The sequence below is a fragment of the Podarcis cretensis genome (genome assembly GCF_951804945.1).
Source record: "Podarcis cretensis genome assembly, chromosome: 5".
NCBI lineage: Eukaryota > Metazoa > Chordata > Lepidosauria > Squamata > Lacertidae > Podarcis > Podarcis cretensis.
In genome coordinates, this window is record NC_137174.1 from 37,806,993 (window position 1) to 37,946,495 (window position 139,503).

General features: G+C 42.6%; 5 protein-coding genes across 10 annotated transcripts; 2 read left to right on the forward strand and 3 right to left on the reverse strand.

Moving 5' to 3' along the window:
- Window positions 1-329: 329 nt before the first annotated feature.
- LGI1 (leucine rich glioma inactivated 1) lies at window positions 330-33,860 on the reverse strand. 4 transcript variants are annotated; one of them, XM_079976350.1, is made up of 8 exons: window positions 33,838-33,860; window positions 21,969-22,040; window positions 14,738-14,809; window positions 14,568-14,639; window positions 4,844-4,915; window positions 3,200-3,369; window positions 1,926-2,090; window positions 330-1,824 (listed from the first exon to the last, which is right to left on the reverse strand). In XM_079976350.1, exons 1-8 carry the CDS (start codon window positions 33,843-33,845, stop codon window positions 1,007-1,009), a joined length of 1,449 nt encoding a protein of 482 aa, XP_079832476.1. In that variant the 5' UTR covers window positions 33,846-33,860; the 3' UTR covers window positions 330-1,006. The 4 variants fall into 4 exon arrangements, with proteins under 4 accessions (XP_079832476.1, XP_079832475.1, XP_079832477.1 ...); XM_079976349.1 differs by lacking the exon at window positions 33,838-33,860 and adding an exon at window positions 22,386-23,208; XM_079976351.1 differs by lacking the exon at window positions 33,838-33,860 and adding an exon at window positions 22,652-23,202.
- A 3,159-nt stretch (window positions 33,861-37,019) lies between these two features.
- LOC307216303 (protein FRA10AC1 homolog) lies at window positions 37,020-58,548 on the forward strand. The gene is made up of 14 exons (XM_079976476.1): window positions 37,020-37,175; window positions 40,701-40,777; window positions 42,322-42,411; window positions 42,500-42,545; window positions 44,435-44,511; window positions 45,237-45,320; window positions 45,976-46,060; window positions 47,942-47,987; window positions 53,625-53,738; window positions 54,871-54,913; window positions 55,693-55,814; window positions 56,531-56,569; window positions 57,585-57,669; window positions 58,435-58,548. The coding sequence occupies exons 1-14, from the start codon at window positions 37,158-37,160 to the stop codon at window positions 58,475-58,477; spliced, it is 969 nt and encodes a 322-aa protein (XP_079832602.1). The 5' UTR covers window positions 37,020-37,157; the 3' UTR covers window positions 58,478-58,548.
- Window positions 58,549-62,201: 3,653 nt separating this feature from the next.
- Window positions 62,202-105,791, reverse strand: PDE6C (phosphodiesterase 6C). Of its 3 annotated transcripts, XM_079976267.1 has the most exons (23): window positions 105,150-105,791; window positions 81,635-81,787; window positions 80,049-80,138; window positions 79,678-79,818; window positions 79,073-79,147; window positions 78,921-78,985; window positions 77,733-77,799; window positions 77,260-77,307; window positions 76,611-76,760; window positions 75,767-75,910; window positions 75,581-75,652; window positions 71,091-71,237; window positions 69,653-69,760; window positions 69,429-69,538; window positions 68,504-68,591; window positions 68,165-68,265; window positions 67,506-67,613; window positions 67,358-67,421; window positions 66,541-66,615; window positions 66,353-66,436; window positions 65,566-65,719; window positions 63,097-63,148; window positions 62,461-62,479 (listed from the first exon to the last, which is right to left on the reverse strand). In XM_079976267.1, exons 1-22 carry the CDS (start codon window positions 105,627-105,629, stop codon window positions 63,129-63,131), a joined length of 2,544 nt encoding a protein of 847 aa, XP_079832393.1. In that variant the 5' UTR covers window positions 105,630-105,791; the 3' UTR covers window positions 62,461-62,479; window positions 63,097-63,128. The 3 variants fall into 3 exon arrangements, with proteins under 3 accessions (XP_079832391.1, XP_079832393.1, XP_079832392.1); XM_079976265.1 differs by lacking the exon at window positions 63,097-63,148 and having other exon boundaries at window positions 62,202-62,479; XM_079976266.1 differs by lacking the exon at window positions 62,461-62,479 and having other exon boundaries at window positions 62,490-63,148.
- Window positions 105,792-113,160: 7,369 nt separating this feature from the next.
- On the forward strand, window positions 113,161-119,506 carry RBP4 (retinol binding protein 4). Its single transcript, XM_079976491.1, has 6 exons — window positions 113,161-113,298; window positions 113,571-113,709; window positions 115,390-115,526; window positions 115,657-115,763; window positions 118,044-118,256; window positions 119,338-119,506. Exons 2-6 carry the CDS (start codon window positions 113,578-113,580, stop codon window positions 119,364-119,366), a joined length of 618 nt encoding a protein of 205 aa, XP_079832617.1. The 5' UTR covers window positions 113,161-113,298; window positions 113,571-113,577; the 3' UTR covers window positions 119,367-119,506.
- Window positions 119,507-122,255: 2,749 nt separating this feature from the next.
- On the reverse strand, window positions 122,256-131,553 carry FFAR4 (free fatty acid receptor 4). The gene is made up of 3 exons (XM_079976464.1): window positions 130,864-131,553; window positions 125,164-125,292; window positions 122,256-122,778 (listed from the first exon to the last, which is right to left on the reverse strand). The coding sequence occupies exons 1-3, from the start codon at window positions 131,395-131,397 to the stop codon at window positions 122,371-122,373; spliced, it is 1,071 nt and encodes a 356-aa protein (XP_079832590.1). The 5' UTR covers window positions 131,398-131,553; the 3' UTR covers window positions 122,256-122,370.
- Window positions 131,554-139,503: the final 7,950 nt, after the last annotated feature.

A 139,503-nucleotide genomic window follows, 5' to 3' on the forward strand; every position in this document is an offset into this window, starting at 1 on the left:
AATAAGAAATGATGCATCTACGGGAAGAAATGATTGCCATATGTTTGAAACAGGAGCGGGAAACCCGATTTTAAGAAATTGTATTAAAATAATGTAATTAGACTTGATTTGCATAATTTTGAAAAATAATAAAAAGAATGATAAAAAAAAGAAAACAGCTCTTTAAACTTAAAAATAATAATAAAAAACCACATAGGTCCAGGTCTAGTGTTACATTTGCGGCATCCTCACAGTGGATCTCAATGTCCCTAGGAAACTGCTGAATTGGCGCAAAAGTACATTAAAAAAATGACATAATTCTGAAACAAAAAACCATTTGGAATATGAAAGAAAATGTAAACGTTTTATTTGGCAGTTTTCAAATAGGTGAAGAATGGAAAATTACATCTTATTGGATCCCCCCCCCCCCAAGATAGATGGAGTTTCACTACATATTTACAGAGCACTGGATCCAGACTACCTGCATACACATGATATATTTTAAGGACCCCCACCCCCGGGCAAAGAATCCTGTGAGCTGTAGTTTGTTAAGGATGCTGGGAATTGTAGCTCTGTGAAAGATAAACTGCAGTTCCCAGGATTCTTGGGTGAGGGGAATGTGCTTTAAATGTGCTCTAAATGTATGGTGTGTATGCAACCTTAGTCATGTTTAGAGTAGACCCACTGGAATCAGTGGGGCTTGAGTTACTCATCACTGTACTATGTGCCATTGATATCAATGGGTCTACTTTAAGCATGACTAAATTTGGATCCAAGCCATTGTGACTGCAAATAATAATTAATGATTTGTCTTTTCTTAAAAAAAAAAAAAAAGCAATTCCCAACAGCACTAGACGTGACTAGATTTACGGATGAAGATACTTGTAGTATTTGATTCTAGCAATCTGATCCGTTAAAGGCATTCCGCAGACTGGAAGTAAAGAGAATCATCATCATGCATTTAGTTCATTAGGTCCTTGTTATCATTGGAGGAAGCCTCACAACAAATTCCCAAAATCTCTGTGTGTCACGCACTTAGGTCCACTATGATATGTTTATAAATCACTGTATTCCCTTTAAAGCTTGAGGCAAAGAGAAAATCTTGCTTGTCGACAAAAACGTGTGTGAAAGATCTTGGAGCTTGTATATTTAATTCCTGAAACTTCACAAATTTGGCCTTTCCTGCCTCCCAGAAATAGACTTGAGTAAATGAATAATCACTTCCAAGAATAGCATATTGATAATTCTTTATCTGAAGTGGCTGGAATACCATTGACCCTCTCGACGGCATCCTTTGTAAATCCAGAAATTTCGAACCTCCCCATTTCATTACTTTGGAATCACCAATGAATCTTGTTAGACAAACGTAAATGTCATCTTTCACAGTGAAGTGCTTCACAGCATAAACATCCTCCATATCTGGAATGTCAACAGGGTCAACAAATTTGTTTGTTCCTTTGTTCCACTGATAGATGACAGGGTGCTGAGAACTACTGGACAGGATCAAGTGAGGTTTGCCAGCTATTTCAAGGTACTCCACATCAGTATCTCTATACCACTCATGCAAAGACTGGTCAGAATAAAATCCGATTCCATTCCATTTGTAAACAGTGGTGATTCCAGCTTTTGAACTGTCTGCAATTGCAAAATACCATTCTTTCGCCATCGTAAATATTTCAATGTCATTAGGCTTTCTGATTTTGAGAATCTCAATATCCTGAATTTTAGTGAATTTATTTGCATTAACGTCTCTTTTGTATATGTGGGAGCCGCCGAAGAGTTGGGCAACTATGATGTACAGGTTTCTCTCAACAATGACAGGCTTGCATACAACCACTGACGTCCCTGGATAAAAAAAGTATAAAAGAGATAAAAGATTGCTTCATCATCAACTGGCATTTAGATCAGGTAGCAACACAATGCCTATGGAGACGAATCATTCATACCTGTAATGTTGTCAAAATTTCTAAAAGTCCCTTCCACATGGTCCCATTGAAGGAAGATACACTTTCCAGTAAAAGGCTGGGCAATGACAACAAATTCATCATTCTCAAACGAGAATGTGTCCACCGATAGTGACTGATAAGGCAGCTTCCGAAAAACAACAAATTCTGCAAAAAAGGCACACCAAAAGGAGACATGCTTAATAATAATAATAATAATAATAATAATAATAATAATAATAATAATTTAAAAAGGTTTCCAGACATAGGTGCCGGCTCCCTGGGGCCCTGGGTGCTCAAGCACCCACAAAATTCTCCATGAAGGGGCTGGGCACCAACAAATTTTCACTCCAGGGCCATGCACACTGCTTGGCACCCACAGCCCCAAGAACCCACAGTCACGGGGCCAAGCTGGCACTCCTGTTCCCAGACAGTGGTTACTTTCTAAAGTCCCTTATTTCTGTTAACCTGGGCAAAGTACCTAACGCAGGAAGTTTCAATGCTGTTACTCAGTTCTTTACTGGAATGAATGGTTGTTGAGTGGAAGCAAAGCTTCATGGGTGTTTGGTTGTTGTTGTTGTTTTAAAAAAGCTCAAGAACTGAAGAATTGCCAGAGTAATCCAAAGTATCACCTGGGAGGAGCTGAGAGGGGGCAGTTAACACACAGTCTGGTGGACAAGGTGTCACGCCAGCAGAAAACCTGCATACTAGCAGAACCATGTCCACATGCCAGTGGGCAGCTTAGCAGGCATGTGATATGTCCACCAACATACGGCCCAAAATGAGGTGTTCTAAAGGCAGGGAATGGGCATGGGGAGGGAAGGAATCATTCTAATTACAGTGGTACCTTAGTTCCCGAACGGCGTAGTTGTCGAATAAATTGGCTCCCAAACACCGCAAACCTGGAAGTAGGTGTTCCGGTTTGCAAACATTTTTCAGAAGCCGAAGGTCTGACATGGCTTCTGCAACTTCTGCTTGAGTATAGGAAGCTTCTGCAGCCAATTGGAAGTCGTGCCTTGGTTTTCAAATGGTTTCTGGAGTCGAATGGACTCCCAGAGCGGATTAAGTTTGAGAACTGAGGTACTACTGTACATCCAGTCCCCTATTAGGTGCTAGGCATGCCCCAGAATCTAAAGGCGAGGCTTGAAGAGGGTTAGTAGAGCTGGGACACATGTCCCATGGGGTGTGCTATATATCCCCATTCTATAGCATATGGCGAGAGTGACTTGTAAAATATGCCATCAATGCAGTAAACGGAAGGCAGTTAGAACACTCACCTGTAATAATGCAATCAAATTCATTGGGAGAGAGGCTGTTGATTTTTCGCTTCTTATATTCCGGAGGACTTTCACAATAAATGTCCTCTACTGTTGCATTTGTTCTGCTCACCCACGCAACCAACCACTTTAATTTGCAGTCACATTTGAATGCATTACCTCTAAGGTCCCTGTCGGAAGGAGAAAGGAGGGGCGGGGGTTGTAGGTGCAATACAAGTGCTTTTGAAACATTCGTTTTCCATTTCTTACTTATCAATCAATCAACACTTTATTACGGTCATAGAGCAGCGTAAGGAGGGAGCATTTCTTACTTATTTGCAGATATGATTGTAAGTGTGTTCAAATATTGCAACCCCCTTTTCATCTAGCTAAGTCTCACTGCTCTCAGTATGGGCTCTCATTTTATTCCACTCATAACTATTATTTTATTTAATCCGTAAAATTTATATACAGCTTGATTGCAAAAAAAATATTCAAAGTGGAATAAAATAATTAGTTAAAAGAGTTAAAACATTCTCTATTATTGAAACCTGGGTGGGCTTGTCTAAACAAAAATGCTTTTAGCAGGTGCCGAAAATAGTATAGTGAAGGCATCTGCTTGATATCAACAGGCAAGGAGTTCCAAAGTGTAGGTGCCACCACATTATAGATCCTAGTAAACGTAGCTTATACTCTGCAAGCACAGGGATGCTCCTGGCTGCCACTGAAAATGTCCTCCCCTCTCCAAGCCTCGTCTCTACTGCAGGTATGCCTTGGTTTGCTCTCCACTAAAACACTGGTGACTATGCCCTCCTAATAGTGCAGCAATAAAACTGCCAGCACATTTGCAAAGCTAAGCAGGGTCTGGTCTCTTTTCAAATTGGATGGGGTACAGTGTAAGCCAACCTCACAATGCCTAGGACAGAAATGTCTCATACTGAATGTAACCGACGTGTAGAAAGGACTTTATTAACTGAAAACAGATGTTAATATGCATCTTTGTTATACATGAAAATCTTTTAATAAAAATAAACTTTTTAAAAAATGGATGGAGGACTGCATGTTGGGATTCCGGCATTGCAGGGGTTTGGACTAGATGACCCTCAGGGTCCCTTCCAACTCTATATGATTTTATTATTCTCTGACAAGGGAGGTTTGATGGCACACAGTCTACCCCATTTTTCAACTTTCCCTGTATATAATCAGGGTGTTTTCGACTGTGTCTCAAATCTCAACTTTCGGCTGTAGAATTGCACAAACAATGTTAATACCCTTGACAGTGTTCCAATCACTGTCTTCATCAATTGGAAAGGTTTGGTTCAAAACAAAGTAATTTGCTTGCTATGCAGCCAACTGAACAATTAGGCAGCAGCCTCGTCCTTGCTAGTGCTTGCTGCGTTTCTATTTTGTTATACATTTTTGAAGCTTTAAAAAATTGGTAGGTTGGAGAGATGTTTGGTAACAGGCAAAATATATCTCCTAATGGAACCAGTTGGTGCCTGAATGTAAATTGACAATGCAACTGGCAGCAATGGTTTTAATGCATCTGTCACACCACGCCCACCTAATGAGTGGCCAGACCTGTACTTATTCTGTAATAATTACTAGTGAGCATTGATCTCTTGTCTTTCAAATCATAGTGTTAAAATGAAGAAGCTTTCTTACACATTTGTTAAAGAATCCAAGCCTTTGAATATGTCTTTGGGGAGGGTTTGGAGATTATTGTTTGCAAGACTCCTGCAAAAGAAAATGTTTTATTCTTAGCACAAGATCATCCTTTCATTCATTTCTAATCTGTTTCATCAAATACTTCTACGGCAAACAATTAAGGAGTGCTATGCAAATGCCAAGAAGTGTTTTTCTTTAAAGGATTATTTGTCAGAGCAACTTATTTAACAGTTCTTTGTTAAAATATCATGACTGCACTTCCAATTGCTCTCCAAAACAATTGTCGAATGTGAAGATTTCCCATGCCTTGTCCATATTTTGACAAACTCTGTGACTTTTTGCTTTCTTTTAATTGTTCTGAAGATGCAAAGTTATTTTATTTATCTTATTTAATATATCCCACCCCTCAACTGAGAAACAACAACAACCCAAAACAAGCCAGGGTGACTTGCACAATATTAAGCAAAAACCATCAACAACCAATGTCAAGAAAGAGTTTTCATTACATGCATAAATACAAATTTCTGCCCCCTTTCTGCACGCCAAGTGATATTCAACAAATCAAAGCTGTGACTTTTAAAAAAATCCTTTTCTGTTGAAAACAAATTGTCTGAAGCATATTTAGTATTAAATGACTCTCTGCTGTCAAGAAGCCAATTTATAATTATATTTTTAATAGCTGCTTGAATCATTATACTTCTATGTAAAAGTTCATTTGAATGAAACTAGTGTGTCAGGAACTAAATTAATCAGCTGCTGTAAGTTCACAGAACAGTTTAATAGGCATCATTATCACAAATTTATTTGCTGTGCTGTATAGGAATATAATGGCCCAGTTCAGACCTAATGCTAAACTATGGATTAGTGTTACATGCACAAACTGTATTGAGCCTCAAACTCATGTGCTTCTCCCTCCTCTAACAGGGCATTAAAGAAGAGATCAGAAATCTCTATTTCTACTTTTAAATTAGCTAGAGTTACTCTTTATGTCTGAAATGAATGAAGATACTTGTTAAACTATAGTTTGTTTAATCTTGGCTTATTTGAACACGCCATAGTTTTAGTCAACGTAATAAGGAACCTCGTTTGCTGGAAGTGAAAGCTTCTGATCTCTTTGTTGTGACCATGGTGGAAAAGAAGGAAAGGAGGGGCCCAAGGATTCCACCCCCCGCTTAGTAGTTCATAGACAGGTGTGGTGGGATAATGAGCTGCTTGTGCGTTGAAGCTGGATCCCTCAGAGCTCACTCAGTCTAGTGAAGCCCTGCCTTGAGCGGAGCCCTTCAGCATGGCTCCGTCAGTCGCTGGTAGAATCTGACAGTGGGCGTTTGCGGAAACGTTTCCAACATAAAAGCTGTTTCACGGACATGCGCCTCCTGGATTCCCTGCGTGACAGTTTCCGGCGGGGGGTGGGGGTCCTTAAAGGCTGTCCTGATACCTCCTCACTGTTCTCACTGGAAGTATCCCAGAGCCTCCCCTCCGACTCCCTTTCCTTTGGAGCTCCCGCACTCCCCCTACTGGTTCCCTCTTCTGCTGAAGAAGTGTCTCTCCTATTCTCCTGAAGCCTTCTCACCACCTGTGCTTCCGATGGCAGTTCCCTGACATCCACCTCCCCCCCAGGGCCCCCTTCACCCCCTCCCGCCTCTTCTCTTACTGGCGGCGAGGACGGAAATCCCTGGAAGGAACTCCCCTCATCCTCCGAGGATTCAAACACTTCTAACCACGACCTTCCGTCTCTTTCCCCCTCTTCCTCTCCTTCGTCGGAATCTGTTTCCACCTCCACTCCCGACTCTGGGAACCCTTCAAACTCCCCTTCCTCATCTGTAGTCCCGAAGTGTTCCCTCCTAAATCTTGCCACTGGTTGTGGTTTCCTTGGGAAACGCCGATGAAACGTTTCTATTAAAATCTCGTCTTTGACTTCCTCTGCCGGTACCCATGTGTTTTCTGACTCTTCCTCCCCCTCCCATTCTACCAAGTATTCCACCTGATTCCCCTTCCACCTGGAATCAATGATCCCTGCCACATCCATGTTGCGTTCTCTCTCTTCTATGACGGGTGTCCGGGTGACCTCCCTCTCATGTTCCCCCCACTCACATCCCTCTCTGTATGGCGACAGTAATGACCTGTGAAATACTGGGTGCAATTTCATGTGACTGGGCAATCGGAGTTTGAATGCTACTGGGTTGACCTGCTGTATGACCTCAAAGGGTCCCAACCGTTTGGGTCTCAATTTCTTACACCCTCCCTTGAACGGCAGTCCTTGGGTGGATAGCCACACCCGGTTACCCACCCTTATGGTTTCGCCTTCCCTCCTATTTCTGTCTGCTTGCTTCTTATATTCTTCTTTGGCTTTCTCTAAGTTGAGTTGGAGCTGACGGTGGATCGCTTCCATCTCTTCAACAAAATTTTCCGCTGCAGGTACACTCCACCTTCCCCCGCCCTCTCCTGGAAACGCCCGAGGATGACACCCATAATTGGCTAGAAAGGGACTCATCCCTGTGGACACGTTCTCCGCGTTGTTGTAGGCAAATTCTGCCAGAGGTAACCAGTCTACCCAATCAGTTTCTCTGTCCTTTACATAACACCTCAGATATTGTTGCAAAACCCCGTTTGCCCTTTCTGCTTGCCCATTTGTTTCTGGGTGCCTGGCGGTGGAAAAACTTACCTCCACATGCAACATGCTCATTAGTTTCCTCCAGAACCTAGAAGTAAATTGTTTTCCTCTGTCGCTCAAAACCCTCAAGGGGGCGCCATGCAACCTAAAAATGTGCTCCACAAACAACCTTGCGGTTTCTTCCGCTGTCACTGCATGTGAACAAGCTATAAAGTGGCACATCTTAGTTAGTAGATCTACCACCACCATGACCGCGGTTTTCCCTTTGGATCTCGGTAGATCGGTCATGAAGTCTATGGATACCATCTCCCATGGCCTTTCTGGGGTGGGTAAGGGTTCTAATAACCCTGCTGGCGCCAACCTCTCTCCCTTTGCTCTTTGGCACCTGTCACATCCCCTGACATACTCCCGCACGTCTTCCCGCACCTTGGGCCACCAAAACTCCCTGGTAACCAACCACATGGTCTTGTGCTGCCCGAAGTGCCCCGCCGTGGGGCTGTCATGCAACTGTTTAAGCACCCGCCCTCTTAGTTCCCCACCTGGTATGTAGAGCGCCCCTTTGTAATATAGTTTTCCGTTCTTTTCCTCAAACCCCCCTGCGTTCTCACCTGTCTCCCTGAGTTCCCTAAGTTTTTCTTGGGCATATTCATCGTTTTCAATACCCTCTACCAGTTCTCTTTGCCCCACCAATGCCGCCCCACAAACCCAGTGGTCCTCTGAGATGATATGTCTTTCTTCCGCCCCTCCTTCCCCCTCCAAGTACTCAGGTTTTCTGGAGAGAGCGTCCGCCCTGACATTCTCAGCCCCTGGCACGTAGCGAATTTCAAAATTGAACTTGGAGAACTCTTGCGCCCATCTTACTTGTCTCTGGTTCAATACTCGGGCTGTTCTCCAGTATTCTAGATTTTTGTGGTCTGTCCGCACTTGAACCTTGTGTTGCGCCCCAATCAACAGGTGTCTCCATCTCTTGAACGCTTCGTGGACGGCGAGTAATTCTCTGTCGTACACTGTATAATTCCTCTCAGACTTGTTCAATTTCCTCGAGAAGAAGGCACACGGTCTCCATTCCGACACCGCTTGCACCTTGCTAGGATCCATGGCCAGCCCCTTGTCCGACAACCGGTACCCAAGGAATTCCACCTCCCTGGTGTGAAACTGACACTTCTCCAGTTTCACCCACAGCTGGTTTTCTTGCAGTTTGCTCAGTACCTCTCGTACATCTCGCACATGCTGCTCTTCATCCTCTGAGTACACCAGTACATCGTCCAAGAACGCAGCGCAGTTCTTGTACAGCAATGGTCCTAGTACGTGATTCATGAATGATTGAAATACTGCTGATCCCGCCTGGAGGCCGAAAGGCATAACGCAGTACTCAAATGCCCCCAAGGGGGTGAACATAGTGGTTTTCCACTCATCTCCCTTTCTCATACGTATCAGGTTATACGCCCCCCTCAGGTCCAGCTTGGTAAAAATCTTCCCTTTTCTCACCCGGGTCAGAATGTCATCGATTCTGGGCATAGGGAAAGTCACGGGTTCGGACACTGCGTTTAGGGCCCTGAAATCCACAATTAATCTCGGCTTGTCCGAGTTTTTTTTGTCCACAAAGAACACTGGGCTACCCCCCACCGCTCGTGACTCCCTGATGAACCCACGCTTGAGGTTTTTGTCAATAAACTCCCTTAGCTCCTGCATCTCCCTGTCAGACATTGCATACACCTTGCCCACTGGCAATTGCGCTCCTGGGAGTAAGTTGATTTGGCAGTCAAAGGGTCTGTGCGGGGGTAGTTTATCTGCTTCCCTTTCGCTGAAGACGTCGGCAAAATCTGCATATTGTCGTGGTACCCTACCTTGATCCATTGCTTCTATCTTTGCTAATGTGGCCTGAGTGCCTACTTGGCCCCCTTTTTCTGTGCAGTGTCCCATACAATGTGCTGACCCAAAGGAAACCACTCTCTGATGCCATCCCACAAGCGGATCATGCAGCGCTAGCCAGCTCATCCCCAAAATGATGAGCGCTCCTCCCAACGTGGCTATATTAAACGCTATCCGTTCCGTGTGTCTTGCCACCCTCATTGTCATGGGGACAGTCTGCTGGTCTACTTCTCCCCCCAACAGCGCCCTCCCATCAATCGTGGTCACCTGCAGGGGATTTTTTAAAGGAATGGTCTGTATCTGATGTGCGGCTGCAAACTCCTTACTCATAAAGTTGCAGGAGCTGCCTGAGTCTAATAGCGCCTTCACTTTTAGTGGGTGTCCGTTTGCCAGCTCCAGCAATACCTCTATTACAAGAGCTGGTCTTGGGGGTTCTGGCGTGGGCACATTTACTGTTCCTTGGCCTGGCTGCTGTGCCCCGTCGGTGGCAGCCAGGCGTTGGCTTTTACTTGCTCCTTAGCTCCTTCTCCCTCCTCCCCAACAGCTCCCGCCATTCCTTGCCATTCCTTTCTTTGCGGACAAACTCTGGCAAAATGACCTGGCTGTTGGCAGAGAAAACATTTCTTGGCGCCTTTTCCCTCCTTCTTCCGCCCTTCACTGGGGTTTGAAATTGCGCGCGCGCGCGCTGTTCCGATTTCCATCGGCTCTGCTGGCAGAGAAGGCTGCTCTGGCATCTCTGGAATGCGGAAATCCCTCCAACGCTCCCCTTTCCCTTCCCGCTTCTCCAAGGCTCTGGCCTCCTGGCGTGATCCTATGGCCAGCGCTGATTTAGTCAGATGGTCCATAGACTCCGCCCTGGGCCCCCGGGAAAGTTCGTCTTACCACTGCCGAAGATAGTCCTTCTTCGAACAGCATTTGTATCGGTTCCGCTGACAAATCCCAACCTAATTTATGGATCAACATGGTGAACTCAGTCCAGTACTCACGGACAGATCGGTTCCCTTGTTTACACGCCATTAACTGCCTGCGCGCCACTCCCTGCTCAATCTCGCTGGAAAACATCAGATCCATGGTGCGAAAAAACTTCCTTGTGTCCCTTAGGGCTTCATTATTGGCTGCCATTAGTGGCCTCACCCAATGTTTTGCCCCGCCTTCGAGATGGCCAATCACATAAGCAACCCTCGATTCCTCATCAGGAAAATCATCAAACTGCAGATTGAGGGCATATTGCATCTCTGTCCTGAAGGCTTGATAATTCCTGGGATCACCCCCAAACTTCTGCACCAGTCCAGGCACTTTCCTCGAGAGCTGGGCGGCTTTCCCCTTTTCTGCATCATGAGCCCTCCTCTCCTCCAGCCTCGCCGTTTGCAGAGCTAACTGTACCTCCAACATCCTGTACCTTTCTTCCAGGCTAGGACCGGCTGCAGCTGCTCCCCCATCTCCGGCTCCGGCTGGGTTGCTCATGATGCCTCTCTTTGCACAAGCTGCTTTCAGGGACTGTCAGATTGCTGTGGTGGGATAATGAGCTGCTTGTGCGTTGAAGCTGGATCCCTCAGAGCTCACTCAGTCTAGTGAAGCCCTGCCTTGAGCGGAGCCCTTCAGCATGGCTCCGTCAGTCGCTGGTAGAATCTGACAGTGGGCGTTTGCGGAAACGTTTCCAACATAAAAGCTGTTTCACGGACATGCGCCTCCTGGATTCCCTGCGTGACAGTTTCCGGCGGGGGGTGGGGGTCCTTAAAGGCTGTCCTGATACCTCCTCACTGTTCTCACTGGAAGTATCCCAGAGCCTCCCCTCCGACTCCCTTTCCTTTGGAGCTCCCGCACTCCCCCTACTGGTTCCCTCTTCTGCTGAAGAAGTGTCTCTCCTATTCTCCTGAAGCCTTCTCACCACCTGTGCTTCCGATGGCAGTTCCCTGACAACAGGGATGGAGAATATGTGGCCTTCCAGATGTTTTTCAACTACAATGTCCTTTGTCCCAGCTGATTGGCTATGCTGGCTGGGGCTGATGAGAACTGGAGGCCAAAAACATCTGGAGGACCACAGGATTACTGATTACATCTATATACATTGTACTTGAACATGATATATCTGATAATATATTTATGGGATGAAGCAGGGATTGAACTGACCACAAGTCCTGTTCCATAATCAAATGTCATCCCACTGGAAATGTGATTCCCCCTTCTCAATACTGTCTTTTTTAGATCTTTTAATATTTTTTTTTTCACTTGAACATTTGAAAGAAGATGAGGCATCAGGATATGCCTATTTTTTTAGCTTCTTGGACTGTGCCAATTAGTTTCATTGACCAATATGAGCCTAATTTTATGATGTTTACACACACACAGTATTATTATTGCTGGTTTTAAATCATACACTACCCTGTGATCATTGAATGTATGTACGTGATGTAGTTATAAATTTAACAACTACAATAAAAATTTCATTTTATGATAGTATATATTGTTTCACTGTTCCATTTTCTGTGGATTGTTTTTATGTACACCACTTAGAAATGTGAATAACTAAGCGGTATATAAATGTATTAAATAAATAATATTGTTTTCATATCAAAATTTTCCATTATTTTATATTATTTATGCATGATTAAAATAAATTAAAAAAAAGACTTTGAACTACATATGCCAGGGGTGGGGTTGGGGGTGGTAGTTCTAGTGCATTCCCATATTCTGAAAGTAACCTTATTTAGGAACAATCGGACTAAATTATCAACCCGTGAGTAATATGGAAATTGGAACCTTTTATAAAAATTTTGCTGGATTAGGAACGAGCGGGGAAGGGTTAAAAAGGAAGTCCACCCCCCCCCTTAGTAAACAATCTAAAGCAAAGGACCTGTCAGCTAAGGTCGAGAGAATCTTTTTTTGCTTTTTAGTAAAAGATTTTAACTGCACGATTTTGACATTGTAAGAAGTTTTGCTGGAGGATTAAGGATTAATTTGGGGAGCTGAAGTTCACCCCCTCAGAACCGGGAGCGTCCCGTGAGAAAGCCTGTTGATGAAATACTGAAGAGTTTTGACAGCTGTCAAGTTAGCTGTCAAGATGGAAAGGAAACTTTGTTTCTGTTGCTTCTGCTGGTTTTACGTGTTACAATTTATTGGAAAAAAAGGAAGGACTGATACAAATAACTTGACTTTTGGACTTGAGCCGAAAGGAATATCTAAGGAACTAAAATCCCCCTAGAGGGGTTTAGTGACATTACAGGAATGGCTGGAGAAGGGAAAATCCAAGCTGAACTGGATAGAGCATTTGTTCTCTTGGGAAAGTTACAAGGCCAATTCAATGTTTTGGCTATTAACGCTACAGCTCTAAGTTTGACAGTAAACAACATTGTCCAACCTGATAAGGATTTGAAACAGGAAGCTAATTCAACTGGAAAAATAAAGGAAACTGAAAGTTTTGACAATATGGAAAAGGGGACATATGCTGCCCCTGAAGAAGAGGAAGGAGGAGCTGAAACTTTGCAGACGCCAAAGGAGAGCTGCAATTTGAAGCCTGATATGACAACAAAAAAGGAAAATAAAAATTTGATGGGGAAGGCCTGGCCTGAACTGGAGATTGAAAGGAGATCTGAAGACCTGAGGATTACAAATTGGTTTAAGATGAAAGTTGGAGCCCTGGGGACAATTGGACTTGAAAGGAATATGAAACAAAAGTTGGAGTACCCCATAGGCTTTGCTTTTAAATTTGGAGGTCTGGCTGGCAGAAATATGGATCCTGTCGGGTCGGTGCCTCTCCGAGATCTGGGGTTTAACATTAAGGACTATCAAAAAGACCGGCACAGAGGAACTGAGAGAGACTTAAAAGCCTCGGACGTGAGATCTCCAGGCTAGATAGTTTATAGAGACTGATGGACATCTGTTGGGGACTAACCGGGAAAAGGGTGGGTAGAGTTTGGGAATCCAAAGGGTATATAGATATAATTTGTTCTGTTTTTTATTTTTTGTTTGACTATTTTTATGGAAACTGGGAAAATCGTGGAAGGGAAATTTTGGTCGACTTTAGGAAAAAGGTTTAAGATTAATTAATGAGATATAAGTATTGATGCATAAAATTGGGATAAGTTAAAATTGGTTTTTAAATTAAATAAAAATAAGGCCTGCAAAGATAATATTGAGGAAATGGAAGAAAGAAGAAAAGTAAAATAATATCATGTTAGAATAAATTATTAAGTTAAAGTGGAGAAATATGTTAAGGATTTGCTGTGCTGATAACTTAAATTGGAATACTAGAAGGGGAGGTGTGAGGAGGTCTGAGAAATAAGGTAAAAGAAAATAAGTAATTGAAATTTTATGTGTTTTTAATTCTTTTGGATTTTTGTTTTTTTGTTAATTTTTGTTTTTGTTTTATATGTTTCTGGAAAATCCCAATAAATATTCATTAAAAAAAATGAAAGTAACCTTATTTGGAGAAAGCATTTTTCACGTATAATTTACAGTATAAATAAATTTGGTTTCTGCTAATGGTGGTAATTTGACTGTGAAATATTGTTTTGTACTAGCACTTCTCCCTTTAGATTCAATCCAAAAGATATGAACCCCATGCACAACACTGACACCCCACGCTTGTTGATTTGCACAATTTTCATTTTAGGGTGAAGTTTTAAAAGTATTTCTGTGGCTAAGTTGCTGGTGGATGGAGAAGAAGAAAATGTGCTATTTTATTGTGTGTTATTCACTTTTCTCCGAATTGCAAACCATGAAGCATGCCAAGAGATTGATAGTTTCATTCATGTATGCAAAAGACCTTATGCATAAACTTTAATGCCTGGATCACACTGGCTGAGATCCAAAGAGTTACTTTAGGATTACCCAAGGATTTGGGCATACCCAGTGGAACTGTTTAATTTCCCCCACTGCATGGCACACCTCCACAATATCACAAATTGCTTTTGAACCTTCTTTAAATTTAAAATCTTGCCATGAAGGGCAATTCAGGGGGTGAAACAAAAGTCAAGCTCAAAGCTTCCTTGTATATGCAAAGCAGTTTCTTGATTCCTTGGATCCAAGCTGCAGATACTAACACTACTCACAGAACAGGATTTGAATTATTAAATGATACATTAGGCAATTGCCTGTTTAATTGTATAATCAATTGATTAATGGCAAAACAGGTAATCAGCCCCCGAAACCTTTAGCTGGTTAACATCTTCAAAAGAAATATGTCATTGACATAGTTCTGTAAAGATGGCAAGGAATAAAATGAACACTTTTACTTACAGGTGAATTAAAGATTTCAGTCCTCGGAAGGAAGTGTTTGAAAGAGACTTGATGTTGTTGTTCTCTATAAACCTGCAATGGGTCATAAAGGCAGCTTGGTCAAAGGAATTTCTTTATCTCAAGCACACAACCACTCTCAAGAAATCTTTCACATTATTTTTTCAACTCACAAATATTCTAGATGAGGAAGGCCCATGAAGGCATCACCGCTAATGACATCAAATGTATTTGCTGTAAATAACCTGTATAAAGAAATATAAAGCAAAAAATAACTAAACAGTGACATGCTGTTGGAACAGATGTTTAAAAGCCACGTTGCTGGTTCTTGGTTAAAGTTAAAAATGAAGAACCACAGATTTCAGGAGGCATAGTCTATCTCCTGCATAAGGACAACCCAAGGGAAATATTGTAATACAACGCCCAGATCCTAAGCAGGAAAACTGACATATGTTCATTAGAACCTTTGGGAAATAGGCTAGTAATATTCTATAAATGTGTGGCTATTTGAAATGATGGCGTTTCCCAATGGTTTCTCACTATTGCTCATTGTGCATTTGATATCATTACCTGTGCATTCAAAAATATACTGTGGCCTTGCTTGGATGTTCAAAGTTTTGATTCTGGCACGTGAAGTCTGCATAAGTGGCCCCAATTCCAGAGCTTCATCTGTGCTCTCAGATGCACATGGGAGCTTTTGAATGGACAGGCTTTCCGATTTACTTGCCATATTCCTCAAAGAACAACATCTCCCCCGGAAAAATTATCACCCTGCTTGTCATATGTTCACTTTGGCAAAAGTCCGCAGACTTATGGCAGCCCTAAGTAAGCTGCTATCCTATGTTTACTTTCCATAAAGGATGCCCTATTCAATGATTTTTTCAATGAGGCCTACTTCTGAGTATTGCACTATAAAATGAATGGAGAAACTCTTTCAGATCCACATATGTTTCTGAACCCACAAGGAATCAAGAGATCAGTGTGTAATTTAACTATTTCTCAATGGTAAATATGGCTACTATGGTAAATATTTTTCATGTTATCTGCAGCAGTGGTCCATGTGGCTGTGCAGGTGAGGCTTAATGAAATATCTCTGTTCATGCAAGCTTCCAGGTGGTTTCCCTCTTGCATGACAGTTCCATGTGGCTGTTCAGGGATGCCCTCCAACTCTCTTGAAAGGCTTTTTAGGGGGCAGGACAGAATGGGAAAAGTTTCTTGTATAAGCTGCCTTCCACATGGGTAACCGTTAGAAGCAACTCAATGTACGGTTCAGTCTTTAAAACTGCAGCTTAAACATTGTTTTTATGCTTAACATACATTTAGCAATGTGATAAAATGCAAACATTAAATGACAGTATAATGTAATTTAATGCAATGGAGCTTCAACATGCATAAAAGAATTTCTGAACTTAAAATTGATCTATATGACAAGGGTTTGGAATAATTAATTTATTTTACCTTTAAAAATTTCTTGGACCACAAGTATTTACTAATTGCTCTTATTTGGAGAACACCTTGTCTGATATGATTGACATAGCATCTTCTACAGGACTTGGAGGAAGTGAAACTTGGCCCCATATGCCAGTTGGGTGACCGTCAGCACCTGAAAGCTTATACTACTTAGGACTGCCATATTTCAAGTAGTAGAATTCCTGACACCCCCGAATTTGTTGGACACCCTCCACAGCACCTCCAAGAGGAAGATTATTAGATACTGGAACCCCCCCCCCCCCAATGAAAACAGCCAGGCCCTAATGCACCCCTTTCTCCAACATGCCCCCAACCTAACCTTCCTCTAAACCACACCTCCACCAACCTGCCCAGGCTCCCAACAGCCCTCAGAAACATGTAGTGAGGCACTGCCACCTTTCTCCCCTCCGCAACCTCGAACGTACGCCAGCTGGTTTTGTCCCCCTTCCTCACAGTTTGTTGCCCTTGCTATCCAGGCCTATCCAGGTCTCGTTTAAACACTTTCCTGTGGTACCGCGCTCCCCCCCCCCGTTACCTGCCTGGCCCCCATCTCTGCCTCTATAGTGCTGCAGCTGGAATGGGATGGTGGCCCAGAGCAGCTGCAGGCCGCTCTGGCAGCACAAGGAGGTGCTGCCACCATGTACCCCTTGGGCAAGGTGGCCATGCTAGCAGCTCCCAAGTGCCCAGCTACAGACCCTCTCTCACTGCCTCCGCCACTGCGACTGAGACGCCCATGGGACGCCCCTGGAACGGGGCCACTTTTTAAACAAACTACGGGCAGCTAGGCTGCTGCACCGCCTTCCTCCCTCCTCCTCCCTCTGTCCCCCCTCTCTGGCCAAGGGAAGTGACCTCTTGTCACTTCCACTGCTGCTGGGGCGCAGCCTCCCCTGGAATATTTTAAAAGGGGGGAGCACAGAAAACTGAAAAAAAACTCAGGTTGCCATACGTTCTGGAAATTCCGGAGTTCTCTTAACATTCAAAAAATTCCCCCCTGGACGCCATTTTAGACATCTGATTTCTGTACGTGTCCATAATTTTCCGGATGTATGGCAAGTCTAATACTACTCCCCACCCTCTTCAGCAAAAATTATTCCAGGAAGAGGAAGGTATCATGGCCAAAGGGTCCTCTGTTCCCAAGACTAGCAATGAATGAGTGTTTAAAGGTAAAGGTAAAGGTACCCCTGCCCGTACGGGCCAGTCTTGACAGACTCTGGGGTTGTGCGCCCATCTCACTTAAGAGGCCAGGGGCCAGCGCTGTCTGGAGACACTTCCGGGTCACGTGGCCAGTGTGACATCGCTGCTCTGGCGAGCCAGAGCCGCACACGGAAACGCCGTTTACCTTCCCGCTGGTAAGTGGTCCCTATTTATCTACTTGCACCCGGAGGTGCTTTCGAACTGCTAGGTTGGCAGGCGCTGGGACCGAGCAGCGGGAGCGCACCCCGCCGCAGGGATTCGAACCGCCGACCTTTCGATCGGCAAGTCCTAGGCGCTGAGGCTTTAACCCACAGCGCCACCTGCGTCCCTCGAATGAGTGTTTACTTTCAAGTAAATTCCCTCCCAGATAGGGATGAGAGAGAAATTTGATTCTGTTTGCATTTAAAGCTGAATCTATCAAAATTCTCACTTTCTGAGGCAATATAAGAACTGAAACATAACCATCCATCAAAATCCACACTCACTTGAATTTTGCAACGCAGTTCTCCAACCAATGTTTGCAAAAATGCATATATTAGGGCACAGTGCACATAAAAAAATGACTATATTAGTGAAAATAAAATGCAAAAGCATATTAAATTGTAATAAAATTTTCGCAAAAATGTGAACATTAATTAAAAATGTGTTTATTAAGAGAAATTCATGCCAAAATGCTGAAGAATTTTCATGAGGATTTTTTAATTAAAAAAAATGCAAGCTGTTTCAGCACTGTAGAGAACTGAATTTAAGACTAGAAAAATGAGAAACTAAGCAAACCAAAATGGACAGGTTCTTCTATCTCTACTCTCAGGTAGGATTTTGCCCTAACTGTTAATCATCTATGACTGCAGTAGCAAATTAACTACTAGTAGTCAACCGACAGCTACTAGCAACAATTCTTGCTGTCAAACAACCATGAATATTTTAGAGACATTTACAGAATATTTGGGGGGCATGTTTTGTTTATTTGCTCTTTTACCTATTTCTATCCCTTTAAAACACATTCTTTCCCTCAAAGAATTCTGGGCACTGTAGTTAGTTAAGGGATGCTGGGAATTGTAACTTTGATGAGTAAACTACAGTACCCAGAAGTCTTTGAAGAAAAGAATATGCACAGCCTATGATTCTGTAGCCCTATTCAGGCACTGCCACACATGCAATCTGAATTGTGAAGCAGAGGCATGCTCCCTGGCCCCATGCCTTCTGCCTCATTGCTATGGCTAACTTTGTCAGCCACCATGGGTTGGGGTCAGAACTTCTGCAGTGGGGGGCCTTCTCTTCTCAGGTAGGGTCATCGCATGATCTAGAACACTGACCTTCCGGGGTTCTCAGTCACAAACTGAGCCCCTACACAAGTCGAAAAGGGACCTCACTGCAGACATTCAGCCCTCTGTGTGTGAGAGGCAAAGAAGGGGCTATGGAGCACAGTCCCCCCCCCCACAACTGGATTTGCATGTGAGGAACACAGGAATAGGGCTCATGATTCAATAGATTAGCTAGTAGGGGACATTCTGTATGGGGATTTGTATATATTCTAGGCTCACAATGGGTCAAACGTGTATGACTAATTTCTATAATTCATTTTGACTGAGGAGTCCCACAGAAATAATTATTATGATGTCTCTACAGATGCTGGAGCAGAAAGAGCAAGTTGAATAGACCTCTTGAGGGCAGTAGAACCAGAGGGGCAAGGAAACAAGTAAAAACAGAGGGAAATGTCCATTTTTCCAGCTGGAATGATTTGTATGCCTATATCCTGAGAGTAATGAATGCCCGACTCAGTGCTTTTTTCCATTTGGAAAGCCTTGCTGGGACTGAAAGACCACTATTCATGTGCCCAAACCCTTCTATGGGTGCACTAGCTGGGCCTTCCCTTGTTTCCTGTTTGCTTCCAGATTATTGGTATATTGGGGTGGGTTTCAATCACATTCCAGCAAGTTCAGCTTGCGCAGTTAAAACTGTTTTGGACCTCTTGTGTGACAAGCCTGCCTCCCCCGCAAAACTGGACTTTGCACAATAAGGAAAGTGATAAGGGAAAGCACCAGAAAGTGTGAAATAACACTAGCTTGATGCAACGTCATCTAGCCTCCCAGCAAACCGATCAGGATCAATCAATAAACAGGTCAACTGGAAGTGACCACAGGTCCTTGCTCTGCATTGGAGACCACACCGAAAGGTCTCCTACATTTCACGAGCAGCTAACTGAGTGATGCAGAGCAGTGCAAGTGGAAGAGGAATGGGCTCAGTGAAGCTCCACTGTGCTCTAAGAAACTCCCTGAATCCTTGTCACCATTTCTGTTCTGAACATGTTGCAGGCGAAGCCGTGTTCTGCCTACCAGTTTAGCTTGATTGTAGTCAGGGCTCACTGTTTGGATCACATTCTGGAGCGACCTGTTCTGTGGGGACCCTTCTGTGTTCACCCATGGGTTGTGTGGGGTGATCTGTGCAGGGTTGGTATGCAGATGGTCTAATCTTACAATGGGAGGTTAGTTCTGACAATCTTTTGGAATCCTTCCAGCTTTATGTGTCCTTTGGGCTCTTTCAGGAGATCACAGAGCAAATGCTTCTAAGCATGCAGATTGGCTGCCTATGTATGTTGCATTACGTACTTCCAGCGCAGCCCTTGGCAGTATGCTTCCTACCCTTCTGGCTATATCTTCTACCTAGTACTCGGGAAATGCATCCCACTTGGCAGACTTCAAGCTACAATCTCTGTAAGGTATCATCACATTTCTCTACACTGTATACTATAGGATTTGAAAGCCACAATGTTTATGTTACCTGTAAAGGACCTAAACCTATTCTCTTTTGACCAGTGACCTGGCCTTCCAAAGTAACTCCAACAGGTAACGGTCTAACTGAACAGAAATAATTTTAGTCAAGAAGACCTGTATGGCATAAGCTCTAGAAGAAGAAAAAATAGTTAAGATGAGAATTGATGTGTAAGTGGGGGTCATATGTTTGGCCTTCTCTGGTACACACCTGGTTCCCTCCCCAGCTGATATTAAACGTGAAATAAACATTCTAAACTAGGTTGCGGTGTGATGCCCAGAACAGTTTCTCCAGTATGCAAATATGCTCACTAGCCCAGAAAGGTTGGTGACTCCTAGAATCCTAGAAGTGTAGAGTTGGAAGGGACCACGAGGGTCATCTCATCCAATCCCCTGCAATGCAGGAATCTTTTGCCCAACGCGGGGCTCGAACCCATGGCCCTGAGATTAAGATTGTTACAGTTATCTTGCATTGCTCCAACACCACTGTTATTACAATGCACATACACCTGGAGCTGAAATCTGTACTTCTAGGTTTGTAAGGGAGCTTCTGGGTTCTCAGTGTTTCAAAAGCACGGAGTAGGTTTGTTTATACTGAAATGTATATGCTGCTTTTCCACCTGCAAAAGGGCCTTCAGAGCAAGTACACTGTGAGCCAAGGAAATGTGCCGCCTCGCTGAAAAGCCTGCTGAGATGGGCGACCTCGCATGTTCTTTGCACCACATAGCCGGATGGCAGTGCAGGTGGTGTCTCACAGCTAAATGGCAAACTCATGATGTGCCTTTCCCTTTATGGGCACACAAGCGACCAAATACAAAAACCGTAACCGTCTCTTTTCCCCAGCACAGATGATGTGTGAATTTTGCCCCCCCCTCTCTCTCTTGTAATATGCTCTTACTCCAAAAAAGCTTGTGTGGGATAATGTGTACAGGGGCAACATAAAGGTTTCCATGGTAACTATATTTACTCATTTGTCCTGGATTCAAAACCTTACTCGCTGTGCGCATGCCTTCTTATCAGCTCCCTTGACAGTAGACAAGAACAGGAAGGGTCATAGCGTCAACTATCAGGGCATCAGCATTTGAACTGAATAGATGTAATGTTCCAACAGAAGGTAATGCTTAGTAGCCAAACAAAATTATGCCCTGGGCTGACTCATCTCGTTTATGCTACCATCATGTACACACACACAATTTTCTTTTTTAAAAAATGAGTGAAAAGATTTATCGACAGGTTTCTGAACCAAATCAGTCATATGTATGGGCCATCCTTTATAGGTGTCTCTATTTCACACAAAGTATACATTCAAAACAGACATATTTCTGAGCTATCCCTACTGCACAAAACATCAACTGACTTCAGTTTTTCTCCAGGTCTCTGTTGTGATGGAGAACAGGGGACAAATACAGTCCCTACCTAAAGAAATATCTGTGGGAAATGCTAAACCTCTACCAAAGCAAACATTACGGGTTTTGCTTGCAGAATTGTCCCATTGAAATTCAGGTCTCGATTCTGAAAACAGCCAGTCTATTTAGTCAGCAACAACTCTTAGACTTTAACATCCACCAGTACCAAATTTTAAAAGTGTGGGGAATTAATAATTAAGACCCATTAGTACAGTCAGGCCTTTGAAGTACAATACATGTGATTTAGGAACGCAATGTGGGAACATAATTATAATCAGGCATCTAAATTTAGCCTAGCCAAATAATATTGCCAAGTAAGCACAATGAAGATAATAATGATAAAGATAACATCAATTAACAAATATTAAAGAGGAAGATAAAGTTATATATATATATATATCCAACTAGGCATGACACACCTTTAATTACCTTTACTGGAATCGCTAGGGTGCATTTTGTTACATAACTGATCTGCACTATTTCTTATAGAACAAGTACTAAAGCCCCGTTACTTTAGATACACATGTTTCATAACAAGTAACAATGATATAAATCTTTCTCACAGAAGTTGCAGAGATGGTGAGAAGACAAAACTCCTTTCTGGGATTTTAGTAAAAGCCGATCTCACAAAGGAACTAGAAGGAAAAGAAAACAGACCTTATGTTAACGTGAGCTCCCTGAATAGTAATTTACCACTTCAAAGGACCATTTCTTGTCATCATCACTAGGATTTACATTATTTCCACAAAAAAAGGGGAAATGGATGCTACAAGTTTCAGAAAAAGAAATAAATTCGATGTTCTAGCTGCATTCAGAGAGAACAACATTAAGCACATCCCCCCTCAACACCCGGCTCCCGGGTTTTGAATGCTGTAGGTATTCACGACTGCAGACACCCCTCAGTCTGCACTGAAAACACCACACATGCTGGCTCAATTTTTAAACAGAAATTAAAAGAACCAAATGCTTACAGCCCTTACAGTGAGGTAACGTCAGGTGGAACGCTGCGCGGAATAGCTCTGGCATTTTCACATAAAGCATTATCTTTGGTACAAATACACCAAGCTGGACATGTTGTCTTCCCTGTCTTGCTCCCTTCAGTCAGCAACAGTACAGAGAAAAAGCATAGGAAAGAAGCAGTTCTTCTAAAGGGTTTGCTGGCATTTCCCATTCTTTTGATCCACTCTGGTTCCAGCCAGTTGAAAGAATGATATCCCAAAACATGAACAGGGTTTTCCCCCCACACCTTTTTATTCAGCCGTTGAATGTCTTTCTTGTTAAGACACAGCAATATATTTCTCTCTCTCTCTCTTTCTCCAGCTCTTTTCTGTCTCTTTCCCCTGAATGTTTCCTCTCTCTCTCTCTCTCTTTCTCTTTTTGTAGCTGGAAAACCTGCAGCTGAGCTGTATGTTTCTTTCTATTCACTCAAGCAGCGTAGTGCTCTCAGAGAGGGAACCTGCGAGGTGCTGTGAAGGCAGGGAGGAGGAAAATCCAACCAGCTGTAGAAGCAGAAGAGGGCTTGCATCACCGCAAAGAAACACTGAGCACAACACAGCTTTAGGTTGCAAAGTGACGCAACTGAGAAAATACACGGCACTCTCCCTTTCTCTCTCGTCTGAGGGGAGGCCCTCTTCTTGTTACCAAAAATAGCACAACATTATGCTTTGCTGGTGGGTGGGTGCGTGGGCGTGAGGTGGATTGTGTGTGTGCGTGTGTGTGGTGGGGAGATCGGTCATCATCTTTGACTGGATCCCTCCACCTGTGTAAAAATGTCCTTTGGGAATTGGGGCTCCCTCCCCTTGTTGCTTCTTTGCATATGCCAAGTGACAGCAGAAAGAGGAAATTGAGTGACACGGTCCAAAGCCATCACAGCAAAAGGAACAGTTGTCTTATGGGTTTGCTTTTCTTGCACAAGCTCGGGTCACAGCTAGACAAACAGGCACACATGGAGCCTATTACCAAGAATGCCTACAACTGTCATTTGAGAAAGAAAATGCTCTTTTGCTCTCAGACAAAATCCTTTTTTAAACCTCCCTTGCATCTTTGTCTTGCTAATGTACAGCAGCCAGCCTTTGAAGCAAACCAATTTGCATATTATTTGAAAACTTGTTTATTTGCTGCGGTAGGCTGTGTCATCCTTAGAAAGAGGCAAAGGAGTGGGGCTTAATCTACGTAAAGTCGCTGCCTCAGCATCTGTTTCTGAAGCCAAGGCTTCGCTCTAGCCTAGGACATCTGAATATATGCAAGTGCCCCTGAGCATGTTGGGTGTGTATTTTGCCTAACCACTGAAGAAGGAGCCTTCAGCACTGGGGATTGGAGAGGTTTCTCAAGAATGTTTTATCCAAGGCTTGAGCCCTTGTCTTACTTTTACAGGAATTAAGCACTGTGACGTTGGCTGCTTAAAACTTACATTTGCTACATCACAGTTTAAGAAAAGGCAATGTCCACCCCCCCCCCCCAATTAGGACTAAGTTCTTATCTTCGCCATTATCCTATCATTGCTCTTATAAGTAGAAGATATTTAAAGTACTATTGGACTTTAGAACATTCTATGTGCAAGGAGCTGCAGATCAATAATAAATGTACTTAAACTTAACATCCCTTAATTTAAAATTCAAAACCAAAAAAGCAGAACATCAGTCCTTTGGAGATGGTTCTTTCCCTGGGCACTGCATCATTCATTAGAAGGATTTTTGATCTTTTGACACAGGGATCATTTTTACAGATTAGGCAAGTGGAGCATAGCTAACCTGCTGGCCAGGTGACAGAATCTGATGAACTGAGTACTGCATAAAATGAAGCTGTCACTGGGACTGGTAGAGTCTTCTCTGTCAGAGAAAGGGACAAATGATATGTGTTGGGCAGTTCCATGATTCTTCCTACTGATAGTGGGTTTTAAAAATACTGTAATAATAATAATAAAATTACAAGCAGCCATGAAAGGCTAAAAATCAAGAGTGAAGTATCAGAGAGAGTAAGGTAGGGTGCTTAACCCTTTCCTTTCCCTGTATCCCCCCCCCCCCCGCAAAGTGAAAAGACCATGATTTTGAGCAGACAATTGCTGCTGCTCCTCTGCTCCTGATTTCAGCCACCTACAGCTGCACTTTAAGAAAAACAGGCTGGGAGAAACAGTTACGAAATTGCCCACCATTTGCCATTTGGTCCAGTGGAACAGCTGCTGCTGTAACTAAGCCTGTAACCAAGCCAAAGCACATGCAGCTCAAATAATTGCACAGTATTTGCCCCAGCCTATCCTTTTGCTCTGTTGTTTCGCCTGTGCCAATTTTTAGACTGTAAGCTCTTTGGGGCAGGGACCTGTCCCCTTGCATACTCCAAAGCATTGTGCACACTTATGGGTAATAGTGATGATGATGATACTGAAAGCACTTAAATAATCCTCTTGTCAGTTTGAACTTCAGGTGCATAGTAACGACAAGAGAAAATTAATGGATCAATTTTGCCTTTAGTATAACTCCATTATTTCAGGTGCTAAGGGAAAATATTGGTTCATAGAATACCATAGCCGGTAAGCAGGCATCAATATAATTATTTTCCTTTATAAGAATAAAGTATATGGTTATGATTAGAAGTGTTGTAGGGGCACAGAATTTGAGAGGAATGTACATCACCAACAGAGAATGGTACAGGAAGTGCTATTATCAAGCTGAACATCTAGTATCTGTAGGCCTGTATTAAGTGGATCTGATGCTGATGAACCTCATTTCCCCTCTCGAGATTGAGGCTAGGGGTAGTCCTATGTAGAAAAGGGCCAAAACACCTTTCGTAGCGTGTTGACCCAAAGGTGAATTGTTCTGGGAGCTATGCTAACACCATCTTGGTAGTCAAGACAACCCCACAATTAATTGGTAGTTGTTGTAGCAATGAGCTCATATATGCTTATATTCACTTGCTCTGATATAAGCTGATTGGCTTGCTTTGAAGTTATCCTTATCGGTGGGCTTTGGGTGCTGGGCTCTGAGCCAGAAAGGGGAGCTAGCTGGAAGAGTTGGGTATTTGCCACCCATGCCCTCATCTGGGCAGGTGGAGCGATGGGAAGCCCTAGGCCATGTTATGTATGCTGCTTAGTGGATGAAGAACATATGCACTTGTGCTTGAGTACGGACAAGCCATCTCCTAGCTGTGGTGTCCATCCTGGGTTCAGTGAGGAGAGCTGTCAGGCTGTAAGTCTACATGTTTCTTAATAAGGCACTAGAACTGATTACTCTGGTGTTTTTGGCCTCCTCCTTTGGGATCCCTACACCCAACTACTCCCATGAGCCCTCTGCTAGGGCTGTGGTTCAGAACACATAGGCATCCCATGTATTACTACGGGGCTGTTAAGCAGTGGTTGCACAATCCATTGACTTGAGTACAACAACACATGATGGAAGCAAGTCCAACACTATGGCACGTAGGTAGTCGAGCTCTTGCCATCTTTTTTGGAGGTTGGTACTTGTACAGAATTGAGGTGGTGAAAGTGAACCTGTCAGTCATTCATGGCCAAGGGCAGGCAAGTTCCTTTAGGAAGACAGTGAGGTACCAAGCAACTAGTAGTTGAGCAGAGAGAAATGACCAGGACATAAATAATCTCCCACTGTAGAATGTTGCCCAAACAGAGAAAGCGTTCAACCATTCTGGAAACTCAGTAACAGAAAGTGACCCAGGAATGGCCTTCTGCTGTCACTGGATCTGCCAAACTACCTGAAGTCCACTAAACTGACCAGCAGTCATTTCTGATGCAAGGAACAGAGTAATAAGTGCAGTGCTCAAATTATTGGTGAGGGGCTTTAACGAAACACCACCCCCTGACAATGGTGAGCTCCCCTTTACTGCAAACACTGATCCATGGGACTCCTTGCTTGATTACTTCAGTGCCTGACATGTAAATACATCAGCCAATGTCTGTTTTCAAACTGAAAATGTGCCTCTAATGAAAATAAGAGCCAGGACAATAGATTTGTTGTGGTACTAATGGCCTATTTTTAAAAATTGCAAACTCTGCTCAGCTCCCAATGGCTCTGGATTCCCTTTAAGCCTGTTCTCTGAGTCTTAGGACAATGAGATGTTGCAACTTTTCCTCATTTAACCCCTGCCCCACATGTGTCCAGCTTCTGCACACATCTCCCTATACCCATGCATTATGCAGTAGAACGCAATGCCTTTGTTCATATTTTCCAGCCCAGCACCACAAAGCCCAAAAGATTACTTCTCACAATCTGGTTTAACCACAAGTCTAAACATTACAATGGTTTATTTTTATTACAGGGCAATAAAAAATGAACTTATATTCCCATTCCTGCCAAGCCGGGTATCTGCTTTGTATTGTCATCAATCTGTTTATAAGATTATGTGGGTTGTATGGATTTTTTTTTAATGGCTCACTCAAGCTTTAGCTGTGGAAATCTGGTTTCCCAATTGTCAGTTCAATCACTGTGACCTCTCCAAATCTTTGGGGGAAGACAACCTTTCTGTTGAGGCCTGTGTCAAGATGCCTGGTTGATTTCCTCCTAGATTTCCTCTCCTTTCCTCTTTCTGCTGGAGAAACAGGTATGGATTGAATGTGCCTAGGCACAGGTCACACTGGCAGCAGTTTCCACAGGAATCCCTTGTGATCTACTGCCAGGCTCACTGTCATAGAGGGTCGCCACCTGCTCAGCTGGACAGTTCAGGAATTACAGCTTTGTATCCATTTTGGTCTAACGTACATATTTTTTGCAAAGAACATTTCACCTAATATAACACAGTGGTGTGTGTTATTTTCACCAATATATGCTTTTTTATGCACCCTTTACCTGGTTTATGCGGGGGGTTTTGCACACATTGCTTGCCTGGAGAATCGCATTGCAAAATTTGGACAATTGCGAATTTCAAAGGATGGCTGTTTTGCAGCTCCCACAATGTTTCAGAAACGTGCATTAGGTGCATTTGTCTTTGAATGCGAACTGAATCAAATTTCCCCTGAACATCCCTACCAGTGGTGAGTCAAGTGTGGTAGAGGAGGGAAGCTTCACCTGGATGGAAGGTGATGGACAAGAGGGGCCAGGTGAACATATGGAGCTCCAGGCAACTGTTGCCAGGGAGACTGGAATCTCGAGGACAGGAGAGTGGCAGATAAACAGCAGCGGAGGTACAAAGCTGAAAAGGGAATGTTGCTTTATTCCTTTAGAGTGGATTTATTTGGGGATGGGCAGAATGTGGTCAGAGGCTCGCAGCAGAGCTTGGCCTAGAGACAGGGATGGGGAACCTGACGCCCTTTAGAGCAGCCCTAGAGCAACATGGCCAATAGTGAAGTCGTTGGCTTCTATGACATCTAAAGGCCACAACACTGGCTAGGCGTGGACTGAGAGGTACAGCTTCACCTACAAAGGACCAGAATGGCTATGAGGAGAAAAGGGAACCAGCAGCTGGGCATGCATCATTGCAGGACCATTGCATCATTGAGGAACCCAGCCAGAGCCAAGCATCACTCCATTAATACAGAAACCCAAAGTTCCAGCATATGGAAGAGTAAAATGCATGCAGGATTCTGAAAATTGTCCTGTGTTTATGATGAATGGAACTTCAGACCTTGGCTGCAAAGGATGGAGGAACAGAAAGGAAAGCAGCACCCAGATCTATCCAGTCCCAGTCCCAGCCCCAGTGGTGTCTGTTTCTCCTCTAGGAGTGGTTGCAGAAATATAACATGAGCCGCTGGATCAGACAAAGGGGCTCTTTGACAGGCCAGCATTTGGCTTGCAACACTAGCTGTCAAGATGACTATGGGAAGCCCACAATCAGGTAGGCATTCAGCTGCCTTTCCGTGTTGTTTGTCCTCTCCTGAATCTGGTAGTGAGGGGTCAGACTCACCCAGCTTCCCGTTGCTGTTGATTTCCATGTCTGATGACAAGTCAGGAAAAGAAAGATGCTTCCTGCATGGACCATTCCTTGCACACATTTTCAGTAAACCAGTATGATCCCATTCTAAAGCTTGTGTAAGTACCTGTTCCCTTTAATACTTTTTCGTGGGAGGTGTGTGTGTCAGATATAACAGCAACAGCTCAAAAATGGTGCTTGCACAGAGGTTCCTCATAACCTGGACTTTATCTTGCTCCATCATCATTTCAAGCTGATAGCAATCCATGGAGCAGGGCCAGGTTCTGGCAAATTATAGGGTTGATTAGGGACGATCTCTTCAGCACTTTGGAAAGCAGTGGTTTTTTCTTTTGTGGAACGGCATACCGACAGCCAGGATTTTCACCGAACTGAAATAAGCCCTGTTTATTCTCCAGGTCAGTCTGATATTTTCAACCTGCAGTCCATTCTGATATTGTAGGTGGAGTTCAGCCAATGCATTAAATCAAGACCCCTTAAACCCAGGCTAAGAATAATGGTAGTGCACCTGAGCTTCTGGAGTACAGTCCCCTTGAAAAAGCCACTCACCACTGTATTTCCTCAATTTGAATTTTACTGTATTCATTTTGCATTCTGCTGCTCTTATTGTAAAAGCTAGGTGGCTACTGTAGCCTGGCAACAAGAAGAATGCCGTCATGTACATTCTGCAAAACCTATTAAGACTTAAGCTTCCACCTCTCATCATGAATTTGAGCATTTGCCATACAGCCTCTTTGATGTACAAATCCTGACGAGGCATACCTTGGTTACTTCTTGCAGCAGGGTGGTCTGAAACAGCCATTAGAAACAAAAGAAGGTGGAGCGATGCCAGGCGACTCCTTGGAGACTTTAGCTCGCTCCTTTCAGTATTCCAATTCACCTCTTTGCCCGGAAGAAAGGAAAGATTTCCTCCCGCCCACCCAAAAGCAATCCTGTAAACTAGTAATTTCCGGGCCCAAGGCAAGTTCCCAAATAGATAAGTTTCCAAATGTATAAAATAGCAATTATCCCAGAACAGTTCCACTTGCGAAATGATTGGTAAAATCTGGGCTAAGCCAAAAACGAATGTATTCCTTTATGGGCAGTAAGTACTGCTGCTGAAATTCTAAACTGACACAGCACAGATAGACTGCTCCTGATATGTGGTGCTCTATAGTGAGTCAGCTCAGAAGCCGTGTTGCTGCTACCTAATCAGCAGTAGCTAGACAGAGTCACATGCCTTCAATTCATTCCTCCTGGCCAGCAGAACTCAAGGGAAGAATATGCTTTTAGGCAGAAAGCAAAGAGCCTGTTGCCTTCACTATGCTTCCCAGCAAGCTGACATACGGCTTTTCATTTACCATCTTGAGTACAGACAATTACTCAAAACTGAAAAGACCCTATATAATATGAGACCCATTTCATGTCCCAGTATAGCTTGCTTCAAGTTATCTGCCCTTATCACTATTCCTTCTTTATAGTACTGTGTAAGAGATGGACTGTTACATTTGCATTATTTTAAATGGTTTTACTTTATTCCTACTTGTCTGGCATGTATTAAATTAAAATAATGATGAATAGTAGAAGACATTAGAAGATTCTGATTGGCCAAACCTGTCACACAGTATTATTGGCTATCCTAGTGCTGTTTGGAATTAGGTGTTACGTGCATCTGAGAGTTAATATAATTGCTTTTGGCAACTGCTCTGCCAGCTGAACTATTTACAACACTAATGGAGGAATAAACACATCAAAGCAAGAAACACAGCCAAACCTCCTTCTTTGTATATAAGAATGTTTCAATTCACTTTGTTAGGGGTATTTTCTAGGGTTTCCAACGTATTTTAAAAGTGCTGTTGCGGATTCATCTGTCTTTTAACCAATTAACTGATTGGCTAACACTATATATATAAATTTGCATAATATCAAAAATTTGACGGAAGGGCATTGGGTCATTTTTGAGATAGGAAAAAAGTGTGAGATAACTTAGAATTAGAAATAAAAGCTACCACCCATTAGTAGGAGGAAAGGTGATATTTAATATCTTGCTTTTTCCATGTTCCATCACAGTATAATAACAGAACAAAATAGCCTTGGAAAATAAATTGGCATGTCCTTAAATTGCACTTAAATTGTATCCTCAGAGATTAAAATTGCCCACCATTGATTAATCTGCCGATTAAACTGGTGCTAATGAAGCCAATGCCTATTTTCTCAGATGAAATGAATGTAATTCAGCGAAAGTGCCTGTGGCTGTAAATGTGACAGTCCAAGCGTAGGCAACATGGTGCTCTCTAGATATTGTGGACTAGGACTTCCATCAGGGCAGCCATCATGGCTGGTGGTGTGCAATTAAGGGAGTTGTGGTCCAAAACACCTGGAGGGTGCCATATTGGCTACCTCATGATAGTCTTTAAGGTGCCACAGAGTTGCTTTTGCAAAAATCAAGGCAAATGCCTATTGTTTCAATCCACCATCCTGAGTGCACAGAGAGCAGAATGGCTCCTAGAGTCCTTCAGTATAATGGCGAGCTCCCAACCTGAAACCTGTATCACAGCCCTTTGGTGGTCTACCTCCACTAACAATGCTCCTCTTTGTCATGGACTGGCCAGATGCCAAGGAGTGGGAGGAGGCACCAGCTGGGGAACCTCCAAGGGAACCCCCAGAGGAAGAAGGCTCAGAGCCTGGCAGTAGGTGGTGTGACGACGATGAATGCTCAGAAGGTAGAAGAGGGGGACATTGGGAGGAGGAGGTGTTGGAAGCTGAAGAGGAAACAGGGTTTAGCGAGCAAGAAGAGACTATGGCAGACAGCAGTTCAGAATCAGAGGCAGGAGAGGAGTGGGGCCAGGAGACAGAGGAAGGCGGCTGAAAAATCTAGGGAGTCTCCCCCTGCTGTTGTGACAAGCTCCTCTCCCCCCTGGTTTCCCAGAACATGTAGAGAAATGAAGAGGGCAGGGCAACGAGAGGCAAGATGCAGAAGCCTTAGGCTGCTGGGGAAGGAACCAGGGATGGAGACTTACAGTGGTGGGAAAATGGGGACCTTCAGTCCTCACAACTGCTTCACTGGGGCAAGACCTACTGGGAAGGGTTGCTGCGACCACTAGGACTGCACTGTTTTGTTTCTTTGAATAAAGAGTTAATGTCACTGACATTGGGTGCTTTAATGTTTTATCGCTGACCTACACCTGGCTCCAGCTCCTGACACCCTCCATCAGCAAGCCCCTATGAGTTTTCCTGGAGGTGGCAGAACTCCAATGTAGGGCCAGGCTGCAGAGTTAGGTTTCCTTTAAATGCTATGCAATGGCCCAGCTGTACTGTTGCCCCAGGGCACTGGGGAAAATTCATAGGATGGCTAGAAGGCCTGGCATTCCAGGTCTGAAAACAACAGCTAAAGAGTGGCCAAAGATAAGCATCAGCAGTGCACTTTGTTGGGGCGCTCACAACTGTCTGAGAGTGCTATGTGCTGGTGCCAACCCTCACCAGTGCAACTTTCTCCCCAGCTTCTGCATGCCAAAGACCTAGGTAAAACCAGCTGCTGGAACATTTGAAGGAAAGGCATGGAGAGCTTCTGCTGAACCTGAACGTTCTACCTGAGCCTCGGGGTGCACATGGAATAACAATGCTGCACCATGCGTCAAGGCTACTGGTGAGGGAAGGGGTGTGTTAAACTGGGCCCTGTGAGAACTGCTTCACAGTGTTCAGCACTGAAGCCTTAGACGTTTCTACTCAGAAGCTGATTGCCATTGCTATGCTGCAAAAACAGTTACACAGCAAAGATTTTTGAGATCAGAAATTCTCCCTGTGAACCTCTTCTGGGATTCTGAGTTTACATTCCTAGTGATGCTCTTGTGAAGTGTTCTGTTGCAAATGCCAAATTCAGACCAACTGAGGCTCTGTTTTACCTCAGCCACAATAAACAAAATAAACCCTTTTGAAAGGGATTACCCTTCCTACTGGCGCAACCACTAAGATCCACTGCCAGAAGAACATTTCGACTTCCTGCCAGATTAATTGGGGAGGCGAGGGGAACATAGCCTGGAGCTCTCCTGAGGCTTAACATCCATTAGGGTGGTGCAGGTCACATCTAATGTTTAAATTAGACATTTGTACTATGGATGATCCTCACTGGCTCTTTGATGTGGATTGTTCAAATTCCCGGGTATTAGAAATCTATCTTTGCTGTGACACATACTTAATACCGACTATGGAACAACTAAATCTTCTGTAATTTTTTCGTATCTTTCTCACTTGCAGGAAAACAGGCTGTGGCAAGCTGACTTGACATGATCTTTGGGTGGAAGATATGACATATTGGAGCAGGGAATATATATCCAAACAGTGGCCTTTCCTTTGATATTCCCAAGCAGTGTTTTTTTCCTGCACTGCAGCTGACCAGCCTAGCAACTTCTCCCCACCCCTCTGCCTTGTGTGAGCCAGAGCATGGGGCTTGGAGAAGCTTCTGTGCCTCAGCACATCAGCTTAAGGAGCCCCCAACCCAGGCCTCTCTGGCTCCGGAGCAGCTGGGGGCTTGCTCAACTGAGGCACAGCTTTCTCATGTGTCAGCTATTAGCCGGGAGGCTGAAAAGCCTCAGCAAAGCCCCATTGTGCCTCTGGCTCATGAAAAGCTCACAGAGGATGTCCCCTTCAGGCTCTTGGGAGGGTCTCCTCGTGAGCTGGAAGAACAGCGAGGCTTGCTGAGGCTGGTCAATCTCTCTCCAAAATTCCAAGGTCAGCTCAGAGGTGCTGGAATGCCGTTCTGGAGAGTTCCAGCTGAAAAAAAGCCCTGGACCCAAGGAAGGATAAAACCCATGAAGACTTATTTCTGGAACAGATTGGTCTAGAGATGGGCAAACATAACACTGTCAGTCTGGGGCCACAGACCATCTTTAATACAAAACAAAACAACAGAAAATTATTTTGCACATTCTTAAGTCACAGATTCATGAATGACCTTTTTTTTTTTTTAAGGAAACAGAAGACAATATTTCAGCATTTTGTTTACACTGGTCGTTTTCAAATTAACTTCTTGAAAAAGCACAAAATTGTAACATAGTCCCTCTGTAACTGACTAACCTAAGAAATCTAGGACCTATTCAACCATTTGTCCCACCTATTATGAGTGCATTGAGTGTTTGCAGGCCATGTGCATCAGCTTACTAATAAAAGTGTAAAAAATGGAGCCACCGAAGACTCAATACAAAGCTCAAATATGATTTCCCAATAAAATTCAATAAATTGAAGATGTCAGAACATTCCAGAGGAACAACACAAAAACAATGTCATAAGTAATATAACAATGCAGTTAGTAAAATTAAAGAGTCCAATATGATACTGGGCTTTTTGGGTGGTAGCCCCACGATTGTAGAGTATTAACCCATACAATATTAGGCAGGCTCCATTCCTGGATATTTCCAAAGAGAACCTTTAAAAGATCCTTGCTTTCAAAGTGCCATGGGGTCTCTGGTATCTCCTTTAGGACTTTTATTTCACCTAGAAATGAGGTAGATCATCAGCTGCCATTTGAAGTGTCTGGGGTGTGTGATGTGATTTTTAAATCCTGGGGAACCAACAGTTGGAACTTACAGGGCCATGATAACTGGCTGTTGATCACCTGTGCCATCATTATCTTATTTCACCAGAATCCAGCAGCTTTCTTTGCAGATTCTTTGCTCAAGGTCGTACCTGTACTGGGAAAAGTTCAAGAAAGAGACAACTTAGGAACAAAAATCAATAGCAGAATATAGTGTTCTCTATTTTGGTTCTATTGAAATATTTTGCTGAAGTCATTCTAAGACACATTTAGATTAGAATAAGAAGAACCATCCAGACCCATGACTTTTGGACACAGGATTTTGATGTAAGATTCATGGCCATTGAGGCTGTCCTACATGCAGATTTAAGACCAATCGATGGGGATGTTAGCTGTTAAAGCTCGCCTTAGTGAAAGATAGAGTAAAGGAACAACTGTTGAGACAGAGATGAACATTCACTATCTCCACTCAGCTATTTCCAGAAGGGTAGCTATGCTAGTCCCTTGCAGCAGAAAACAGGGAGTCTTGCGGAACCTTAAAGACTAACAAGTTTATTAAACGTGTTATCTTTTAAGTTGCCACAAGACTCTTTGGGGTTTCCAACTACCTGTTTTATCAGCAGTATGTGGGAAATGCACTGCCTTTAAAGGGAATAGATATGAGATAGCACCCTGGGGCATGCTTGCATTTTCCTGAAAAGTGACTCATCAACCTCTTCTTCATGGAAATCTTGGGACCAGTTTTAATTTATAGATATCTGAGATCACAGAGTATAAAAAAGAAAATAAAAAGGAAACCCTAAAAGGTTCTCCATTACCAGTCTGATAGATAGCATACCTTATTATTTATCCAGCACTATTGGCTTTTTAAACATGGTTTTCACAAACACACACACAAAAATCTTATTTCTCAGCAGCTGAAATTGTCACTGTCTAGAATTTCACTATCTTGGAAGCTGCCTCTTGCCTACATATATCTTGTATAACAAGTATAAGGAAGAATTATAAATCTTCTCTCCTTCTACGTGCACAAAATGTGATTATGTTGGCCCAGTTGCTAGACTTATATCAAGATTCATTCATACAAAAATAGACTTTTAGTTCCTTGGGAGTGGGATGACAAAAGAGGAGAGGGAGGGACAGGCTTTTATCGCCTGGTATGTATAAATTATTTATTTTGAGTTATTTGAATAATTCACGTGATGCCACTTTTGCAAGCACTAAGTTGAGTTCCTTTAAAGAAAAATTACATCCATTATATAGTGGAATATATATTAGGGGTGTGCATTAGCTGTGTGTATACTCAAATAACAAGGCACATCAGGGTGATTCAGGGTAGTCTTTCATGTTACTGAGTTGGGTTACACCAAAGCAAGAGATCTCAAGGTGGATTAGGGAATTCCCAACCTTCCAAGTAGCTTTTCAACAAACACACAGTCTTTTCCTCCTCCCCTTTGCTGAGAAATGAAATCAAGATGTCTGGGAAAACACCCAGAGCTTGAGAGGAGAGAGAAGAAGTGGAATTGTGCCCCCTTCCCTGTCGCCATTTTGACAGAGAGGGGGAGGGATGTGGATTGTCATTCCCCTTTGAGTTTTGGCTGTGACAGCAGGGCATGAGACAGAGGTAAGAGACTGAGGTAGCCTGCTTCTTTCTCACATAGCTGTTTCCATAAAAACCATAGCTCTCTCCTTTTTTCATGGAGGATGCTTCCAGGAAGGGCAGGGGAGCAGTGAGAAAAATCATTCTCCCAGATGTTGCTTTTTAAGATATAATGAAGGTAACATCACCTAGTCTGGACCTATTTATCTGAAATTTGACAGGTTTTCTACCCAGGGGCACCTCCCTCATGTCTACAGTTTCCAAAGGGGAATGCACACCCGAAAATAGTAAAGCTTTTCATTTCAGAACAACCAATGCACCTTTATTTCTGAATTTCGACAGATTTCATCCCTTTAGTATGCTGGACCATGCCTAAAATGTGCACCCAATTCTGGCAGATAACATTTTTTTAAAAAAATTGTGAAAGTTCCCTGCATGAAAACCCATGAATGGGTATGCATGGAATTTGGCAGGCTCCATCCAAGTCAAAGGGGCTCATTTGCCTGCAAATTCCACCCACTTATGTTAAAAAGAAGAAAAAAAACCATGACCACCATCTTTAGGTTCCCCATTATAGTCAAAGGGAGCAAAACAGAGATTTGGATGAACAGAAATGAACCAGAATCGAACTGGAATGACAGAGCAGATCCAAAACAGATCAGGCTGTTTCCAAAAGCTACAGATACAGACACAAGGCAAATATTGTGGTTGCAGCACACCCTTAATACATATAAACATACAGAATTATTTCATTAAGAGACATCTGTGATCCATCCTTGAAAACATTCCATTTACTTGAGAATACACTTCAACAAGACTATGGCTGAATAAAATGTGGGTTCTGTGTGTCTGGCCTTTTTTGGATTGCAAGTTTTTGAAACATTTCGAATTGTTTACTGCTGAATGGGAACAAACATTGGTCAGGTTTTCTGCAGGATGATGTCTGCTCCAATTCAGCAGTAAACAGCCAGTTTTCCAGGGTAAGTGGTGGAGCCGGGAGAGAAAAACCTGTTCGCAACAGGAGTGGGAAACCTGCTTGTTTGTTTGTTTAATTGTATTGAACTAAAGTGATTTGGTTTGATTTGGAATAATTTGGAAAACTAATAAAAATAATTTGAAAGAAAAACCTCTCAGGCCTAGAAATCACGGGACAAACAGAAGTGGTGGGCGAGCCCTTAAAACTTGCATCAAATTCAGTGAAATTTCCCCTTACTCCTCAAGGTGTTCAGGGGTTCATCACTACCTTAACTGCAAATATGAGGGAATCCATAATGAGCAGAAATTCATTATTATTTTTGCTGCCTAATCTTAGAAGGGGCATGCTTATGATGATGAAGTGTCTGCCCTTCGCTACCGACCACCACACCTGGGGGCGCCTCATACCACACACGGCGCCTTCTCGCAGGACCGAAAGGGAGGCGCTCTGCTCGGCAAGAAGGTGGCCGGCCTCCCCCCTCAGCTGGGGCGGGCGGAGATTTGCAGGCTTGTCCTTCTACTCGGAGAGGGAGCGAAGAAAGCCGCCCGCCGACGACTCCCAAGTCAGGGGGGAGAGCGAGCGAGCGAGCGAGCGAGAGTTACCTCAGGCGGACAAGGATCCGGCCCCGGAGAGTCGCCGCCTAGCGCGGCCAAAGCTTTCTCCACCCGGCCCCCTGGGGCTGCGGACGCGGTTTCCGACGGGGCCTTTCTCTCTGAGGGACTCCTGCGCGGGAGGAGGAGAGGCCTAAGCGCCTCGCTTCTTCCTCCCAGGCAAAGCGAACGGGCTGCAAGTCGGAGATGAAGCTCTCGAATGCGGTGAGTCGGAGCCCCTCGCCCCGGGGGAGGGAGAAGGAAACGGAGGCCCGTCGCCTCAGTGACCGGCTGGGAAGGCGCTCGCTGCGGGTCGGGCAGCAAAAATGAAAATAAGAATAATAGTCCCGAAGACTCTCCTGTGGGTTTGGGGAGAGGAGGCAGGAGGGGAATCACATCTCTTAAGGCAGTTCCGACCCCGAAACTTGCATGCGCACGTCCACCACTCTCCGCATTTAAGGTTTGAATGTCGGAGGCTTACCACTTAAACGTTTTTTGTTTTTGTTTTTAAAAACCCCGGTTTATATATATGGGGTAAATTCTGCACTGGCTAGCAATGGGTATGGTGTAGGTTGATGGGCACAGGGTCACACTTGGACCGAGGAGGCCTGAAGTTTAATTCCGTGGAAAAGCAACTTATTTCTCATCAGTCTTATCTCACGAAGTTCCAGTTACAGATAGGTAGCCGTGTTGGTCTGCCATAGTCAAAACAAAATAAAAAAAATTCTTCCAGTAGCACCTTAAAGACCAACTAAGTTAGTTCTTGGTATGAGCTTTCGTGTGCATTGGTATCTGAAGAAGTGTGCATGCACCCGAAAGCTCATACCAAGAACTAGCTTAGTTGGTCTTTAAGGTGCTACTGGAAGAAATTTTTTTATTTTGTTTTATCTCACGAAGTTTAATTTGGGAATAAAGTCGTGGGTGCCTCCCAGCCGGATTCTTGAAAGAAGGACAAAATGCAAATGAAAAAAAGAGGATCTGGCTTTATTTTAAAATGGCTCTAATCTTGTTTTCTGTACTGATTCGGCAACATTTGCAGTATAATATTTTGCTGCTGCTCGCAGATGAGGTCACGCACAAGGAAATGGTACAGTGGAGAGGGAGAACCGAATGGACCCTCCAGATGTTGTAAACTGTGGCTCCCCCCATCCCTGGCTTTTGGGCATCCTGGCTCTGGCTGATGGGAGTCCAGCTGGGGTGCCACAGGCTTTCCACCCCTGATATCTAGGATTGCAACCTCAGCCTTGTGTTTCTCAGCCTCACTAATTATCATAGTAAAGGTAAAGGGACCCCTGACCATTAGATCCAGTCATGACCAACTCTGGGGTTGCGGCACTCATCTCGCTTTACTGGCCGAGGAAGCCCCCATACAGCTTCCAGGTCATGTGGCCAGCATGACTAAGCCGCTTCTGGCGAACCAGAGCAGCTCACGGAAACACCATTTACCTTCCTGCCGGGGCGGTACCTATTTATCTACTTGCACTTTGACGTGCTTTCAAACTGCTAGGTTGGCAGGAGCAGGACTGAGCAACGGGAGCTCACCCCGTTGCGGGGATTCGAACCGCTGACCTTCTGATCGGCAAGTCCTAGGCTCTGTGGTTTAACCCACAGCTCCACCCGGTCCTCTAATTATCGTAAGTGTTATGTAAACATGCTTGCTTGGGGGGTGTTTTTTTTAAAAGATTATTTACATACTGCTTTTTATCTAGTGAACCCAGGCCAGTTAAAAGACACACATAAAATAACTATTTTCCTCTGATTCAGTATTCACAATTGCTACTGCATATTAGAACTGTTTCTTCCATATACATATTTTGAAAGGACGGAAAAACATTCTTTTCTCGCCACTTTTAAACACTATGCCAAACACATTGGCACTGAAAAATGTTAAAGGGTGAGGTATTCTATGTGCCTTAAAAAGGTAAAGGTACCCCTGACCGTTAGGTCCAATCGCAGACGACTCCGGGGTTGCGGTGCTCATCTCGCTCCACAGGCCGAGGAGCCAGCATTTGTCTGCAGACAGCTTCCAGGTCATGTGGCCAGCATGACTAAATTCTAGTCTTGTTACAGTTTGTATATATCTTGTATTAAAATAGTATAGAAAAACATGCAGTTGTTATTAAGAATAATCTGCACTAAACTGCAAGAACATGTTAATTCCTGGAGCTGCAGATAAAGAATGACAACAGAAATAAGCTGTCACCGCCAGAGATTTTATATATTTATAACTGCATTTATAACCCACCTTTCCTCCAATGAGTTCAAGGTGCCTCTCTTGCTTTCAGTTTAACATCATAACAACCCTGTGAAGTAGGTTAGGCTGAATGTCCCAAGGTCACACAGTGGGCTTCATACCAGAGTAGGGATTTGAACTCTGGCCTCTCAGAGCAGAAAGGTATTGCCAGGTATTACTGCAGTTATTCTCATAACAATGAATGCTGTCGGGCTACTTCATAGTAATTGTCCGTCCTAGTTACTCTGGTGATGCCCCGTACATAAGATGGCACTCTTGCATGCCATCCTTTTTTATGCAGAATAATTATCACACCTTGATTTTGCGCTGTCTCACAATTACAGATTAGAATCCCTCCTTTTTACTCATAAGCCTAAATGAAAGTTGGGGATCATTATATCCTTTTACTGCTCTTTGATCAGTGTATGGCATTTTCTAAACCAGACGTGCAATTTATATATTAGAGAGTGACTTACTGAAAGGGGGAAAGTTCACTTTCTCCTAAATTGAGACCGAATGCTGGTGTGCATTGTGTGTAAGGAAGAAGTATTATGGATCCATCCTAGTTAATAAATTCCATATTTTCATTCTGACATATTTTTTCCTGTAAATTTATAATCATGGACATATGCTTCACTGGAGAGCCACTATTGCTGATTGTGTGAAGAGAAAAACTGGAAATAGGACTCTGTGAACCAGTCCTAGATGCTTCAGTGCCTGGCTTATGGTGTTGCCTTGTTCCATCATCTCTGAATCATTTCCTAGATAAGACAGAAGTAGAATCTAGTTCATTGTAGAGTTTACTTGGAGGACTTGGTTGAAAAGGTGTTAGGACCTGTCAGTCAGGGCATGAGTAGCCAATGTTGTACCTTCCAGATACTTTTGGATTCCACTCTAAAACCATAGCATAGCCAGTAGTCAGGAATTATGGGAGTTGTAGTCCAGCAGCCTCTGGAAGGCACCATGTTAGCAACTCCTGGTTTTTCCATGGTGCTGGCAGGGTGTTATGCAAAGACCTGAGAAAGTCAAAGATGGGCTAGCCACTGAAAGATGGGCAATAACATGTAGATGATAGTAGGATCTTCTGATGCACTGGTGAATATATGTGTGCAGAGAGCCTCTTTACATCTTCTGCTCCTAGGTGAGAGGGAAGTTGGAGCATTTCCGCATCACCTCTTATGTGCTCCTGAAGTGAAACTTCATTGGAAGAGACATGCAAGGATGTGTGGCTGCTGCTGTTGTGACAGTCCTCTTCAGTAGTCTCTGGAGTCAGAGACAATTGATGAAGTCCTGTTCTTATGGGGTGTGGTTTTCTAAGCAGAGGGTACAAGCAGAAATCTGTTTAGTTCCTCTCATCTTCTCTCTGTTTATGAAGCCAATAAGTAGTTTGGATCGGCTATCAAAACATGCTTCTTGTTCCTTTAAACTTAGTGAGAAATGATGGCAATTCTCTTTTAAATCAGTGTCTTGTGATACTTAAATTTACTAGATTCTGTGTCTTGTAATTCCCCTCCCAGATCCTTGGCCATGGAGGATATGACTCTGATTTTAGTGATGATGAAACAGCAGAGAAATCGGACCAGCAGAAAAATAGGTAATGCCTTTTACTAGTAGTATTATAAGGTCCTCCCTAGGAGTGTAAATGACAGACTCCTTCGTCTTCTTTCTCTCAAGCTTGACAGAGAGTGCTGTCTCCAATGAGGAGTGGGGGAGAGGAGAACTGCTGTGCTCATCTAGTGTCTCTGTGCCATCTCATTTCTTGCAGTTCTGTGCTTCATCTCTACAAGAACAGCACTGAGGCCTACTTGGTCCCTTAGTCTGATTTTCCCTCTGCCACATCTCAGCAGGATTAATCAAGCTACTGAATGAGAGATCAAAGCAGTCAAAGCCAGGTGGCAGCAGGCTATGAAAGAATAAGATACCTGCTGGAAGGGAATGGAGTGCTCTTGCTGCTTGATTATTATATCCTATTACTCGTTTTTGTGGCAACTAAGGGTGCAGTCCTATGCACACTTACCTGGGAGTAAATCCCTAAACATGCCTAAATAATTTATTTATGTGGATTATTTATTAATCTAATGGTTAGTTGCCTTTCCTGTGCTGAAGACAGCATTCAAAAACAACAACACCAAAACCAGCTGGGGCTGTCTGCTTAACTTCAGGAGAGTAGATCAAAGAATATAACTTCCTTGCCCCAGCCTTGGCTGAATGTCAGTTCTAGTGCAACATTTTCTGCACACTGGGCTGGCCTAACCGTAGATGACACCAGCGCATTGCATAGAGTGCCAGACTTCCTGTCTCAGCTGTATAAATGTCTTGGAGAAAGAACTAGAGCGTCCCTGTTTAGAAGACATGCATAAAGGCAGCTAAGCAACTCATTGGGTTGCATTCCAGGGATAGATCTTTCATCTCTACCAGCTGCTCAGAGCATCAGAAATGTTGTAAACATGTAGATGTAAAGAAGTAACAGACATTAAACTTGAAAATAAGAAAGTAGTTTCCTAGTTCACTCTTGTAATGTTTCTCAGATGTCAAGATAGGGATGCAATTTGATTTGCAGAGAAGAAACCTTAGTGAGCTTTTTTTGCATGGTAGTCCTTTAGGAGCGATTCCTATGGAGAACTAACACATAGTGCTAAATATCTAGAGATTTGCTAGATTTTAAACCCATATGAAAGCTACATGTTCCAATCTGTAAGCCCTTGCTCCTGATCCCAGATGTCTGAGTACTACTTATTGTTATTTAGGAATGTGGACTTTGGGGTTTTTCTCATGGGCCAACACAGCTTCCTTTACCCAATAAGTTAGAGATCAGTGCCTGGAAAATCCAGGGTCAAGTCTGACTCCTGAGGATGATCCATTGGCCTTCCAATTGCTAATCCAGAAGCAATAGAGGGGTGTAGAGGAAGCCCATGCTGTAGCAGTGGGAGTTGCTGGCCCTGCTCTATACCGTGGGGGGCGGGGGGGGGCGAATGAGTGGTGGTGTAGATCAACCTCCTACTTCCCATCCCTTCTCCAAGTGGTCCAACTAATTATTGACAGGGGGTAAGCTTTTCCTTTAACACTAAGTTGCTGCTCTGTTTATATGTATTTTCATCTAATAACCAATTCTGTGTGTTTCCCCTCCTGCATGATAAGGAATGAAGATGCATTACTCAAAAAGCCCTTCCAGAAAGAAAAACAGAGCAAGGTGGCCCACAGACAGGTGGCGACAGATGAATGGGACAGGTACTTTGCCATACTTATGGAATGTTTTCAGAACAGCATTAAGCACATGGCATGTAGACAACTAGAATAACATTGTTGTTTTTACCAGGGAAGAAGCAAGAAATCAAAGATTTCATTTCCTAGCATTGGATGCTGTATCCTTTAAATTTGTGTTGATGAAGAAACAGTTCGTCTTAATTTTGAGAAGAGGAAACTTCATGAAAGACACCTTTGTTTGAGAGGTTGCTTCCTTAGGTTTAGGGTATAGGATTTCATTTCTCATGATCTAAGAGAGGAATTTGCTGAACAAAGTTAAGTACCAGCCATTAAATTTGCCACAAATATAATCTTGTTATATGTAAGTTTTTCTAGGAAGCACTCTTGTGGCACTGTGTGGATCTCATTGCTACCACCTGCCAATCAGGGCCCTTGCCCATACCACCTGCTAGAACAATTTATTCCTTCTGAACTCCCAACAGAAACACCAACTTGACTTGACACAACCGGCCCACCCACACTCCTTCATATGATCTGGAGCAGAACTGACAATATGATGACCTGAGAGGGAGTCATTGAGTGAGACTGAGCTCTTTAGTGATACGTGTGCTGCTTTTCTTCTCCAGGAAGGTGACTGAAGGCTGTTGGAGAGAGGAAAAGAGGCAAATGGATTGCAACTCCTCCTAGTGAGCCTCAGTGCCCTTTTCTTATTGCAAGGAGAATTCAGCAGATGTAACTACTGCAGCAGGTTGAACAGTACCAGTTGCAGTCAGTAGGGCAGGTGGGGTAGCATCGCTCACCTGGCTTCTAAACAGGGAGCATCTCTGCCAGTTGCCAGGAGGAGAGCTCAGTGTGGGCACAGTGGTGGAGCCACTCTGACACCATTATGCCCACAACCACACTTTGCATTGGGGAACCTGGTGAGCAGTGCCACTACACCACCACAAGTGCTATTGAGTCTGACTTAGAGGCTTCCTCAATTGAGTAGAAGAACTAACTTGGACTCTCCTACTTCTGTTCTTGCTGTCTTTTAAGACAACAAACGTGTGGATGGAAGAGAGGTAAGACTCCAAAGCTGGATTCTAGTCAATAATATACAGGCAGTGACCAATCCGCTCCAGACACCTCTTCAATGAAATGCGGTGTTAATAGTTGAATAGTTTGTGTCTTTTGCTCGGTATGCATATTCCATTGTTTTGCTTTACCTCATTTTTTGGGGGTAGCATTCCTTGTCTGTCATGAATCCAGCTGATGGGTGGATTGCTTTCTCTATTTACATGGAGTGAGGTGTCCTTAGTTCAGCTTCATATATATTAGGCCTGTGTCAGTAATAGTGTACAAAGTTCAACTGTCTATGCCTTGTCTTGTAATATTTAGTGCTATATCCTAGAGGCAGAGCTCTCTGTCTATATTTGTATACGTGCTGTGTAAGTTAGAAGCTTGATAAATGATTTATGATAGCATGGCTGAAAGCCTGTTGCTTTATTGACAAAGGAAGCAACACTTCTAGACGTCTTTTATGTAACCAGTTCTGGAACAATTCTAAAATAACTAAATATTCTGCCCCCACCCCTGCAGTTACCTGCCTGTATGTATTGTGCTGTCCTTGGTTAAAAATAACCAGCACAGAAGAAGCCTGTGTAAAAAAAAATTATAAGACATTATATCGGGAATTACCATATTATGAGTATTTTCCTTGTTCAGTATTTTCATCAGAAATCTACATCATGTGGTCATAGTGCTAATTTTGGCAAATGCACTGTGGTTGACACTTGTATGAAATGGTCCAAATTGGAACCTTCCAGTGTAGATTTTATTTTGGAATGGTAAAATTTTGTCACTAGATTTGCCAATCTCCCCAACTTCTCTCTTGCAGAAATCTTTGTCTTGTTCCTTGAGTGGTCCTTCATATGCTGTATGAGCCATTTTCAATTTTGCTAGGTGTAGGCAGAGTTCTTTCAGCAAAGGAACGATAGCTTTCCAGTTATCTTATTTCTTATTTGGGAAGCAGGAAAATGCTGTCAGCAAATTCCTTAATTTTTGTCAGTATGCAAGACATAAGAAAATGGTCAATGACTATATTTTGTACTATGGTGGCAAGAAAGAAGATTTCAAACGTTCAGGGTGAGTACAAAATAATTACAGAAGTCTGTCTGCTTTCAGAAGTTACTAAGTCTGTAATCTTATGCATAAATAATAGAGAGCAAGTTAAAAGTGAAATCACTGAGGGCGTACTTTTGAGTAAATAGGAGTGGGCCGGGCAGAAGTAAACTCTGGATAATTCTGGAGTGCTTCACATGTTACAATTTACTTGCATCCATCCCATGTTGTTGTTTGTGTTGGGGAAAAGCAATACAATGATATAGTGCAGAGTGGGGGGGGGAATCCCATCCCACAGCCATGTAAGATGAAGGCAGAACATCTCATTTGGTCTTGAAGAGTCCAGTGAGCCCTGCACAGAAGAGTAGCGGGATGGACGGGTTCCATGTTTTCCCCAACTCAGTTGGGAGGCAGACTTAAGGCATTTTACAGCCAGCCAAACCTCCCTCCCTATTGGGTCAGGAGCAGAAGTTGCTTAAGTCTTTCCTGCCTCCATCTCCTCCTTGCTGAATTGCAAAGTGTTCCACCCTTTCAAATGCTGCATAAGGGCAGGGGCAAACATTGCTCGTTGTGTATTTTGTATGCATTATGTGCCACTTTGGACACAGATTTTTCTGGAAAAGTGAGCTATAAAATGAAACTGAATGTGTTAGAGATTCTGAAAGGAAATGCAACAAATGAAGAGAGGTGATCTTTTTTTTTTAAAAAAAACAAAACATTTGATAACTGATTGATATTGTTTTTAACAGAGAAAATGACAAGACTGACCTTGACATTATAAGAGAAAACCACAGATTCTTGTGGAGAGAGGAAGATGAAGCTGACATGAACTGGTAACTTGGGCTGGGATTGATCTCATTTATTTCTCTTTTGTATAAATATGTTAATTCATACATAGTCTTTTTATGTAAAATGGCTTGATAAACTTAAGGAGTCTAATTGTACACTTTTGTGGCTAATACACTCATGATGTGAGTGAGTGGGAATTATTGTTGTGCATTGCCAATTAAAAGCAATCTAGTGATTTGTTTTTAATGCTACAAAACAAGGCATCTTCAAAGCTGTTTCTCAGCTGTGTGTTAGGCTGCAATTCTATACACCAGATGTGCAGAACTTGTGGCTCTCTAGATGTTGTTGGGCTGTAGCTCCTCTCATTCTTTACCATTGGCTATCCCTTATCATGCTAGCCAGGACTGATGGGAGTTGTCCAACCGGCCCACCAATTCTCTACACCTCTACATTCACTATCCCCATTTAAACACAGGGTGGTTTCTGCATAAATGCATAGGATGTTAAAGTATTTAAAGAAAAGGTCATTGAATTGTGCTTTTTCTTTAATTTTCTGTGACAGCTGTACATTTATAAAACTACCTTGCTAGTATTCCTGCCTTTTTAATATAAGATAAAAAGATAGAAAAAAACTTCTATCTTTTGCCCACATTTGCGTTGTCTAACCAACTAACACATAATAATGTCTCCGTCTTTCAGGGAGAAGAGGCTCAGCAAGAAATACTACGATAAATTATTCAAGGAGTACTGCATAGCAGATCTGACTAAATACAAAGAGAACAAGGTACATGCTGGACAAATTTTGTAACTCGGGGGGGGGGGGCTGTCTATGTTCATCCAAGTGAATGTAATCTCTCTTAAGGCCATGTATGCTATTGCAGAGACTATAGGTAGAAACATAGCCAATATCTTAACACCTGTGGCCAATAATAGGAACTGTAGATAGAATGTCCTGGTTTGCAAACCAGGACATTATACAGGACAGTATATACACACAAGAATGTAGGTTCTCATGGAGGTGACTGTGGCTGTTTTATAGTATTAGAACTCATGGACATCCTATGAAGCTGAATGTTGCAAGATTCAGAACAAACAGAAGAAATTACGTACAGTGATACCTCGGGTTAAGAACTCAATTCGTTCTGGAGGTCCGTTCTTAACCTGAAACTGTTCTTAACCTGAGGTACCACTTTAGCTAATGGGGCCTCCTGCTGCCAGAGCACGATTTCTGTTCTCATCCTGAAGCAAAGTTCCTAACCCGAAGTACTATTTCTGGGTTAGAGGAGTCTGTAACCTGAAGCATCTGTAACCTGAGGTACCACTGTACTTCTTCACACAGTGCAGAGAGACACTATGGAATTCACTCTTACAAGCTGTAGTGATAGCCACCAATTTGGATGGCTTTAAAACAGGAATAGACAAATTCATGTGGAATATTGCTATCAGTGGCTACTACCCACAATGGCTCTTGCTGTAGGTTACACTTTTTACCTGCTTGCACCTTGCTGAAAATGCAGAGGCTGAGCAGGACTTTGGCACAGACAAAAGTAGACATAAGACTATTATTCATAACAGTGCTTTGTCTATTCCTTGTCATTTGATGATAAAAGGGAGTATAGCTAGGTGGCCAGTATGTTGGATCTAGATCAGCAAATTGGAAGTACCAACTTTTCTGTACAGTGTTATTTGCAGTCTGTCTTTCTTTTCAAAGCAGGGATTTTTGGAGAGGGAATGCCCTTGATTGAAAGTACACATCGTAGTCTTATTCATTACACAGCTTTTTAAATGGGGTATGGTGAGAGGGGATGGCAGGGCGAAGACCTCAGGAATGCATATATCCTGTATTACTTCCCCAGAGTGCTCTTTTCACCTCTCTGTCCCCTACCTGCACAGACAATTCATACCATCTATATTTGTTACTGTCTGTTTTGCCAGTTCTGGAGAGGCTTGCAGGTACAGATCTGACCTGGCTAGTCATACAAAGGAGCCTGGGGTTCCTGTAGGAGTTGGAGGCTCTCAGATAGGCCTTGATCCCAGCAGTCACCTTCACAGGTTTCCCCTGCTCCCAGGTAGTGTCATGCGTCTAGCTGGGTATTTCACTGGCACCCCTGAAGCTCATGATCATCTCATTACCTGCTCTGCTCCTGGGACCATGAACAAGTTGATGACCTCTGTGATAAGATATTTTGAAAAAGTTGGAATGGCCTTGTGTTTGGGTCAAGATTCAGGATGGACCGTGTCTTCTGAACAAATGAAAGGTTATCCTGCAACTTGCTGCAAGAGCTCCCATGTTTTTCATGTATCCTTTGAGGAGAAAATTTAAATGGTACAGAGGAAGTACGAAAAGTTGGATTAAACACTTTGAAGTGGAGGAAGAGCAACCTTTAGAGTGACACCAGAAGCAATTCCAGGCGAGGGTGGATCTTACCAGTTCATATTTTAATCATTCCTATTTCTTGCCTACTAGCAGTTATCAGAGTCTATGAAATCCATTCTTACCATTTTCTGTGGAACACGTAGCTCAATATCATAATAATTCAGTGATAATGAACTAGAAAAATATAATTGCAATACCTGAGGCATAAGAGAAATATCTCAGTTGCACTGGATGCACTGAATGTGTAAGTGCAAAATACTTACTGCATGTCTTTTATTCTTCTAACAGTTTGGATTTAGATGGAGACATGAGAAAGAGGTTGTGTCAGGAAAAGGCAAGTTGTTATTTTTTTTTTCTTATTGTGGTTTGAATTGTAACTTCTATGAGCAGAGTTCTGTTCAGAGAATGGAGCTTCCTGCTCCAGCCCCTGCCCCCAACTGTTGTTTGCCAGCTGATAAACCTTCTGTAACATTATGAGCCTTAGTGTGGAAGGGTGCAGCTAGGAGGGGATTCTCCCTTGGTCTTTATGCTCACATAGGGAACTTTGAGATCCAAGCCTTTTTGAATGAATGTTTTTACTTGTTCTCTCTTACTTATTACATTGTCACACAATGACTATTTTTTTCAAGATATACACGATAACATGAAATTAGCTTATATCGTTCTGTCATGGCAGTTACCATCTCTAGAGTGCTTTAATGATCTGGGTGAAGAATAGCTGAGAAACAAGCTTAATTTCATTTACAGTGGTACCTCAGGTTAAGTACTTAATTCGTTCCGGAGGTCTGTACTTAACCTGAAACTGTTCTTAACCTGAAGCACCACTTTAGCTAATGGGCCCTCTTGCTGCTGCCGCGCTGCTGGAGCACGATTTCTGTTCTCATCCTGAAGCAAAGTTCTTAACCTGAAGCACTATTTCTGGGTTAGCGGAGTCTGTCACCTGAAGCGTATGTAACCTGAGGAACCACTGTAGTATGTATTGTTTCAAGAAGCATTTGCTAATGCAACCATAGGTAGTAAAGTAGACAGGGCAAGAGGACTGTTGATACTAACATGAGTTTTTTTGTATGTCTCACTCCTTGACAGTCCATCCAATCTTTTCTCATGCCTGCCTATTGATGCAGGCTCTGGCTGGTAGAATTTCCCTTTCCTGCTGCAGCTCCCTGTGCCCCCACAACTAAGTTGGGCCATCCTCTGGAGCTGTGTAGGTGGTGGCATTGGGGCTGCAGGGGTGAGGAGAGATTGGTAGAAGCTGCGAATGCAATTTTCACCAGTGGGAGCTTCTGATGGCTTGGAACCATAGATACTTTGTAATTTATAGAAAGTTTGAAGATATAAATATATCTGATCAAGTTCCAATAAACGATGTATAGGAAGCACAGCTGTGCTATGGATAGCTTCTTGTGACAGTTTCTTCTTCTAGCAATGCAGTAGACCGCTAATATATATTCTGCATTTATTTATTGTTTCTCAATTATTATTTCTGAAACCATAGGCTGTCTTCACAAAGACAGCTGCAGTTACCAGCAGCTATTAGCATAGATCAATAATATAGTTCACCACTAAGGGGCGCAAGCATTCAGCAATTTTGTAAACATTTCTAGATGCAGTTGTGTAATCTGTTTTGCAGAACTTACTCTTGCAAAACATGTTTTGTATATTATTTTATTAGCATTCTCAAATCAAACATTCTGATTTTGCATACATCTTAGCAAGGCAATAGAAGCTGTTTAAAGCTTCTCCCAGCCCAGTATGTAAGAAAAACAAGCAGCAGTGACATTAATTTTAAAATGACATATTCTTTTGAATTCTGGTTTGGCTTCTTAGCTATCATTTAATGAAACAAGTTGTGTTTTCCTTCCATAACCAGGAGGTTCATATCAAACATTTTCATTGTACTTATTTTGATGCCAGATGTTCTTGGAGGAAACTGATTTTGTAGATCTATTTCAGTCAGGGTTGAGGTCTGCTTTTGGCACAGAAAGCTTTGGTCACCCTGTATGATGAACTCTCTTGGGAGAAAGACAGTTTTCCTTGACCTCAGTGGCTTTCAATACCATTGACCATGGTATCCTTCTAGCATGGCTGTCGAAGTTAGGGTGGGGGGGCACTCCTTTATGGTGATTCCCGTCCTACTTGGATGGTCATTTCCAGAGGGTGATGCTTGGGGAGGACCCATCTTCAGACCCGGGGAGCCTTCAGTGTGGGGTTACTTCAGGGTTCATTTTTATCCTCCATGCTGTTTAATATTTACATAAAGCTGCTGAGTGGGGCTATCTGGAGGTTTGGAGTATGTTGTGAGCAAAGAGCTGATGACACACAGCTCTCCTCCTCCTTTCTATCTGCAGGTGTGGCAGTGGATGTGCTGGACCACTGCCTTACATCAGTAATGGACTGGATGAGAGCCAACAAACTGAAGCTCAATCCAGATAAGACTGAGGTACTGTTAGTGGGAGGTTCCTAGATGGATGGGAGGTTGCCTGCTCTTGATGGGGTTACACTCCCTCTGAAGGAGCATGGGGCTGCTTCTGGATCCTTTGAGGCTCAGGTGGCCTCGGTGGTGCAGAGTGCCTTCTGTCAGCTACAGCTGGTGGTTCAGCTACGCCCCAGATAACTACTGTTGCCTATGCTCTGGTATCCTCTAGATTACTGCAGCACGTTATACGTAGGGCTGCCTCTGAAGATGGTTTGGAAACTCTGGCTGGTGCAGAATTCAGCACCCAGGTTGCTCACCAGGGCAAGGCAGTTGGAGCATATTACATCGATCTTGGCCCAGCTGCATTGGCTGCCAATTAGTTTCTGGGCCCAATTCAAAGTGATGTTTTTCACCTATAAATCCTTAAACAGCTCAGGACTGCAATGCTTTAAGGACCACCTCTCCCCATATGAACTGTCCCAGACCCTGCAATCGTCATCCAAGGCCCTTATTCATGTGCCTCCTCCATGAGAGGTCTGGAGGGCAGCAACACAAGAAAGGGCCTTTTCTGTGGTGGCTGCCTGTTTGTGCAATGCTCACCCTAGGGAGGCTCGCCTGGCGCCTTCATTACTTATATTTAGGCACCAGGTGAAAACATTTCTCTATAACCAGGCCTTTGGCTGAGTAAACATTATATGGCCTTTTAAATGTGTTTGTGGGAGGGGAGTTATTGTTTCGTTTTTGTTTTACTATGTAATTTGTTTTTGCATTTTGCATTTTTATGTTGTGAAACACCCTATGATCTTCAGATGAAGGGTGGCATACAGATTTAATAAATAAATAGTTATACCAACCACAAGCAGGAAATATTGTGCCAAACCACTAGGATGTAGATGGAGCCCAATGACTCCAGCAAGTGAGTTAAGAGATACAGTACGGCTGAGGGTGAAGCATCCAGAGATATGTGCCAATCAGCTGTCAGAGAAGATTCCTCCATACCACTAAACAAAGTGATCAGCTTAACCCTTAAGTGACTTAAATCCCCTCTTCCAAGGTTCCCCAACAGCTGTTTTGTGCCACAGCAGCTCAAGCCTTTGGGGGTCCATAAATATATTTTGATTCCTCCCCTCTTAGATTAAGAGCTCTGTTGTGTCTAAAAATCAGCCTATTAATCAGGCACATCCTTTGTCTCCCTTGTGCATATGACTTGAAGCTACAATCCCAACCCATCACCATCAGCCAGAGTTTTAATGCTGGCATCAGATTGCTGTAGGTGTAAATTAAAACAAAATACACCAGTATTGATTAAACAAACAAACAAACAAACCCTGATGCTTCCCGTTTGTGTGTTTTGTATAAATATTCAAATGTTCTTTTATCCAGGGTTGACTGTGTGTCTCTTAATTCATTTGGAGAAGTAAATGAGCAGCAGCATTCTGTGCTCTTTGGTTCCTGCTTTAGCATTACGGTTGGTTTTGCACAGCAGAAGTGAAGTATCTGAGGACACTGTCAATCCATTGGTTAGCAGCTTAGGCAGAACATTCTGAGGTTAATCTTTCAAAAACAGTTCTGGAGGTGAGCCTATTAATACAGATAGTTACCACTCGCTAGGCATGGGGATGTCTCATTTTCCGAGAGGCTGTATGTCTCTGGTACTACACACGGGGTTAGAAACGCAACAGAGCCAGTGAAATCAAACGAGATGTTGGGCTTTCATTCGTGGGACATGCTGAAACAAGGCTGCCACATGCTGTGCCCGTTTCGTTACTGAAGTACAGCATCCTAAGAAAGACGTGCACAGTACAGAGTCCAGCTATTCATCCCTATCAGGGGTTTTAAATGGTTTGTTCTGAATTGCAGCACATCCTTCACTCCAACACAACACTCCCCTCCATTGGAGGTTTTTAAGCAGAGGTTGTCTTAATGACCAGCTGTCATGGATGCCTTAGCTGAGATTCTGCTAGGTGACCCTTGGCGTGTGCCTTTCAACTCTGCAATTCTATGATTCTGTGGCGACCTGCTTTTGGAAAACTCGGGGAAGTTTCAACAGGTTAAAACGTGGCATAAAGTGAGGTTGGGGAGGTGGGGAGAATTAACAAAAATAATTTAAAATGCACAAAGGAATCACCCGGATCAGGGACATCAGTGCCAGTACCTAGGGGAGGCCTGGGATGAGTTGGCACACTGCTGTTACTCCTGTGGTGCCGAGAAGGGCATGTGGGTCTGCGAGGGGCTTACTCTCAAGGAAAAGCCCTTGCAAAACCTCCCCACCCTGCTGGGTGAGAGGCAAAGCATTCTGCACAGCTGGGCCACCCACCCCCCTTCACTCCTAGGGGCGGGGGAGACCAGCGGCAAAGCTGGACAGCAGAATGTGGTTCCACCATGGCCCCAACAAAGCCTCCCTTGCCTGGGGTGCTTCTCTGGTGGCAGTGGGGTGGGCTGGGTGACTGTGGGAACACCTCTTTTGTTTCCACCCCCTGGGGTGGCTGCTTCACCCCGCCTCATCAGTGGGCTGGCTCTTCCCGTATCCATCCCAGTAATAAGCGGCAGGAAGAAGCAAGAGTGGAAGCTCTCCCAGAAGGGGGTTTAGGGCAACACAATTGGTTCAGTTGCACTGGGCATGGAACCTCGGGGCCGCTGCAACCATGGTTTAGAATGCAGGGTGAAAAACAGGGGGTGTTGCACAGGGCGCCACTGAAATTTGAGACCCCACCGTCCACCACTGCTCCACCTACCACCACATCTGAAGCCACACTGGCCTGAGCAGAAGGTGGGAGGGCAGGTTCCTTTTATTTTTGTTATTCTTCCCCTGGGGTTAGGCCCCCTGGGGATCCAACTCCCCATGCTCTATAATGTTCCAGTTTGGGGTTTGTCACTGGTGGGAACTTGACTCCTTTCTAGGCATAGCAAGGGCTTCTGTCATGGGGCAACCCCCTCCCCCCACATGGCAGAGTTCCTTTCTGACCCCTTCCAGCCATTGAAATAGGCATGCTGGTTTAGGATTGTGCACTAATGGAATGATTTCAATATATTACTCATATTTCTCAATGTCTTAGATTTTGGACCATAGAAATGTATGGGTATGGCATCCCAGGACCATCAAATGATCATGAAGAACCAAGGAAACAGTGTTATTGCAATTGCTTGATCTTGCAATATATTATTTTTCTTCCCTTGCCTATGCAAAGTGCTGGAGACTGCAGCTGATTTAGACTAACCTTATCTTCATTGTAAATACCGCATGATTTTATAATAATAATAACATTTCCCCAGCCACTCTGGGAGGCTCACAGCATATATCAAAACATATTGAAACCTTAAACATTAGAAACTTCCCGATACAGGACTGCCTTCAGATGTCTTCTAAAAGTCAGATAGTTGTTTATTTCCTTGACATCTGAAGGGAGAGTGTTCCACAGGGAGGGTGCCACTACTGAGAAGGCCCTCTTGTTAAACAAACCTAGTAGTAGTATCCTTAACAGTTAACTTAATTGTTAGGAACTTACCTGGGGAGAGATAAATTTAGTGCTCTTTTCTCTTTTGCCTGCTTTCTAGGTCAGTTTTCCTGTGGAAGTAAGCACTGTGATGAGAAAGAAGGCTTGAAGAGTTGGGAGGTGAATTTTGGTTACGTTGAGCATGGCGAAAAGAAAAACGCACTTGTTAAATTAAGTGAGTTCTAATAGTGAGCTTTGATTTTTATTTTTATTTAATAATACACTGCTTAATTTTATGAAAACCTCAAAGTGGTTTAGAAGGCTAATTATAAATGGATCTGGCCAGCTGAATTATTACTGTTTATGTTCACTCGGGGTAGAAAATTACATTAGGACTTTTATAAACCCACATTACAGGATTTTTTTAAAGTACAGAGTTCATAAAAGGGGAGTGCAGTCTGGATCCATTCCAAACCAGCTGATTTCTGTAGAATGCCCCTTCCGACCTTCAGGAGGAGGGGGGGTTGTGGGATCACGACCCCGCCCACACTCTGCGAGGCTGGCGTCAGCCTCGCAGGAGACAGGGATTCACCCAATTAGCATACCCTGTGGCGCCAGCCAATTGGCTGGCGGCAGGGGCGGGCCTTCCTAGGGCCACTTAAGGTCAGGGCAGCCCCTGGCTCACCCCCTTTGTTTGGCTTTGCTGAAAACCACCTTCTGCGGCAAAAGAGGAGGTGAGCAGGGAGCAAATGAGCCCATCCCTTTGCTCAGGCTCATCCCTCTAGTGGTTAAATTATATCTTAGTGTTGTGTTCAAAGGCCACCAAAGATTTCTTTGGTTGAACAACAGGGTAGTCCAACACATATCTTCTCAAAAGTAAGTCCCATTGAGTTCAGTTATGCTTACCCCCAAGAAACTGGGTATAGGATTGTAGCCCCCCAAGGGCAGAATTCAGCGTAGCACTAAGTGGGGCATGCACACAAGGAACAAGGTCTTGTCTTTCTATGAGACTTTCCCACTCTCTCCTCCCCCTGTGTGACTCCCTTGTGTGCCCTAAACCTGACCAGGGGGTCCCAGCAACTCTCCAGAGGACATTTGGGCAGTGCCAATGGGAGGAGAGTGAGGAAATTCCTTCTGTGCGAGCAGACCTCATTCCACACACACACACACACACACACACACACACACCAACTTAGTTGAAAACCACCCCGACGGTTTTAGCGTGCAGCACGTGTGACATGCTAGACATGGCAATGTTACAAAAAGTGAAAGCAGACTTTATGGGGATAATTGATGTTAGATGTAAATTTATGGGGATATTTTAATTCCTCTACATTTAATTCTTCTTTTTTCCCCTCTTTTTAAAGGGCTTTGTCCCGAATGCTCTTACAAATTAAACTTTCACCACAGGTAACGAAAGTACAGTCTTTGTATATATGTTTGGGTATACTGTGTTGTATGCACAATGCTATGTCGGCGGGGTTATGTTTCCTCTCCTCCCCTTGGTGTATTTGCAACATTGCAGGGGATCGGACTTGATGACCTTTGGGGTCACGCCCAATTTTACAATTCTATGATTCCATGATCTGCTCCAGTGAGTTCCTCAACAGATGTTTGCCACAACCTGAAATTATCTTCCTCTCCCAAGCAATTGTTTCCAGCTTTTCCAAAACTGAAATCCCAGCTGTTGGATTGGGGAGCAGAGCCATGAAACACCTCTTTGCTTGTCCAGTTAGCAATATACACATACGGAAGTCTGCTTGTGTATGCATAAAGTCCCCTCAAGGGATTGGGGAAACGTGTATGCATGTTTATTGACACCACTTTTACTTTCCTGGTTCAAGAACTGATTGATAGCATCACACAGTTCTGGGGTTAAGCTTTGATTCAGGTTACACTCTGCACCTTTATGTTCAACTAAGATGTGGTCCTTTTTTGGAAGCAGCTGAGTTGGCTCAAACCTTTTCTCTTTTATTAGGGCATATAGGAAACATCTTTTCTTAAACAAAAAGCATCCATACTATGTTCAAATTGATCAGTTTAAAAACATCAAATTTACTGATTTTTTCAGGGTTGGCTGTTCAGGAATTATAAAGAGTCCTTCCCCACCCACTATATATTTCTGTAATATTTTTGTTGCTGGATAAACACATTGATAGAACTTTTAACATCCACTCCCTTTTATAAAGGAGGAAGGAAGTCAAACCAACGAAAAAGCGAGCAAGCACAGAACAAAGCTCCAAAGCTTCAAAGAAAACAAGATTATCTTCACCTCACAGACACAAGCCAAAGAAAAGAAAGAGCCATAAAGGTAAAAGAAACCTTTATGCTTAAAGCGAGGTTGTTTTAAAATGTTAACATTCATAGTTGAATTTGACTCTACATGTACATTTCGTGTTTTGGAAAACTGCTAGCCGATTCGACTCAGGAGGATTTGTGTGCCTGTGGGATTGCAGATCACATCCGGTTGTGAGAGGGAAGGACAAACATGGGAGGAAGAGGGGAGATGGGGAAAACGCCTGGTCTATTTCCTACAGGTGGGAAGGTTTCCCAAGTACGTTTGAAAGCAAATCTCTCTGTCCTGGGGTGCTTCTACTCTGACATTTCAAGCCAAACCTTGGTTTCAGGTGCTAAATTAAGATTATCCGTGTTTCATGTGGTTTGCAAATTACAGTTGAGGGTAGAAGGAGAATTTGTGCACAGGAGGCCTGGTGGAGGAAGCAGCCTGTTGTCTGATGAACTAGCCTTTATGTCATCCTAGGTCACTGTTTATGTTGGACATTTAGCAACATTTCATGGTAAACTCATTTACTGAAAACTGACATTTAGGTATTAACCAAAAGTATTTGTTATATATTTGAGGCTTACAAGTTAAAAACCATAATTATTATTTTTTAGCATTTCTCTCTGGCCTTATCAAATGCCAGGAATTGCTAAGTAGATGTTGAGTTTCTAACATTATATTTGTACATGTATTTGAATAACTAGACATGTAACTAACATAATTCTAAAAATGTCTGTTTTCAGATCAGTCATTCTTAGAAGAATCAGACGATTCTGACAAAGGTAACTAAATTGCAGGTGACATCTTGATTTTTGGCTTAAAGGAGTGGTGGGCCCATCACCACAGCCACATTCCTGCTGAGCGTGTCAGTCAAAGTGGAGGAGAGGCAGGCAGGTCCTTGGGCCAGCCTGGAGCCCGGCCTCCTAAATGCATGTGACCCAGATAGACACATGTTGCCCTTTCTGTAAAATGCCGGCAAGAAGCTCATGTTACCAGGAGATTTTCTACCCCAAGTAAGCATTAAGTTCTGTGCTCCAACTTTTTTTTTTTTTTAAGAAGTACTTAGGTGCTGCCAGATGCACAAAGATGTGGATTGGGGGCTGCATTTTGAATACACATTCAAATATCCATTCCACTGAACGCAATGCAGAGTTGATAGGTGGCAAGAAAGTACATTCTGATGCTCATGTGGAAGTGCAGAAAATTACAGTTTGTAAACAGCCGATAGGCAGTTGGGACCCAAAGCACATTGGCTATTTAGTTGCATTGCATCTTTTGCCTTGTTTAAAAAAGATACTTTGTTTGGGATTAGGAAAAGAGGTGATAAACATAAGTCATTTAAACCTGCAACAATATTTGTTTCTCTTATGCCTTCATGCAGTTGGGCTGTAGCCCACAAAATCCCATGCCAAAATTACCTGTTTAGGAAGAAAAGCACACCATGATTACAAAGGGATGGATTTTAAAGAGGAAAGGCTTGGTCAGTCTTATTCACAATGTTGATATTGGAATATAAGCTAGCTAAATATAGTTGCAGCGTATCCATAAGCTTGCTGTTCCCAATTCTTCTCCTGTTTTAGTATTTACAAAAAATAGATTGAGAATGTTACCTTCATTGGATTGTGAATGAGACTTGTTAATAAAGAAAATGCTTTCAGATTGTTGTTGTTGCTATATTCACACCCCACCCATCTGGCTGGGTTTCCCCAGCCACTTTGGGCATCTTACAAAGATAGTTTAAAATGTGACATTCCTAAAATCATTTTAAATACTACTAAATCACTCTTTCATTCACAGATTCTGTCAATAATGACGAGCAAGATGGTCCCTCAGATGCTGATTTTTGGAAGGGTCCACCACAAGAAACTGAAGAGAAAACCCGGTCAGTTTTTTGACGAGTAGCTGTTTGTTTTAAAACGATGGTGCTTATTTAAAATAAATATAATTACGTTGTTTTTCCTCAAATTGGTAACAATTACAGTTAACCTTTATGGGCAGATATCCTCCTTCAGTAAACGAAACAGAGAAGAGAACTCCTCTCTGTAAATTGCAGACTTATTTGGAAACTTAGTAAAATAAAATTTGCTCTGCCTCTAAAAGAGGGAAAGTGGTGGGCATATAGCGTAGTCAAAAATCTGTCAGCCAGGGCCAATCATACAACAGGGTGAAGACAGACAGCACCAGCCTTAGAAGGAAGGTAACAATTGGTGTCTGGGAGGTTCAGGAAGACATTTTAAATGTGGGCGAGGATGCAGTTTGGGCCTCACTGCAGGCAGCACCATCCTTTGGAAGCATTCCCCTTAGATTTCAATCTTCCCGTAGGTTTCTCAGTTTTGTTTCAGCCATTTCACACATTTGAATGATCTAACAACCCTGGCATTACTGTTTGCGCATGTGTTATCTATTTGCAAGATTGGTACAGCACCTCTGCCATGCCACCATAAGTTGTAAGCATTATTGTAAGCATATGTTTCCTTAACAATATGCCCCAATAGTGCAACATTTTTGTCAGCGCAGACCCTGCCAGCACACCTAAAAAGGTGTACCACACCTTGGACTGAAAAATGTCTTTGTGAGTAAATGAAAATGACTGCATGCATGTCCCCCCCCCCAGTGCTTCTTAATACCATTTGCTATTGTTTTACAGGGAAGAAGAATTTGATGAGTATTTTCAAGACTTATTTCTCTGAAATGTAATGTGGAAATCTGGAACTTCGTGAATCATCAAAATCCGTAAATAAACATCAAGCTTCCAATTTCATATCTGACTTTTCTTTAAATATGGTTTTAATTGCATAAGAATTATCTAGCACAACTTTTCTTCACAGGCTCACTTAGATATCTGGCATAAGATTGTGTGTGTTTTTTGCAGTAGTTTAACCTAAGAGATTATTTCCATGTGATATACTACATTCAAAAACTATGATAAGATTCAGCATTCTATGATGAACAGGTTAGATTCACAGCAGCTGATTAATGTTCACTTCAAAAAAACAACAACACCAAATGAATTTGCAGAGGCAATTTTGGGGCCTTTTATTGCTTTGTAGTTCTGCATTCCTCAGAACTTACCCAGCATCACTGATAACCTTCCTCTTCTTCCTCAGCGTTTCTGTTTTGGCTCCAAACATGTTAGCAGTCAGTTTGCTATTAAAGTTTGCTGTTAGAGGGAATGATTAGGTTTGATGATCAAACGTGAGACTAGCATGAGCGCTTGTATGGCTAGCTATTTTTGAAGGATAGATACGTAAGACTGGGAACTAAGTTAACTGTCACATTTTGTTTTAATGAACGAGGGAGATGGCTTGCCTTGGGCAAAGGTACATGCGGCTTAAGCATTATCCATGATTTCTGATCCCCTTAGCAGTGAACGAACAGTAATCTTCCTTTAGAATGTAATCCTGAGCATATAGCAAGACGAGAACACACAACCTTTCAGCCTGGTTCTTTCTCCCTTGTTCAAAGTACAACATATCTTAAATGCATTTTACCATATGCTTCTAATAAATAATATGCTCGAAAATAACTATCTTGTTTGGTCCCTGAGCAATGTGAAATAAGGTTTAAAAAGAAATTAGCATATTTTTGCATGACATTTACATTTAATTTTTGGGGGGGTGCGTGGAACAATTATATTTAAAGTAGTGTGCTTATCATTTTGAAAGTAGACAATTAAATATGCCAGGTAATAAAAGACCAGAAGTTTTTTTTAAAAAATAACGCTAATTGAACATATTCACAATATATTCATGAACATGTTTTTACCCTGGTGTACAGCTTGAGTGAATATTGGAACATCTCTACACACATTTAATGTTATTTCATTATATTTTTCAGCATTCATGCACACAGAAGGAAGATAAATCATTAAGGGTGTCCTTGAATAGCAAAGAAAGGTAGCTGTCTGTGTGTGAAGGCTTCTTTAGGTAAGAAGGTGGATTTAAAGGTTAAATCTTTGCCTTCTTGTAAGTTTGGTTGGGAGCCAAATCCAATAAGCAACAATCAGCTTGCATCTGTGTAACATGTCTCTCAGGGCTTTGGAAGAGTCCACTACGATATCTGCTGCTTCAAACACTATAAAGTGTCCATTGTCGAGGTCCAGTTTTTCTTGTAGGTCTTTCCAGTGCAGTTATAAAAAATGGTCAGTACATATTTAATATGCTGTTTTTTGTTTTAATACAAAGTATATGATCAACAGCAACCTTAGTATCTCTTGCTTGTATCTATATTTAATACAGAATAATAATATAGTTATATATTTTTATGGCATTGTAAAAGTCTGCATAAAATATTTGGCCCAGTAATCAATAATTGAACAAATGATAAATTTTAATGAAGCACTGTATCATTGGGTTACTCTTGTATTTTGGATAGCTTTGACCCTTTTCGGAAACATTTTTGTAGCATGTTTAGAAGTTTATAGAAAGCAGGTGCTGCACAGCTGTATTTGAGTTTCTGCCCCTAAGGTATTTGCCACTATTTGGACGTATAAAAACAAAATGGCTGGCTTAGCGAAACATCTGATACTAAAATGATTTGAGGATCATAGTCATAGCACATTTGAAAAAATTGTTGCAGTTGTGTTTTAATTTCAGTAACCTAGTGCACAGCAGATAAAGATTTATCAATGAAATATATTTCCTTTGCCCATAGTGATCAAGCATACGCTAAAAAGATAAATAGATATGGATTGGATGCTCAATGCTATGTAATGGCCAGAGTTTTCCATATACAACATCTGTATATGCACATGGAGTTAAAACTGTTAGCTTAACTTGCATGGTGGTTGAAGCTTTTTCGGAAACAAATGCCTGTGAGCTGCATTCAGGCTTTTAGATTTTGGCCAACTGGGTTGAGAAGGGTTTTACATTGTTTACTGAGTGAGAATTAGTGCTTATTCAAGGACTGAGCTTGGGTTTTGGTGGGGGGGTTGCTTTCAAGACAGATGTCCATTTATAAACTACCCTTACTGATTTGAACAAAAGAGGCTTGGCAAATCAGGCGAAGGCCCATCTAGTCTAACGGCCTGTTCTCACAGTAGCCAACCAAATGCCTATAATAAGCCCACAGCAGGTCCAGCCACTGGTATACAGAGGCATAATGGCTCCAACAGGGGAGGCAGAACATAGACACCTTGGCTAATAGCCATTGATAGCCTTATCCTCCAGCTAAGTGGATGGTCATCGTACATTGTGGGGAAATGAATTCCATATGCGCTGAGTGAAAAAGTACTTTCTCTTGCCTATCTTGAATCTCCCAACATTCAGCATCATTGGATGACCCCAAGATCTAGTGTTATGACCGATAAAATTGCTGTGTTTGTGTGATTTGTTAAAAGATAGCCTGCCTTCTCACATACTTTTTACTACACGATTCATTTTGTACCACAAAGCTATCATGGGAAGTGCCAAGTTATGTGAGAAGGGTATGGAAACGGGAATACTGGTGTGAAGATGAACGATATACAGCACGGTGGTCTCAGGTTTCAGATTGTATCTTTTCAGTGTGGGAAAGAGCCACACTACAGTAGCTCCCACACTGCAGAGGCGATTAGCAGAACACAAGAGTTTGTGTGTACATGAACCTTCCATTCATTTCAGTGGATCCAACAGATCCACATATGCAAAATAATGGGCAAAGATTTACTACCTCCTTTTAAGAATAGGGCAGCTCTTGTGGATGGGATTTCTCCCTATCTGCTCTGGAGTGGGCTGAAGGCTGGTTGTGATCTCTGGGAAATTGGCAAGGTTGTCTGATTCTCAGATAACTGATAGCAGTAACTAACAGGCTCCCCCCTCCACAACACCTTAGTTAAGCTTTTGAAGCAAAGCTTGGGTGGGAGACCAAGAGTGGACAGAGGTGCCTTGTCATTATTTCTGAGTACTCGTCCTCCCTCTTGAACCATCTGGCTCTGGTTGGTGAACCTCGGTATGCTAGTAAAAAAAGCAAAGTTGATCCTGCAGGCCTTAAGACTGCTCACCTCTGCACTACAGCTCCTGCACCCATTGAAACTCTCTGGATCAAGGTGTATATATGCATGTGCAATAGGTCTGTTTATAGGCACAAATCTGATGCTGGAATTACAGTTACTAACATGACATCTGCTGCAACTTTATTTGTAACAGTACAGGGAAAAGAAGATAAATAATTCCAGATGAAAGGGCTAAACATAATATAAAACCTATTGTTCTCCATTACTAATTATGGGATTACAAGATGTGCAATGTAGAGATGCTTATATGAAATTGACAGAAAATAGTGTAAAAATCCTGACAGTTCGCAGCTTTAATTCGTTTAATAAAAAACATTCTGTATAAATTGAGGATGACAGCAACCCAAGAAATGAACCCATAATCCACTTGTACAAGTTAATCTCTGATTATATTTCATCCATTCGTCGTGATTTTTTTTCAGTTTCCTCCCAATGCTGTCACTGTTGATTCCACTGGAAATGGCAGACAAGTAAGGACTGGACTGTATGCTACTTTATGTTTCAGAGAAATCCCCAGGCTCACTGAAGATCTTCCTAGATTTCTTCCACTGTAGCAGAAATATTGTCCTTGATGGTGTTTTTTTTAGTGCCATTGAAGTCAGTTATAAAATTGTACATGTTTTTGATTTGCCCTCTTCTCCTCCACCTCCTCCTCCACCACCACCACCACCGCCTCCTGCTGCTGCTGCTGCTGCTTCAGCTAATAAAAAGCAGAAAGCAAAGGGTTATTGAGGTGATGTGTGTGTGTTTTAATAATGTTCATTAGATATTTTACAGGTGTTTACTTTGTGGCATGAAAAGCACGTGTGTTTGGCCATTTTAAAGCTCAACACATTATCAGCAATTGTGCCATTTGATGAATAACTCTTTAGCAACTTGATGACTAATAACCAAATATTATTCACCTAAGGTATGGCACAATATATGAAAACTTTTCAAAGGACAAACACACACTGAACCACTCTTCCTGGAAAGTTTCAGCAACTAGGTATACTTAACTGCATTGACAAAACTGTAGCTGATGAAAGGTCTTAGGACAGAAAATTAAATCATAGGTCGATATAATCCTCCAAACTCTTTGGGAGGAAAAAAAGTGGACCTTCTTTTATCCTGAATACAGATGACATGGGGGGACGACCCAAAAACTTTTATTGAATCTCAAAATCAAACCCTAAAACTTCTTTTTCTATTGCTTCCAACGTCTTTCAAATGATTCCACAGGTTTTAATTTTTCATAGTTTTTCTCTTTGTAGTAAAGCAAATTGTTGCTTTCTGGCTCATGTAAATTAACATAGCAACATTAGAATGAAAACTTACATTTGAAAGCTGTGGATCACCATGCTACTAGGTTATTTTCGACCCTTTCCACCTGCATTGAAACACGTCACATGATCAGTGGCCTAGCCTCTAGAATGTTTACCTAAAATTAACAGCATGATATTCAAAATATTGATCTTAATTTTTGTAATATCTCATATCATCCTGTTTATTTTCTGTTCTGAACTTTCCACTGTAGTGGTTCAGCAAATAAAATTTGTTTTTATTTTGAAAGGCAAGCATTCAGTGCAGCATCACAACCAGGTGGTCCAAAGATATGAGTGTAATCCAAATCATATATTGAACTCCAATGGCAAGCCTACCTAATGTTTCAGGATTGCACTGTTGTATCAGTGAAGTATCTGAATGGTCCCTACATGCTATATACAAAACTGAAGTGTTTCTACTACTCTACAATTTTTAGACCATTGATCTCTTTCTATAAAGACCCTGATTTTGTGAGTTTACTGTTTCACTGTAACACTGTAATGACTAATAATAATCCTTGAATATTGTACAGACTATTTTAAATACATCCTGCCAAAAATAATATTTTCATAGCTTTTAGAGGAGCAATCTTTCCATGTTATCTTGTCTTCACCTACTTTTAAAAGATGCTTTTTAAAGGCGGCTTTTCATTTTGAAATTAAAATTAGCAGATCAGAGGACCAAAGACCCAAAGCACTTTCCCAAACACATCCACATTTTTCACAGGAAGAGAAAAGGCAAAAGCATCTCATCATTTAAAAGAAAAAATGAATTGTGTAGGGTGCCAATTTCTATGTTCTCACGAACCAGCTTAGCTGTTGGCCCTGATGTAGCCCTAGCTATATATCCACAAGATATTACCACATACCTTGTTGCATGGGAAAATGTACATGCACAATGGAATGCACTTTGGAATATGCATCTTATTCAAGGCAGTCAAGTACAGATGAATAGACTTTTTCACTTGCACCTGATCCTATACTCTTAGTTCCAAATCTAGTAAGTGGTAAGCCTGTTTATTTATGCAGATCTCCTTAGCAGGATTGGGCTGACTGCGTTTTTAACTTGGGAATAACTTGGGAAATATCAAGTCCAGAAGGCAAACATGAACGTGAACTTGTCGTTGCAGCTGGAGTAACAGATACAACAGCATTTTCTGTTGTTTTTGGCAAGGATACTATTTCTTTTGGACTCAGGTTTGTGCAAAGAACAGCATGAAAATTAAGTATTGTATCCTCATAGGGAACAAGGCATTTTAAAAAAGTTATGAAAGCATCACAAGATGAAGTCGATTCAGTTGCTCATGCCATTTTCCTTTTCCTTCTGCCAAGACTCACTTCTTAAACTTAGGCTAGAAATAGATGTCTAGTTCAACAGATAACAACACCAGTTGATTTCTCTAATGTTCAAAGGGAGATTTTGCTAAGGATTTTCAAACTGGCAATTAATGCTACTGTGACTCTTCCACTTTCCCCACTAACAGCTCAATCATGTACATATCTGCTCGGAGAAGCAAGTTCCACTGAGTTCAATAAGGCTTTCTCTGAGGTAAGTGGATATCAGATTGCAGCCTATACAGCAGCTAATGACATGGTAAGGCAGAGACACTTAGGCAACCTCTGAGCACATAAAATAGATTGAAGACACACACACACACACCATACATTGGACAATTCTCTTCCTTCTCCTTCTCCACGCAGGTGCTTTTTTCTCTGCTGAAACACTTGGGGGAACTCATGGTGGGAAGGAGAGTGTACTACCTTTGCCCCTGCACTGCGGGCTTTCTCTGCTGGCTTCCTCCTGCATACTACATTTGGCAGGACTCGTCTCTCTACAACGGAGTGCTCATCTAGCATTTGCAATGGCACCACAGTTTCCAGTAACCTTCATTCTCAGGAAATCAAACTTGAGGGTTGCCTGGCACTCCTGAAATCTCTTACCACTCAGAGACTGGGGCACATGTAACACAGGTGTTTGACTTGCGATTGTGCTTCCTGGAAGACGAACTCTGAGCAAAAGGTGTACTGAGCTAAGATGGTAAGAGTAAGCACCAGACGACTTGCTGTTCCAGCAGCAAAACCAGAGGTTTCTTCTATTCACAGAAGGGTTAGGGTCCCACTAATGGCTGCTGCTCATGAAAGCTGCAGAGGAGATGACTTTCAACCAAGTCTACCTTCCTTCTGCCACCTTCCATGGTGTTCCAGAGCCCCTAATGCATTCTGGAACACATTTTATAGGGTGGAAGGAGGAGTAGCAAGCAGAAAGGGGAACCGTTGAAAATTGCCTCTCTCCCCTTCTGTGAGTCAAAGGTTTCATTTGCAGAGCTCAGCTCATGGAATCTCTTAATCCAGCCCATTCCATCCCTACTTACCACTAAGTGCCGATCAGCAGACTTTAGCCTTGAATGCCAAATCCAGCCAAAGTTACCCAAATTGCACAAGCATGTGCATGCATGTAGGAACACATTTTTATATGCCTAACCTTTCTTGGCAGCTTCTTCCTCCTGCCTTTTCTTTTCTTCCTCAATCTTCTTCATCTTTTCTTCATACACGTCAGCTCGCGACTTCCATTCCACCCGGTTGTTTTGAAGACCATCAAACATAGGCGTAATTTCCTTGTGGAACCTCGAGAATTCCTAAGTAGACAGTGCAGATCCGTAAACTGACCTTTCATGGTGAAATGGTGTATCTACAGTGGTAACACAGACATTTCTGACATGTGCAGACTAAAGATGGCCATTAGCTGGCAAGCTGCGGTGACAAACATATTTATCTCAGGGCAGAACTAAGTTGGCTAGCAGGAAGGTTTCTGATGTGCAAAGCCAGGATGAGGTAGCATTTGTCAAAAATAAGCGGTTGATGGGCAGAAGGGGTTTAATTCCCCCAGCCTGGCTTAGAAACTTGATTTCCCAGTCAAATCAGGGAAAGTGTTGGGTTCTCCCCTGTAAATGCCCCAAGAGGCAAATTTGTGATTAGAAATCATGCACTTGCTGATGAAAATCTAATTCTGTCCTTAGTGTATGTATATGATAAGAATGGTGCTATTTACATTGAAAGGAAACTTTTAAAAGTAGGGAGGATCAGACATCCTGATATGAAAAGCTCTGAGTAATACCAGTAGGAGATGTTTTAGGAGACTCAACAGTTCAAAACATGCACAGTTGTAACCATTTAACATACATATTTGACTCTTATAATTCCTTATATCTAAAAATTTAGATATACATTGTAAAAACGGAATAATATGACAGTCAAATTATTCGTCTTACCTTGTATACAAAAGTACACACAAAATCAATGAAACCAACTTGAAGCTTGGGCAGTTCTTCACCTTTGTTCCTGTCCATCATAGGCTAAAAAATGAATGAAGCAGATATAGTCAGTTGAAATACTTGGAAGTCTTTGTTTTTAAAACAAAACAATAGAATAGATAATATAATTACAACGAAACACTTACAATTGGCTGTTGCTGTAGGACAGTTCGTTCAAGATCACCTTGCTCCCAGAATTCATTTGCAACCATGATGGCAACCTAAGAATGAATAATGGCTTCTATTGAAAGATTCAAGATTAAACAGCAATTGTAACCTAAAACCGTATTCAACCTGTTCCACAGAAAACGTAGCAGAAGAATGTGTTTTTGCCATCATAGTAATAACTCTTTAAAAATGACCAATAAGATATATTTGCCACACATTCTGATTGTTTTGAAATACCACAAACATGTCCTGAATCCAACTCTGAATTGAAATGTATCACAGCGAAGAATGTGGGAATGCATTCTACAAGTATTTAATATGTTACTCCAGAATGTATAGCTGGAAATGAATAGTATGCTGTCTACTCGCTACCCTCTGGAACTCACTAACTGATGGCATTCACTGCTGCAAGAGATGGTTATGGCCAATGGTTTAGATAGCTTAAAAATATTACCAAACCTGAATGATTGGCCTTAGCTCTTAGCTCAGAGCCAGAGCCTACATCTGTCTGAACACCAGTTGCTTGGGATGGCAAAGACCATCTGCTTGAGGGCTTTGCAGAGTGCTTGGGCCAGACGGACCCTTGGTCTGATCAGCAGGATCTGCTCTTCTGAATTTCTTTATTATTGTTATAGTAAGCTCGTTTTGGAAAAAGAATAGGGAACAAATCTGGAAATCAACAAACATCTTCACATGCTTCAGCATCAAACATATATCTAGATATTACTGAAATAAAAGCCTCATGTATTTTCTCTCAATAAAAATTACATCAAACTTGATTCTGAAGATGCTCACCTTACTTTGCACCTCCCAAGGTTTAGTGATAGCAGACAAGTCACAGCCAGTCATCATCATCGCCCTTTAAATAAAGATAATAGATTTATAGCAGGAGGAAAAACAGTACTAGCCTTAGTGGAGGAAGGGTAAAATGAAATTGACCTACATTATTACTTCCTTTTTGGTTGGGTCCATAGATATATATTTAATTGCTTCCTCTTCTTTTTCCATCTTTTCAATTGCATCCACAATCTTTTGAAACATAGTCCTTTTCCTGTGGAAATATGGTGACTTTTACAATGCATGCATGGTCCCTTTTACAGCCTACTTGAGAATTTTACTGTCCTGGATCCCAACATGGGCCTCTGAAATGGAATTCTGAGGCCCAACAGCAAGAAACCCTGATGGATATTAGGCACTAAAGTTAATTACGTTGCGTTTCTAATTGCAGTAATGACCTAATGGACTAACCCTGTCAGGTAAACCTTTGCTAAGATTAACAATGGAATCACATTATCACTTTTCAGGTATCCTTTAGTTTAAATATGCACCAATATGTACACAGTGTACAGGGTATCTGACTAGTTGTTTTTTTTCACATGATGAGACAGACAAAAAATCATTCCATACATAAATGCATTTATTTTTTACATTGTTTATGTTTTTGCTTTGTTAAAGTAATACTTAAAAACATTTTTAATCTAGTAGGCTCAAAACATGAAAAACTACACAGAAAAAAGTTTTAAAAATTGTAAAATGGCCACAGTAGCTGCATTTTAAATTTTCATAAGAAAGCATTATAGTAGAAAAGAATTTAGCACTTACTTGAAATATAAAGCCAAGTCAGTTGCTATGATTGCAACTTCAAATAAATGTAGTACAGTTTCATACTGGCGCTTATTTAGGTTCTGGAAGATGTTTAAACTCTGCAAGATTGAGATTTTTGCAAATCAATACAGTTTACAAAATTATTCCATGTGTATATGCTACTGTATAATAATGCATCTACTTAAAGTAAACTGTCTTAGTATTTCCTAGTCATTCAAAATAAAAACAAAAACTAGGGATAGCAGTACTGTTGTGTATAAGTTGTATATAAGTAGCTAATAACAGACATTCTGGACAAAATAAGTACAAATAAATAACCTGAACACAGACACAGACCTCATCTTGTAGCAAGGTTTTACTGTACTCTAGATGGTGTCTTTCTAAAATGGAAGAGCCATGAAGTCTTGCCAGTGGAGATGCTGACCTGATGAAACACAATTATATAGTTTAAAATAATCCACAGGGTGTATTTCTGAACCATGAACTTACATACTGTAGAGCTTATCCACACTAATTTGCTTTTAATTAATAGGAAACTATTCTCCTTCATAGAGTACCAACATGTCTTCCTGCTGGTCCATCCTGTTGTAATATAGTTATTGACTTCAACTTTCATGCATGAAAGAGATAAGCTGAGTCCAGAGTTCAGCTGTCCCTCCTTGACTGATCTAGCTGACCACCATGAAGTAGCAGGCAACCGACTGTGTAGATCAGGGGTCAGCAAACCTTTTCAGCAGGGGGCCGGTCCACTGTCCCTCAGACCTTATGGGGGGCCAGACTACATTTTGGGGGGGGAATTAAAAATGAACGAATTCCTATGCCCCACAAATAACCCAGAGATGCATTTTAAATAAAAGCACACATTCTACTCATGTAAAAACATGCTGATTCCTGGACCATCCGCGGGCTGGATTTAGAAGGTGATTGCCTACCCATGGTGTAGATATAAAGGAGGAATGGAAGTGTGGGTGGTGGGTTCTTGGGGTTGTGTTTTGTTTTTGCAATAAGTGGCTATCTGAACAAGAGGACCAATAAATGATGCATGTTGCTCCCACCACAGCAAATTTATCTACTATGTATGCCTGGTTGGCCACTGCAGAAAAGAGGATTTTAGCCTAGATGCATATGTGGTCTGATCCATTAGGCACTAAGTTGAACTGGCTGCTTTAGATAATGGCAATTTCTTTTCACCACCATCCAATCATGTTCCCTACTTTTAAGACAGTTGTTCCAGATGTATATGTCAACAGATACCACTTACTTCATTTGATACAAGTTGTTGGTCCCTCTGTGATCAATGTCATGGCAAAAAGCTGCAGATACCATAGCAAAGGCTTCTAGGTCCGTATAATATTTCTTTATTCTACCTGTCTATAGAAAGAGAAGGGTTTTTAAAACAAAAACAAAATAACAACGTTGCATCTCTGCAGGTGTGTTACAAATGAAAAACAAATTTAGGCATAGATTCAGAGAAACAAAAGATACCATCAAAAGGGTGAACATGGTCTGCCCAACGTTGAATCCATGCCGCCAGTTATGGTAAGTGATATCACGATAGCCTTTTCTCACAGTATACATCCACCTTGTAAGCACCTGTGGCAAATGAAAAGCACTTGATTCTCTGTACTTTTAAGTCTTGTAAACAAAATACAAAGCTATTTTTCCACAGCTATATAATTGGTTGTACTATAATAAAGTTGAGATTAATCCTGATTTTGTGTCAGTGTTAACAGAATACTAGACTACATACCCTCCAACATTTCTCCAATGAAAATAGGGAATTCCCATGCCATAGTGATAATTTTACAATTTAAACACCCACACATGGTTGCCCCAGCCATTCTGGGCAGCTTCCAACATATATAATAACATAATAAAACATTAAACATTTTTTTTAAAAAAACTTCCCTATACAGGATTGCCTTCAGATGGCTCGGAGGTCAGATAATTCCATACCCTCCAATATTTCTCCAATTGAAACAGGGACATCCTAAGGAAAAGTGGGACATTCTAGGATCAAATCAGAAACTAGTAGGGCATCTCTAAATCAGGGACATCCCTGAAAAATAGGGGCACTTGGAGGGTCTGGGACTGTGACCTAGGAGACCAGGGGTCAAGTCCCCTCTCAGCTCATCTTGGCCTGCAAGACCATTTTGGGTAATCCGCCTCCACCCACCCTACGTCTGACATGATATAGGTAAAGGTTGGGCCTAAACAACCTCAGCCCAGTATACCTGAAGGAGTGTCTCCACCCCCATCATTCAGCCAGGACACTGAGGTCCTCCTCTGAGGGCCTTCTGGTGGTTCCCTCACTGTGAGAAGTAAAGTTACAGGGAACCAGGCAGAGGGCCTTCTTGGTAGTGGCACCCTCCTTGTGGAACGCCCTCCCATCAGATGTCAAGGAAATAAAGAATTACATAACTTTTAGAAGACAAGGCTTTATAGGGAAGTTTTTAATGTTTGGTGTTTTATTGTGCTTTACATTTGCTAATATACAAATCATCATCATCATCATCATCATCATCATCAGAAAGAGTAGGGATTTGTCAAAGCCCACTTAAGTAGTTTCCAAAGCACCAGACACCCAGCTGATGCAAAGGGAGGGCAATCCTGTTTGGTGACTGACTGATGCCAGTTATGAGGAGCAGCTGCATAAGATGGAGGGTGCCTGTGGGCCTGCCTATGACATAGAGTCAGGCCTACACTCCATATTGCCTCTTCTGTGTTGTGTCGCCGCCTATTCCCTGGCTTAGTTTGCATGATGAAATGGTGCATCCTGGCGCACCACAGCTGAATATATATATAAGAGCAGATCTGCCTCATATTTAGGACTATTAATGGCACGCTAGGTCTGCAAAGGTAATGCTATGTTCTTTGTTTCATATGGCACAGGCTTAGGGAAACAAGGCAAAATATATCTGACCTCTGCTGGTACTTTGAACTTTTCCACAACATTTATCTCAAAGAACATCCGTATCCCACACTTGATCAACTCATGTTCTGTAACGGGGAAGTCACTGAAGCGAAATTCATAAAGTTCTACATCCTTTGGTTCAGGCAATTCCTCTTTCTGTTGGGAAAACCAAACAAAACCCCATCAGTTTGACATGTCACAAGGGATTAGGCGGAGATAATTTTTTTGTCTTCAGCTTCCGTGGGAGGGTTGCCATGCCAACACTTTGGAATCAAAACCACCATGAACATAAAGATCTCTCATGTTTCAAGCAACAGTTCTAGAAAAATTAGTATTGCATACTAAGTTGCTTAATATCTCCAAATTATTTTTAAGGTGGGGAGGCGTATGTTTATGCATTGGTTAGATCCAGTTAGATTTGTCATCCAGTTAGATGCACTTAGATCATAGGGTATATATTGTTTAGATCAGACTGGCCCAAATTGTGACCCATCAGACTGAACACAGCTCACAACAAAAAATGCATTGTGGCTGCCAGGTGCTTGACTTTTACCCACCCCAGCCATCCTGTTTTCTCTTTCTTTTTTTCTGTGCCAGGCAAAGGAGCAAATCTTGAAGGTTAAATGGGCTGCTAATGGCCACTGGTGGGCTATGTGCAGCTTGGCGGGTCACAGGTTGGGCAGGCCTGGTTCTGGAGAATATTATTTTTTTTTCCCCTAAAGAGTTGAAGGTGACATGATTATAGACAGATTGCGGCTTCTGGTGTGTATAATGATCCCACTTCCCCCTCTGGCTCAATAGGTTTTGCAGGTTTTCAAAACAGAATTGTTTCAAAAACCTACAAAACCTGTCTGATGATGAAAGGCAACAGTAGGCCAAAATACATGTGCATGAGTGTATGCTATAGAATTTTTAAAAAACTTTTGCACCACTTTGAATGTTCTTTAAAACTATTGTATCCCCAACCTGTGGCCCTCCAGATGTTTTGGCCTACAACTCCCATGATCCTTAGCTAACAGGACCAGTGGCCAGGGATGATGGGAATTGTAATCCAAAACATCAGGAGGGCCGAAGGTTGGGGATGCCTGCCTTAGACTGTCAGGTATTATTTGGAGAGCTGTGCATAGCCTAAAAGATATAGAGGACATTGCTTTGTAAAAGCATTGCTACATTAAAATAATCTAAAAGCGGCAACTCTATAAAAACAATATTCAAATAAAACAATTTCACAAAAAATATAAAGAAAAAATTAAATTAGAAATCTTCATGTGGTGCCAGAAAACCGTCAGAGCATATTTCTGGGGAGAACATTCTAAGCTGAGTCACCACCTCTGAAAATGCTTTGTCCCCCAAGAGTTACACACCACATGTCAGATGTTGGAAGAACCTAAACAAGGGGCCTCGGATGAGGACAATCTCAAAGTGTGGGCAGGGAATAAACAATATTTCAGGCAGCATAAGCCCACTCTGTACTGCTATGCCCCCTTATCTGGACACTTCCCGAGTTGCAGCGATGTGTGCAGTTGCAGCTGCACACATACAGTAATCTAAAGGTTACCAGAGAAACAGCTGGAAAATCAGCCTAAGCTGGTAAAAGGGGATTCATGCCACAGTGGAAACTTGCACCTCTAGTGACAGAGACTGTGGAAGGAGCATCCTCATACTGCAAACCTGTTCCTTCAGAGGGACTACAACCCCATCCAGAACGGGGGGGGGGGGGGGACATTTGAATACACAAACATGCTACAGAAAGCCCCTCTGTCTTATATGAATGGAGACTCGGTTTCTTGGCCCTCATACAGTCCGTTACTGTACTCAAGCACCAATGTAGCACTTATACTGATGGCATCTTAGCCCAAATCTCTGGGTGACCTAACTCAGTGGTTTCATGGTAGGTAATAAAAAAGCAAGGAACAAGACTTAGTCCCATGGAACACCACCGTATAAATGTTGTTGAGCTGATCAGTGGTCCCCCAGCGTCATCATCTGAAATTGCCTGTTCAGGTGGGAACTGTAAAATGATACCTCCAGTTCTCAATCCAGATAGCCTAGCCAGAAGGATATCATGGTCCACTCCATAGCACTGGTGGAGGAAGAGGAGTGCGGGGGGAGCACACTGTCCCCAGCAGCACAATCCCGGTGGGGTGCCATCACAGCTGCCCCCCCCCCGCCTGCACCGGGCGTCACACCTCCAGGATGCGCGCCAGCCCCGCCCCCGCTTGCTCTCCGCCCCCCCCCCCCCGGTGCCAAAGCATGAAGCTCCGCCACTGCTCCATAGTATGAAAAGTCACTGAGAAGTCCAGGGGAATCCCTCTCCTGGCACTGGTCATGGGTCAGGGTCACCAAAGTTGTTTCTGTACCAAATGCAGAATCTACTTATATTCTACAGTGCCCAATGGAACTGCTGTTTAGCACTGGGGATATTGAGTGCAAAACTCAACATGCCTCCCTTTTTATTATCATTCTTTTCAAAGTAAGTAGGTTCCCTCTTCTATTTATTCTGATCCCAGGTCAAGGTCAAGGGCAAGAGCCAGTCACTTCTGGAGCAATGACAGTTTTAAGATGCAACACCTGCTTTATCCCATTAGCAAGCTGGGATTCCAAGCTTTCTAATAGGATAAAGCCGTTGTATTTGGCAGTGCACGGGAGATCAGACCTTACATTTAGGTGCCCTTCTCTATCAGGAATTTGGCTGCATTATTTTCTAGAGTTTTTCAGCCCAATGTTTTCTCACATACAAGCTCAGTGGGGGAAAACATGGGACCTTGATTTTTATTTTCAACACACACACACCTCACTATCCAGGCAAACTAGAGGCATTACCACAATTCAAGGGCTCAGGCAAAATAACGCAAGGAGAACACAGATCAATGCCAGGGAGGGGTGTGATCTGGGGAGAATCCTGAAGGCCAGATAAAAAGGTCTGTAATGCAACTGGCCCCTGAGCCTAAGAATTCCCTCCAATGGTTTAATGAATCTCAGGGCACAACTCTTTGTTATAGAAGACTCCTAGTGAAAATGGCATTCTGTGTCAAGTCTATTTCCCATTAATTTTTCTTCTCCCTATGCTATATTTGGTGGCAGTGGTGCAGAAGCACATGATGCCATGAAAATCTGACATATATACATAACAAATACATGATACAAAATGAGAGAACGCTCAACATGTGGATTACATTTTCAATAACAACCCTGTGTCTCCCTGCAATACAGTCCTACCCAAGCATATACTATATGAAGTCACAGAGAGGCACACAGCTGTAGTAGCAATGAATTCATCAAACTCCCCTACAAATGCTTTCTTGGGCATGGTTCCTTCCCTCTACACCAGAGCTCACAAAACTGCAGCAAAAGCCCAGTGTGAGCAAGAGCTATTCTTTGCTTGTTTATTCGTTAAGACTTCATATCCCATGCTTCACCCTAAGGTCACAGGCTTGTTGCAACATTAAATCACATAAATCTAAACAAATAACATAAACAAAATTAAATCACTAAAACTTCTAGAACCAGTACCCAATGCTCATAATATTTATCATCTCTGAATAACAATATAAATTAACACGTACAACTAATGCATAAAGACTCAGTGAAATAATGGTGTTTTCTGCCTGCCTGATCTCAGCAGAAAGCTCATTGGAAAGCTGTAGCCCAGTTCCACTTAATTGGATCTCCCTTGATGATAGTACAGCTAATAGCACTTCTGCAGCCAAGCTGGGATCATGGGCAGGATAGTATTGGGAGAGGCGTGCTTTCATATAATCAGAGGCGTGCTTTCATATAATCAGGTTTTTCCCCCGCACCAAGCCATTTAGGGTTTTATATATCAGAGTCAACATCTTGAATGGGACTCGGTGACAGCGTTCCATGCTCCCATTTGTTGGTACCCATGCTGCATCATCTTTGAACCATCTTCAGGATGCACATAGAGTGCAATACAGTAAAAATAAAATAAAATAAAATAAAATAAAATAAAATAAAATAAAATAAAATAAAATAAAATAAAATAAAATAAAATAAAATAAAATAAAATAAAATAAAATAAAATAAAATAAAATAAAATAAAATAAAATAAAATAAAATAAAAATAATTTATTTATACCCCGCCCATCTGGCTGGGTTTCCCCAGCCACTCTGGGCGGCCTCCAAAAGAGTATTAAAATACTGTGAAACATCAAACATTAAAAGCTTCCCTAAACAGGGCTGCCTTCAGGTGTCTTCTAAAAGTCTGGTAGTTGTTGTTCTCTTTGACATCTGGTGGGAGGGGTAGTCAATGTGGGTGTGGGTTACTGTGGCCAGGCTTCACCTATACATGGTGAAGCAGGTGGAACTGGGAACAGGCATTTCATGCCCCTGCAACTACCTCAGCCTTCAGAGGAAAGACAGAATAGGAGTATCCTCAGACTCCGTATCTGATCCTCTGGGGACAGTCTAACACCATCCCAAACAAACAACAAATGCCCTGTCCCATATCAAATATAAGTATGCCTTTAGTTACTTACCAAAATTTTGATAAGTTGTTTCTCATCAGAGTTCTCATCTATAACATCTAAGTTCAGTTTTTCTTTGTATTTCTAACATGGGGGGGAAAGCAAATAAAACCACTGAGTTCAGTTGATCTCACACAAATGTCCAAACTTCATTTTTGTACAAAAATGTCCAGACTACATTTTTGAACTCACACTCACCAATATGGTCTGAATTTCAGCCGGTGTTGCCTTTGTCTGATACATCAGCATTTCCTGAGCAATTTCTTTTCTGTTTTCAAGCTTATTCATTTTGTCATAGGTGTCGGTATTTAAAACAGACCATCCCAGGAACTGTGTAAGCATCTGAAATGGAGTAAATAAATATAAACATTTAGGTATTTCCATCTGCTCTGCGCAGCTGGGAAGGCACACACACTGTGCCAGTGTGGTGTAGTGGTTAAGAGCGGTAGTCTGCTAATCTGGGGAACCGGGTTCGCGTCTCCGCTCCTCCACATGCAGCTGCTGGGTGACCTTTGGCCAGTCACACTTCTCTGAAGTCTCTCAGCCCCACTCACCTCACAGAGTGTTTGTTGTGGGGGAGGAAGGGAAAGGAGAATGTTAGCCGCTTTGAGACTCCTTAAAGGGAGTGAAAGGCGGGATATCAAATCCAAACTCTTCTTCTTCTTCTTCTTCTGTGATAATGCAAAACACCTGTCTTTTATAGACAGGTCTTCCACTAGCACTTGAGCATCACTAATTAGTGAACAAGTTATTTATCCACTACTTTGGATCAAACCCATTGGCATTATCTTTTATAGAAAATTATTACTTTTTATAGGAAATTTCTGTTGATAAAAGCAACAGTGACATCCAAGTCCTCACACTTACTATGGCAATATATTAGATGCTCAGGATAGGTTGTATACATACCAACTACTTTCCCAAGATACTGAAGTGTAGTGTAAGATGTTAGTATTTTGTTTTTAAATTTCCAATTATGGTAAAACACCCTCCCTCCAGTGTCTGATTGTAGCCTGACCATGTCAAGCAACTTGGAGCGTACTTCAGTAAGCTGTTCATCATGCTCGTCAAAGGGTTTGCCATCTTTCCTGTTGTAAAATGTAGCTACACCGACAATTTCTTCCTTCTTGTTGACAATAGGTAAAGATAAGACATTTTTAATAATCCACCCTGTCTCATCGAAAGCTTCTTTCTGCAAAAGAGAAAAAGAAAAGAAATTACATTACCACACACGTATTAAAGCACTATAATGCCTGTGTGAACACGATGGATGGATAAATCAGTTGACTTTCATTCCCTGTCAGTTTTGCATGTTGGGTGCCCTGTTTTTTGCAAATTACGGTAAACACACACACAGAGAGAAAATTGACAGTGAGATGTTTTTATTACTTGCTGCTCTGGACTCCTTTGGGCAGAAGATATAAATTTAATCAATCAATAAATGTAAATGGCACACTTTTTACTGTGCTATTCAATGCATTTTACCTTAAAATACTATTTCTTCTGGGCAGTTATAAACACATAAGATACATGTTTTAGATCTGATTGGTTGCTACATTCCAACCCACGTGTAAGACTGGCAAATTAGGTCAATTCACTTTAAAAAGCAGACCAAGAATTGTCTCATCCATCTCTAGTGCTGATGTATTAGCATTATTTACTTCTTAATGCAATAAACGAAAAGACACTACCTGAAAAGTGAAGTATTCATCTGCTGGTGCATTCATCATATTACAAATCTAGAGAGAGAGAGAGAAATACAATAAAAAGAAGCTGTGTCATTTACATGTCGGATGTCAGCTGTTACAGGAGACAGGCCAAGTAGAGTATTTTTGCTTGTATCTTCTTGGGGGCACTTCTAGATGATGCTTCTACAGAGTGGGGGGCTCTTGCTGTTATGGCTACAGACTTCTTCACATACACTGATCCTTGGTAAAGTAAACCTAAAATAAATACCAGATATAATCTAAACTTTGGGTGAAATTTGTGCAAGGAAATCAGGATGAATGCCAAATAAGAATCAGGATGAATGCCAAATAAGGAGGTCACCTGGAGGAGCCCTTACACATATATTTAGATTATTGTGAAACATACTGATATAAAGATTTAAACAAAATACACCTATACATATGGAACTGCATAAAAACAACCCCCTGAAACTTACAAATCCATTTTCAGCAACGTAAGTTGGCAATCCGCTAGCAAGACACCAGTGATCTGGAGGAGGTGATCTTTGAAGAAGAGAATGAGATAAAATTGAGCACTTCCAAACCAGTACCAGATCTACAAACTGAAAGGTGACCAGTGACACCCATTAAGCTCTTCAGACTGTGGTGTTGGTGTGGGTGGGTGGGATATAGAGGTTTTTTTAAAAAAAATGTTGTGGGTAATGAATCTGAGCCTTTGGGAGCAAGATTGGCATTAATAAAAATATATGGAAAGCGCCCCCTCACATATTCTTGTTCTCAGGTTTGTCTCAAATAATTACATCCTCTGTGTATTCTGGTCTGTCTACCCCACCCCTCTACCCTTATCACCAAGAGAGAAGCTGCTCTCGTGGTCAATGTCAAAGAGAGAGAAAAGGTGCCTTGTTTCATTTAAACAGAAACACCAGAAAGGTATTGAATGGTGCCCACAGCTGCCCTCACCTCAATCCCCCTCCCCAGATCTTAGAGCAAAAGCAGGCACTGAAAGGAAGAAACATCTTGGACTCTGGCTGGACCCCTAGTCTCTTCCCACTTCCCTCCCTTCCTCAAGTGGATGTTGCATAAGGGCTTAGTGAAGTGTAAGTCACCAGAGGAAGCCATTTGCTAAATTCTGGAGCCTGGGGGAGAAGGAAGGAATAGCAAAAAGTAACAGAGCAGAGCAAAGCAAAGCAGTGTCCATGTTTTTATATGTACTGTAAGCTGCCCAGAGTGGCTGGGGAAACCCAGCCAGAAGGGCAGGGTATAATTATCATCACAATCATCACCATCCTTACTATTTTCCCAGACCTGGGGCACAAAGAGCAGCAGCAGCAGTAGATATCTCTCCTTTTGCCTCGTCTCCATCCACCATGCAAAGCCTCACTGACAGTCTTCTTTGCTACAGAGACTACTCTGACTTGCAAATGAAGGACGGAACACCATGGTGGGCCATAGGCAGCCACACCACATTGGCAACAGGACAACACAGCATGGCAGGCTATGGCCCACCATAGCAGAACCAAGCTAGGGTGGGATGCTGTTTTGCCACCCCACTAGCCTGCCACCCAGAGCAAGTACCCCCTTGTGCTCCCACTTCCACGCAATCTGGGCCTGTTCCAAACACACTCTACTAATTACTATCTAACAAACTGGCAGGAAACACTCACGGAATGACTTTGATTTCTTCTTTTCCATGTAAGATGTAATCAATAATCTTATAAAAGTTGACTTCCTAAATGCAAGAGGAGAAAGAAATGTAAGAATCTGTCAATAGTATCTAGAAGGCTGTGATTTGGAGAGATGAAAGAATTGTACTCACTCGGCCATCAGGTGTTTTTGGTCCTTTGTAAGGCTCTGCTTCTCCCAGTTTAATTGGCCATTCATCATAGAATTCCTGGGAATAGTAACAGATGAATTAGCAAAATGTCCCTGAAAAATGGCACCAAGGATTGGGGGGGGGGGGCAAGAGTTCATCTCTGATCTTGTGGCCAGTTAGGCTGCTTCAGTCCTACTGAAGTGGATTCGATTTAAATAGACTCACCATACACAATATCATATAGCCTTCCTGTAGTGGCAGCAGCAACAATCAGGAAGTGGGGAGGGAAACAAAAGACATTTCGAGGAGGGGCATGCTTGTTCCACATTTATGAAAGAGAAATAATGCTCCCATCCAAAACATATTTTAGCTGAAGTAGTAACTCCTATTGATTTCTGACAGAGTTAACTTTCAAGTAAGCACGCTTAAGACCACAGCTATATTCATTTACCATTCATTCATGATTCATTTACAATTTGTCTGTGCCTTTCCTTCAAGTAAAGACGAGTGTGACAAGTGGGGGGCAAGCTGCCTCTTCTCTGGCACCACCTCATTAGTCTTTTGTAAAAGTATAGTTAGGTTAATTAGTTATAATAAATAGTAGTGACCTTCTCTTTGGTCATGTCCAGCAGACCAACAGAATATCTTTCACAGTTTAAGTATATTCGAATGGTGTACAGTGCTTTGTGAAACTGTCGCTCAATATCTGTAAGTTCTTCAAATACTTTGTTGGCAGACCACAAAAGCATCTATTTAAGAGAGAGAGGGGGGGGGGAGAGAGAGAAATGAGGAAACATTTAAAACTCTGACTGATGCAGGCCAAAGCATAAACACTGGCAAATCATGAGGAAATGTGTCACAATCAGTACATACTTTTGCATTTTGGGGCACATTATGAAAGCATAAGCAGCAGCAAGAAAAATAAGTAACGGGACTTTCACTGACTTCACATTTAATTGAGTAATATGTAATACTTTACCTGACTTTTTCTGGATTCAATATTGTACAAGTATGCCATGTGGTACTGCTTTACAGCAAGTGCAAGGAAATTAATGTATTTGTTAAATAGCTGCAAAGGAAAAAGAGAGAGAGAGAATAGCAATTATCATGGGCATGATCCAAACAAAGTTAAGTGCTTCAAGTTCCACTTATTTCAATGAGACAGTTAAGCACAAAGATTTCATACTGCTACTGAAGTCAATGGGCCTTCACAGCGCTTTGGTGGGATTGTGGCTCATAATGGTTGTTGTTTTTTACTTGTACCACACTCTTCCTTGGAAAGGCAAACAGCTAACACAAGGCTCCTAACTTTCTCCTGTCCAGATCTTTACTCACTAAGTCTGAAATCCTATATCCTCTTACCTGGAAGTAAGCCCCACTGAACTCAGTGGGACTTACTTCTGATTTGACATGCATAAGTTCCAACAATGCTATAATTTCCAGTGAGTTAGTTGTAGCAAAAACAGGAGAGGTTCTTGTGGCACTTTAAAAACAATCAAATTTACTGTGGCATAAGCTTTGATGACAAGATTATCAGATCCATCAGGTTTTAATCTGCATTGACTGTTATATATATATATATATATATATATATATATATATATATTCATGATTGTAGAGACAAATTACAACCAGTGAGATCAGAGAGAAATTGAAGGCAACTAAGTACAAAAAGTTATAATGACATAAAGTCATAATAGTGACTATTCACAGAACAGTATTGCTGGTAATGCAAACACTTGGCACTGGAAAGTTAATTAACACCTGTAGTGGGATAAAAACCCATTATCCCAGTTCTGGCCACAAGGGATAGAACTGAATTTATGGATTTATTTTCTTTTTATTTATTTATTTTATTACATTTCTATGCCACCGTTATCTGCCAAGGTTCTCCTCCTCCCCATTTCATCCTCACAACGAGCCTGTGAGGTAAGTTAGGCTAAGAGACGATGACTGGTCCAATGGTCACCCAGTGAGCTTCATGACTGAGCGGGGATTCAAATGCTGGTCTCTCAGGTCACGTTCCAAGACTCTAACCCAGGCATAGGCAAACTCAGCCCTCCAGAGGTTTTGGGACTACAGTTCCCATCATCTCTAGCTAACAGGACCAGTGGTCAGGGGTGATGGGAACTGTAGTCTCAAAAACATCTGGAGGGCCGAGTTTGCCTATGCCTGCTCTAACCATTACTTCACACTGGCTCACAAACTGTAATTCAGCTGTTTCCTGCTGTAGAAATTCCTTTGTTAAATAATTGCTACTTTAAAGTCAGCAGCAGAGTGTCCTGGAAGGTTGACATGTTTTGCTACTGATTTCTGGATATTGCCCTTTCTCATGTCAGATTAGCATCCATTTAGAAAATACAGTAGAATGCTACATTTTTCAGGTGACCTCAGGCCCATAGCTGTCAATGTTTCCCTTTTTTTAAAAGGAAATTCCCTTATTCCAAATAGGATTCCTCGCAAGAAAAGGGAAAAGTTGACAGCTATGCTCAGGCCACTCAGTGAACCCAACTTGTTACTTCTTGTTGTTCTACGGACCACAGCATTCTTCATGTCAGTACTTACATCTTCGTCTTCTTTAGAGAATTCAGAGGCATTTTGCTTGTTAAGAACCATGAACACAGCGAGAACCTCTTTCCCAGACACTATTGGAGCTGCAAGCATGTTGACGGTTGTATAGCCGGTTTGTTTATCCACAAAGTCGGAGAAATGATTATTCTGAAACAAATGGGACCAGTTCATTAGCCTTTCAAATATTATCAGCAATTCATTTGTCACTTTTGATTTGCAAAGGACTATACAATCTTTGGGACGTGGGTGGCACTGTGGGTTAAACACAGAGCCTAGGACTTGCCGATCAGAAGGTCGGCAGTTCAAATCCCCACGACGGGGTGAGCTCCCATTGCTCAGTCCCTGCTCCTGCCAACCTAGCAGTTCGAAAGCACATCAAAGTGCAAGTAGATAAATAGGTACCACTCCAGCGGGAAGGTAAGCGACGTTTCTGTGTGCTGCTCTGGTTCGCCAGAAGCAGCTTAGTCATGCTGGCCACATGACCCGGAGGCTGTCTGCAGACAAACGCCGGCTCCCTCGGCCAATAAAGCGAGATGAGCGCCGCAACCCCAGAGTCGGTCACTACTGGACCTAATGGTCAGGGGTCCTTTACCTTTACCTTATACAATTTTAATTGTGCTTAGTTTCACATTTATTCTTTCGGAATGGAGAACTCAGCCAGAGTAACTATCATATTGAACAGTGACACCTTTAGAAAAGTTCTAGAACTCAACTGGCTCAAGAGGAAGGTCTTCAATATGTTGTTGGACCACTTCCCCATAATTTCTGATTGTTGGCCATGCTGATAGGAGCTGTAGTCCCAACATTTGGAAATTACCATGTTGGCTATTCCTGCCATAAAATCATACTGACAAAGGACCCTCGGCATGGATGCTGAAATCGCCCAGAACAATGAGTATCTGGGAAATAACAGAAACAGCAACAGACATCAATTACACCAAAACTTGTTGAATTAATGGCTCTGGAATAAACAATCCCAGGAAGAGTCAATTAAATTCATCAGTATGCAGATGATACCCAGCTCTACCTCTCTTTTAAATCAGAACCAGTGAAGGCGGTGAAGGTCCTGTGTGAGTGTCTGGAGGCGGTTGGAGGATGGATGGCGGCTAACAGATTGAGGTTGAATCCTGACAAGACAGAAGTACTGTTTCTGGGGGACAGGAGGCGGGCAGGTGTGGAGGATTCCCTGGTCTTGAATGGGGTAACTGTGCCCCTGAAGGACCAGGTGCGCAGCCTGGGAGTCATTTTGGACTCACAGCTGTCCATGGAGGCACAGGTCAAATCTGTGTCCAGGGCAGCTGTTTACCAGCTCCATCTGGTACGTAGGCTGAGACCCTATCTGCCTGCGGACTGTCTCGCCAGAGTGGTGCATGCTCTGGTTATCTCCCGCTTGGACTACTGCAATGCACTCTACGTGGGGCTACCTTTGAAGGTGACTCGGAAACTACAACTAATCCAGAATGCGGCAGCTAGACTGGTGACTGGGAGCGGCCACCGAGACCATATAACACTGGTCTTGAAAGACCTACATTGGCTCCCAGTATGTTTCCGAGCACAATTCAAAGTGTTGGTGCTGACCTTTAAAGCCCTAAACGGCCTCGGTCCAGTATACCTGAAGGAGCGTCTCCACCCCCATCATTCTGCCCGGACGCTGAGGTCCAGCGCCGAGGGCCTTCTGGCGGTTCCCTCATTGCGAGAAGCAAAGCTACAGGGAACCAGGCAGAGGGCCTTCTCGGTAGTGGCGCCCGCCCTGTGGAACGCCCTTCCAGCAGATGTCAAAGTGATAAACCTGACATTCAGAAGACATCTTAAGGCAGCCCTGTTCAGGGAAGTTTTTAACGTGTGATATTTTACTGTGTTTTTGGTTTTTATGTAAGCCGCCCAGAGTGGCTGGGGAGGCCCAGCCAGATGGGCGGGGTATAAATAATAAATAATAAATTATTATTATTATTATTATTATTATTATTATTATTATAAATGAACCAGACAATCCATACAAACACAGATAGCTTCTCATTCAACATAATGGAGATATTGCAGAAATGTTCTCTTGCTGCAGAAAAATATGCTTGTTCTCATGAGAAGCAGAATGATGTGAAATGATCTACATTCCATCTCTATAGGTTTTGCAACACACATATTACAGTCCAATTCTACACAGAATCATAGAATTGTAGAGCACCCTGAGGGTCATCGGGTCCAAACCCTTGCAATGCACAAATCTCAAAGTATCCATGATATGGCACATTTTAAATAGGATAGGATGCTGAAAATGATAGTATTTATAAAAAAAATTATGTGCATTAGAACACAAATGAATCCATTTCTTTTTCATACAGAGGGCATGTTCTGAGTATGACTTAGTTGGATATCACTAACTAAAATTAATTTTGATCACAATAAAGTTACTAGAAGGTTTGCCATGACAGTAACTGCTACCTGACCTAGAGGAGACTGAGTATTCATTAAAGTGGATAAAGAAACTTATTTAAATAAAATTCAAGATACAATCAATAAGCTCTTAACAGCAGAGGAAAAGGTAATGGCTACAATCTTCTAGATGGGGCTCATGAACAGCAATAGCAGGCAGGCATACAGAGAGCATGAGCCAAAAAGAGCCATGCATTTTTTTCCTGACATCCTTTAAAGCAGAGCTTTCCAAACTTTGTGTTGCAACACAATAGTGTGTCGGCTGCAGTCTGTAGGGGTGTCGTGCGAACTTTCCCCGCGCTTGGTTTGCTAGTAAAACTGAATTACTGTGTTGTGAAATGATGCATGTCTAAAAAGTGTGTCACCAACATGAAAAGTTGGGAAAGCTCTGCTTTAAAGCCTTGCCATGTTGGAACTGTGCCCTGAATTTTCACAATGCCTTCGTCCATTGACATTATTGCCATACCCTTCCATGTGCTGTTTGTGAAGCCGAAATAGTGGCAGGCTTGAAATACCTCCTTTAAAGCCATCTGTTTAAGCAGGTTTCCCTGGCTCATAAGATTCATCACACTGTTCTGTTATTCATTTACATTTAATTGTATGTTTTATTGATAGATTTTCTGTTTTTACAGATCTATCGCTATGTAATTTTGGTTATAGTGTTGTGTTTATATTTTTTCTTTTCTTTTAAAAATGATCTTATGGTGTTTTATGTAAATCACTTATATAAAGCAGTATAAATGTTAAAATAATAATAATAATAATAATACACTTCTCACTCCACATGAGTGTGTGTCAGCAGAGGGTGTTCATTTAGATTTCTGGTACAGTATAGCATCTTTGTGTCAGCAAGCTCCTTAGTACAAACAGTTTGTACTTACATTTCAGGGTGAAAATCTTTTCATCAGTTGTTGATCAGTTTTCTCAACAATTTGGACAGTTTAATAAATTTTGGTGAATGTTGCTTTCTAAAATAGCCAACTAAGAGTTGCTGTTTTTTAATTTCAGTTGCCCCCTTATGGAGATCTAGAGGATCTTGCATTCAAAATAGCAATCAATGTTTTGCCCTCTAAAAGGCTTTATATTACTTTAATTCCTACCCTGCAATGATTAGCCTAGATAAGATCTCTTCCATGGCATGGTCTGAAGGCACAGGAGGCCACCATCTTACTGAAGCTAAGCAGGTCTGGATCTTGTCCATGTCTGGATGAAAACCACATGAATGCTAACTTGGTTTCCATGATGGAAGAACAGCAGGATATAAATGTAAGAAAGTCTAAACTGGTGTCTAGGTGGAGGAGAGAGTAGGGGCAGAGGAGAAATTAAATTCCATAAGCCTAATCTGACAAATTTGCACTCTCCAAAACAATATGCAAACCAAAACATAGCTATCCTTCCAAATTTGCATTCATCCAACTGTTGTAATGGAGTCTCCCAACCAAACGTTTACAGAAATGCATATATTTTGGAAATGTGTGCATAAAAATGGACATTTAAAATAACATACAAAGATGCATTATATTAGGGGGAATTGCCTGCAAAAATGTGCATACTAGTCCAAACTGCCAATAAAAATGTGTTTATCAAGAGAAATTTGCACTGAAATGCTGGTGAATTTTCACGAGAGGACTTAAAAAATAAATAAATCACAAATTGCTGCAAAATGTGGAGAACTGAATTTAAGACAGGGAAAATATGAAACAGAGAGTACTGAAATGAACAGATCCTTCCATCCCAAGGAGAGAAACCTTGCAAAGATGACTTGGTAGGAAGGTGCAGAGAGATTAGCCTATTATCTAGGAGAGAACACCAAATGCCTAGTAACTGTATACAGCATTATTACTGCTTTCCCATGCATTTGGGAGCCGTCAGAGTTTCTGTGACTTCGGCACCCATTAAACCAATCAGCTCCTACCTCACACAGGTCACATGTAGAAATTAGCAGACTTAAGCAGCCTTGAAACTTGCAATAAGTCAAGAATGACTGTGGGCATATAAAGGTAAAGGTAAAGGGACCCCTGACCATTAGGTCCAGTCGTGACCGACTCTGGGGTTGCGGCGCTCATCTCAGTTTACTGGCCGAGGGAGCGGGCATACAGCTTCCGGGTCATGTGGCCAGCATGACTAAGCTGCTTCTGGCAAACCAGAGCAGCACACGGAAACGCCGTTTACCTTCCCGCCTGAGCGGTACCTATTTATCTACTTGCACTTTCGAACTGCTGGGTTGGCCTGAGCAGGGACCGAGCAACGGGAGCTCACCCCGTCGCAGGGATTCGAACCGCTGACCTTCTGATCGGCAAGTCCTAGGCTCTGTGGTTTAACCCACAGCGCCACCTGCGTCCCTTAGTAGGAGTTATATGTACCTTATTTTCAGTTTGCCATTGTTTGTATAATAAATTGCTTCATCAGCAAACAAAGGAAGTTAATAATTAATTCTGTGATATAACACATAAAATAACCATGACACAGAAGAGTGAATCAGTTCTGTTTGAACTCATGAGGCCAGATTCAACTAACAAGTCCCACTAGGTACAATGAGGCTTTCCCATCTCTCCTCCCCCCGTCACCCAATAGACCAGGCATAGGCAAAATCGGCCTTCCAGATGTTTTGGGACTACAACTCCCATCATCCCTGACAACTGGTCCTGTTAACTAGGGATGATGGGAGTTGCAGTCCCAAAACATCTGGAGGGCTGAGTTTGCCTATGCCTGCAATAGACTCTAGGAGAGTCAGGAGAACCCCGGAACAGCTTACAGGGAGAGGAGAGGGATAAGTCGAAATGCTTGTGCTGATGGAACAATTGCCATAAGAAAACACTTTATTCTAGTGATCAAATACATTTTAAGCCAACATGTTTGAATTATAATAATAATGATGATAATGATAACAGCCCCCTTAAACTAAGTTGGACTTGCTTCTGAGTACACATGTATAGGATTACACTGTATGCTTGATACACTTAATGCTGGTAGCCTCATCTGCAATTCCAAGTATATCTTATGTGAAACCTGACATTAAGAGCAAAATGGCTTCTTCTGATGGCTTTTGGCAGAAATCTGTAGAGACCTAATTACTGCTTGTGTGACATATGTAACCCGAGGGGATCTGGGAAGTTTTGTACAGCTTCAAAAGTGTAGAAAACCCTTATGAGACTAAAGATCCCTCTAATCTAGCATTCTTCCAGTGAAAAGTTAGCATAAGATTTGCATTTGTTTCGGAAGTGGTTGTTTATTTCCTGACACCAAGGATGAGAAAATGAAAAGTAAATAAGGACACAGCATGTGCTGCTTGGTTCAAACCAGCATGAGTTCTCAACAGTAAAACGGCAAAACGTCGGGAGATTTCCCCAAAACTGTTTCTGTCTTTTAGCTCTAGAAAACCATGCTATTTTCCTGTTCTCAGGCCAAACTCAACCTGAACAAACTATGCTTTTCAGCTCCCATTCTGCAATTAAGTGTTACATTATGCATCATTTATATTGTGTTTTGGATTTAGACAAGTCTACTGGTCCATTAAGAAAACATTTTTTTCTTCATCATTAACTTAATCATTAACTAACATCATTAACTAACAGGCTATACAGGAACATAGAAGGAGATGGATATCTCTTTGCTTCTTACAATACTATAAACAATATATTTGGAAGAGCACCGCCAACACAAGCGGTTTGACAAGGCGTCAGCACTAAATGCCTTGCTAATGCTCTGCATATTTTACATAGTTTATTTCTTGGCTAAAGCATGAACAGCTAGCAGGCTTCCAGAATTGCTGTTCTTGGGTGGGATTCAATCACCTACAGAAAAAATTAGGATCCACAATTTAACTTGATTTGGGGCTTTTGCACAAAACACACACATCCCCTTTTTTGCTATAAGGAAAGCAATGGGGAAAGTGTGGGATAAGATTGATTTGATGCAACGTCGTCTAGCCTCTCAGAGTGAACGCTCATTAATTAACCAGTGTCATCTAATATCCCTGAAACAAATCAGGATAAATGCTCAACAAGCAGATTGTCTGGAAAAAATCCTAAAGCAAAACATTCAATGGAATCCTGCAGCTGGACTAGTCTTTGTCACCTGACTTTTGCCCATAGTGGGCACAAGTTCTTTGCATTACCTTTATGCAACATTAATGAAACATGTAAACAATGTCCCTATCACATGACATGCAATTCCAATGTATTTTCTTTAGCAATTCTGACCAACAAGTGTAGCCTTCCCTGCTTTAGTAAAGCCTCCATCCTATGCTTGACAAGATGACTTTGAAGGTGGTATGTACTCTGATTCTATGTGCAACATGATCTAGCTATTGTAGCTAAACCCCCTGCAATGCAGGAATATGCAGCTGTGCTTTACAGGGATCAAACTTGCAACCTTGGCAATATCAGCACCTCACTCTAACCAACTGAGCTATGAGGAAGCAGGTAATCCCCACACAGACTAGCAAAACCAGCATAAGCATCATAATAGCCTTAGTACAAAGTCAGAAGTAAAAGCTACCACCCCCAAGATAAAAACAGCCATATCCTTTTTGACGTACTTCTGGTTTCACTTATGGGCTTGGCATTGCACAACTGTTGCTAGGAAACTTGTGTCATGAAGGCACCCTCATTCCATGTATATAGTGTCAACATTTGGAGTAAAAAGTAAACAGGAAAAAAACCTGTAAAATATTTTGAATAAATTACAACGGTCTGCAACATAACTCCTGAACTTATATTTACCATGGTATATCAATGAACAAGCAACAAACATTTCAGTGAGTGGCATCTGTGGGGATGCAAAACCCATGCCAACTTCACAGTGCTCCAGCTATTGGGTTGTCATTGCAAGCCACCCTAAATAATTCTGTTGCTTTTCACACTGAAGCATATTAAAGCAACTTACAAGATACAAAATCACAAGAAATATTAAAATAAAATAGAAGTAAACCAAATATTAAAAAGCAATAAAAAAAACCCACCTAAAGCGCTCATCCAGAAATATATTCAAAAGAACATACAATCAAAACAATCCGTACCGGCAGGCAGGCAATTTAAACAAAAACACAACACACAAGGGGAAAGGAACAGGGAGGGAAGAGGATAGGAGAGTAAAAATAAAAATAAAAATCAGGCTTTATATGTAAAAAAACCAACACTTTGAATTGAGCAAGTAAATTAACTGGTAGCCAGTGTAGTCATGCCAAGGTTTGTGTTACATGTTCAAGCCATCTTGCCCCGCTAAGCAATCTGATTTCTAACTTCTGTACCAGTTGCTGTTTCTGAACAGTCTTCAAAGCTCCATGTATAACATACGCTCCAACATTTCTCCAATGAAAATAGGGACGTTCCATTCCATAATGATAATTTTACTATTTAAACCCCACACGTGTTACTCGGTTGCCCCAGCCACTCTGGGCGGCTTCCAACATACATAAAAACATAATAAAACATTAAACATTAAAAAAAGAACCTTTCCGATACAAGGAACTGCAGTAATCTAATTTAGAAGTTCTGTAATTTGACACTAAGAAGCTGCTGAATAGTGTTGAAGTAAATGCAATACTTGTGATAAAGCCGGGACATGTTTATAATGAAACAATCACATGACCCAAATAGTGACGATGGAGGTCACATGGCTGACAGCTATGTAATCATGACTGATCTAGAGAGTTCCAGTCTCACTTCTGCCATTTACTCACCAGGTGGCCTTACACAAACTACTGTACTCATTTATTGCATTCTGAGGCATTTGTTTTTAGGGCAGGAACTGCTCAAACTACGTACTTCCACACCACTTAGAATGTCTCTTTTCATCCTGATACTGAATGCAAAGTTCTTTGAATGCTCTAAATTTTTATAGACATGTTATTTCTTGGTGATGTTGATGGTGATCGCAGCCTAGCCCCCTTTAGATCAGATTCCACCAGGGAATTCTGATTGCCTTCACAACTTCTGTGACCGCTTCATTCAATCAGTCTCACAGCAGACTGAACAAAATTACCAGTACTTGCCCTGAGGCTTTGCTTTGCATCTCTGCATGTTGTGGTTCGAGGACCCGACCCCCACAATGCGGAATGAATACACAAGGACACGTGATATAAGGTTAATGGGCAAGAAAAGGCCACAACTTTATTGATTACAGCAGTGATAAGGTATTGGCTTAGGCATTGGATGTCTAAAACATGGAGGGTTTATTCACCAGTAGGTGGAGCCTGTTGATGCTAATCCAACTATAGGCTCTCCCCTGATGTCACCGAGGGTCGTGCCATGGCCTCCCGCCAAGCAGGCATCGGACAGAATACACGACCGCCGGATTCCTTTAACGGAATACCCAAAAATTGAAGGCATAGGCGATGGCCACACCTAGCTCTTCGACACACCACAACACATTATTCCAATGCCTAACCTACCCACCAATACCACGAAAGTTGTGACGATTGCTACGAGGTAGGCGAAAAAACCAAAAAGCCTAATGCCAAATGGAAAAATTCCTACCAGGCCCCCCGGACAACCAGGGCGACCAACCTAAGGTCCATAGCAAGGCCAAGGAACTAAGTCCCTGAGCTTGAAGGGAGTGGAGGGTGGGTGACTCGCGACGAGACGATGGAGAGGAGAATGAGGCCGAGGAGGGGCTGGTGCTGCAGCACATAGGCTGCTGAACACGCCCCCTCGGAGGCACCTGGTTGGGTGCCTGCCGATGGGCATGGGCGCCAGCCAGGTGAGTGGGGGAGGCAGGGGGCTACCGCCCCCTGCTAGGGGCTGAGCTCGGGCTCCCGCCCACAACCACTCCCCTCTCTTCCAGGGAGGAGAGTCTTTACTGTTCTGTGCTTGTTTCCTTTCAACCAGGAAGCACACCCAGATCAGTGACTGATGCAGAAACATAGGGACAAGGATTGTCAGAGATTGTGGGTATTTTTTACTCTAAAAGTAAATCGTTTTGGCCGAATGCAAGTGGTGTGATTTAGTTTAAACCCAGAGCACATATGCACACAGAAACACTCCTCATCTCAGCTATCAGGAATTTGAGGAATACTGTACAAATAAATCAGTTTTTTAATTATAGTGCAACATCAGAGATTTGGATCATCTCCTTGATCTCACAGCAGGTTTGCAGATCACGGGATCCTACCACTACATTATTTTCATTCATTCATTCACTCACTCACTCACTCACTCACTCACTTGATTTGTATGTCACTTTTCCACAAAAACAAATCATGCTCAAAGCAGCTTACAATGAAGAAAACAGGAATACATTTCAAACAAACACTGCAAAAACATTTTCATAATAACATAGCGAAACCAGGGGTGGACCTTGGTCTTCCATATTTTCAGCGGCACCCTGTGCAAGGACCCACCACATCTCTTTCTGCTCAGTTCACTACTTCATAGTTGCAGCGCTCTGCAGCACCCCCTAGCCTCGGCCCATTGTGGCAGAACTGGTTGCGCTGCCCTAAATCAGTCACTGGCAAAACAATAGCAAATATAAAAACATACTCCCTGCCCCCCCAAAAAAAATCACATTTCAGTACTATAAATGCAAGAAGATTACAAAACATGCAACATCCAATTGTTGTTGTCTAGTCATTTACTTGTGTCTGACTCTTCGTGACTCCATGGACCAGAGCACGCCAGGCACTCCTGTCTTCCACTGCCTCCCGCAGTTTGGTCAAACTCATGCTGGTAGCTTCAAGAACACTGTCCAACCATCTAGTCCTCTGTTGTCCCCTTCTCCTTGTGCCCTCCATCTTTCCCAACATCAGGGTCTTTTCCAGGGAGTCTTCTCTTCTCATGAGGTGGCCAAAGTACTGGAGCCTCAGCTTCAGGACCTCTCCTTCCAGTGAGCACTCAGGGCTGATTTCCTTTAGAATGGATAGGTTTGATCTTTTTGCAGTCCATGGGACTCTCAAAAGTCTCCTCCAGCACCATAATTCAAAAGCATCAATTCTTCTGCGATCAGCCTTCTTTATGGTCCAGCTCCCACTTCCATACATCACTACTGGAAAAACCATAGCTTTAACTATACGGAGCAACATCCAATAGCAAAGCAACAAGGAAGCTTCACAGTTTCACCTAAGTCCTAGAAACACCCCTCCATTATGTTGATCACAGGCAAGGCCAGCACCAGGTTTAAGCAGGCCTGCAGCATAGTTATGGCTACCAATGGCCTCCCTGGCATAGTGCCACTTTTAAGCACTCTACTAAGGCCTCATGACAGCAGCACGACAGCAGACCTTGGCAGTCATGCTGGCACACTTCCAATGGGAGCCAATCAGTTGCTTGGCACTAGTCGCCGTTGAGTGGCTACCATTTAAAATTTCCCAAAATGCAATGTCCCATAGTGTCTTATGTAATAAAATCCAGCCAGTGGAGGACTAGTGGTAGCATCATCAGAGGAGACCTGACAGGTGGTGCTCACCATGAGGGAAGGAGGCAGGGTGGGATCCAACAGCTGTCATATGCCAAGGGCTGACACCACATCTGCTCTTTGGTTTTCGAGATGACGCAGTTGCTCTAATATTGGAGCAGGCATAAATCCCTCCTCCTTCACTAAGCTTACCAACCCTGACCTTGTTCATTGGAAACTCCCTTCCCAACACGGTCCTCTTAATCTTAGCCTTCTAGGTGCCGAAGATCAGCTTATGTTTCACCCTTCTGCATCAGATAGACCTCCACTGTATTACTGTGATAAATAGGGAAGCAACGACCCTTTCTCTCCCCAGCGGCCAAAAGCTGGAATGGAAGTGCTGATCTCTAAGCCACATCATTGACTTAGGTATCTAAAAGAATTTATAAACCACTTAATATTTTTAAAAAACGTCCAGGTGGTTTGCAATATTTTAAATATATATATATATAATTAAAAGAAAAATACAACCTAAAAATCAGTTAAACAGCAGTATAAAAAAGCAAATAAAACATAGGGCTTTACAAGATGTCTGAGACAAATATAAGTCTTTACAAGATGTCTGAGGCAATTGATGGTTGCTGCTTCCAAGGTATGACAGGGGCAGCAGCAGAAAATCTGAATTTAGGTCACCGTGCGATACTCTGAAGGGCATGGTGCCATGAGTAGAATTTCCCCAGATAATCTAAATTATCTTACAGGTTTGTTCTGAGGCAGGTGGTCTTTCAGTTACTACTATACTAATTTCACTGGATTTATCATATTTCACTGCGTAATGGTCGTATTTTTGGTGCCGATTTTACCTTTCCAAAAAGGGGTGTGTGACCATTATGCAGCGAATTACCGGATGGAGGAAGGGGCCACAGGTGGGCAGTGGATGTGGTTGCTCACCTGCTGCTTCCCCTTCTTGGCTGGGGTATCCTGCAGCACAAGCTGCAGCTTACCCCTGCAACTATTATGCGGGGAATGCTCTTGGGCCTTTTTCGGGGTCCAAAAATGGGGGGAGGGACTATTACACAGTGGCAACCAGTATGTGGTGAAATACAGTATATATATTGTTACACGCCACCCCCAATCTCTGCCAAGAGGTGACAAAATTCTAGGGAGTTCCCAGGGCTTAAAAGGGGCTGTATTTCCTTTTGGACAATTAGGCACAGTGGAGGCTGTGTTGTCTTTATGAAATATGGTTTATATACACATATTTACAACCTGAGTCTAGACTCTAGATGGAGAGAGTTCCCAGCATTCACCTCACAAGAAAGTCCTTTATTGCTCTCCTAAGCGCAACAAGCTTGAACCTACAAGCAGAGGTATCAGCCATGCTGCCTGGGCCTCGTTGTTATGGCTTGGCGCTCTGCCCACTTTTACCCTCCCAGAACCACTTGCAGAAACAACTGCTAGCCTTTCCGCTTACAGCATCACCCACTATTACCCTGGCAACTTCTCTCTCCAAGCCAGACAGGGAGACTTATGTTTTGCAGCTGGCTTACCATTATCAAACAAACCAGGCCATTATCAAGCAATTGATTCTAACAAAATTCAGAATAAACTACCGGTTATTTTAAAAGGTCTTGATTAAAAGACTAAAGATGAACATTACTAACCCACATATTGTTAACTGCATAATAGAATATGCATTAATACAAAGAAGCATTCCTGGTGTGTATATATACAACTTCCTTACTTTATTTCTCCTTGACTGAAGTATAGGTCAGGATTAGCATCTCCAGCAGGAGAGAGAGAAAGAAAAGGCTCTTTAACACTTATTATATTAATTTGTTTAAATATATGCAGATATAATAACTTCTCATGACTTCCTATTGAGGCTGAAACCTGAAAGAAAGACAGGATATATTGGGGCAGATTTAAAAAAAACAACAACAACTAGGCATTAGGGATGGGGAAGAAATTTGATTCAGTTTGCAGTTGAAGGCGAATCTGTCAAATTTGCACTTTCTGAAACAATATGAGAACCAAAGCACAGGCATCTTTCAAAATTCACACTTATCCAGAATTTGCTGTGCAGTTCTCCAGCCAAAGAATATACACATATATTAGGGGAAAGTGTGCATAAAAATGAATACCGTATTTTTCGCCCCATAGGATGCACCGGCCCATAGGACGCACCAAGTTTTTTTTGGGGGGAAATAAAGGAAAAAAAATTATTTCCCCCCCAGGCACTTGTGGGGCCGGCAGCGGGGAGAAGCGCTCTTCTCCCCGCCGCCCGCCTGCAGATCAGGTCCGGGGAGAGCTGGAGGACGCGCTGCGCCTCCCAGCTGTCCCCGGAGCTTGCGTGGCAGGCAGCGGGGAGAAGCACGCGTCTCCCCGCCGTCAGCCTTCAAACCACATCGGGAGACAGCGGGATGGCAGCGTTCCGCCTCCCCGCTGTCCCCCGACCTTGTGGGACTGGCGCTGCGGCTCTCCTGAAGCCTGGAGAGCAAGAGGGGTCGGTGTGCACCGACCCCTCTCGCTCTCCAGGCTTCAGCGAAAGCCTGCATTCGCCCCATAGGACGCACACGCATTTCCCCTTCATTTTTGGAGGGGGGAAAGTGCGTCCTATAGGGCGAAAAATACGGTACATTAGTGAAAATAAGACTCAAACATGCATTATTTTAGGAGGAATTGCTTGCAAAAATGTGTATATTAGTCAAAACCGAACAGGGAAAATAATAATAATAATAATAATAATAATAATAATAATAATAATAATAATAATAATAATAATAATTTATTTATACCCCGCCCATCTGGCTGGACTTCCCCAGCCACTCTGGGCGGCTTCCAAAAGAATATTAAAATACTGTGATACATCAAACATTAAAAGCCTCCCTAAATAGGGCTGCCTTCAGATGTCTTCTAAAAGTCTGGTAGTTGTTGTTCTCTTTGACATCTGGTGAGAGGGAGTTCCACAGGGAGTGCGCCACTACCGAGAAGGCCCTCTGCCTGGTTTCCCGTAACTTGGCTTCTCACAGTGAGGGAACCGCCAGAAGGCCCTCGGTGCTGGACCTCAGTATCCGGGTAGAACAATGGGGGTGGAGACGCTCCTTCAGGTATACTGGACCGAGGCCGTTTAGGGCTTTAAAGGTCAGCACCAACACTTTGAATTGTGCTCGGAAACGTACTGGGAGCCAATTATAGGTCTTTCAAGACCGGTGTTATATGGTCTCAGTGGCCGCTCCCAGTCACCAGTCTGGCTGCTGCGTTCTGGATTAGTTGTAGTTCCTGGGTCACCTTCAAAGGTAGCCCCACAAAGAGCGCATTACAGTAGTCCAAGCGGGAGATAACCAGAGCATGCACCACTCTGGCGAGGCAGTCCGCAGGCAGATAGGGTCTCAGCCTGCGTACCAGATGGAGCTGGTACACAGCTGCCCTGGACACGGATTTAACCTGTGCCTCCATGGACAGCTGTGAGTCCAAAATGACTCCCAGGCTGCGCACCTGGTCCTTCAGGGGCACAGTTACCCCATTCAGGACCAGGGAATCCTTCACACCTGCCCGCCTCCTGTCCCCCAGAAACAGTACTTCTGTCTTGTCAGAATTCAGTCTCAATCGAAAATTGTTTACGAGGAGAAATTTGTACTAAAATGTTGATGAATTTTCAAGAGGACTGCTGCAGAAATGTGCACACCTGAATTTAAGATCGGAAAAATGAAAAACAGAGAGAACTGAAATTGATAGATTCTTCCATCCCTACTAGGCATTGAAGGTATCCACGTTCATGGACAAATTCATGCTTCTTTTCCTTTCTTCTTTTCTTTATTTCTAACTAGAAATTACAAAAACTGTACATATTTTGAGAAACCATACCACAATCTCTACTGAGGTCCCATTACTTGAGTGGCTGCTTGCAGATTAATATAATGTCTGGATATTTGCATGCTATCACCAGCTAGAAGATACTTGTATTTAAATGGTACTCAACAACCTATATTCTTTCAATAGTCCTGGTGTGAAGGTACTGTACTAGGATAACATTATCTGCAGCCAAGGACTATTCCAATAGAAATGAAATACAACTAATTGAACAACTCATTTGTCCCATTTGACTAACCATTTGTTAGGTCAGTGGGCATGGTTGCTTTCTTCTTGCCTGATACTATTAAATCCAGGATTAAACACTATTAGCTCCTGTGATCAACAGCGCTCTCTCTCTCTCTTACTAATCCCTGTTGGGGGAAGGGAACAGATGCTGTTTCTAAGCTAACTGATGAAGGTCTAGATCTTCCCCTCTCCTTTAACCCTCTGAACCATTAGTCAGGCCAAGGTGCTTCCTCACGTTTACTGGTAACTGTCCAAGATTTAGGGAGATAATCTCAGGATAAATGAATACCAAGAAAGGAGTATCTCCAGTTTTTAAAAATGGATATTTCAACCCACTTGGCAAATTCTATTGATACTTTGTTTTCCATTAGAGTTCCTGCCTTTATCTTGACATGGGTCTATCAAGCTTCCATTCTAGATGTTTGGTATAGAATCTCCACAACTTGTTCACTTGCATTTTCCTAGAGGTCCACACTCTGCTATCAGCTGTTTGTAAACCTATGTTTCCCTAGCGTTTCTTCCATATTTTTTTCTTACCAGAGGAAGTCCAATGTTTTTGAGTAGATTAGCACAATCTTCACAGATACACATGCCTTTAGTGCTACCCTTCTGTCTTTTTGAAGAGGTCATTAGTCATTAGTTTAAGGTAGAAAGTGGTCTTGACATATCAGGCAAGTAAACCTATTCACCTTAATCTTTGCAGTGGTCACAATTCTATAGCCCTGCTCTTTTTTTATTTTAAATCCATCTTTTAATTAGTGCTAAAATGTTTTTCTTCCTATTTTTTAATATTTTATTTAAATATTATTTACTAATATTAAAATATTAGCAAAATACTGCTTAAATGAAAGCTATTGTTGCATAGCAATCTCCAAGCAGTGCAAGATTTCCTTCAGAATGAGCTACAACAGAGACTGTGGTGTCTTTATGATATATGGTTTATTTACACATATACAGTGCTTTTTTCTAAAAAAAAATGTTTAGGGGTACTCTCATTTTGACTCAAGAAAATCACCATTTTATAGTTCAAATCGGGGGAAATAAATACAGTGGTACCTCGGGTTAAGTACTTAATTCGTTCTGGAGGTCTGTACTTAACCTGAAACTGTTCTTAACCTGAAGCACCACTTTAGCTAATGGGGCCTCCTGCTGCCGCCGCAGCACGATTTCTGTTCTCAACCTGAAGCAAAGTTCTTAACCTGAAGCACTATTTCTGGGTTAGCAGAGTCTGTAACCTGAAGCGTATGTAACCTGAAGCTTATGTAACCTGAAGCGTATGTAACCCGAAGTACCACTGTACAGTAAATGGCCAAAAGTACAAAGATTCACAAAATGTTTAGGGGTATGCATACCCCTGGATCCCCCCCAGAAAAAAGCCCTGCACATGTGTGTCTATAATAGAGGGTGTCACAGCATTAACACCCCAAGAGGGTCTCGCTTCCCCCATAACTGCAGCCTTGTATTCAAACAGAAATCAATCATGGCTCTCTCTGCCTGCTTCCCAACCCACAGGTTATTTTACATCTTCTAGCTCACCTCAGTCCAAACTTTCAACTCTCTATCTTTCTAACTACCCACCCATTTGCCATATCACACAGAACCCCTTCCTTTGTTTCCTTCATTGCCCATTACCTAGGCTATCACCTCACCAGGAAACTAGTGTGGCTATTCCAAGAATTTGAAGGAGGCCCAGGCATTCAGCCCCATAAAACTCACTAAAAAACCTTTCCAGTCACCAGCATTTCAGCAGTGCCCCACGTCGAATATTTCCAATCAACCTTTATGATCCACCAGAAACTGTTTGAAGAAGAAACCTATGAGTAGTAATGGGAGACCGCTCTTAAATGAATAACCACTTAGAGCTAATAAAAGAATTGTGTGTGTGTTTTAAGGATCTCTCAGAATGTTCCAAGTGGTCACTCAGGTAAATAGGACCTTTGCCTAACCTATCCAGAGTTAGCTATTCAAGCTAACTTGTGTGGATGGAACATAGCAGGGTGAAGATGCAGGGGAAAGTGCAATATCCCCTATAATATAATCACTTGCAGCTTACAAAGTAAGGGCAATGATTTATTAGCCCAAGGAGCCACCCGTGTGGAAGCAGCCCATGCCTCTTAAAAGCTGCATGGTAGGTGCAAACATGGGATGTGCAGTTTTTGGTGCCTGGAAACGCTGCCTAATAGTCATTAGTTTCAGGTAGAAAGTAGAAAAGGTTAGAAATGCTGTGCTTATTAAGCAAAGCCAGAATGGTTTGAGACTCGTATCAAAAGTATATTACAGTATTGGATTTACATGAAGTGAAAGGATCAAACTGGCAACAGCAAATCTTAAAAACAAATTCATCCTCTTCATAGAATCATAGAATCATAGTTGGAAGAGACCACAAGGGCCATCGAGTCCAACCCCCTGCCAAGCAGGAAACACCATCAGAGCACTCCTGACATATGGTTGTCAAGCCTCTGCTTAAAGACCTCCAAAGAAGGAGACTCCACCACACTCCTTGGCAGCAAATTCCACTGTCGAACAGCTCTTACTGTCAGGAAGTTCTTCCTAATGTTTAGGTGGAATCTTCTTTCTTGTAGTTTGGAACCATTGCTCCGTGTCCGCTTCTCTGGAGCAGCAGAAAATAACCTTTCTCCCTCCTCTATGTGACATCCTTTTATATATTTGAACATGGCTATCATATCACCCCTTAACCTCCTCTTCTCCAGGCTAAACATGCCCAGCTCCCTTAGCCGTTCTTCATAAGGCATCGTTTCCAGGCCTTTGACCATTTTGGTTGCCCTCCTCTGGACACGTTCCAGTTTGTCAGTGTCCTTCTTGAACTGTGGTGTCCAGAACTGGACACAGTACTCTAGGTGAGGTCTGACCAGAGCAGAATACAGTGGCACTATTACTTCCCTTGATCTAGATGCTATACTCCTATTGATGCAGCCCAGAATTGCATTGGCTTTTTTAGCTGCTGCGTCACACTGTTGGCTCATGTCAAGTTTGTGGTCAACCAAGACTCCTAGATCCTTTTCACATGTACTGCTCTCAAGCCAGGTGTCACCCATCTTGTATTTGTGCCTCTCATTTTTTTTGCCCAAGTGCAATACTTTACATTTCTCCCTGTTAAAATTCATCTTGTTTGTTTTGGCCCAGCTCTCTAATCTGTCAAGGTCGTTTTGAAGTGTGATCCTGTCCTCTGGGGTGTTAGCCACCCCTCCCAGTTTGGTGTCATCTGCAAATTTGATCAGGATGCCCTTGAGTCCATCATCCAAGTCGATAAAGATGTTGAATAAGACCGGGCCCAAGACAGAACCCTGTGGCACCCCACTAGTCACTCTTCTCCAGGATGAAGAGGAACCATTGATGAGCACCCTTTGGGTTTGGTCAGTCAGCCAGTTACAAATCCACTGAGTGGTAGCATAGTCGAGACCACATTTTACCAGCTTCTTTACAAGAATATCATGGGGCACCTTGTCAAATGCGTTGTTGAAATCAAGGTAGGCTACATCCACTGCGTATACAACCTCTTGATTGTTTATCCCCAGGAAGTCAAAATAGCACTATCCATGCACAATATAGAGGAACCAGGAGGCTCTGGAGAATCCCAAGGTTTTCAGAAATAGGAAAATAATTATATAACTACCTAAAAGCGGGGGGCAGGGCGGATCCCCCAAAGCAGCCCAATGGAGACTAGGCATGCTCAGTGGCCACAGACTATTTTGAAAATGGGAGAGTGGGAATGGAATGTACCATAATATCCGGGGAAAGGGTATGGCTAACTGATTGGCTATGACACTGAACAAGAGCTCTCCACACCTGTAAATACCATAAAACACAGCTAAACAATGTTTTACGTAACCGTTTTTCTATTTTATGGGTCTCCTTGCATTTTAATGACACTGTAAGCCGCTCTAAGCACAACAGGATGAATATGTTTCTTTTTTAAAAAACAACCACTAAATAGATGAATAATTATTTAACCCTAATGGTGTCATTCCAAGTAGATATTTCCTTTTTATACATTCCTTTTAAAACCATCTAAGCAGTGCTATTTTTCAAGAAAAAGAGGTGCTGGAACTCACCATGAATACCTCTCTTGTTCTCTTATAATGCCAAGGCAACCACCTGAGAAGTGACAGAAGTTCGGGCTGAAAAAAAAGCCCTGTATCTAAGTAATGCTGTGTCTCACTTGAAATTCCTGTGGTTCAATCCTGACATAATGTCATCTTCTTCCAGTGCCCTGCCTTCTAAGGTAACATGGGTAGCCATTGGGCAAAGGACCTTTTCAATCATGCTGCTCTCCCTTCACATTTACCTCAGGGAGGTTTGCCTGCTTTTGTGTCTTTATCTACCTTTATATTTTCGCGGGTCCTTTAAAATGTTATCAGAATGGATTTTATCTTGCTGCAGCTATGTTTCTTATTTGTTCAGCTCTTTAAAGATGCTTGAATCAGGTTCCTTAATATATTAGTTTTAACGTTTGAAATGTTTATTAGTATTCTATAGCTGCCCTGCAGAAATAGGGAAGTGAGGCATGTGAAATTATTTAAATAGCTGAGCTTTTCATTTGCTTGTTTTCAAGGCCAGAAAAATGGCATGGAGGAAGGCAACCATACTGAAACGAACTGTGGCCTTTAAAATGTTTACGCTATAATAAATGGTGTATCTTTGCTGTTTCACATTTCATGTAACAGTCGCAATAGGAATGCATGCACTCTGTGTGTCTTTCTCTGTTTGTATAGTGAGAAATGGCAATACATTGTTTGCTTCCTTGCTTATTTATTTTTTTCTGAGCAGCACATATTCTAGAAGGTTCCATTAGGCTATCTTCCATGCACAAACACTCTAAAACTCTTGCCCCAAATATTAACTTAAAATTCCTTAAAGTAATTTCTTAAAACGGGGAAATTACAGAGTGGTAGCCATGCTAGTCTGTTGCTACAAAAGCAGCAAAAGAATACTGTGGTATCTGCCATATAATGCTGTGGTATCATGCCTCTGACGAGATTATCTTTCCCTCACAAAAGTTTAGGCCTCAATATCTATGTTAGTCTTTATCAGTCTTCCTCAACCCCATGCTCTCATTATGCTTTGGACTACAACTCCCAACCCACTCCTGGTTGGGGATGATGGGAAATGTAGTCCAAAGCATAGCATGAACCAAATTAGAGAAGGCTAGTCTTAAAGGAGCCACAAGTCTCTTTGTAAACGACAGCCGAATTCAAACTGATAAAATAGTTGCAAGTTCTAAAATGACTATCTTGAAAAGGACAGAACATTTCAGGAATATTTTCCCACTGCGTTTTTTTCTTCTTTTCAACAGGAGAAATCATTCTAGAAAAAATTAGCATAGTCTCTTGTTAACTCTGACAGAGAAGAAAATGATCGCAAGTGTGGCAACCAATATTTAGAAACATAGGCCTAGGAATGCCTCATAAATGAACTTTTACTCTTATCCTGGTACCAGTTCACACCTCTGGTTTGCTCTTAGTTTTGTTAGAAAAATGACAAGAGGAATAAGTTTTGGGCAACAGATCCAGACCTTTCAGCTGGCCTTCTGACAAGATCAGTTGCCCTGGCAACCTCTCACCTCTGTGGGAGCTGATGAGTAGCAAACAAAAGTGGCCCCTCAGGGAATTGCTCCTGGCTCAGAGACCACTAGTTGCAAGCTTCTCATTTGAAAGAAGAAAGAAATAAGTTGGGCAAAAGTACTGAAACTGATTGGTTGACATATAGAATTTACTGCAGTGACAATACTGTTCTCTCCAAGGATTTCATCAATGACATTAATTAGGGTTGCCATATTCCCAAATATGGGTTTCCCCCGACATTTTGCCAATTCAGCAAAAATCCGCCCAGACGCCATTTTGCAGCCGGATATGCCCAGGAAAACCCAGACGTATGTTACTGCATGTAATCAAGACCATTTGCAGTACAATCTTCAACATATCTGCTCAGAAGTATGATTCAGTTCCTTGTGACTTGGCAGCTAGCATGGAGCTAACTCCTAGGGGCTGTGGGGGCCTTGGCCCCAACAATAAAATATTTGAGGGGGCTGGGCTCCCCCACAGTTGATGGGTATTCCCATTCAAATGGTGTATCATGTGATCAATTATTCAGGGCAGGGCTTACCTGGGCCCCCGCAATATTTTTGCACCCTTGGCAGCTAGTCAGGAAACTTTTAAAGACAGCCATTTTGGAATTTGCATCCATTTTATCTGTTTGGAACTGGTTGCAGTTCATAATCCCCTACCTGGAACCTCAAAGATTTCCAAAAACGGTAATGCTATAGGGTTTTAATAATGTTTAAAGGATTTCAAGTAGAAGCACTGAGGACTCCTAATATAATTAACCACAGCAATGGATATGTTACTGATTAAAGCCCCATATTTGAAGATTTCCCTTAGGTAACTTCCCAGGGACATCAATGGGATTTCTGAGTGAGGTGTTTGAGAAGAATCTCCCCGCCCTACTCCAGAGCAGGTTCACCATATAGGTTTCCATTTGAGTATTTGGCGCCACGTCCCATCAAGGCTGCTCTTTGACTCTTTCATTTAACCAGTCCCCTGAATCTCGGGGCTTTTTTCAGCCCGGAACTCACTGGAATGGGTTCCAGCACCTCTGAGGTGGGTGCCATTGCTATTCTAAGAGAAGGAGGGAAGTGTTCGTGGTGAGTTCCGGCACCTCTATTTCTAGAAAAATAGCACTGAGGGGAAAAACAGTAGGCAAAATTGTAAGGATAAAGTACTAGTGAATGCAAGACTACACGCAGAGTTCCCAGACATGGAAGTCAAATAGAAAACCTCAAGTAATGCATAGTGGCGTTAATATTTGGCTTTACATGTTTGAGAACCACTGTGAATGAATACAAATAATTAATACATGAAAATCTCTATTTTCATGTTTTAATTATGTATCATAAATGATACATCATAAAATGATACAGCTATCATTTTATTTTAAAATGTCAGTGACAAGCAAAACTTTCTTTTTTGCTCTTTTACGAACTTCCAGTTACTGTAAGAATATTCTAAAGAAAAAGGAAAAACTGAATGTTGCGTTAGCAAATGTAAATGACACAGAAAACACACCTAATCCCTCTCCTGCTTTATAAAGAAACTTGAGCACAATCTAGTCAAAGATAAAAATACAAAAAAACTGTTTAGCTCCATTAATTTCAATAGGAGATATCTAACTGGACCATGCCCCTAGGTTGGTTTGTTTCTTAATTATATCCAAATATCATTGGTACCAAAATGTAGAGCATACCATATTTCAAGCGGCAACAGTCACTCATTAATATTAGAATAACAGTGCTTAGTCTAATGAGATGCACATATTCTCTGGTGCTGTCGATCTTTTCTCCTGTAATCTGCTTTATGAATTTAAAAAGATTATCCACCCAGGCCTCTGTTGATGGCAACAGGCAGTAAGTACAATATTGCTTGCCATAGAAAATGGTCCCAGTAATCAGAACCAAAATACCGGGACAGGTGCTATATGGCATGATTTCAAATTTCACAAGTATATTAGCTTTCCTACCTCAAATCTGGGTATATTTTGGGTGGTGGAAAATAGTTTCAAAACAGGTCATAATGAGCCTGTAGCCGAAGCAGTCTGATTCTATAATCGAACACAGGCCTATCTGGTATGTCCTCTCCCTACTATTATTTAATCCAGGTTACAAGGCATCAAGACAGTTCTCTTGTGCAAGGTCCATTGAAACAAATGGCAGCTGCGTAAGGGCACAGCAGTGAATGGTTCCTTGGAGTTGCAATCAGCCTGTTTCCAACTGCATACCCACCAACATTTCTCCAGTGAAAATAGGGACATCCTATTCTTCTGTGGGATGGCTTCTGTGATTCCAGGACTGTCCCTGGAAAATTGGGACACTTGAGGGGCATGCAACAGTACTGCTCTCAATGGCGCCCAATACCTGAAACTGGATGCAGAGCCTCGTGCTAGCCCCGCCTCTGGCAGGTCTGCATCCCATTTATTTCAGTCTCTACTGAAGTCTTTGGGATTGCTCCAGATTAAAGCAGTTGAGTAGAGGTGGCTACTGTAAGCTTACACAACTTGTGACCCACTAAACAGACCAATCCAAAACAGAGTTAGGCACACCTAAGTCTAACTCTGCAGAGGATCAGGCAGACAGCCCTGCGTTTCTCCCTCTTAAGGTATTTTAAGGTGGTTATTCCTGAGAGATTGAAAACTCTCTATACTTTTCACACATGTGGCTGAAATCAGCTCTGAATCTCTCCCTTGCTATCTATGTGAATGCCACTGTTTGGATGCTCAACTCCCAAGTTTGCATTTACTTTCTTAACACACAGGGTAAATACAGGATCGGGAAATTTGTTAATTGACTGAAAGCTTCCCCCCTCTGCATTTCCAACAATACGTCTAGATATGGGTTTGGCTCTTGAAAGAATGGTCCTGTAATTCCTTCATTCCATTTGCCCCGTAAACTATAAACTAGGGTGGCCAATGTGGTATCATCCATATGTTTGGGACCACAACCTCAGCCAGAGTGTTAGGGAAGCTAGGAGTTGTAGTCTGACAGTGTCTGGAGGGCACAATGTTGACTAGCCTTTCACTTAAAGGGGAGCGGGGAGAGGTTACCCTACACCAAATCCAGAAAAGCTTTCTCACTTACCTTTTTTACATCTGGTATGTTAAATACCTTCTTGGTATGAGCAACCCACCCAACTATCCCAATGTCCAGAGGAAAAACGACTTCTTTCTCAGGAGGCACCAGATTGCTCTCATATTTGGAAGTAGGAGTGACATCCATGAGCCTGCTAGCCACTTCTGGAATACCATTGCGGGAACGTTGAATAAACATACTACACCGGTCAGCTGCCAGCAACTGTGCCAACCTTTGCAAGATTTTGTGCACTATCTTTTCCACAGAGCTGGCTTCTTCCTGCATTTCCATCATCAGCTCAAAAAGCACCTGACATTCCTCCAGCTTTGTCATTTCCTTGAAGGAGATTCCATCCTTTACGTCCCCAGGGTTGACTTTGAAGACGCTTCCCACTACTTCCGCACGCAGTTTTTTGTCGTAATACTCCTTGGCAAACTGTGGGTTGTTCTCCAGATATTTCTCGACATCATCTTTACTTATCTCACCCATTTTTCCTCGGTAGCTTTTTCGTCGCTTCACACCTCCATCACCATCAAAGCAGCAGCAATCACAGCCAAAAGTCGAACTTTGCTTCTAAGGGGAAAATGGTAGATTGCACATTCTGTATGGAATATAGGCATAGGCTATAGACCTGTAGGCTTGCTCTGTGGCTTTCCAACCTTCTGAAATCCTTAAGATTTGACAGCAGTCCGCTGGCTTAGTGTCTTCTTAGCGAAGGATCCAGGAGACTGCTAATTAAAGAGATGTCAGGACACTAAACCCTTGAGCACTCTTAGCTCATAAATCCAAAGGGAGACATTTTGGAGTGATAAACTAAACCAACTGTTCCTAGATTGTGCAACGGTGTAAAAAAAAGAGTGCATGTAAATGGGTGCCCATATATTCTCACTTGTATTTTATGCTCTTTATTTCTTTAATGGATTAGAAATTTCCTTTGGTGTACAATGTGGGAAATACTTAAGCCTCTCTCCCTCCCCACAGGTATGCAAATAAGTACTTCACATGCCCACACGTGCACTCCTGTGCACATGCACAGTCACTCTTCAGTATAAATGATACTTGTACCTTGGATACACGAAACACACCAGGAAGCCACTCATTGTATGGGAAAGCTTTCTCTTGCTAGGAAACTGGGTAGTTCTGGAAACAATAACTGCAGTAGTACAAATGTATAGAATGGAACAAACATTAAAAGTATTTACACAAAGGTGGGATGATTTAACTCGGTGAACCTGAATGTCCAAGACAGCTAAGTAAAATGCTTTAGGCTGCAATCCTAAAATTAATGGCCATGACTAATTTAGACCCATTGATTTCAGTGGCTGTACTCTGAGTGTAACTTAGGAATACAAGCCATTGAACTTAATAATTTCCCTTCAGACAAGGCATGCAAAGGAGTGGGCTGTACAGTTTGTTTTAGTATAGGAAAAAGTGAGCCAAAAGAGTTTTGAATCACAATATAGATTTTAATTGATAATTCTGTAAAAGAAATAACAAACTCTAATTCTCTTCCCTTTTTTAACGGCCAACATCTTTTAAGGAAAAAACTTCCCATTGGTTCAAACAATCATGAGATAATTTCCGACCTTAATCCTTGCCTAAGTATTATTAGTAAATATTTATGATGCTTTAAAAAGAGTCTTCTTTTTATTAAAATGCATTGTATTATTAGGCAAGAAGTGACTAAAGAAATCATAAAATGAACTCTTAATAAACTGCTTCACATATAATATATTCATAATCATAACAATAACTTTTGTGTGCTAACCCTGATGATAATTTTATCACATAATTATGTATAGTGGGTGGAATTCATTGCTGCACTATGTTGAACATTCAAACTGCACAAGCACATCAAGTTGCCAGACAGAACAATCCCCCTTTCCTCTCACCCCATGTGCTGTTCTGGGGCTTCCCCTACCCACCCCCCAGCCAATTTCAGGAGGGGGAAAGAAGATTGGGGAGCCCTGTTGTGCAAGCAGACACCTTGCACAAAGCATCAGTTGAGAGAGTTTGTCAGGTGAATCCCACCCCATGAAAGTAATATAGAAATCTAAATTTATTTCAGTACATTTTTTAGTCTGGCAGTTTATGATTTTTTTTTTTTTTTAAAAAGCCCCAAATTATTTTCCACAGAGGAAAGCAATGGTCTTTGTACATTTGATCCTTTCTCACATTAATAAAAGCTTATTAGATAAACTCTATTTATTTATCAAACTTAAGCAGGTGGAAGAGGCAAATTCCTAAGCCCTGGTGGCTTCCTGTGGCATCAAGGGTACACAGTACCAGCACCTTAAAAAAGAAAAAGGTCTGGTTTTGGCCCAGTTCTGTTAAGATCATCTTGAATCCCAATTCTGTCTTCTGGAGCATTGGCTACCCCTCCCAGTTTGGTGTTATCTGCAAATCTGATGAGCATCCCCCCAATGCCTTAATCCAAGTCATTTATAAAGATGTTGAACATCAACGGGCCCAGGACAGAACTCTGCAGCATCTCACTTGTCATTTTTTTACAAGGTGAAGAGGAGCCATTAGTGAGCACTCTGTATTTGATCGATCAACAAGCTACAAATCCACCCAACAGTTACATTGCTCAAACTTGTTATATAAATAAAATAAGCATGAGTGGTGAACAAATATTTCAGTAACACATGTTTTTAAGTGTACAATTTAATCTCACTTTGAGTATACAGGTATTTGTTTTCAAAAGAAGAAGCTAGTTTTAAATGCTTGATTCTGTTTTCCATATAAATGCTTTTGGAGTTTATGATTGTGGTGAACTAAGAGTATTTTTCTTTATTGTGTTGCTATTTCAAAATAATCTTGATATACACATGTCTTGTTCTTTTAACATGCATGACATATTGTTGACGCTTGCAGTTACAACAGCAAACGCAACTATTTATGGAATGCTTCTTAGCCATACACCATCTTTGAGCTCCTACAGTACATGGAAACTCCTAAGAAGGATAACTGACAGACATGTGGCTATTCAAAATAGATTCAAGTAGCATGTAAATGCCAAAGGTATTTATAAGGTTCCACTTGTTCAGCCTAGTGTTTACATCTGAGTGTAGTCATGGCAACAGGAGTTCATTCCTCAAGATGTGGCTCATCCTTTGAGATTTTCAAAAGAAATTGAGAGTTTGTGGACTGTACCAAAAAGGGATGAAGCGGTCTATCTTCTTCTTTTTTGTTTGTTTGTTTCAGTTTCTCATTTTACCAATATTAAATTTAGTTCTCCACATTTCTGCAGCAATTTTTTAAATCCTTCAAAGAAATTCCATATGAAAAATCTGTGTTTCGCTTTCAGTTGTGTTTTGGCTGTGTTTCAGTTTGGTTTGAAAAATGTGAATTATTATTATTATTATTATTACTGTATTTATTTATTAAATTTATATATTATAGGTCTATTAGGTGAGTTTGTCTTAAATGGGACTTGAATCAAATTTCTCCTCCATCCCTCGTTCTAGCCTACCACCAAATCATAAAAGTATAAACAGAAAAGTCATGGGCTCCAATCCTTCATACAGGTAGGCTGTTTCAATTCCAATTCACTTCTCTGTAATGGGCCATGATCTCTCTCTGTCACACACAGAACATTCTTAACATCCTGCAAGTTATGACAAAAAAATCAGAAATTCATAGCTGTTAACATTCATTTCAAAAGAGATAACCCAAGGAAGGGAGGAAGCATCCTTTCTCTCAGCCGATATATGATAACATGAAAAACATTGTTCTTGGCTCTTGAACAAATGGTTGGGTTAAACCTGAGGTAGCCCTGTAACCAAAGGATGGTGGGTCAGTCAGCTTGTGCCCTCCTTTTTGGCCCAGCTGAAGCTAGAGCACATGTACAAAGCCTTTTATATCTGGAGGATTTCCCAATACAGGGCTTAAACTACTGAAGCAGGGAGTCTAGCAATTATTTTATCCTGTCATTCCTCAGAGGAGCTCAGGGCAGCATATATCTTACAGCCTCTTTTTTAATCGCATATCACGCCTGTGAAGTGGCTTAGGCTGAGAAATAGTGGCTGAGTTCAGGGGTCAGCAAACTTTTCCAGCAGGGGGCCGGTCTACTGTCCCTCAGACCTTGTGGGGGGCTGGACTATATATTTTTGGTGGGGGATGAACAAATTCCTATGCCCCACAAATAATCCAGAGATGCATTTTAAATAAAAGGACAAATTCTACTCATGTAAAAACACACAGATTCCTGGACCGTCCACGGGCCGGATTTAGAAGGCGACTGGGCCGGATTCGGCCCCCGGGCCTTAGTTTTCCTACCCATGGTTTACACACACAACAGGAGAAGCATCCAATGAAAAAGACAAAAAACGAAAATAAAACCAATCTTGAAATGCTGGAGAAAAGGTATGTTTCATGCAGTGCTTTTCTGCTTGCACTTCACAGCTATCTCTCAGCCCATCCCAACCTCGTTTCACATCAACACAGCTTAATTTGTTTGTCTTTGTGCACACTCAAAGGAGCATTATCAGAGCAGGGTATTTTTACTCTGTGCATAGGTGTTCACATCTTGACTACAGCATACCCTCCAACATGTTGAGTTCCCCAAACCAGGATGTGTGTCTTCCCAGCCATGCTCCCACATATGTCACGTGACCCACATGAGATTGCTACCCCCCCCCAAAGGGCGAGATCTCGGCACAAAATCGGGTAAGATTGCAGTGCCCAAAATGGCTGCAGTGCTTTTGCAGGGGGAAATTGGATGTCCTGGTTTTTCCAGGACACATGGGGGTTATGAATTAGGAATAGAAGAATTAGGAATAGCTTAAGGCAGAGGTTTTCAACCTTTTTGGGTCCATGGCTCCCTTGTCCAACTACATTCTTTCTGTGGTACCGCTGTGGGGCTCAGGAACCCAGTTATGCCACCCTTTGCTTGCAGAGCCCCTCACCCTTTGGGGAGTGTTCCCTCATCCACATCTCTTCTCCCCTCTCCTTAAGAGTCCTTTGGACAGCTGCAGCTGCTGGTCCTGGTCTCTGAGCTGCCCCAAAGAAAGGTGCCTCCTCACACTGCCCCACAGGGGCCTGGGAAGCACCCCCTGGCCAGCCCCAGAGGCACCATTCACCTGAGCAGCTTGAAGCCAGGCCTGCTGCAACAAAGTGCTGTGCAAGCCTTTGGGAGGCAGAGACAAAAGAGGGCATCAGAGGAAGGTAGGGAAGGAAAGAGGAACAGAGGCCAGTGTTGCCCACGGCACCCCTGACTATCATTCAAGGCACCCCAGGGTGCCACGGCACACTAGTCGAAAACCAGTAGCGTCAGGACTCCAATTGGTGCAAAGCTGGTTTGAGAAACAATGCACCAGACAGGAGTATTTTATAGAAAGTACAGGATCCATATGCATTTTGGATAATGTTACGTGAACACGGATTAAAAACCCAGCATTGGAAACACAATGAGTGCACAGTAAAGCAGGAGTGTGAACACTAGCCAAGTCGTATTGAACTTGTTTCAACCAATCGCCGTTAAAGCAGTTCATCCAGGTCCAGTCAAGATGGCATGCTGCCGTTATTTTAAAAAAAATAAGCAAAACCTTCTGGACTCTTCTGTGTGGCTGCCCTGGAGGAGGAGACTGGGCCAAGGTCACAGTGCGTTTTGTAACCAAATGGAGTTTGAACTCATTCAAACTCCACCATCCGCCATTCCACACTTGCTGCACATCCCTCTTTTTGGATTTGGATCCCATCACACTATGTGAAACTGAGTCCTTATGAAAACAGGATAAACAGGCCAAACTGGATGTGACACTTACATGTCTATTTCCTCACTTTAACCAAGATCTCGGCAGCATATAAGTGGAGTATTGGGGACGGAACAGCTTCGCCTTTTTTACCTCTTGGCCATTTGCTCTCCTAACAGAGATTCAGCAAACGCCTTCTGTTTTAACCTTTAAACAGCTGCTGAACACTTTTCTTTGCCACTTGGCTTATTCAGGCCATTAGGAAAATATTTTCCTGTAATAACAGATGATCTCTGCTTGTAAATTTTTGCAGGGTTCTCATTGTGTATAGATATGGTTGTTGCAAACCATCTTGATTTTTTTTATTACCGTATATGGTGATATATAAATATTTTTATAATAAAATAAAATCACCCCTGGTTGCTTTTTTTACCTGCACAGTTGTACCTCAGGTTAAGTACTTAATTTGTTCCGGAGGTCCGTTCTTAACCTGAAACTGTTCTTAACCTGAAGCACCACTTTAGCTAATGGGGCCTCCTGCTGCCACCGCGCCTCCAGAGCACGATTTCTGTTCTCATCCTGAAGCAAAGTTCTTAACCTGAAGCACTATTTCTGGGTTAGCGGAGTCTGTAACCTGAAGCGTATGTAACCTGAAGTATATGTATCCCGAGGTACCACTGTATGTGTTAGATATGAGGACTCATCTAGTTTGGGCCTGATTGGTTCTGTCGTCCTGTCCTACTCCAGATTACATAGCTGGAAAATGTTTAACAGGATTCCTCTAATGCTTCTTGAGATGTTGAAACTACAGAACAAATATTGACCAGCGACGCAACACCATGTGCTCAAAGAGGAGGAAAATAAACATTTTATATAACAATAAAAGAAGCTCAACAACTAGGGGGGGACATGAATTCTAAGGATTCTGATACATACATTGCATGGAGTTGGACTAGGTGACCCTCATGGTCCCTTCCAAATTTACAATTCTATGTTTCTATGAAATGTGATTCACACAGAAAACAACCGCAACATCGTACCCCATGGCCATAATCACTGGGTATATTTGTACCACACTTTGTTATGTTCTTCATGTGTCTGGAAATCAAAAGCAAAGCCAACTTGTTAATCTCTGTATTAATGGTTCTACACATTAAAGCCTGACAACATTACTTTCTTCACACATCTAACAAATCAATTCGAAAATAAAACCTTCCTCTTCTACGGTGCCCTCACCCTGTATGAGATGTCGTCGTCATTTTACCACATCAGGACTCTCCTATCACATTGCCACCTCATTCTTCTTCATGGGAATTCTGACCACAGTACTGGGTTTGAATGTGAAAGACTCCATTGAAAAACATTTTCAGGGTTGTCACACATTAATACTCCGCAGTTCATCTCAACCTCAGTGAAGGAGGGGAAACATTCATACCATTGTGGACAAAGATTATAGAGCTGTTCACACAAAGGACCTCATCAACATGTTAGTGGCAGCGAGGCTGTACCTCCTAGCCATGCCCCCTGAATGTTGAAGCACCTGCTAGCCTGCAAAAATATACAGATATCCCCTTGTAGCAACTTCTCTGCCTGAATAGGAACCTACCTAATCACTTAAGTGGAGGAGCCTTCCTTCGTTCCAGACTCAGAGAAAAACTTTACAAAAGATTGTCAATATCACTCTTGGTTAATGGGGAGACCAATGTGGACTAACAAGCTAGTGGGGTCTAATGGTGAAGCTAATGAATTACAAACCATGAAACCCTGTTTTACTAAACCATTGTTTAAGGTGATGCTCTCCAACATTACAGATGAAAACAGGGGCATTCTAAATGCTTTAGAATGAAATGCCCCTGTTTTCATGAGGTATAGCGGCAAGTAATTTTCTTAACAATATGGGCGCTATGTATTGTATAATGGAAAGAAGAACACACTTCTTTCCCCTTATATAGTCTTCCTTGTTAGCATTTCTTGTCTTGTTGGCATCTCCTCCTCTAGGAGCCTCAAGTTGATCTTGCTGTGTCCCTCCTGCCTTCTTGGTCCCCCCCTTTTCTTCTTCCAGGTTCTGTTTCTGCAAACTAGAGAAGCATTGTCTGGTCTGAAACCCAGGGTGGATCATGTGTTTGCAACATCCCCTGCGCAGCCAGTGACCGGGATCAAAGATCACTGCAGCTCCATCGGCCTCCCGTTGCAGAGTTAAGCAAGAGTGTTGTGAAAACAGCTTGACCAGCAGCGGGAATCGATCAAGCTCTCGTGTGGCTCATCACCTCCCCCTAACAATATTGATCTTTTGCCTGCTGGGTTTACAAAAGAACTGCTCCCCGCTCCTCCTCCCTACCCAGAGCTATAAAACATGCATCCAGCCTTGCCTCTCGTACATTGTAGGTTTGGCTCTTTGGATCTGTGCTGCTCCTTGACAGACGGACATATCCTCTTCAGTGGCTTTTCAACCCCACTGTCTGGTGATTATGGCTCTGTTATTACTGAAAGAAGGAAGGCCCCGTCCTTCCCTGCACACAGAAGAATTTTTTTAAAAGGGTGGGGACTTCTTAGGATCTTGGAGGTGGTATTTATGAAGCTGTCTCCAGCTTCCCCCAAAGCATCTAGCATCCATTCTACTGATGTAGAACAGAATGCCCCTATTTCCTGAGGAATGTTGGGGCTGTGTGTGTGTCGGGTGCTTTCCTTTCTTCTCTGTGATGAATTGCATGTTCTGTTTGTTGCTGGTGCGTAGGAGCAAGATGGTTCACCTGAGAGGAGTCCTTGCCTGGTTGGTGCTTGTGGCCTTGGCGCTGTTGGACACCAGATGCCAAGCACAGCGCGACTGTCGAGTGAGCAGCTTCAAAGTCCAGGAAAACTTCGACAAGTACCGAGTAGGTCTTTTCAGTCTGTTTTTCTTCTTTTATGCTACTTGACATGTAAGATACTGCCTGTGTTGGCTTGTAAATTATCTGCACTTGAGTTCCAGTCACTTAAATATACCATAATCAAAACAGAGTTGCTTCACTTAGAATTATCATTTTAATTATTTTGTAATGATTACAGAGAAAGGAACGCCAGCTCTTCAGCAAGGGAGCAAGTTGCGTATACAGACAACATACATTTAAAGCATATTTCTAACACATTCTACGCCCTGCCCCTGAGAATCCAGGGCAGTGTTTTACCCCTCACAGAGCAACAGTTCATAGCACCCTTAACAAACTATAGTTCCCAGGATTCTTTGGGGCATATGCTTTAAATGTATGGGGTGTACACAGCCAAGGACAGGATGAAATGCACCAGAGTAGGATTCTTGTATAAGCAAAGACTTGGGATTATGCTTACATTCTTTAGTATTGGATTCCTCTCCCCACCCCAAAAAAAGAAAAGGAAAGGAAAAAGGATAATTGAGCAGATCAGTGTAGTGGATTTTCTAAAAACAGCAAAGTTCATTCTATAAAGCTAGGTGACTACATTTATTATCTCCTATATTAGAGAAAGCAGAAATACTGTTTTGATTCCTGTTTCCCACATTTCCTGATGGGCTGCCTGACTTGCGTTTATTTTTAAACCACAGTTGCACTATAAAGCTGGATGCTGCTGGTGTTAATGCCTAAGCAGATATAACAACCAGAGATACTGTTTGCCTGTTTACTTTTAGTGAATTTCAAAAAGGATAGTTTTGTGAATCTCTTGCAGAAGTCTCTTTGCTGATTTGACTGTAGCATGTTTTAATTTCTAGCACCCAATAACCTGATTTTAGCTCATTTCAATGGTGGTAGTAATAGTAGTAGTAGTAGGAGTAATGCTTTAAAATACATTATAAAATAGGGGTGTGTGGGTCAAGTTACACTATGGATTTCTACATAGAGTTTGCATCATAGTAAATAAAAGAATTGGTTTTGGATATTTATTTTACGTATGATGGTACAAACTACTCCCTTAGAATTTTCCTTAAATTTCTTATCAAAACTGTTGGCTTTCCTCAGAATTCCTTGAATGTTTCTTCCATCAAGTTGAAGCTGAGAAAAATTTGCTGAGAATTCATACAATTTTTCTAGCTAGCCTTATTGAAATTCTTCAGGTGTTTCAGCTGAAATGTCTCAAGCTGCTCCCCTTTGCTGCTGATTTTATTTCGGCAAAAATTTTGGGTGGCAACCTGCATCTGGGAGAAGTCAGCAGCTGTGGCTACAATCGGTCAGAACCACACAAGCCATTTTGGCTTCCTAAGGTGGACAAAATGGTGGCCCACCATTTTATGTACAGAAGCTGTGGGCTGGCAGTTGCGTTTTGCTTCCTTTAAACCTGATGGCAGCCAGCTAGTTTTGTGAGTGCATGGGAGGCTATGTGGTGCACCCAGTTCCAATCTCCATCAGAGGAGAATGTCTAGGGGACTCGGGAGGAATGGTTAATGGTGCTGCCAGAATATCTGTGGCTTAGGCAATTTCCTCCCTCTGTCTAATGATATGGCCAGTCCTGAAGCCCGTTTGAGATGCATCTCCTTTCCTTGTACTGCATCCCCTAAGCTCATCTTCTAAGCACCTCTGACAAGACCTTTTCTGCTCCTACTGCAGTATGCTGGCTTCTGGTATGCCGTGGCCAAGAAAGACCCCGAGGGACTGTTCCTTCAGGACAATATTGTAGCCCAGTTCTTTGTCGATGAGGCTGGGCATATGACTGCTAAAGCCCAGGGCAGAGTTGTGCTCTTCAAGTAAGTCTGTTTCTTTTTCCACTGCTTCCCCACAGGCTCCAAATCCCTTTCTCCATTTTGTAAGCCCAAGCACACCCCTAAGCTCAGAATCCCAAGGCTTAACTCTATATCCATTGCGCCTTTTTTTCAGTCAGTTGGAGATATGCCCTGTCATGACGGGTATCTTCACGGAGACTGAGGATCCTGCCAAGTTCAGGATGAAATATTTTGGGATGGCAAGCTATCTCCAGAAGGGAAGTGAGTATCAGTTCTTTTTAGCATGCTGTATATTATTTGCGTTGCTTGTTTTCTGCTGATTGGTGTAACAAGTCCAAAGCTGACTAGTAAGGCTACCATTTGCAGAATTGTGTCAATCTACACGATATATGATGCTGAAGGGAAAAAATTGGAAAGGAACCAGAACATACAATGTTTGATGTTGTGGGACAGTGGATGCATAGAGTGGCCATGTCTCCTACTTTACAGATGACAGTCCTCTGTGTTGTAGGGCTATCAGAGGATGCTGCTCTGTTTGAAGGTGTCTCCCATGGGAGGACTACTAAGCCCAAGTCTAGCCTAAAGATAAGGAACTATAAAAAGTGACAGCAGGAGCCTTGAAGTTGCCCATCAACAGTTAGAAACACGGGGTGAGCAGCCACACAAGTTATCTGGTTTCTTCCCCACTACAGTGAGATACATTGCATTCCTGTTTAAATTCTAGTAATTATGCCTAAAATTCCATCTGTACAAACAAGTTACCATATGCAAAATTGACGTCCTTTTTTGTAGTTATGCAAATCCTCTCTTTTTTCTCTTTTTTTGGCAGTGCATAACTTGCTACCCTAAGCATGCACCAGTAACAAAAAGTACATATAACTAAGCATTATTTGCTGATAGTACATGCAGATGTAGAGCCATCTGAAGACATATTGCAGATTTTTCTGGTCTGTTGAGAAGGAGTGAAATCGACCTGTTCTTGACAGCAGTGGCAATTGTGGCCTGGCACAGCCATGGGAGAGCCAGTCGGGGGGGGGGGATTCTTGCCTGCACAGCCAGCTGACGTCACCATTGGTCTCAGCCAGTCGCGGGGGCTGACAAGATTCCCCCCTTCTTTACTTCAACCTTCAACAAGTATTCTACCTTTGCCCTGCCACGAAATCAAAGCATGCAGCTTCCTGAGCACTCAGAGTCCAAAAGGCCATTGCCCTTATCTATGTCCTTATGTGAAATACCAACTCTCAGCATTCCCTTTATTGAATGTTTTCAGATGTTGGCTCTGCAAGATGACCCTATGAGAGCTCCTCCAGTTGACCTGTTTATTAAGCATTCGCCATGACTTGCTTGCACAATGGTTATTGACTGGATATGAATTATTCTGATTTGTGAGAGATTTATACAGCAGTGAGCATTCGTCCTGTTTGCTTGTGTGGGGTTTATAGGTCTTCTCATTAAATCATTCCACACTTTTTGATGCATTTTCCTGTCACTTTCCAAACTGCAAAAAGCCACTTTCAATTTTTAAAGTGGATTGGCTGTGCTAGGGCAACAGAATGCTTTGATCTGCTTTAATTACGGTACACAAACATAATTTTCCCAGCGTGCACTTGAAACCTTTTCACAAAATTCTGAGTCTGGAGGCACCTTGACAGAAGAATCTGCTAAAATGTAGCTACCTTTTCCGACATTTTGACAGCTTTGAAGATCAAGTAAAATACATTTGTTTTCAAACCCAGATTTATCCCCATTCATTTTTCCCTTTTACTTTTCCAATCTGTTTATTATTCTATCCTGTCCTACTTCCCAAATTTGCTGAACCCAAGGGTCTGATCCGACCCCCTGCAATGCAGCAAGATCCTACACGACAGATGGCCATCCGACCTCTGCTTAAGAACCTCCATGGAAGGAGAGTCCACCACCTCTCGTGGGAGTCTATTCCACCGACAAGCAGCAATACATACTTTACATATGTGCTTTATATTTGCATGTGCATTTTACATTTCTACCTTCCTTCTTGATTTTTCCTGAAAAGATTAATCTTCATATTGGAAAATGGTCACACATGTACTATACACTTAAAACACTCTTGTTCTACTTCAACAGTCATGGCTTTCCCTCAAAGAATGGCACCTGTATTTTGTTGAGGAGCTCCCAACAAAGCTTAGCACTCTTAACAAACTACAGTTCCCAGGATTCTTGAGAGGAAGCTATGACTCTTAACATAGTACAAGAGTGCTTTAAATGTAGGGAGCAGATGTGACTATGTGTATTAGACTTGATTCATATATTTTTATTTAGGCATTTACTTTAGATGTTTAAGTGCTATTTTGAAAACATAAAGTACATTTTTATTTATTTGTGTATTGTTCATATTTATTGTTTAAACGGCAGTCAGATGTCTTTTCCACCACACATGGAATTCACATTGACTGATCCGCATTCCATGTAAAACAAATCCTGGTTTAATGCAAAATGTCTGAAGTGCACAGTGGTGGCACAATGGCACTGAGCTTTCTTAATTGTTTTTATGGCTTCTTCCAGATGATGATCACTGGGTAGTGGCCACCGATTATGACACCTATGCTCTACACTACTCTTGCCGTCAGCTGAATGAGGATGGCACTTGCGCCGACAGCTACTCCTTTGTGTTTTCTCGCGACGCCAATGGACTACGTCCAGAAGCACAAAGAATTGTCAGGCAAAAGCAGACAGAGCTCTGCTTAGACAGACAATACAGGGTTATTGTTCATAACGGTAAGAAACATTTCAGTAGAATTTTACCAAAGGGCGGGCGGGCAAAAGTACTGTTGGTAATTCCTGTGCTGCTATGAAACTGTTTGCATGCCTAGGCACAGGAAGCCTGAGGTCACCGGGGAGCTGGAGGGGTGTGAGAAGCAGAAATGAAGACATGACAATTTTGAGGGATCAAAATGGCCACTACCCTTATTGTCTGCGTAGGCATTGGGTACCCATCTTGAACCAACCCGCCTGTTTGCTGATTGATTATTCCATCGGGGTCCTCCAATTTGTTTTTGAGGGGGCCAGACACCTTCAATGTTCAGAGGGCTGCACATGTGATCCCAGGAGGTCATGTTGGGCCCCCACAATTTAATGGAGAAGCTGGTGCCTCTGCCAGGTGATAAGGATCCTCTCTCTCTCTCTCTCTCTCTCTCTCTCACACACACACACACACACAGACACACACACACACACACACATGACATGGATTTATTCTAGGCAATCCCTCCAGTATGCTATTTTGGAAGTACTATGGCCTGTCACATAAATTTCCAGTTTGTACAAAAGCCTGTACACCAGAAAACAGGCTATTTATTCATTATTGCATTTACATTCCAACCTTTCATCAGCAACAGTTCCCATCACCCCTGACCTTTGGCTATGCTTGCTGTGGCCAATGGGAGTTTTAGTTTAGCATCATTTGGTGGGCAAAAGGTTCCCTGCACCTGATCTAGAACTTTTATTTTCTGACCCTCGAGCCAATCTTGACACATCAGGGGGTCCAATTTGTCCTGTGAGCTCATTTCCCCCCAAACCATGCCATGGCATGACATGGGCTGACAAGGGAGAGGACAAGGTTTAATCTTCCATTGGCTTTAGAATACTGTCAAACTGAGACTTGCTAATTCTGATTTGAGACCAAGGAATAAGGGTCATAGGTAATATACTTCATTGTGGCAAGAGTTGAACTGATACACATGCCAGTCTAATTTCACAAATTAGCTCTAGTTGCATATTATTATGTTAACATCTTGCCTCTATTTTGTAATGTCAGCTTAGACATTTTAACAACTTTTCTTTTTCTTTTCCGTTTTAGGATACTGCTCTGAGGAAAACGCTCAGTAGTTGCACAGTTTGAAAAACTAATTGTTTTGTAGGAAAGTCCTTCAAGCAGATTCTTTTCGATTTTGAGTCTATTTATCTGAACTGTACCATTTACCCTGCCAGTATGTGGAATTTAATAAACCTGAGATTAGTGAATTACATTTTATTTGTGTTGCAAACACATGTTCATGAATTTAACATCTGTAATTACCATGTTGCGCCAGCTAAACATTATTTTATGCAAGTGCTTATAATTATAAATCCATATTGTAGTAACTAATTTCATATCTTTTTGATGATGATGATGATTTTTGGTCACCACAGGCTTTTCCCCCCAAGTTGGCAATCCTAGTACAGTATTTCATTTTTTAAAAAAATACAAAGTATCTATTTTGTTTACTTTCTGAACAAGAATACTTTAATCGTTATTTAAAACTTTTATTCCCAGAAACAATGGCTTGACATTTTGCACCTGATCCACAAATGCTGTGTGTTGATACATTCCGAACCATCACCATTCCAGAGACAGCATACCTGGGAAGTTCGTGTAACACTCCCATGCCAATGGCTGAAGGACAATGTTCTGTGCTGACACAGCACTGACCAAGGTTGCAAGTTGTGACATCCATGATTGCTGCAACTGCCAATAGGCTTGGAGCGCTTGTGATAGCACCAGGTCAGGAGCTATGAGTCCATTTCTTCCATGACCAGGTTGGTGACCATGGCAACCAAAGGGCCAGGATACAAAGGCCTCATTAAATATGGTGGAACTTTCAATTAACTGTGTTGGGGTCATCACAGATTATCGCAGTCGTGCTTTCAGTAGGAAAGCACGAGTTTAAGCAGTCTGAACTTGCCCCAAAGTAAGGTGTAGCTAAGCTGAGAAACGCCTCTACTCTGAAAGAGGTTTATGTCACACAAACTGACATCCTCACTACGGATTCCACGCTGACGTTGGCGCCATCTAAAATGAAATACTTTACTATTTCAGTAATTGCATTGACATCCCTCTTTTCCTCCGAAGAGTTCAAGGCAGCATTCAAGAAGAATCCCTCCCGAATTTTATCCTCACAACAGCCCTGTGAGGAAGGTTAAGCTGAAAGAATGACCACTCAATATCACCCAGTGAGTTTCATAGCTGAGTGGGGGATTTGAACTTTGTCTCCTTTGTTCTAGTCCAACACTCTAGCCCTGACCTCCCCAACCTGGGGGATCTTCTGATCTTCTGGACTACATATCCCATCAACCCCAGCCTGCGCAGCCAATGAATGAATGAAACCACATACTAGCTTTTTAAACTGCAACTTGATTAAAACTCCATAGGTTTGCCAAAAGCTGTGTAAAATAATGTTTGGCGCAGGTTGCCACCTTCAGCCATCAACTGTCCCCCATGCCTCATGAGCTCATAGAATTGTAGAGTTGGAAGGGACTCTAAGGATCAACTAGTCCAACCCCCTACAATGCAGGAATAGGCACTTGTCCTCTACAGGGATCAGACCTCTGACCTTGGCATTATCAGCACCACGTTCCAACCAACTGAGCTAGAGAAGGGTTGGGGAGGATAAACTCACATTACCATGAATTTTTTTTTTTTACTGTATTTCTTATTGGACTAACGATCTAGTTGTTTGTTTTTCCAAAGAGCATGCTGTAATGCTCAAAATTCTATCTAAAGCCTTTCATTCTACTTGCCCAACAAATGTTTGTTTAGATATTCTCCAACACATTTGTGTCTGGCTTTTCTTTCATGAAGCGTAGGGTGAAGGGGTTCTGAGGTGATCTCCCATCTAGGCACTGATTTCGCTCTAGGAAAGCTCCAACAAGATTGCTGCATCATTGGCAAGTACAGGAGTTCCCCTCTCCCTTCTGGTAGCTCACCAATAAAAATTAATGAGCATTTGGTAGATTTATAGTCCTTTAATTACAGCATTATGTTACAAGCACAACAGGCAACCCTCTGCAAGGATATCAGTTGCCTACTCTGATTCCTCCCCACTTCTGCAGCAAGAAGCACACCAATGGGAAGTGCCTCACACACACCCTTTGCGTCTCCTTTGTTCTATGACACGCTCGGACCTCTGAGTTTGAGGGGTTCCAGCTGCTCCCTCCCTTCTGGTTGCTCAGCTACTATCTCATAGCTGGGTAGCTCCTCTCTCAACTGACCAGCTTCTGTGTCTGCCTGTCTCTCTGCTTCTGGAAACGCTGGAAGCGGGGGGGGGGGGGCGGGACGGCAAATATTTCCCCTCCTCTTCTGTTAGGAGCTGATCTCCCTGTGATTGCATTCCCCAATCTTCCGATCCAGATCAGCCCCTGACAATCATGTGCTTTCATCTGTTCAGTGGATGGAAGGTGAGCTGTTTGTGCTAAGTCCCACCTGCACTTATCCCTCACTTTCTTGACTGAACAGGTGATGCCAGAGGTGACGATGTGCTAAGCACCTACATGCACCATCCTGTGCATTTCTCATACCCCAGCAACCTTTTTACACCAGCTAGGCACAAATCCAGTACAAGAAGAAAACCCATAGACACATGTTCAAAACACACAGTATTGTTTGAATGGCTGAGTCTCCCTGTGGCTGGCAGCTACTTGTACATTTATAAACCTAGCAGTCACATACAAACGTTTGGTTGTGTCCCTGCCACTTACACATTTTTAAACTTGTTATTTGTTAACGCCGATCCTTTGGCTCTCACGCTAGGAAGTGTCATCGTCCCTGCCCCATGCCAAAGATCCCACAAAATACAATCACTTTCTGGAAGATAGTAAACTGCAGAGTTCAGTTATGCTATGCAGTCAACATTTTAACTTCTGTTTTAATGCCATCAGTACCTGTATCCCTTGCATCTTGCTATGGGGAGAGTTATAAGTTCATTTTCTGCAGCACCAAGATTTCCCAAGACCAGAATATGCTGTGCAAATCTTGATATTTTAATTCCACCCGCGTCCCTCTTTCCCAGACACTTTCTTTAGCACACTGTTCTGAATAGCTGGTGAGATTACCGCTGTCAGAAACATCACATGGTTATGTGGAAATAGCAGACACAGTAAAATGTCTGTTGTTATTCTGTCTTAGCGTAGTGTCTGTTGCAAGTGCTTTTCTTCCAAGAGGACCTGGGCAGCAGAAAAAGATTTTCCTCCATTCATTCCTGAAGTGGGAAACATTATATAAAACTGGGTTGACAATTGAATTGGAAAATGTGAAAACCACTATCCAAAAGAAAAGAGAAGGCATCAGGTTCACGTTTGGATTGAATTTCTGCACTAAAATGAGGAGAATGGTGATGATTATCGGACTCCACATAAGAAAGAAAGAGATCATCAATACAAACAAAGTCCGCAACAGTCTGAAGTCTTTCTGGGAAATTCGAATGTGATGACCCTCTGAGTAGGCCATGCCAGCATGAAGACGTCTCCTTGATTCTTTTGCAATCTGCATTAGAACATTAAAAAACACCTTTCAGTGAATATATTTTAATTCTTTAAAAATTGTTAGGCAAACTCTGTTGTTAGATATCAATAAATTAAAAAAATAGTTTTTTTTTTAAATTAAGAACAGCTCAACAATGAAAAAATGACACAGGGTGTTGTGGAATCTCCTTTGGAAGTTTGAAAGGGTAGAGTGAATGGCATGAAAATACACATTTTTAAACATGTTTTGGTACCCCCCCTTTTTTTCAGTGAGCCAGATAGCTGTGCTAAATGTACTCACACCTCCACCCAACTTCCTCAGGGAATAGGAATATACAGGTAATCAAAATGTACTTTTTTAAAATGAGAGGCTGTTTTCACATCTGGGATTTTTTAATTTTTTTTTTTTAAGAGTACAGTATCAGCTCCAGGAAAGGTTCTCGCCGCAACCAGTGGCTTGCAGATGATGTGGACATCACTTTGTCATGCCTGCCTTCCAAATGCTGCTGCATCCAAGGAAAATATGCCGATTGTTTAGAAATGTGCAAGGTACCAAAATAATATGGGACACTCCAGTCAGACTTACAATCAAGGAATATCAAAATTAGCATGTTGCTCTCAGTGAGCACTGAAAGAGGGCGAAACATTATGATGAAGGGGAAATGCTCTCCTGTTCCACCATAACAAAATTAGTAGTTTTGTTTCCTCTTGGGAAAGCAGCATTTAATCCTTACACAAATATGATTTGTATAGTGTTTGAATATTATGGAAAAAAATATTTCTCTTACTGCTTCTCATTTTGCTTTCCCTAATCCAATTACTGTGTTTTTTGCAATGCCAGGAAACTATTTTTGCATACACGCTCATCCAATGTTTTTCCACCTGCACACTGCTTTTTCTCAGATGGGGAAACAATATCAGTTTACAGCAGCTTTTCCCCAACCTGGTGCTCTCCAAATGTGTCAGACTACAACTCCTCTCACCTGCAGCTAATGTGGAATGGACCAATAGTCTGACTCATACCACATCTATATACTGTTTGCTATAAAATATACTAAATCTACAGAAAGTTAATGGATTGCAAATGTTATCTAGTGCAAAGAACAACTGAGAGGTTCTTCGAAATAGTTTTATTGCCTTTTAACTTCCAAACGTATTCCTTGATGGCAAAATGGAATTCTACAAGGAAGACATAATCTTCTGACAAAGGGAGGATTAAGTCATATGTAACGCTCTAGCACCACCTTCCTGGGAAATGTGTAATATTGACAGCATCTTTCAACAGTGCTGTTTGGCCACCCACAAACAGGAGCAGGGAAAGGAAGTTTCCTGGTGAAAATTCCAGAGTGCTACTTATTTAAAACATATCTTACTCACTTTTTATTGCACAGCAATTGCAGTGCAGGCTGCAACTGAAACAGTATCAAATTCGCAATGCAATGAATAAAAACAAGAAGGTAGGTCAGTCGCAGCCAGCCAACGGAAAATGTCAGTAGCAGCATCAGATTCTGCTAAAACCCTGGGTGAAGAACCAAGCCCTTTGCTGACATCTAAAAAGTAAAAAATCAGGCAGCACATGTATCACAGAGGGGAGGGAATTCTTAAAGTGGGGTGCCACTGCCAAGAAGGCTCTCTCGCGCACTGCCATATAGCGGGCTCAGCTAAAGATGGCAAGGCCTCCTTGATAGATCTTAACAAACTGGGTAAGTCTATATGGGACAATCCATTTTTTCAGGGCAGGTAGCAACTTTGGGGCGATTTTCTGGCAGGGAAATGGCATGGAGGAGAAGAGCTGTCAACCCCCCCACACACACACACATATCATGGTGCCAGTCTAGATCAGGGTGCTGAGATTGCTTTCACTTAAGAGTGAGAAGTGGCTGTCCAAATCACATTGTTTAAATAGCATACAGTGGTACCTCAGGTTAAGAACTTAATTCGTTCCGGAGGTCCATTCTTAACCTGAAACTGTTCTTAACCTGAAACACCACTTTAGCTAATGGGGCCTCCCGCTGCTGCTGCGCCGCCTTTGGGAGTTTTCTGTTCTCATCCTGAAGCAAAGTTCTTATCCCGAGGTAATATTTCTGGGTTAGAAGAGTCTGTAACCTGAAGCATCTGTAACCTGAAGCGTCTGTAACCCGAGCTACCACTGTACCTAATATAACATGTAGTTTAGCCCTAGATTAATTAAATGTTGAGGATATGAAGTGATAAACAGCTCAGGATTTGCGACTATTGCAAATGAACTAGAATAAAACTCTTAAGAACTAGGAAGTGTGCTACTTTTTTGGCTACCTGTGGTCTGTTATTACCATCTCTAAAACTATGAGAACTCTGATTCAATTTTAATTGTGGATAACTCTATTAGCATCTTTTAAAAAATAATTATGATGATGATGAAAAATACCTGTAAAATCTTTGAATAACTAATTACGATGACTAATCCTGGTATTAAGAAGATCACAGTTGCAAAAGACACATCCCAAGCAATCTCTCCTGAAACGCTGGGCCAGTCCAAGGTGCAAATTAACACTTCCTGCAAGAAAAAGAACAAAATCCATATAAGTTTTTAATGTTTGCTTTCACCATAATGTTTGAGAAACACGCAGAGGCTCACCTAGAGTCCCTTGTGCCCTTGGCAAGGAGCTGTATCAGTGCCTCCGCACGGGGGAAGAAAACACTTTAGTGCAATAGACACATTAGAAATTACTACATTTTACATGACCCCAGCACTTGAAGCATCCAGAGTAAAGGTGAGGCAAGGAATAAGTGCAGAAAATATGCATGCCTTTGTGCTGTGGTGCAAGAAGGACGGGAAGGTTCTCCTGTTTTTGCTCTTGCTACAACAAGAGTGGCACATCTCCACACACATATATACGTCATACACTTCGTAGTTTGATATGTGATTTTTGAGCTTCCCCCCTAGGTACTCCTCTGTCAACATGCACTGGCTTGGTGCCTGTTTTTAGAAGAGATAATCACTAACCAAACAGGATCTACGGAAATAGTTAATGATCAAAATACCTTTATGATTTTAACCTGGAACATATTCAGATAAAAGTGTATTCACAAGATTTGGCAACCAAACCAACCAACCAACCAAACAAACAAACAAGCAAACAAAAAAATCCTCCACCACCTACAATTTGAACCATTATGGCAACGTGGTGAAATAGTTTAACAAATACTAGAAGCTCATATCTGAGCTCATCTTACTAGCATTAAATGTGATTTCCTTGCAAAGACAGCTGCAAGGCGGACAAAAAATGGGAACATAATCTAATTATTTACTGATGATGACTCTCTCCTGTTATCTCCTGTGGTCTATGCAGTCATCTTACACGTCCACATAAACGTCTGCTTTTCAAGCAATGCATAGGTACAACAGAGCTTGTGTGTTCTTGTGTGAAAGATACAATATGTACTGTAGAACACGGGACAAAGGAAGAGTTTTGCAAAGGCTAGTCACCAATTCAATTCTAAACTTAACTTTGTGCATGTTGTGCTCCTCCCATAGTCACTGAAAGTTTAAAGGTTAACAGGCAAACTGAGGAGAAACTTTCGTTGCTTTTTTGGCAAATACCATAGATTCCGGCGTATTAGGCGACTGGGCATGTTGGACGACCCCCCCCAAATTGGCAGCTGCAATTTGGGGATTTGTCTTATAAGCCCAGTCACCTAATACGCTGGGCAGCAACAGGGGGCGGGCTCAGCTCCGCACCGGGAGAAAGCCACCCAGCACAGAGCTGAGCCTGCTGCCCGCTGCTGCTGCTGCTGCTTCAGAGCCGCCGCCGCAGCAGTGGGGAGCGGGCTCTGCTCCGTGCCACCCATACCCAGCGTATAAGGCAACCCCCGACTTTGGAGAATATTTTCTGGGTTCAAAAGCTGCCTTATACACCGGAATCTACGGTAAATCCGATACTTAAATAGCACCAAGTCAGTTGATAAAAAATAGTATTTATTATGAATTCTTAAAAATTCCTAAATTTTAATTTATTTATTTTTATCTGACAATCAAGGTGCATCATGCCTGTGATTAATTAAAGAAAAGTCAGACATAGGTGCATGCTACCCTTTTTTCTCTGGGTCATACTTTTAGAATTTGCTCACGCCACAACATATTTCTTTATTGATAAGAAATACATTGTAAAACAAAAAGAAATAACTCCTAGCAGTGTTGATTTGTAACACAGAACACAACTACTTTATAATATGATCATGTGACATCCAGAAAGTATAAAACAATGCAGCTACGCAAGAACACGAATCATTCCCAAAATATAACACTGATTGTCCTTGAATCTTCCTGCCACACTGGCCATCCTCTGCTGCCACACCCTTTGAGAACCACTGGCGTAATGTATAGTCTGGAACTTAAGGGAGCTGCTTATGCCAGGTCAGAATGTTCATCTAGCTCTGCATTGTCTACACTGAGGGGTCGCAAGTGGCGCTAAACCTCTTGGGTTTGCTGATCAGAAGGTCGGCCATTCGAATCTGCGCGATGGGGTGAGCTCCTATTGCTCTGTCCCAGCTCCTGTTGACCTAGCAGTTCGAAAGCACCCCAGTGCAAGTAGATAGGTACTGCTGTGGCGGGAAGGTAAACGGTGTTTCCATGCGCTCTGGCACTCATCACAGTGTCCTGTTGCACCAGAAGTGGTTTAGTCATGGTGGCCACATGACCCAGAAAGCTGTCTGTGAACAAACACTGGCTCCCTCAGACTGAAAGCGAGATGAGCGCCACAGACTCATAGTCGCCTTTCACTGGACTTAATCATCTGGGGTCCTTTACTTTCATCTGTCTACACTGACTGGCATTGACTCTCAGTGGCGTAGCGTGGGGGGTGCAGGGGGGGCCAGCCACACCGGGCTCAACATCTGGGGGTTAGGGTTAGGGGGCGCAAATCCACGGGTTAGGGGGCGCAAATTACTTGCCTTGCCCCGGGTGCTGACAACCCACGCTACACCACTGTTGACTCTCCAGGCTTTCAAACAGGGATCTTTCACTATCCTACCTGGAGGTGTCAGGGATTTAATATGGGACCTTTTGCATGAGCTTCACAACTGAGGGCTTACCCACACTTCCACTTGTGTAGAAAATACGGGTTTGTGTGGTTTCCCCCTTGCTCTACTCCTTTCCCAGGTAAAACCTGCTCTTTAGCTCTAAATCAGAGCAAAGTCCATCCTGAGAAAACCTGAATTGCTGTTTGCTCTGATTAAGCGCTAAAGAGCAGCAGGACAAGAGGAAGTGCAGATAAGTTCTCAGCCAACATGGTGCACCCCAGATGCTGATGGACTCCAACTGCCCTCCTCCTCCACCATTGGCTGGTGCTGAAGGGAGCTGGGGTCTAGCAACATCTGGAAGATACCCCCTGCTTTAATATAATGATGCCAAACCAGTGGCCTCTCAGATGGTGTAGGACTCCAACTCCCATCAGCCTCAGTAAGCATGGCTAATGGTCAGGGGCTCAGGGATGATGGGAGCTGTAGTTCAACACCATCTGGAAGACCACAGGTGTCTTACCCCTGCTTGAATAGTTGTTCAGAAGAGGGAATTTCATCAGGATTACTTTGACATCACAAACCCCCAGCTGCTGAAAGTCTCTCTTCTACACAGCTACTGAAGGTGCAAGAACCTGCCTTCTTTTGTACTGCCAGCCTGCATCCATGAGTCAGCTCGAGCTGCTGGCTTAGAAGCACCTAGAGGCACCCTTTTGTGCAAGGCCCTTCTCGGGTTGTCATAAACTGATCTGGGAATGCGATCCAACTACCTTGATCCTGCTTTGCATCAGGAGACTCGATGACAGCGCGTTTTGGGTCTCTTCCAGTTTTAACCCCAGGAATCTTGCTTCAGATTGCCATGCATCAATTACTAATCCTGAAAGGGACTCTTTAATTTCTCCGCATTTAATTACCCATTGATGTGGCATCCCTCAAAGTGTTCAAGTCAGCTTGCATGCTTCAAAATCACGAAAACCCATTTATTTGAGCCTACGCCAACTCCTTTGATACGCCTACTCACTATGTACTCTCAGTGAAGGACTCAAAGGATTTGATAATAACCAGCCTTGCCTTAGGAGAGCACCACTGAAATCTCAGCAATACCTGTGCTTTTCCTGAAGCCCTCTACGCCAGAGACAGTTATCTGGCCATTTACCATTGGTCTCTAGAATATAGGGTTTTCTCCCACTTTTTGTTTTCATGTCTTAAATGTTTTTTGGGCTTGACAAAGCCAACCAAGCAGTGGACACACGTTGCCATGTTCTTCTGCATGGCCCTTTAGGTTTATGGAGCAGAGATACCATGGTAGAGAATAACAGCCTCTTGATAAAAGCAAACAACAGCAGTCAGCCAGTCCTACAAATCCATCATCTTCAAATGAGTACACTCCTCTTTGTTCAGATTGGCACAGCCCCAAAAGAATACAAGAGGTGTTGCTTGTTTGAAGGGAAAAAATAGCTTCATATACTATAGAAGATTTTTCTGAGATTTCTGCTATGTCTCTCATCCGTCCACACAATTCACAACACCAGGGGTAGCCAACAGTGTACCCTCCAGATGTTATTGGACTCCAGTTCCCAGCAACATGGTCAATGGCAGTGGATGATGGAAGCTGGAGTCCAACACCATCTGAAGGAACCACATTGGCTATCCCTGCAAAATCAGTCTCTGACATCTCCCATGTTATATCTCCCTACTCTGACCAATAAAAGGTAAAGGTACCCCTGCCCGTCAGGGCCAGTCGTGACCGACTCTAGGGTTGCGCGCTCATCTCGCTCAAGAGGCCGGGAGCCAGCACTGTCCGAAGACACTTCTGTGTCACGTGGCCAGCGTGACGAGGCTGCATCTGGCGAGCCAGCACCAGCGCCGCACACGGAAATGCCGTTTACCTTCCCGCTAGAAAGCGGTCCCTATTTATCTACTTGCACTTAGGGGTGCTTTCGAACTGGTAGGTGGGCAGGAGCTGGGACCGAAAGACGGGAGCTCACCCCGCCGTGGGGATTTGAACCGCTGACCTTTCGATCAGCAGGTCCTAGGCTCTGTGGTTTAACCCACAGCCCCACCCACGTCCCCCACTCTGACCAATAGAGATGTGAAATATCTGATCCTGTGCAAAAGCACAGGAAGCACGAATTATCTTCAAAACCATTCTAAAGTCGAAGGCTACAATTCTATGCACACTTACCTGAGGCACTTCTTGGATGCATTTTCAAAGTGTACATAGCTGACTCTATAACCATTTATATGCGGAGGGGCTGCATTGGATTGTTAGCAAACCCAAACAGCGGACTATATTGTGGATTTACAGCTCAAACAATAAGCAAAGGGAGATTTTTTTTGGCTGCCCCTTACAATAGGAGCAATCTGAAATTATATCTCCTCTCCATCTGTTCTGGAGATTCACCATAGTCCAAGCTTATCTACATGGTTTGGCTTTACAGGGACAGTTAACCTATCTGCAATGGTATTCTGACTTAACTGAATTGTATTTTTAAGCTTTTCAATTGTTATTCACCCCAAACCTTTAGGCGGGGGTGGAATAGATCATTACTTTGAAACCAATAAATCTCTCTCTTTGTGGAACTAACTTCACATGGACCAATTATCCCCTAACACCTATTTCAACACTTCATTGTGCAATCAAGTTAGATTCCCCACTTGCACTTCCAGTACATAATTGGGGGGTGAATTTGGGAAACCACCAATGAGCATTCCTCGAAGGCAGGACACCTGGGCTGTTAGTCCCCCCCCCCCCCCAAAAAAAAAATAATCAACATGTAGCATGGAATTTTGCAGGTGTGCCCTAAGAAATATATAATAGCAGGCTGCTTCTGTAAATGTTTCACGTGACATAAGCACCACTGAGTTCAATGGTGCTGTCCCCAAGTGCATAAGCCTATAGCCAGACTTTCTGAGCCAACTTCTTACTGGTGTGGGTGGGAGGAACTGTGCCTAATGGGAAAGGCTAATATCATACGCAGACTTAATCGAAAGCAATTTCACAAAAATCAGTGGCATGCCGGTGAATGTGTGTTGAGATCTGGGCAGTAAATGGGTTGCCTTTTGTAAAAAAAAAGACCGCCTTGTCTGTTTTATAGGGTCAGCTCACCTGGTGCTTTCCGGGCAGTGGCTGGACTGTGAAGAAAAGGCAGAGGGGCAGGGTGGCCAGCGCCGAGACGACCCAGATGAGCAGCAGGAGTCCGGCCACCAGCCTGCCTCTGTAGGCCCTCGAGGGCCGGAGCCGGACGATGCTGACCACGCGCTCCAGGCTGACGGCGGCCAGCGAGAGGATGGTGACGCTGCCGCTGAGGCCCATCATGTAGAAGAGCAGGTGGCAGACGGCGTGGCCCATGGTCCAGCTCTCGGTCCAGCGCACCACGGCGATGATGGGGATGGCGCTGATGAAGAAGAGGTCGGCGCAGAAGAGGTTGAGCACCAGGCAGCTGGCCACGCTCAGCCTCCGCTTGCGGCGCGCCAGGAGCCGGATGGCGCACGCGTTGGCCGCCAGGGCCAGCGCGAAGATGCACGCCAGCACGGCCGTCTCCAGGGCGCCGAGCGCCACGCGGCTGGCGCCCCTGAATTCCGAGAAGAAGGGGAAGAAGTCCGTGCGGTTCCCTGCGGGGGTCGTCCCAGCCCCGGGCATCGGGGGGAGGGCGCCCAGGGCATGAGGCAGCCGAGCCGAGCCGAGGAGGAGCCCTATCTCTCGCGCGCGCCCCGACGGGGCGCCACAGGGCAGCTGGCCCAACACGCGGCGACGCTGCTGCTGCTGCTGCTGCTGCCGCTGCTGCCGCCGCCTTCTCCTTCCCTCCGGGCAAGTTGGGATAGGACCGTGCACCTTGCTGACTCCTCTGCAACGAGGAAGTGATAGGAGGAGGCTAGCAGGTAAATAGTGGTGCTGGCCGGCGACAAAAGGAGGGATTTATGAGCAAGGGACTATATATGACAGGAAGGCACCAAGGCCTCCTTGGCTGTGAGCCACAAGTTGCTGTGCAAGCTTCCCCAGCTGGCAATAATGGGCATGCGGGGAATGAGTGGCCATTGCAACCTAATGACAACAAACTGAACTGGGTACATTGGATGAACCATAAAAGACCGGGGGAAGGAGAGGAAGGTGGAATTGTTGGGGTTGAGAGACCATTGTGGGCATCCTTAGAATGATATGGGCCTAGGAAGATGGGAACTAAGGCAAAGGGTGTTAAGCAGAATCAGTTTGGTGTAAAGTTGAGTGCCAGATCAGTGGAACAATGGTGGCTTGAGGGAGACAAATAAGATCAGTAGAATGAGGGATCCTGGGTGAAAGTACTGCAGTGCAGTCGGAGAGATTTACAGCCTGTTCCCTAGCCATGTCTACTCAGAAGTAAACTCCATTAGTTCAATGGAGACTACTTCCAGAAATGTGTGTATCGGATTGCAGCCTTAAAATGCCACTGGGCTCTGTTTTTACGCTTCAGATGTTTCACCTGTTACTTTTCTGGAAGTGGAATGAAGTGGGGTGGAATATTCAGTTAGAAGTTATTCTTGCTAGTATTCATATTAATTTTATTGCCCACCTTTCCACTTGTCTTCCCTCCCTTCATCAGCAGGTCCCAGCGCAGATTTCATACAATTTAAAATCCAGAGGTAAAAATGGTGCCGTTACAGGAAGAGGGATTCCTATATCAGTGTGGGGGCTGTCATTCCTCTCAGGATTCCCTATTTGGAGTCATATAACAGTTTTCTAGTCAAAACCCCATTTAGTCTGCAGATTTCCCATATCTTCCCAATCATGCTTATATTATCATTCTTGCTCACCCTGTTTGCTTACAATGGTCATTGATTTTATCAGGTCTCCTGTAGTCTGTAAGGAAGATGCTTATTAATTTGAAATTTTCAGCAAGCTAGATTTTTTTTGTCTGCTTAATAAAATGTAGTAGTAGAAGAAGAAATCATAAAATAATAGAATTGTAGATTTGGAAGGCATCCTGATGGTCATCCAGTCCAATCCCCCAGTGCAGGCCATCTGACCTCTGCTCAGCAACCTCGAAGGAAGGAGAGTCCACCATGTCTTCTGGGAGTCTATTCCACGGCTGAACAGCTATTACTCCTAACAGACAGTTCTTCCTGATATTTAGTCAGGATCTCTTTTCTTGTAACTTGGTTTGGGCCTTAGAACATTCTAAGACATTTGAGAACATTTGAGAACATCCCCACCCCACCCCCCCAAAAATGTTAGTGACTTTCTCTATTCAGGCTGAAGTGCAAATACTTCAAGTGCAAATATCTTAAGAGCATGAGGAGTGCAAATGGACTCATGTTCCGCTTGTGGCCTTCCTATAGTCATCTAGCTGGCCACTGTGGGAACAAATGCCCAACTAGATGCGCCTTTAGTCTGATTCAACAGGGCCCTTCTTATATTTACATGGCAAATTGTTATGAATATTGCATTACTATCCCCAATTGCAGTTCACTGTGCCTCTACACAGTTTATTTTACGTTGCTTGTGGTAATGGACTGAATGGAAGTTCATGCTTTGTTGCAGAGTGCTCATGTGATTACTTGGCAGGACACTTCAATCCAGGATCACACACGAGTGACCTGATTCACACTTTGAAGTTGCGTATCTTGCCCTCAGTTGATCCCAGACCATCATTTAACTGTCAAGGTGGTGCAATTCAGCAATGCTGTTATCCAGTCCACAGCAGTCAGGCTAGATTGATCCCCACTTCACCCATATCCTGTTCCTTAACTACATTGAACCTTGCGGTTCTCTTTTATTGATGATCTCACAAGCTCAAGAATACAGTGGGTTCCACCACCCCATATTGACACAGGCTTTGTGGTCAGGCTGCAAACTGTTCTTTGCTGGGTGCATGATTTATGTGAAACCCAATCAATACAAAAAACCAACGACAGTTATCAGACTGTTTACCATCATTGGTCTCTACAACCACAGCAGGCGCTGTAACTCTCCATCGATTTGACTTCACTCCTGAAAGTGCACTGTTCCATTGGATGCCAGCCCATCTAAGAGAAGCTACAACAACCCATTTCTGCATTCTCAACAGTTGCTCTGTTTAGCCATTTGGGGCCTGGAAGTGCATTTTTATGGAACCCAACCCTGGGTGATCAAGCTCACATTCTGTGTATCTGTCTTATAATGAGTTGACATAGCACTGCCACCTTAACAGGTGTATTATGCTGTTCGATGTTTACAAAGTGCTTTTACATCGTTGTATTTGTGGTGTTGATTTTTAGTCATAGCAAGAGTTCATTCAAAAGGCAGTTGAGATTAGCAGTTGAGTTTCAAGAAACACAGAGGAAGTAAGGCAGTATCCTTATAGCACTAACGTTGGAACGTCTGGAACTGTCTTGTAGAGTCAATCCATTGGGCCATCTAGACCACCCTCCCCCAAACTGGCATTCTCCAGCTGTGTTGGCTGGGGCTGATGGGAATCGTAGTCCAAAATATCTGGATGGCATCAGGTTGCAGAAGGTTTATCGGCGGCTGGTTGTAGCTCAGTAATAGAGGATCTGCTTTGAATGCAGAAGGTCCAATCCTTTGCCTCTCCAGGTAGGGCTGAGAATATGCCCAGTCTAGAGTCCTGGAGAGCTGTTGCCAGCAAGTGTTGACAGTACTGAGCTACATGGACCAATGGTTTGATTCAGCATAAAGGAGCTTCCTAGACCAGTAGTGTCTATCTGATTGACAGCAGCTTGCCAAGGTATCTGCTGAGATTCTTTAACTGGATTCAGTTTGGGCCCTCATTAATTGAAAGCATGTGCCCTACCACTAAGGCACAAATCCTTCAATAACAGAAAGCTTAGGAGTTACACAGAACTCTTTTGCCAACCTGCTTTACAGACCTTTCAGAATGAATATCACATTTTATTTTATCTGTTGCTGCTCAATCAAATCAGGGCATCTTGTTAGCGTTTAAAAAACCCAAAAAAACCCTTTTGATCAATGATTAATAATGTCCCCCCCATGTGAATATAGTTTCTCTTGTTCTCCATGTTTGAATTATAATACACCATAACAATGCTGAAGCGCTTAGATTGTAAAACTGGTCCGATCCATTCCATTCTACAGCTTGTCTTAAAAACCTGGACTTATGGTAAGCAGTATTTCTTTTTCCTTTTTTTCCTTTTACACAAGCATGTGAGGCAAGCTGTTTTAGAAAGTGTGTGGAAATGAGTGAAAGGCTGGCATATGGCAGTGTTATTCACAAACTTTTACTGGGAAGTACATCTTGTTGGGTTCAATGAGAATTATTCCCAGGTAAGCATGTATAGATTGCAGCCTCGGTCTTTGGGAAATGTATGTTTGCCTAGAGGCGTAAGTCTGTGTAGGCTTTGAAGACGTTGTGTTCTTGGTGCTTTCATACTCCTTTACATGTGAGGGGTGACACATAGCATCTTTAAATATTTGTGGTGTTTGGCGTGACATATTAAACTCTAACCATAAAGAAGGCAGAGTCCTTTTCAGCTGGCCTTCAAGGGCTGTGAAAAAGAAATTGTTTATTGCATTCCATGCATGAAGGCATTCAGTCCTTTATTTACATGTAGCAAATAAGAGCAGGCCAACTCAGTTCTTTTTCACCGTCTTAAGGCAAACAGATGGCAGAGATATACTGAATATGAAGAAGCAGATGGCGAGCAGCTGACATGGTGATGAGGGTAGGCTGGCTGAGTTTGAAAATAGTTGTGCAGGAATAGGTAGGTCACTGGCCTAGGAGAGGGGGGCGGAATAATTCTTCCCCCTCCTAAAGTTTCTCAGTAGAATCTTTCCCACAGGTTAAAGTGCTGCATTTCTCATTAAAGTTCTAGAGAGGGCCTGGTGTGGAAGATTGCATCATACTATTAACTATCTGAAACAGAGGAGCATCCTATGTTATTTGGGGTCTGAAGCAACATTATCTGCATTTCCATTTATAAACAAAGCATGTTTCAAATGAGCAGGGAAGGCTTTATGGAAGATGGATGATGTGCAGTGGACTTCTGTTGTGCAGGCAAGATGGACATGGATGTTGCCCACAGTTTGCATCTTAGAGGCCTAAAAATAACATTTGATGACGGCAGGTTAACACACCTGGGCAAAGACTATGAGCAATCCTAGTGCTGTTTGGTTGGTTGAAGGGAAAAGAACAACAAACACGTTTAACCTGACTTAAGCTGAGGTCAGTGATGGGTAGCACCAAACCAGCTGATGGGTGTGAGCCTTTATACATCAAATTCTTACCACTTCCCTGTTCCATGAGTTGCCTTTAAAACTACACTAAGTTCTTCAGGCAAGTTGTATCAATAATTACTAGCTGTGTGACTTTAGCTTGAAGACAAATGTATTTTGTTTTAGGGAATGTTGCCTCTTGCGTGATTCTCCCAGCTCAGTCAATGGGGACTTAGGTCTTTTTTGTTTGCTTTAGTTTTATAGATTTATATGCCACGTTTCAGTGGAAGTATTTCTAGGGCAACGACACAGTCTGCAGATAAAATAAAACATGCAAGAATAAGAAAGCAGGCGGAACCAGCATTAATCAAAAGCAGATAAAAGGCTGAGAAAAGAAAGAGACCCTCACGCTGCACTGGAAAGACATCAAAACAGGTGACAGGCAAGCTGGGGGCAGTGATGCGGAGCAGTGGTGTTGTGGCATCTGATGCATTCTCTCAAATTACCAACCAGCTCTTCTCCAATAGCAGAGAAACCTGGAGGGATTCCAAAGATGGCCCAGGTTCATAGGCAGGTTGATATGGCAATAGATGCCCCTTCCGCTTTTCAAGTCTGAAGCAGTATAAGGGCTCTTGAAGGTAAGCACCAGCACATGGGGCTGATCTTGGAAATGGACCAAGAAGCCAGCTGAGCTGTTTAAGCACAACAAAAATGTTCCCAACATCCCCTGTCAGCTGTGGCAGCTGTATTCTGAACTGCCATTTCTGAACAGTCTTTGCCACCTTCAAGGGCAGCCCTGTATTCAATGTGTTGTTGTGGTTTAATCTGGAGATTGCCAAACCACAGACACCTAATGGCCAGGCTCTCCTTATCTATGTACAGCTTCAGCTGGCAAAAGGTGCTCCATATCACTTGAGTCTGCAGGGACAACGCTAGATCCGTGTGTCTCTCCAGAAGACAAATCCTTTGGGTAGGGGAGGGTTGTACATGTTGGAATAATAATAATAATAAATTTTATTTATATCCTGCCCTCCCCAGCCAAAGCCGGGCTCAGGGCGGCTAACAATAATAAAATAGTACAACATTCTAAAATCATTTCATTCTAAAATTAATTCAACTCAAATTGATGGCAACAATTGGGCTAGAGTTCTGTGAAGATTGCCGAAGGAGGGAGTCAGGCTGTGCCCTGACCAAAGCCTGGTGGAACAGCTCTGTCTTGCAGGCCCTGCGGAAAGACTTCACATCTTTCCGCAGGGCCCTAGCCTCTTGTGACAGAGCGTTCCACCAGATTGGAGCCACAGCCGAAAAAGCCCTGGCTCTAGTTGAGGCCAGCCTAACCACCTCCCTGAACAGTCCTGCCTGTCTGCTCAGCAATGGTACCTCCATCTTGTCAGCTTTGAACATCAGTTTATTGACTCTTATTCAGTTCATTATTGATTTGACACTTTTAGTACTTCTACCTTTAAATATTGATGATTCTCAGCTCTGAATTCTCAAGACAGCCTCACCATAAACAGTTTCATGCAGAGGTGGTAAGTGTTACGCGGCTGAGCGACAATGTCCCAGCATCACCTTCTAGAATGGACAATCCAGTGGTATATAAAGCCACTGAGAGGTACAAGAGAAACAACATGTTCTCAGTCCCCATCATCCTAACATCGGTTTGATGACTATCAGAATACAAGGAATTTTGTCAGCTCTTGACAACACACGTTTTGACAAGTATTCCCCTGATATACTGGCTTGAACTTCCTGCTCAATTGCTGTTTTAACTGTTATGTTGTTGGGCGTGTATATTATACATTTGAACTATGAATGTTTTGAGAGTTTGGGTGAAATTGTTTTACTACAGATTTTAATTATGGGTCACATTATTTCTTTTGAGTTTTATACCTGTTATTTTGTGGTTGGTCGTTTCATGTTTTTGAACCACCTTGGTATTTCTTCTTGAAATGAAAGGCAGTAGATAAATTCATTTAATGCTACTAATAGTTTACATAAGGCAGCAGACAGCTTCCCTGCTAAAATCAGGTCTGAAGCTAGATTTAAATGGACCCAGGTAATAAGTCTCCTCCGGGCAATGAGTGAGCATAAGGCCTGGTAATGAAAAGGTATCCAATGGCAACAGGTATAACATATTCCTGCCCTGCCTCCAAATCCTTGTCATAAAGGTTTACATACATGCTTACTAATGGGACTCCCTGATCAACACAAGCCTACACACTTATTGCTACATTTGTTAGCATTGGAAATGCTACAAAACCGTTTTGGCCACAGCGTTACACCTCTGCAAAGCTAAACTAATGAAATGTTCTATAAAGTGACTTGAGAATTTGGACCTGGGATGGTACCTTGCATCTCGTTATGCTTGCTTAATACTTCAATACAGTAGTAGAACTCCAAGGCTTTAATAAAAAGCTGAATTATTTAGTGTCAGTATAGTTTCTTTGAGTAGGGTGTGTGGGCAATTCAAGGATATTAAGTTATATTAGTATTACTTATTGTTTACTTTTGGGAATCATAAATCTATATTTGAACAGATTGAGTTTATCATGAGAATTTGAAACCAAAACTTAGTTGCATAATCCACTGCATTCTGCGTAACGAAAGCTAGACAGAAGATAACGTGCGCCAACTGGGTCAGTTTGTTCCAGTCATGTAAAAATTAGCTTTTCCTCAAGCTTGGTAGATTTTTACCATGGAAAGCTACCTGGGTAAATACTATGCCAATCTTGGGCCTGCCCTCTTTTCAGAACAGTACAAAGCACATTTGTCACTGACAACCCCTAATACCTTAACGTTCCGGAAGGCAACATTGAGGGGAGAAGTGTCAAAGTCAGCTGGTTTACAGAATAAATTTCCTAATCATGTGCAATAGAAACACACAAAACTGTAGCACTGCCTTAGCCAATCCTTCAACTGTTTTGGGCTATTATTTCCATCAGCTCCAGCCAGCATTGACATGCTAGCTGAAGCTAATGGGAATAATCCAAAACCTCGGGAAGGCCTCAGGTTGGCAAAAGCTGTCCTACATCAAGAAAGTGAATCTCTGTTGGGGGAGAATCAATATTACACACTTTTCTTTCTTTTTTGCAGAACCCAGCTCCACTCAGAAGTCTTGAGTGTACTATCTTTCTCCAGAGAAGAAGCACATTTTGGAACTAACCCAGAAGAACAGTCCTTTAACAATACTACATTACAATGTCTCCCAACTGGCTGATAAATAAGCCTACTAACAATGCTTTTCCAATGAATATGGTGTTCCAAGTAGGCCAACACCACGTATAACACAGAATATACATATTAATAATTTTTTGTGAGAGTACCATTTACTGTTAATGGAGTAGCATACAGTACACTTTCTTTTCCTCTGTATCCTGTGGGCTTAGTTTCTCTAAAATGAGTCCTTCTGTCCCAATGGGGCTCATAAGAGAAAATGGGCAATCTACAGGCTGCATACAGCCCTCCCACATCCTTTGTTCTCCTACATCAAAGAGATAAAGAATTACCTGACATTCAGAAGACATCTTAAGGCAGCCCTGTTCAGGGAAGTTTTTAATATGTAATGCTGTATTGTTTTTAACACTGATTGGGAGCCGCCCA

Bases quoted from the DNA above. Each gene is read 5' to 3' on its own strand.
- LOC307216303 (XM_079976476.1), top strand. The intron at 46,061-47,941 runs GTACATGCTGGA...TTCTTCTAACAG, and splicing joins CTAAATACAAAGAGAACAAG to TTTGGATTTAGATGGAGACA. The intron at 54,914-55,692 runs GTAACGAAAGTA...CCTTTTATAAAG, and splicing joins AAATTAAACTTTCACCACAG to GAGGAAGGAAGTCAAACCAA.
- RBP4 (XM_079976491.1), top strand. From the start codon at position 113,578: ATGGTTCACCTGAGAGGAGTCCTTGCCTGGTTGGTGCTTGTGGCCTTG. The intron at 113,710-115,389 runs GTAGGTCTTTTC...CTCCTACTGCAG, and splicing joins AAAACTTCGACAAGTACCGA to TATGCTGGCTTCTGGTATGC. The intron at 115,764-118,043 runs GTGAGTATCAGT...GGCTTCTTCCAG, and splicing joins AAGCTATCTCCAGAAGGGAA to ATGATGATCACTGGGTAGTG.
- FFAR4 (XM_079976464.1), bottom strand. From the start codon at position 131,397: ATGCCCGGGGCTGGGACGACCCCCGCAGGGAACCGCACGGACTTCTTC. The intron at 125,293-130,863 runs GTGAGCTGACCC...TTTTTCTTGCAG, and splicing joins CACTGCCCGGAAAGCACCAG to GAAGTGTTAATTTGCACCTT. The intron at 122,779-125,163 runs GTATTTTTCATC...GTTCTAATGCAG, and splicing joins GTTATTCAAAGATTTTACAG to ATTGCAAAAGAATCAAGGAG.
- PDE6C (XM_079976265.1), bottom strand. From the start codon at position 105,629: ATGGGTGAGATAAGTAAAGATGATGTCGAGAAATATCTGGAGAACAAC. The intron at 75,911-76,610 runs GTACGCTCCAAG...ACTCCATTTCAG, and splicing joins ATGATGAACAGCTTACTGAA to ATGCTTACACAGTTCCTGGG. The intron at 68,592-69,428 runs GTAAGTGGTATC...GTGTTTCATCAG, and splicing joins AACAACTTGTATCAAATGAA to GTCAGCATCTCCACTGGCAA.
- LGI1 (XM_079976349.1), bottom strand. From the start codon at position 22,576: ATGGGAAATGCCAGCAAACCCTTTAGAAGAACTGCTTCTTTCCTATGC. The intron at 14,640-14,737 runs GTGAGTTGAAAA...GACCCATTGCAG, and splicing joins CTTCCTCATCTAGAATATTT to GTTTATAGAGAACAACAACA. The intron at 3,370-4,843 runs GTAAGAAAGCTT...TCCTTCCGACAG, and splicing joins TTGGATTCTTTAACAAATGT to GGACCTTAGAGGTAATGCAT.